Genomic DNA, 140189 nt, shown 5'->3' on the forward strand with positions numbered 1-140189 from the left:
GATCAAATAGATCAACAAGAAAAAAAAACCCTAAAACCAATCTACGAACTAAAGCGGCTGCGTTCGTTTTGAAGGAAAATAGTTCCCTCGAAAAAATCTAATCATGTTTCTTCGGTTGCTTGGAGGTGAAGAAAATCTCTTTTCACCTAGAACTCGGCTTTTCTCAGGGATAATTTTCAAGGGAAGTACTTTCTCGAAAAACAAACAGGAAACATGGGGAAAGAAAACAAAGCAAGACAAAAAGGCTTACATTTTCTAAGGGTTTCGATCTCGGCGCCGCTGCGACGAGCAGCGTTGACAGCTTTCTCGTCCTTCTTGGCGGCAGCGTTCAGAGGCTTCTTCCGGATCACCACCGGTTCCCAGTCCTGCGTCAACGGTCCGACTCCTGCCATAGATATCCCTTTGTTGTTCTTCCTTGAAACTGTTGCTCTTTAGGGTTAGGGTAAGAAAAGCTTTCTAGATTGACACAATGTATTTATACAAATATAAATATAAATATAAATATAAATATAAAATATAAAATATAAATTTGTGAATGGGATGGTGCCTTAAGAATATAGCATACTCAATAGGGTGTGTGATAACGACCTAGGGTCACTTCTCCCCCTATATTCCAATGATGGATCAAAATTATTATCACTTTTTTTCCTTTGAATGTCATCTTATACTACGACTTATTAAAAATAAGACTTATAAAGGGTCAAAATTATTATCGGTCTTATTTACCCTTTGAATCACATCTTATATAATGACTTGTTAAAAATAAGATTTATAAATAATTAAAATTATTATCGATCTTTTTTATCCTTTAAATGACATCTTATACAACGACTTGTAAAAAATAAAACTTATGAAGAATCAAAATTAGTATTGGTCTTTTTTACCCTTTGAATGACATTTTATACAACAATTTGTTGAAAATAAGACCTATGAAGAATCAAAATTATTATCGATCTTTTTTACACTTTGAATGATATCATATATCATTACTTGTTAAAAATAAGAAAAAAAATCTATTTACTTCGCTTCACATTTGATTGAAATTCAGAGGTTAACCATAATATGACTTGTTAATAAAAAAGAAGAAAATAGCAATAGAACTTTAAATTATCAACCCGTCTTTTTGTCATATCTCATTATCCTTCGCAATAAATGGCAACCTAAAAGAAATTTAAGAGAATTCTTTAGATGGTACTCTAATTTCTTTCTCTTTGTAGACATTTTCAGTTTTGTTTAAGAAATTCCTTTTACAATGATTTCAAATTCAAGGGTTTTATTCTAGGTGTTTGAAAATCTCCCTTGCCATTATTTCAATTTTTAGTGTTTTATTTTGGGTATATGAGAAATCATTTGCAATGATTTCAATTTCTACGGTTTTACCTTGGGTATATGAAAATCCCCTTTACAGTGATTCCAATTTCAAAGATTTCATTTTGGGGATATTAAAAATCATTTACAATGATTTGTATTTTTAAGGTTTCATTTTGAGTATTTAAGAAATTCCTTTTTCTTAAGATCTATTACAAAAACAAAGTAATGTAATTCAAAAAATTTGAACTTCAAATCTAATATTAATAGAACCAACAATTTTCCAATTTCAGGGTTGATTTTTAGTGGGTCTTCCAAATATTCATGTCTAGCCTTAATTTTCAATTTGTGGTTTTTGTATTTGATAATTGAGATATTTTTTACTTAAGTATATTGAACTCACAATTGGATAACAAAATTTTCCATAAACTAGGATTCTTTGTTAAGGTCCTCCGACCTCTTTTTGTTTCAATAAAAAAATAGTTTCATTTTCAAGTTTTTTTTTCTTTTAAGGCTCCATTTATGAAATATAGGAAAACAAATTTGTCATGCATTTTCAATGGCTTTAAAAATAAAATATGTGTTTAATCCCGAAATTTGTTTATACATTTATTTAAATATGTTTTTATCATTTTTTTGGAGAAAATAATAATAATAATAAAACCCCGCTTCAATAAATTATATTGATATATTAATATTGTATTACATTATGACAAGACCTAATTAGAAACTGTTGAACTTGTTTATAAAAGTAACATTTATGGATCATTATACTATACTTCTTAACATGCTTTATGCCATAAACAAACCTTAGAAGTTAAATATAGTATCAATTTGAATTCATAAGGGGTGTAGGTTTTTTTAAGGAAATAATTAAATAATTTGTCTGAAGGTATAAATTGATAATAATTTAGAAGTATTTTCTTGCAATTTTTACAAAAGAATGGCAAAATACAAGATAAACCTTCTAATACAACTTATAATATTTAATGATAATGAAGTTTGGGATACTATTTACGTGGAGAACACACGAAATTCTTGATGCTTTACTTTTGGTTCATTGAGATTATTTGAAAATGAGTAATGTTGGAATAATTATCATATTAATGAATTTGTTGTATTTCATCCGTGTATTGGTGAATTTTTTCCTTTTTCTTACGTCGGTTAGTGGGTAATTCATTGATATGTTGTATCTTCAAAGGAAAAAGTTAGTATAAAGTGATTATCACACTAGAAAGTCAAATACTAAGTAAAGAAGAATTCAGTTGTTTCAATATTTGTGATAAATATTTTTTTTCCTTTATGTGATATGATAATAAATACTAGTAATATTATTAAAAAATTTTGTACATGTATTGTTCAATGCTAGTAGAAATTCTTGTTAACTGTCTTGCTACAAATTAATGATATGTATCATAGCTTAATATGAATCAAGGTTACTTAGGTATACCTCACTACTTAAATATTGTTGAAAATTTCGATTACTTATGACGACTCCATATTAATGTCAATTCATTGACCATTATTTTTTGTATTGTTTGTTTAACAATTTGTTGTAAGGAAATTATTTAACCATCTATCATGACCTCTATTATTATATGAAATGCATAATAATTACAATAAATTGAAAATATCTAATGTCATAGAGATGTGTATTTATTATACATTAGACATGCTAGATTGTATAATATAATAATTCACAACTATTAGTTCATAAAAAAGTTTAATTTTTTTTCTAAAATCAAGTTATGTCATAATATATTGCAATATTAGTTTATTTATAAGTATAATACATTTATGTTATACTTATAGTTAATAACAAAAGTAGTAGTTTTTAAAAATGTTTATTGATATCCAACATATAATATTATTATATTAACATAGTTCATTTCATGTATTAATATTTGAAAATTAAATAATTTTCCTTATTCGATAATTTTCATATAATATTATTATATTAACATAGTTCATTTCATGTATTAATATTTGAAAAATAAATAATTTTCCTTATTTGATAATTTTCCTTAAAATCTGTATTTATATCTATACATGTTATCTCTAAACATATATTACACCCTATAAAATATTTTGTTCCCAAAATATCCATTCAAAACAATTTAGGGTGTTTGAAAAATGTCTCTAACAATAGACCAATAGTTTTTTGGTATTTTCAAAAACAAAATTGTATTTAAAAACTAAATTTTGGAAAATATTTTTTTATTCTTAAACACAAAAAATCACTTTTGGTTGAATTAATTAAAATAGTTTTACAAAAACAAAATGAAAAACTTGCATGTTTGGAATTTATTTTTTAAAATGAGTATTTTTCAATTAACTTGGTGTTCTAAATATAAATAATTTATAAATTACACTTCATTAAAAAAAAAAAATTGTATCAATTTTTTTTAAAAACATACATATTTTTATTTTTTAAAAATAATTCTTTACCTTGTAAATATGTTTACTTAAGCTCTTTGATTATTTTGAAAGTTTTTCTTATCATAAATAGTATTTTCATTTAGAAAAAATGTTATCTAAATTATAAAATTTTGCTAACACAATCAACACAAATCTACTAATTCACTAATCTCTATATATATACACTTCAAAAATACCATGTGATAAGATAAGAAATTGAATATTATATCTTATTTCATGTTTAACGGTGATGAGATATGACAAGTTATCCTATAAATATTATCCATCTTTTTTTTTTTAATCAATTTCAAATGAGATATGTTAATCTCATTATAATATATAAAATATAAATATCTCATATATTAAAAAATTATTTTTTATTAATTTTTTTTAATATACTTATTTTATAAAATAAATTATTTAATTATAAATTAAATTAATGATTAAAAAAGAAAAACTAAAAAAATATTTATAAAATAATATTAATATATATATATATATATATATATATATAGTGTGTGTGTGTATGTGTTAAATAATATAATATAAAAAAATTTATTTCTAAAGTTCAAATATTTTAATCATGAATATTATTAAACATAACAAAATTTTAATTTTTTTTAAATATAAAGTATTTGAATGTGATATAATTTTTATTTTAAACATTGAAAATAATATTTATTTCATATTATTTTTTATTTATTTTATAAATTAAATATAAATATAATATAATATAACATATTTCATTAAATATGTTATCTTAAAATATCATATCCATATGATATATATATTCAATAATATCATATCTCATTAAAAATCATATTCTAAATGTAGCCTAAGGGTTTTTTCTTTCTAAATGAAAAAATAAAAATAAAAAAATTAGTGAGAAAAAAATACTCAATTCCTAAAGATATGTCATTCTTCTCTTTCATTCAAAAATACAACTTTCTCTCACTAAAATTTTACTCGATTTTCATATCATTCTCTCACTAGTGTTTTTCACATAGCCACAAAGCTTCTTTCTACAAAAACATAACTTTCACTCTAAAATCATCATTGACCAACAAAATCTTTATAAAAACATCAAAAACAAAACTTTCTCCCACTAAAACTTCACAAGCCTAGAAAAATACACCCTCCAAAACCATAAAAAAAAAACCTTAGTTGCCTCCAACTAAACTTTGGAAACACTAAAATGATTACTGTATCTCTCTAAAATTTAAGGAAGCCATGAAAATTTAAAAAAAAAAATCTTTTTTCTCCTTTCCAAATTATCCATCTACACAAAGGGTAAAAAATTCCATAGGAAATATTGCTCTTTCTCTATACTTAGTTGCATGGAGCTCTCAAGAAGGGGAGGTGTGAAAACATGGAAAATACCTTTTTGAAAACACGGAGAAAAAGCCTTTTTTCATTTGAATAGTGCAACAAATGGGTGAAAACACCTTTAAGTTGTTTTAAAAAAATAGGGAATTTGGGAACAAGAAAACATGAAGAGTAGAAACAATATCCCTTGTCAAACATGTTTTTTGTGTTTTCTAGAGGATAAAAATAGTTCTCAGAAACACTTCCGAAATAAGTCCTTAGACTTTATGTAACGACTCGCACCCAACTATGTAGATATTGTCCGCTTTGAGCCTAAGGGGGTCCTCACGGGTTTAAAACGCGTCTACTTGGTTAAGAGAAGTCTCTACATATATAGCGCCAGAAACTTTCTCCCTTATCCGATGTGGGACATCACAAACAACCCCCCCCCCCCCCCCCCCCCCATGCAGACACAACGTCCTCGTTGTGTCCCATGGGATTACGGGGCTAAACAAGCAAACACCCCTTACGAGGCCAAACAAACCCCCACACCGGGGTCGGGGATCAGCTCTGATACCATTTGTAACGACCCGCACCCAACCATGTAGATATTGTCCGCTTTGAACCCAAGGGGGCCCTCACAGGTTTAAAATGCGTCTACTTAGTTAAGAGAAGTCTCTACATATATAGCGCTATAAACTTTCTCTCTTATCCGATGTGGGACATCACTCTTAAAGCGGACAATATTTACATGGTTGGGTGCGGGTCATTACAAATGGTATCAGAGCTGATCCCCGACCTCGGTGTGGGGGTTTGTTTGGCCCCGCAATCCCATGGGACACAACGAGGACGTTGTGTTTGCATGGAGGGGGGGTGTTTGTGATGTCCCACATCGGATAGGGGAGAAAGTTTTTAGCACTATATATGTAGAGACTATTCTTAACCAAGTAGACGCGTTTTAAACCCGTGAGGGTCCCCTTGGCCTCAAAGCGAACAATATCTACATGGTTGGGTGCGGGTCGTTACACTCTATTTGAAAATTGTTTTAAAAAAAAAGTCTCAAAAATAGATTTTTGAGGACAATTTTTGAAAAATATTTTTTGATGTCTTGTAGAATAAAAATTGTTTGAAAACCTATTTTTAATTGATTTTCTATCTTTTTAAATATGTTTTAAAATTAACTTTTATATTTAGTGCTATATTTTTAACCATTCTCCATATGTATATTAAAACATTGATTAGAAAACTAGTAAAATAATTGAAAACAAGTAAAATATGTTCTTTGAAAAAACTGTTTTCTATTTTTTGTTTTTTTTTTTTGAAAAATAAAAAATTTATTTTAAAAAACCGTTACCAAACAGAGGCAGTGATGTAATCTAAAAAGCTTTAACATTCTCCTTTATGATTCATTCTCCTATAGTCTTTGATTCATATTCATCATTTCTCATTTATAGTAACTTTTCGGTTCATACTCATCCATTCTCCTTTTTATGCTTGTTCAATCATAATTCCACAATTATCATTATTTTACATTTCATTTTCCAAACTCGACTATACTTTTGATTATCCTTTTATGTTTCTCCTTTCAAGAGAAACTTCAAAAAGTTCCAGCTATATCTTTGGCGTGTGAGTTTGATTCTTTCCTTTAAATTGCATGTTATTAGTATTTTTTTTCCTTTTTTAAAACCCAAAGTCAAATGAGAAGTATTTTTTTTCCTTTTTTATAAACCAAAGTCAAATCAGAAGTAACCCACAAAAGGTAAATGGGTGAAACTAAAAAATTTAAATAAATATTTATAATCAATTCTTTTCCACAAAAGGTAATACAAACAAAATAATAAAGATACGTAATGAGACACAAAGATCTTTACGTGGAAAACTTCATACTAATTGTTGAGATAAAAAAAATCACGAGATTTAAGACCGCTAATCTGAATCTGCCATATAAGATCAAGTTACACAAATTTACCTAGTCGCTTCACCCCAAAGACTTACTCTCCGACACTTACAACTTGATTCACGTCCACGATGTAGCAACCTCTAATTGCTGCAGTAGATATGCTTCAACCTTGCTGCTGAAGGTCTTCAACCCAAGATTCAATGTTTGAATCTTTTAAATAAGAAATAAGGAATGATGTTAGCTCGTTAGGCTTTTTTCTCAATGAAACCCTTTCAAAAATGTTAAAATCTCTTACCTTAAAAAGGTTATAATAAGGCATTTATAGGTAAATATGTTAAAGTGGTTTGGTATCATAAGGTTTCTAAATGAGATTTGCATGAAATTCTCAAAAATATCTTTCACGAGTGTACTTAACCACCACTCAAATGCCTTAGACGCTTTAACAACGTTAAGCACTTGAGCATTGCTACCTGCTCGAGCATCCCTATTTCTATAAAATATTAACAACCTTTGATCTTTGATAGAGAATATGTTATGCCCCAAAACCCACTCCAAGGGCATGACGATCATTTCACACCTCAAGCCAAAATGCTCAAAGTGGAAACGATACAAACCTTCAAATTGTAACTGAAAATTCACCAATTACCAAATTCTTGTTCAGAGTAGTAGGATAAAATTCTAAAATCTCCAAGTATCAACTTAAAAAAAAAAAAAACTAACACATCAACCAGAGTGTTATTGTCCAAAGAACTCCAAAATCAAATAATGTAAATGGGAAATTAAATTTTAACATTTAAATAATGTCCAAAATAATGTTTGAACCAAAATCCTAACAAAAAAAAATTCTCCAACCTAGCCATCACTCCTCGCTCAAATTGAGAGTACCCGAAAAAAATATCAACGAAGGGGGGTGAGCTCAAAGCCCAATAAGGAACATTAATACAATTTTATGGATCAAACATTTTTCAATAATGCTTGCAAATAGGAGATATAACATATACTTATTTTCATAAAAACTTTTGAGTTCAAAATACTAATATATTCAAACCTTTCAACAAACTTTCTCATATTCATTTCAAAACAATTCATTATTAAAACCAAATCAAATGCATTCAAAATATATTTACTATGGTTATCAAATAACAAATGGTGCCCAATTAGGTGGAACTTCACAAATGAGTGGCTAGTTTCAAATTTGTTATAGTTAAGGTGAACAAACCAAATGTCAACAATTATAATATGTTGACTAGGGCCATAAAGTCAACTATTATAACCCGTTGACTAGGGTCATATAATATCAACTATTATAACTCATTGATTAGGGTCATAGAAATGTCAACAATTATAACCCATTTACTATGACCATATAATCCATAATCAAACACTTTATTTCATTAATTCAAACTTGCAAAACAAAATATCATATCCCAAAATTTTTTCATTTTTAATAAATAAAGAAGATTCTCAAATATACTTTCCATATAAAACATATATTTGATTCATGCAAAAAGATAAAAATGATATTTTTACACATTTCAAAATAAAATATAAAAAGGAAATTATTTTCTTTTATAAAAATCGCATTAATTTCCCCTACCTTAAAGAAGTGCTCAAAAACTTGAAGTATTTAACTTGACGAATTTACTCATCACCTAACATAATATTATACACAATTATCTAAAGGTAAAAATTTGACAATCTTAAAAATATTTTATTTAGTATTAGGGATCTTAATTAATTTCTCATATTAATATTATTACCATCCAATAATATTTTTAACTTCCTAAACAATAATTTATTTCTTTTTTTATAACTTATCTAAATTAAATATTTTAAGAATATTTATTTGCCAAATCCTTCCTACGCATCTTTCATTTTTTTTTTCTCTCTCTAAAGTCAAAACTTTTAACCTCCATACTCACAAATTTTATGCAATTTTTACAATAGAAACTATATAATTTTTTATTTATTATTTATCTAGATCTATTCATTTGAGTAATCAAAATTTATCGATCTCCATTAATAAATCAAACTATGTTCATAAATTTTTAATCTTTTTGACCTAGATATTAATTAAACGAACTTTAATCAAAATTGAGATATTCCAAAGAATATCTTAAGTGTTCAAAACTAATTAATGAATATAAAATATTAATTAGGGTTAGAATCTTATTTGGAAAAATCTGAACTTCAAACTCTAAACCTTCAAACCTTTAGCCCTACTGTGGACCCCGCATTTCGTGCTCACCACGTGGCTGCGTTTCCCACTCGATGGTGAGCTCGATTTTACTTTGAAAAATGATTTTATTGTTTGAAAAATGACTTGGAGTCGCCACTTATTTTTATTTTGTTTTTAAAGGGTAAATAAAATAAGAAAGAAAACCCTAAGTGTGACTCCTTACTTTGGAAAATGTGGTCTATGAAAAACCGGAATGGGTTCGGGGGTCAGGTTACTTATCGGGAAGGTACGGTAAATACCATAGCACCCCTCTAAGCCCTTAAAATCGGGTCTCTACTAATACAATGAAATTGACGTGGCAATTGATGAGAAAAAACAATGAATACTCGAATCGATCATGCACGTATGAGAATTAAAACAAGCACAAGGAGTGACCATGATGCGAGAAAATACATACCTGGGTGGCGAACCAATATGCGCTATCAAGAGGGGGGTTAGTAAATCTATATAGGATGAATATATACGTATCACAAAGCAGAACAAATCAATCACGCATGACAATTAAATCAATCAATGAATCAATCGATCATAAAATCATATGTGTCGGGCCCCCACCAAAGCCCGATCTATCTTGCAAGAATTAGTCTTACAAATTCTATTCATGCTTATGTAGAACCAAGAAAAACAGAAGGTTTATTTGAGAGCCGAAGTAGAATTAAAACTGTTTGAGTGAAAATTGGATTCTTTGGAATTTATTTGAAAATTGGAGTTTTGGGAATTAGATTTAAGAATTGGAATTTTGGGAACTAAATTTGAAAGAAATTAGAATTTTGAAAATTGGAAACTAAGTTCAGAAGTCGGAAAATTGGGATTGTCTAATGATGGAATTTTAAAATAAATAGAATAATAATAATAACGAAAATAATGATTAAATAAATAAAACATGAATTTTGGGATTTTTGAAATTGGAAGTTTTAAAGAATTGATTAAAAATGGAGTTTTAAAATAAATGAATGAAATATTAGTGATTAAATAAATTGAAGTGAGTATGAGAATTTTCGGGATTTAATTCGGAAATCGGAAGTTTTAAAGAATTGATTAGAAATGGAGTTTTAAAATAAATGAATGAAGTATTAGTGATTAAATAAATTAAAGTGAATATGAGAATTTTCGGGATTTAATTTGGGAAATCGAAAATTTTATAGAATTGATTAAAAATGGAGTTTTAAAATAAATGAATGAAATATTAGTGATTAAATAAATGGAAGTGAGCATGGGAATTTTCGGAAATTGGAATTTTGATGAAATAAGTTGATATGAAAAACAAAATTTCAGAAATTGTAATTAAATTTAAACACTAGAATTTTGATGGCTTATTCAAAGATTGAATTTTAAAATAAATAAATAAAATAATGATCATTAAACCAATTGATGTGAGAATTAAAATTTCAGAAATTAGAATTTAAATTAAGAAATCGGAATGTTGAAGATTATTAAAAGGTTGAATTTTAAATAAATAAAAAAAATAATAATAATTAAATAAACTGATATGAGAATTAAAATTTTAGAAATTGGAATTTAAATTTAGGAATCGGAAATTTTGAGGATTCTTAAAAGGTTGAATTTTAAAGATGAATAAATAAATAAAATAATAATGGAGAATTAAATTTTGATATTGAGAATTAAAATTTCGGAAATTGGAGTTTAAATTTAGAAATCGGAATTTCGAGGAGTAGTTTAAAGATTGAATTTTAAAGATAAGCAAGTGAATAAATAATGATGATTAAATAAATGGATGTGAGAATTAAAATTTCGGAAGTGGGGATCGAATTCGGAAGTCAGAAAATTAAGATTGTTTAAAGAAGGAAAACTTGAAATAAATAAATACAATAATAATAACGAATATAATGATTAAATGAATGAACGAGAATTTTGGAATTTCTTCAAATCGGAAATTGAATTTAAAGGTTGGAAAATTGGAATTGTATAAGGAAGGATATTTTGAAATAACTAAATGGAATAATATTAATAATAATGATAGTTGAAGTTTTTGAAAACTAGGTTTTAAAGATTGGAGCTTTGGCAACTAGATTAAAATTTTGAATCTTGACAATTAACTTTGGAAATTAAAAAAAATATATTCTAAAATGGAAACTTCAAAAATTAGATTTAAGAAGAGAACTTTGGACAATTAAACTATGAGAATATGGATTTTGAAAGTTAAACTGGAAATTTGAAACCATGAGAATATGAATTTTGAAAGTTAAACACTGGAAAGTTGAAATAATAATAATAATAATAGTAATAATAACAACTTAATATTGAGAACTTGATATTGAGAATATGGAATTTGGATAAATGAATAAGCACATAAGTAAATAATATAGTGTACGTGTGCATGAAATAAAAAAGAATGAATAAAAGGAACTAAAGGGCTTTAGAGAGGGGTTTAGGATAAAGGATATGCAAATTTGGGCCTTTAGGAATGGGTCTCGGGAGGGAAGAAACCTCAAGGAGTACTCGTGGGCCTGGGACATCTTGGTGGAGCATGGTGAGAGGCCTAACTACCAATCCATTGGGCTGCATCTTTGGCCTTCTTTCCATTCTAGGCCTGGAAATACACTTTCCAGCATGCATCACTCCCGACCAGCCTTCATTACTCAACGGAGGATGGCGGTGGACGGACTAGCTGGAAGATCTGGAAGACGCCTCAAGGTAGCAGCGAAGGGGGGGGGGGGGGGGGGTGGCAGTAGATTTGATGGCATGGGCGGCGGTTTCATCAGGGTCGCGGTGGCGGAAGCGGCGACGGCAACGGTGCTGGGAAGGTGGCGACGCCCCGAAGTCGGTGGCTGACGGCTTGGAGAGAGCCAACCGAGGTCGCAGGCGGCAACCTCTGCCATGCAGTGGGCGGCGGAGGCGTCGATGATGATGGCGAAGGTGCAACGATGACGACGAAGGCATGGTGGGATAAAATGGGTTTGAAAATATCGGAGAAAAGAAATGGGGGTGCAGTTGGACAGGTACAGTGGAACGTGAAGGTTGGGAGAGAACATCATGGGGTCATGCTCGCCACTACATGCACGTGAGAAGGTATGGGAATGATGGTGCAGGCCATAATCCATTTGATCTTCAGGCAATGACCAAACCAATACCAAGTTTGAAAGGGACTAGCATACTGACTATCTATGGCCAAATCTGAAAATGAATCTGGCTACTTACAGGGGAAAACAACAAAAAAAACGAGAATGCCAAAGAGAACTAGAACAGAGCATTATGTGCAAAATGACCAGATTCGACCAAACAACCGAGTAACTTTTAATACACAAGCTGAACCACAAAACAAAGCTCACAGGTCGTTGGAAAAAAAAATGGAACCTCAAGAAAATAGAAACGTACCAAGCTCATAGTGGTCTTACCTGAAACTCGTGAAAAATTCCCCACCAACAAGCTTTTCTCCCCAGCTGCTCGTCCCCCCTTTGCCTGTCTCTGTGACCCTCCAAAAAAAGTCTCCCTCTTTTTTCTTTGTCTTCCTCGCCAAGCCACTACTTTCCCTTCCTTTCTCTGTCTTTTTTCCGTCTAATCTGGCCGCCTCATTCAGCTGAAATCCCGGGGTGGTCAGAAGAGCCATCATGATAGCAAAATAAAAAATGGCCCAAAAACTCCTCCTGCCCGGGAGGGGGTCTACAAATATGCCCCTCTTCGATAGAGTTCACGAGTGCAAGGAATGTGAATACTGGAATGAAAAGAAAGTGTGAATAGTGAGTGTAATGAAGTGAACTCTATCGAAGAACAAAGAAAGACCCCCGAACCCGAAAGGTACAAGTAGAACACAAAACTCACTCGAGGCTCTAAAATTCTAAGAGGCTCAAGGCGCCTCTAAAGCTGCGTCGAGGACCCAGGCTCCCTCTAAGACGTCTCTACAGGTGACTCGAAGAGCCAATGTCGAAGGTGGGCAATGATCGGACCACCCTAGAGCACAGGGGAGGATGTGACCAAAGGGAATAAACCATGCGTGTATCACAAGAGGACACAAGGCGTGGAGTATCTTACAATACAATCAAGGCACATGGCATGAGCTCATAGAACTATATCCTGCACAAAAGACAAGAGGAAACTCTAGAATATCACAGCGAAGTGAGAAGCACATATGCAACTCAGGGGAGCAAGATGAAACATGAAACTGTGAGAATGAAACATGTAACGCTAGTGATCATAAATGTCAGGAACTGTGGCTTTGAAAGACACTCTAAATGTTAACTTGAGAAAATAATGGCTCTGGAAGCCAAACCCAAAAAGCTAACTCTAAAATGCTAGACTAGAAATCTCATAAGTGAACTAACAATAGGGGGATGCCCTAAATAAACTAAAAGTAGGGGGATGCCCTAGGCATACTGAAAGTGGGGGATGCCTTAGACGAACTGAAGGTAAAGGGAGGGGAAAACTAGAAGAGCATAATGAATAAAGGTGACAAGGTGAGGAAAAACCAAGGACGAACACAAAGCCATGAAGGTAAGATGTGCAATGCCGGTTAACATGAATGTGGACTCTGAATGACAAGGCTGAGGAGAAATGACTCCAAATGTCAAAACACGAAAAGGTGATGACTCAATGTGCATGAAGGGATATGTATAATGGCTCTGGACGCCAAACTAAAGAAAGACGGTGGCATCGAATGCCTGAATGAGTATGAAACTCTGAACACCAAAACTAAGAGAGAAAGTGACTCTAAAACGCATGAATGGGCACGAAGAATGGCTTTAAACGCCAAATTACGAAAGATAGTGAATCAAAATGCATGAATGGGTACGAAAAGTGGTTCTAAATGCCAAAGCTAAAGAAAAAATGGTGATGACTGTGGATGTGGATATGAGAGTATGACTCCGAGCATCACACCGAGAATGACTAACGGCTCTAAATACCTAAATGCAAATGTGGCTCAAAACTCCGAAATTGAGAATGACGATGGATTTGACCGTTGAATTGGAAATGGTGATGGCTCTAAACGTCGAAACGGATGAGTGATGATGGCTCCGAACGCCAAGACTGGAAATGTCGATGGCTCTGAACGCTGACTGAGAATTGATGACGACTCTGAACGCCAAACTGAAAATAATGATGGCTATGAATGCCAAAACTGAGAGGCGATGATGGCTCTGAACGCCAAACATGAGAATGACGATGGATTTAACCGTCGAAACTGGGTGGCTCTAAACGTCGAAACGGATGAGTGATGATGGCTCCGAACGTCGAAACGGATGAGTGATGATGATGATGACTCTGAACGTTAAACTGAGGATAATGATGACTCTGAACGCCGGAACTGAGAAGTGATGACGGCTCTGAACGCCAGATTGAAAATAGTGATCTAAATGCCAAAACTGATAACGAAGATGGCTCTGACCGCCAAACTGAGAATAATGATGGCTCTGAATGCCAAAACTGAGAACGAAGATGGCTCTGAACGCCGAAACTGAGAATGTGAGTCTTGGCTCGGAATACCAAACTGGGATAGAGGCTCTGAACGCCAAATGAAAAATGTGATAGCACTGGATGTCGAAATGAAAACGCAGCTCTGAACGCCAAATGGAAAAAATGGCTCTGAACGCCAAATAGGTAAATGAACAATGGCTGAACGCCAAAACGAAGCAATGGCTTTGAACACCAAATGGAAAACAATGGCTCTGAACGCCAAATGGAAAGCAATGGCTCTGAACGCCAAACTAAACTGAATAACCATGAACGTCAAGCTGAGAAACGTCATAACAAGAAAGACACGAAAGCTCTGAACATCGAACTGAAAGGGAATGATGGAAGGAAATATGCCCTAGTGTAGCGTGTCACCACAACTCTCGATCCATCGGAAGGGTCTAGAAGAGACTCCATAAGTCTCGAAAAATGCTCGGCTAGTGAGTCGGGATGATCAAACCAAATGATCCAATAAGGAGCCCCCAGAGAAAACGATCTGATAGGGTAATCACTGTGATCTCAATACAACCCTCTACAGAAGAATCATGGATAGCGAGGCAGTCGCAACCCGAACATCACGCTACACTGAAAGCTCATCTCGATGAATATCGCTAAAATAGTGACCCATGAAGCAAATACGATATCTCTATCAAATGATGAAAACTGTAACAGATCCATGATAGAACGACCATCTCCATAACTAAAAGAAGGAAATATGCCCCAGTATGGCATCAGATGTACCCGATCTGTCCTGATGACTCATGAATAACTCGATGGGGATGCATAGAAGATCTAACATGTGATCCGATGAAATGATGATGTGAGAGTCCACGAGCCTGAGATGACTCCATCCAAAAATCGTAATGATATCATAAAGTGTGAGCCCGATGAAACGACTCAAGGAAAAGTCCATCTGAGAGTCATGACAGAATGAAACCGAATCATCAACCCGACACATCTCGTAACTGAGGGCGATCACGCAAAAGCGAGAATCTGCAAATCTCGATCGAGAGTGAAAATATGCCCTAGTATGGCATCAAATGTGTGACAAGTCAGGAAAGTCAAATGACGTCGAATCATGCATCAACAGATATGTAATCTCGATCATCCGAATCCATAACAGCATCACGCTCATCAAGCTAAAATGCATCTCTCAAATAGAGGGGCAAGATGGCATCTGAGTGCCGAGAAGTGCATGCCTAACTGGATAACTCCCGAGAGGCTCCACTGAGGAATCATCATAACAATAGTGAACAAGTCATCGTCTCGGCACGTACTCCATAAGTGGGAACGATCATGTAACTCTTTGGAGATCTCCAAACCTCATCCGAAATGGAAAGATGCCCCAGTGTGGCATCAAATATACGATAAGTCAGAAATCCGGTAATACAGAGTCATCTATCATCGGACATTGATCTATGTGATCCAAATCAAATCCAAACATCCAGGGAACGTCTCTCAAAATAGAAAGTATGAAAACAACCCGATGTCGAGAAACGTAGACCTGGATGAGTGGCTCCACCGGGGCTCCACTGAGGGATCATCATAAAATAATGAAAACGTCATCGTCTCAGCGCATACCCCGCAAGTGGGGATAGCAACTCCGTGAAGATCAGCAAATCTCATCCAAAACGAAAATATGCCCTAGCATGGCATCAGGTGTATAGTAGGTCTGGCTGAATGGCCCCAAAGCGGCTCCACTGAAGGATCGTCATAAAATAGCGAGCACGCCATCATCTCAACACCTATATCGTGAATGAGGATAAGCATGCAAACCCGTGAGGATCTGTAAAATCATATCTGAAACGAAAATATGCCCCAGTATGGGCTTTGAACGCCGATACTGAGAAGTGATGGCTCTGAACGCCAAAACTGAGAAGTGATGATGACTCTGAACGCCGAGACTAGGAGAATAATAGATCTGGAAGCCAAATCAAAAAGCTAACTCTAAACACTAAACTAGAAGAATAATGGCTCTGGAAGCCAAACCAAAAAAACTAACTCTAAATGCTAAACTGAGAAAATAATAGCTCTAAAAGCCAAACCAAAAAGCTAACTCTAAATGCTAAATTGAGAAAATAATAGCTCTGGAAGCCAAACCAAAAAGCTAACTCTAAACACTAAACTAGAAAATAATAGCTCTGGAAGCTAAACCAAAAAACTAACTCTAACTCTAAACACTAAACTAGAAAATAATAGCTCTAGAAGCCAAACCAAAAAGCTAACTCTAAATGCTAAACTGAGAAAAAGAATAGCTCTGAAAGCCAAACCAAAAGCTAACTCTAAACACTAAATTGAGAAAAATAATAGCTCTGAAATCCAAACCAAAAAGCTAACTCTAAACACTAAATTGAGAAAAATAATAGCTCTGAAATCCAAACCAAAAAGCTAACTCTAAACACTAAACTAGAAGGCTCATAGGTGAAGACCTATAGTGGTGATAAATCTGAAACAAAGGGGGATGCCCTAAGCAAACTGATGGTAGGGGAAAGCCCTAAACAAGATGAAAATAGGGGAATGTCCTAAACGAAATGACAGTGGGGGATGCCCTAAACGAAATGACAGTGGGGGGATGCCCCAAACGAAAATGACAGTGGGGAGATGCCCCAAACGAAAATGACAGTGGGGGGATGCCCCAAAACGAGAATGACAGTGGGAGGATGCCCTAAACAAAAATGACAGTGGGGGGATGCCCCAAAACGAGAATGACAGTGGGGGGATGCCCCAAACGAAATGACAATAGGAGGATGCCCTAAACAAGGTGACAATAGAGGGATGCCCTAAACAAACTGACGGTAGGGGGATGCCCTAGGTGATAACTCGCAAAGATCGACAAATGCGTCTGTCAATCATGAAATCAGCACGAGGCATGGCAAAGCCAAAGAAAGGGGTATATGACCCAGTAGGAAAAGCGCTAAAGGGGTATGCCTCGGTATGATGACTCACAAAGATCAAGAAATAGATCGAGTAGTGAGAAAGTACACAAAAGACCTGATAAACTCAAGGATGGGGGGTATGCCCCAGTGTGATGACCCACAAAGATCAAGAAATAGATCGAACAGTGAGAAAGTCCGCAAAAGATCTGGTAAACTCAAGGATGGGGGGTATGCCTCAGTGTGATGACCCACAAATATCAAGAAATAGATCGAACAGTGAGAAAGTTAGCAAAAGATCTGGTAAACTCAAGGATGGGGGGTATGCCCCAGTGTGATGACCCACAAAGATCAAGAAATAGATCGAACAGCGAGAAAGTCCGCAAAAGATCTGGTAAACTCAAGAATGGGGGGTATGCCCCAGTGTGATGACCCACAAAGATCAAGAAATAGATCGAACAGTGAGAAAGTCCGCAAAAGATCTGGTGGACTCAAGGATGGGGGTATGCCCTAGTGTAATGACCCACAAAGATCAAGAAATAGATCGAGTAGTGAAAAAGCACACAAAAAGCCTGATAAACCCAAGGATGGAGGTATGCCCCAATGTTAAGACCCACAAAGATCAAGAAATAGAATGAGCAGTGAGAAAAGTCCGCAAAACATCTGATGAACCTGAGAATGAGGTTATGCCCCAGTGTAAAATAGTTACCAAGATAAGGCACAGAATGTCATCAAGCAAGACACTCTGGGATATGCTCAATGATGATGCAATGAAAAAACACATACATAGCCTCAATGAACAAATGCTAAAACAAGTCCAAGCATCACTGAAATCATGCTGACAAAGCAAAACTAAAATAATGGATCAAACAAATGCTGACCAAGACTCTAAACCTGGAATATAAACAAATCAAGACACGATGTCAACTATCAACATGAGAATATCATCACAAATGCTTCAACAAATCTGATAGGTCCTACCATCATAAGAGATGTTGAACCTAATGTCCAAAGGCATGTGAAAACTCAACCAGAAAGCTCAAGACTAGTCTACATCTTCCTCTGATCAATAGAAAAGGATAAAGTCAGGTAAGATGATGAAATATGTAGGCTCAAAAGATGTAAGGCTTTGATAAGATGGGTGCAAGTATAACGGTGTTCAATGTAGGATGGATGGGTGTGTAACAAAGATAAGTGAATGTCCAAATCCAACTAGGTATGCTAAGAAGACTGAACCCAAGGTGCCAACAACTCTACAATCCATCGAGAGCAACGATCATAAACAAGAAGTGGAGTCTCAATGTCAAAATCAACAAGGTGGCTATGCCCCAGTATGAACGCATCATCTCAAAATGGGTAAGCTCTCAATGCAGAATGATCTCTGGAAAGTAAGTGTCTGGTATAAACTGTCATCTCACAAAATCATCACCAAGACGAGTGGGCTATGCCCCAGTGTAGGCAACTCCAAATCAAACATCCATGAGAAGAATACAACCAATCATACATCATCTGATCAAAATGAACATCCGCTCATCAAAGCCATTGTGGTAATGTGAAGAGAATATCTGACCTCCCCCAAAGAAAGAGCATGTCCCAATGTGAAGCTGATATCTCTAAGATCAATCGCCAATGAAAGGGTTATGCCCTAGTATAGGGCAAACCCTGAAATGACTAAGCTCCACTGCATGCTCTCATAAGTGTCCGTGTCTTGATCCAATCATCTCAAAAATATGTCAACAATGATGAGAAGGCTATGCTCTTGTGATCACATCAAATATATCACCCAATCATATCTCATACCCCAATGTGAAATGAATTTGAACACCTCCAAGGAACAGTCATACCTAAAACCATCATCAACCGAAAAGGGGTATGCCCCTGTGTAAAGCACACCAGATGAAATGCGTCAATCATGTCTCATGCTCCAATGTGAAAAAGGACATCTGATATCCTCTGAGGAATGGACGTGGCTCAAAAATCCGTCATCGACTGAGAAGAATATGCCTCGACATAATGGTGATCCGATAGAAAAAAACTCTCTAAGATGGCTATGCCCCAGTGTAGGGTCATACCATAACTCCTGGTCCATCACAAAAAAAATGCTCCCGAATCAATCCCAAGTATCGCTCACATAAGAGCTATCAAACACAATGCATGATGAGTCAGAAGAACCAGATGAGCTCAGAGCACCCGTCATCGAATGCGCGATCCAAGTCATCCATGTGTACAACTGAACCAGACCCATAGATCAAAGGGGCGTCTCTCGGAAAGAAAGCATGATGACATCGAAGCGTCGCGAGGTGCAGGCCTAACTGGGTAACTCTCGAGAGGCTCCACGGAGGAAACATCGTGTCAATGTGTATCTCGTAAGTGGGGATGAGCGTGCAACTCCATGAAGATCCGTAAATCTCAACCGAAAAGAAAATATGTCCCAGTATGACATCAAGTGCGCGACAGGTCCGAAAGACAAATGTCATGAAATCATCTATCGTCGCACATGTAACACTGGTCATCCGAATCCATAACTGAATCGTGCACATATAGAAGTGCGGAACTAGCTGGATGGATCTCGGGGGCTCCGTAAGGTAACGATCATGTTCACGTCTCAGTGAGCATCCAATAAGTGATAATGAACGTGCCAATCTGTGAAGACCCATAAACCTCGAAATGCCCTAGTGTGGCACCAGAGGTACGATAGGTCAAAAATCAGGTGACACCAAATCAATCATCGTCAAACTCGCGATCCCGGTAATCCGAACACAACTGAATCAGACCTACACATCAAAGAGGCGACTCCCAGAAGAAGAAGCATGACGATATCCAAACATCAACCTGATCTCAAACACCGGTCCAAGTAGAGGCTGTTGAAGACGACATCTGATCCCATGGCCTCAGGGTGGTCTTAAGACACGGGACGTAACGTAGGCTAAGGTGATAGGGTAATAGAAATGAAAGGAAACTAGGCCCAAATACCCGATGATCAGAAAACCATGCCCTCATATATGAAATGCAACATGTATAGTAAGTCTCGTGAGCCCTGTACCTGATGATGCCTAACGTGAATATGATGTTGATAAGACGACAAATGAAACAAGATGAGTTGATAGTGATATGTGGAATGATGGTGTGAAGTGAGTATCAAACCCGAGATGGGTTGCTGTAAGAAGAGAATAAGACGTGAAGTGAATGAGATGAATCACAAGCAACAGTAAGAATGATAGCGAAACAATGAATATGTGAAGAAAGGTGGTGATCGACTCAAACCAAACATGGAGTGAAGTCACATCAATAATGAATGTAAGGATGGAAAGGACAATGACTCGGAGTCCTTAGGAGAATGTCACTCATCTCTCTCATAAATAGATATGACAAAACAATACAAATAACATGGGATCTCAGAGAGCTCACATACGAACTCCCAATAACGAACATACTCGATAAAAATGACCCCCAAACATCAATATACATACTCAATGATCAAGAACACTATGCACATACACACATGCGCTTTTTATTATTCTTTTTTCTTTTTTTCTTTTCTTTTCTTTTTTTTTATCTTTTTTTCCTTTTTTTTTTATTCATTCATTTTTTTTATACATATATACAAATACACACACCCTGAACATGAACAAATGAACCCCAAGGATGATATCGATAACAGATGGACACCATCTCAAGTGCTAAGGCAACCAAAAACTCTCTCTAACGAGATTACCTTCTCAAACTAAGGATCTCTAATCCAATGTCCGCGAGATAGATGGTGGAAATGATGTGACTATCCTTCATGTGATGAACTGAGCAGGATCACCACTCAGGGTGGAGAGAATATGAAACAAACAAGTAGTAGATAGGATAAGGAAAAAGAGACAAGGAACACAACCAACGAGATGAGATGAAAATGCAGAAGTGCAGTGATAGGGAAAAGATAATGAGAAAAACGTGCCCCTAGATCCAAGGCTCATGAAACTCCCAAACAATGCATGCATGCATTAAAGGGCCCCTATCCCGGTGTGAAAATGTGAGTAAGACGATAAGAAAGAAAGGCTATAATGCACATGCGAGGCTCAATAGGCTAGCAACGGACTATGTATCACAAAGGAATAACAAGGTAACGGCTAACCGAACTAATGGCCACCCATCTTGCAACCATGGTCTCAAACATAGTACCTCTTTAGCTGATCCACATTGGTTGGCTCTGAGAATCAGTATCCATCTAAATCCATCAACCATGCAGCGCCCTCTGGGGTCAACGCCCTGATGAAATAAGGTCGGCTCCGATTGGGTCTGAACTTCCCTCTAGGATCATGTATCAACCGTACTCCGAATGCTCCATAATAATCTCAAAGATGATCTTCTCAAAGCAAAGTGAACGGTGATCTCATTAAGCAATCGACCAATCCCCATATCGTAAGCCGCCCAAAGATCATAAGCCAACTCTCGCCATACCAGATCAATCTCTATACTCACGGCAAAACAAGTGAGAGTCTTATTAAGCAATCGACCAATCCTCATATCGTAAACCAACCAAAGATCATAAGCTAACCCTCGTCATGTGAGATCAACCCTGGGCTCAAACTCCTAGCTCTCTACCCGGTTGGACCAGAGAGGGGATATGTAAAGCTAGAAAAACCGATGATGGAAAGGTCATATAATGGTCTCAAAGGTGATGATGTGCAACACTCACAACGGATGGATATAGGTCAAAACAGAGTCAAGGTGTGGGAAGTGAGCAAGGTACTGCTCTGATCATAAGAAGATGTGTCACAGTCTCAAACTCCCTAGGTCAAATCTCTGATCCTAGGCTAATAGGCTCAATATCTTCCATGACAAGGTCAGGCCGGAGTGATCGTGATGTGCAAATGAAAAAAAAAATGTTTTAAGTCAAAAGTACAACACATCATTTGATATATGGTCCTGTGATGGCAATCTATAACTGGAAATATGACAAAAACTCTAGGGTCATAAAGGTGTCCACTGTGAGATGGCTACAAATGTGACCAAAGAATCTCCATCAATGATCCAAGATAAAAGAGGAGCGAAAAACACACTATCACAAGATCGATACTCCATCTATAACAACAATATCCCTGATTCACTTTCAACACAAACTCAATAAAGAAAAATGATCAGGTGGTAAAGGCGAACATCTAAAAAAAAATGGTGTGAATGTGAAAATCTGCCTTTCACCTTTTTGTAATGAAAATCTGGTTGAAAATAGAATCAGGCGACTCAACCAAAGAATGAAGTATCAAGCCCATGATAGGTGAAGAATATAAAAAAAGTGAGTATAACCAATGAACATATCTCAAAACATCAAGTAGAAAGTGACAACAAACTGAAAGAATGTGTTGAGCCAAGAAAGGAAAACGAAAGCCCTAGTGAGAAAACATGCTAGACTCAACGAGTGAAAAACATAATCCAAGGTGACATGACAAAGGTGATCCAACCAATACTCAAACTCATAACGATTTCTGAGCACTCTCAACTGGAGACTAAAAAGAGGGAATACTGGATCCGAACTGTAACTAAAGAGGCTCTGAAGGCCCTCAGATGCACCCACGTGTAGGGAGGGAGTCCTAATAGAAGGATCTACGGCTCAACCTACAAGGTCAAGGTGGCTCTAAATGGGTATGGGTGGACTTTAAAGGATCCCTAGCAGAAGCGATCATACCCCCCGACGGTACGCAACCCTCTACATGCCTCCGAAGAGACGGGGCGCTTCCATGTAAGGTGGTCATCACCTCCACACATGCACTACCTCGACATCCCAAGGAGTTTCCTATGGTGAAACCTTTCAAACTCTTAACTCTGAATAGTCAACTAGAGTGCACAATGAATGGTGTGGGTGCATCCGAAAACCCTAAGAAGCTAAAGCAGGAAGGGAAACACACTGGCCGCACAAATATCCATGAAACCTAGCTCTGGGCTACACAAGTCTTCAATGATCGGACTCCAATCTGCATCAACGTGTCGCTCTCCTCCAGAATGCTCCCAAACATCGGTATAGCCCGTCGCCAGACCCTATTCCTAACCTCTATCTCGATCAGAGTACAAGCACACACAAGGCCTCACACTTGCAAAAGTGAGAACCAGAATGAAGGAAATGACCGAGACTAGAGGGTCGGAGATAAGGGGATAGATGTGCTACCCACATAGACAAGCAACATACAATCACGCAGAGAAAGGCAATCATGCAGCACACAATCAAGCAAAACTCAGATATATCAACATGTACACACAAGATAAGCGAGAATATGACAATTAAAACAAATAGTGATACAAACATCATGCTCAAAGACAATCAAAATAGTATACAAGTCAGAGAATCAACATGTCAAGCTGAGTGATGCATAGTGGTGAGTGTATGCATGTGAAGTAATCAGAACAATCATGGCAAAATCAGAGTCAATATGCTAAGCAAGGCAATAAGATCAATCAATATAATCAGCATGTCAATATCTCAAACGAATATATCAATGAAGCACAGGAGAAAACACGGCATCGGAATCCTCAATCAAGACAAATTAGTCAACATAATCAACATGTCAAAATCCCAAATGGATATAACATCTAAGCATGCATCAAAAGCTCTCACTGTGCAATCAAAAAATGAGCATCCACTGATCGTCCAATCGAATGCCACGTTTGCTTCACTCTAAGTTCAAGCTTGACCCTGTAAATGATCCCCAACGGAGTTGCCATTTTGTGGACCCCGTATTTCGTGCTCACCACGTGGCTGCGTTTCCCACTCGATGGTGAGCTCGATTTTACTTTGAAAAATGATTTTATTGTTTGAAAAATGACTTGGAGTCGCCACTTATTTTTATTTTATTTTTAAAGGGTAAATAAAATAAGAAAGAAAACCCTAAGTGTGACTCCTTACTTTGGAAAAGGTGGTCTGTGAAAAATCGGATCGGGTTCGGGGGTCAGGTTACTTATCGGGAAGGTACGGTAAAGACCATAGCACCCCTCTAAGCCCTTAAAATCGGGTCTATACTAATACAATGAAATTGACGTGGCAATTGATGAGAAAAAACAATGAATACTCGAATCGATCATGCACGTATGAGAATTAAAACAAGCACAAGGAGTGACCATGATGCGAGAAAATAGATACCTGGGTGGCGAACCAATATGCGCTATCAAGAGGGGGGTTAGTAAATCTATATAGGATGAATATATACGTATCACAAAGCATAACAAATCAATCACGCATGACAATTAAATCAATCAATGAATCAATCGATCATAAAATCATATGTGTCGAGCCCCCACCAAAGCCCGATCTATCTTGCAAGAATTAGTCTTACAAATTCTATTCATGCTTATGTAGAACCAAGAAAAACAGAAGGTTTATTTAAGAGCCGAAGTAGAATTAAAACTGTTTGAGTGAAAATTGGATTCTTTGGAATTTATTTGAAAATTGGAGTTTTGGGAATTAGATTTAAGAATTGGAATTTTGGGAACTAAATTTGAAAGAAATTAGAATTTTGAAAATTGGAAACTAAGTTCAGAAGTCGGAAAATTGGGATTGTCTAATGATGGAATTTTAAAATAAATAGAATAATAATAATAACGAAAATAATGATTAAATAAATAAAACATGAATTTTGGGATTTTTGAAATTGGAAGTTTTAAAGAATTGATTAAAAATGGAGTTTTAAAATAAATGAATGAAATATTAGTGATTAAATAAATTGAAGTGAGTATGAGAATTTTCGGGATTTAATTCGGAAATCGGAAGTTTTAAAGAATTGATTAGAAATGGAGTTTTAAAATAAATGAATGAAGTATTAGTGATTAAATAAATTAAAGTGAATATGAGAATTTTCGGGATTTAATTTGGGAAATCGAAAATTTTATAGAATTGATTAAAAATGGAGTTTTAAAATAAATGAATGAAATATTAGTGATTAAATAAATGGAAGTGAGCATGGGAATTTTCGGAAATTGGAATTTTGATGAAATAAGTTGATATGAAAAACAAAATTTCAGAAATTGTAATTAAATTTAAACACTAGAATTTTGATGGCTTATTCAAAGATTGAATTTTAAAATAAATAAATAAAATAATGATCATTAAACCAATTGATGTGAGAATTAAAATTTCAGAAATTAGAATTTAAATTAAGAAATCGGAATGTTGAAGATTATTAAAAGGTTGAATTTTAAATAAATAAAAAAAATAATGATAATTAAATAAACTGATATGAGAATTAAAATTTTAGAAATTGGAATTTAAATTTAGGAATCGGAAATTTTGAAGATTCTTAAAAGGTTGAATTTTAAAGATGAATAAATAAATAAAATAATAATGGAGAATTAAATTTTGATATTGAGAATTAAAATTTCGGAAATTGGAGTTTAAATTTAGAAATCGGAATTTCGAGGAGTAGTTTAAAGATTGAATTTTAAAGATAAGCAAGTGAATAAATAATGATGATTAAATAAATGGATGTGAGAATTAAAATTTCGGAAGTGGGGATCGAATTCGGAAGTCAGAAAATTAAGATTGTTTAAAGAAAGAAAACTTGAAATAAATAAATACAATAATAATAACGAATATAATGATTAAATGAATGAACGAGAATTTTGGAATTTCTTCAAATCGGAAATTGAATTTAAAGGTTGGAAAATTGGAATTGTATAAGGAAGGATATTTTGAAATAACTAAATGGAATAATATTAATAATAATGATAGTTGAAGTTTTTGAAAACTAGGTTTTAAAGATTGGAGCTTTGGCAACTAGATTAAAATTTTGAATCTTGACAATTAACTTTGGAAATTAAAAAAAATATATTCTAAAATGGAAACTTCAAAAATTAGATTTAAGAAGAGAACTTTGGACAATTAAACTATGAGAGTATGGATTTTGAAAGTTAAACTGGAAATTTGAAACCATGAGAATATGAATTTTGAAAGTTAAACACTGGAAAATTGAAATAATAATAATAATAATAGTAACAATAACAACTTAATATTGAGAACTTGATATTGAGAATATGGAATTTGGATAAATGAATAAGCACATAAGTAAATAATATAGTGTACGTGTGCATGAAATAAAAAAGAATGAATAAAAGGAACTAAAGGGCTTTAGAGAGGGGTTTAGGATAAAGGATATGCAAATTTGGGCCTTTAGGAATGGGTCTCGGGAGGGAAGAAACCTCAAGGAGTACTCGTGGGCCTGGGACATCTTGGTGGAGCATGGTGAGAGGCCTAACTACCAATCCATTGGGCTGCATCTTTGGCCTTCTTTCCATTCTAGGCCTGGAAATACACTTTCCAGCATGCATCACTCCCGACCAGCCTTCATTACTCAACGGAGGATGGCGGTGGACGGACTAGCTGGAAGATCTGGAAGACGCCTCAAGGTAGCAGCGAAGGGGGGGGGGGGGGGGTGGCAGTAGATTTGATGGCATGGGCGGCGGTTTCATCAGGGTCGCGGTGGCGGAAGCGGCGACGGCAACGGTGCTGGGAAGGTGGCGACGCCCCGAAGTCGGTGGCTGACGGCTTGGAGAGAGCCAACCGAGGTCGCAAGCGGCAACCTCTGCCATGCAGTGGGCGGCGGAGGCGTCGATGATGATGGCGAAGGTGCAACGACGACGACGAAGGCATGGTGGGATAAAATGGGTTTGAAAATATCGGAGAAAAGAAATGGGGGTGTAGTTGGACAGGTACAGTGGAACGTGAAGGTTGGGAGAGAACATCATGGGGTCATGCTCGCCACTACATGCACGTGAGAAGGTATGGGAATGATGGTGCAGGCCATAATCCATTTGATCTTCAGGCAATGACCAAACCAATACCAAGTTTGAAAGGGACTAGCATACTGACTATCTATGGCCAAATCTGAAAGTGAATCTGGCTACTTACAGGGGAAAACAACAAAAAAAACGAGAATGCCAAAGAGAACTAGAACAGAGCATTATGTGCAAAATGACCAGATTCGACCAAACAACCGAGTAACTTTTAATACACAAGCTGAACCACAAAACAAAGCTCACAGGTCGTTGGAAAAAAAAATGGAACCTCAAGAAAATAGAAACGTACTAAGCTCATAGTGGTCTTACCTGAAACTCGTGAAAAATTCCCCACCAACAAGCTTTTCTCCCCAGCTGCTCGTCCCCCCTTTGCCTGTCTCTGTGACCCTCCAAAAAAAGTCTCCCTCTTTTTTCTTTGTCTTCCTCGCCAAGCCACTACTTTCCCTTCCTTTCTCTGTCTTTTTTCCGTCTAATCTGGCCGCCTCATTCAGCTGAAATCCCGGGGTGGTCAGAAGAGCCATCATGATAGCAAAATAAAAAATGGCCCAAAAACTCCTCCTGCCCGGGATGGGGTCTACACCTATGTTCTCCAATTCTTTTATTTTTGGTTAATAGAGTTTTCTGAATAAGGAAGATAAAGGGAAAATCTAATTTATACATAGGATTTTTAATTATAAAATGACTCTTTTACCTTTAATGAGTTTAATTAATTTTTAATTTACTATTTTACCCCTAAAGTTTATTTTAGGGTGTTATAAGTAACTATTTAAAAATATTTCTATGATCCAACATTAATTGAAACAAAATTGCTAACTTACAAATAAGATTCAACGTCCTAACAAGATAGAATTGTTTTTGGTTTTGTTTTTCTTTCTTATTTCATTTAAAAATGTTTTTTTTTTTTTTATATATATTTTACCATCCATTACTTTTCCTTATGTTTTATTAGTATTTTTTTTCATTTTCCTTTTAATTAACAGTAGTAAAAAAGACTAGTTTAAAAAAAATAATCATTGAAAATATAAACAATGATATTGTTATAAGTAAATTATATTTAAAATATGCATTTTTCTCATTCAAAACATTATCAGAGAAAGAAATTGGTGGTTTTTTTTTATAAGTACATAAATTAAAAATTCAAAAGTTCCTTACTTCTAAGTCATAAGTTCAAGTTGCATATCTTTTTTATTAATCCCTTATTTCAATTATTTTCCAAGAAATGCCTTTAGAAAAATATGTTTAAATCTATGTTAATTTTTCTTCATACTTATTCATAATTTTTAATTGCTTTTATTTCATTTATTAAAAAAGTACTAAGAATTTATATTCATTGAGTAATATTTATAAAAAAACAAACAATTGATTTTTTTAATGAGTATTATGTTAAAAAATTATTGATATTGCAAATAAAATAAAAATAAAAAAGAAAGTGAGAAAAAGGAAAAAAGCTTTGATTATAGATAGAATTAATTAGTGGAAAAAAATTTCTATTAACATTTAATTTTCATTGATTTTTTTTCTATTTATAAGTAGTTTAATTTGAATAAAATTAATTTAGAGACAATTATGCTTTAGGATAGATAAAACTAATGATGGATTTAAAGTCTACAAAAAGTGTAAAATTCAGTTCAAAGGTTAACAAAAATATATAATTGAGTTAAAGGATATGGTTCTACAATGCACCTTACTTGTTTTTTTTTTTTTTTGGTACTCTTTTAATTAAAATATTTAATGATTAAAATGATTTAAATCTTGATTTGAAAAGTTTATTTCAATATATAACTTTGAATTATTCTTTAAAATAAAATTTTAAAAAAAATATTAAAATTACTTTTAAATGATTTTAATATGATTTTTTATTTCACATAATAACAATATATATCGTATGAAAATTCTAAAATATATGCAAAAAAATCTATAAAAAAACAATTATAGCTCTTGTTCAAATATATGAAAATTACATTTTAAAAATGCTATTATTAATATTGAATTTTAATAAAAATTTTATTAATTACTTTCAACAATATTACTAAAATGTTATATTGTTAATAATAAAATAAAATAGGAAAATAAAAATAAAAATAAAATAAAATTATAGAAAATATTTGTTTTTGCTTAACATTTAACTTATTCAATTATAAAATATAAAAATTAAATTAAATTATAAAAATTTAAAATTAAAATGATATAACAAAATTTTTATTAATGTGTCTATTATGCTTTCCTTTTTCAAAAATTTTTAACAAAAAAAGAAAAGAAAAAATGTAAAATTATTTTCAGAAAAGAAATTGAAAAGGTAAAATAAATGTAACACTTGGAGATCAAAAGAAAAGAGTAAAAGAGTAAGAATAAAGAAAAAAAAGGAAAAATATATATAAAAGCCAAAGGATAAGAATGGTGAGACGTAAAAACATATTTACTTTTCCTGATTTCCTTTAAAGATGTTTTCGTTTTTGATATTTCATGTCCTTAACATCAATTATACTAAATATATGAACCTTAAATCCATTATCACCTTTAACTAGCCCTAAATCATAATTGTCCGAAAAATTTATACCTCGATCACCTATTAGTAAATGCGCAATCATATTTTCCAAATAAATGAAGTAATATTTAGCCTTTATATTTAGGAAAAAATTTAAGGTGCTGAATTTTTAGTCTTGGTAATAAAAAGTTTATGGTAAAATTTAAGCTATGATATAAAAGGTATAAATAGTGAAATTAAAGTTTTAAAAAAATGAAATCAAGTATAAGTAAAAAAAGGAAAAATTACCAAACAATAACATAAAATTTAAAACAAAGCAATGAGATATGAATATATGTGTGGGTTTATTTTGGGTATGTACGGATTTCGGGAATTGTAGCTGGATGTTTAGATTTAACATAAAAATTTTGGAAAGTTTAATTATTTTTATTTCCAGAAAAAGGAAGGGTAGTTTGGTAAATAAATGAGATGAAGAGGGGGAAAGAAGTTGGGTGGTCAACACTCAAACAGAGAGGCAGAAGGCAAGAAGCTTTGTGAGAGGACCAAAGGCCAAATCTTGGCGCGATCCCAAATTGCCCTCTTTTCTTTTCTTATTATATACAACATCATCTTCCTGTATACCCATTCCCTGTGACTCTATCTCTGTTCCTCACTGTTATCATGCGCACCCTAGGTACGCTAGCCTTCTTCCCTTTTCTCTCTATAAACTTTCTGATCTGCCCTCAACATTTCCTCTCTTAATCCCCGCATATAAATTATTTGTTTGTTTATTTATTTGTTGTTGGGGTGTTGGTTTTCTCTCCCACTCACTTTGGTGGATCTCCAATGATAAGACCATGCTTCGATTCAATATGGGTTTTTTTCCAATGTATTCTATTTTTTTGAAAAATTGAGGTTTTCTGGTTGATTTAATTTTCTTAATTTCTTTTCTTTAATTTTTCTAATTTTCTTTGTTGGGAGTGGTTTTTTTGGGCTCTTTTTAGGTTTGTTTGGTTGGTGGGGAAATCGAGGAAAATGGAAGAAAATTAAAATTTGAGTGTTAAATTTGATTATGCAATATTTGTATTAGGTGCCATTTACTGGAGGGTTTGTTTTCTTTGGTTTCAAATAATGGAAAATTTGGAATCAAAATTTGATTTTCTCATCATCCAAACGAGCATTGTGGTTTTAGGTTAATCTTATTGCACATTGGTTATGGTTAAATGATTTACTATAGAAACATATGGTTAGTACTCTTTGTTAGTGAAAGTTGAAATGTAGCTTGATTTTCAGTCTCATGAGCTATTGAAAGCTGGATTCTAACAAAATTTATTTCTGTTTGGTTTCAATTTTGTTTGTTCAATAGGTGCTGTTGGATAAGCTCTGTGCAAAGGATCAAATAGCTGCCATGCAGTCTTATTATTGTCCATTCATCTCAGAGAATAAGATCCAGTTATTGCTCATCTGCATTTATAACTGTTTTCGCAGCCGTTAAGTTTGTTGCGAAGGCATTGTTGGCATTCTAATTTCTCGGTTTTAGTAGTTTGATTGGCGGTCCCTTCTTTACATGATGCCACCAATCCAGAGGCTTTATAATGCTTGCAAATCATCGTTTTCTCCCAATGGACCAGTGTCAGAAGAAGCTCTTGAAAAAGTCCGCACAATGTTAGGTAGCAAGAAAGGAATCCTTTCGTTGCCTCGAATTTTCTCTTAAGCTTAATCTAACTGTTTCGATAATTAAGTGTGAAGGTATTTGGTATCTTGTATTTGCTTATGCTTCAAAAGTTTTTAGTTTGCTAACTCTATCCTATAGTCTAGTTCATTAAATCTATAGCCTTTAATCTAATTGGTTGAGCATGAGCCATAAACATGGATGCAGTTTATCGAGAAATCCTACTCCAAAAGAAAAAGAAAAAGAAAAAGAAAAAGAAAAAGAAAAAGAAAAATTCCACAAGAATAATCTGCCATACTCTCCTCAACAAGGTTAAAGATCTTCTATAATTTTTTTAATAAATTTAGCTCTTGCTTAGGTAAAAAACTGACTTCCTTATCATCTAAAATAAACCTAGAGGCCGTTACCATTAGAGTTATCCAAAATTGTCCTTGTCCTTCTCTATGGACATTTAATAGAGAACAATCAAGGAATCATCATCCACTATAAGGTTCATAATGCTCATGGAACACTTATTTGGGACCTCGGGAGATTGGGCTTTACGTTGAAATGGCCAAGCTAATGCCAATTGTCTTAGAGTTGACATGAACCATGTTACTTATGTGATCTTTGGTTCTTTGGCCTTTTAACTGGTGGAACTTCTTTTATTGGATGAAGGATCTTCTTATGCCCATTGTGTATGAGCATATGCATTTTTGTAGCCATCATGTTGAACCTTTCTATAAAAAAGCCAAGTCTTCCAAGTTACATGACCATAGTTTTAAAAGGCTCATGGCGCACCAAGGTGCAAAGTAGTCCTGGAGCTTGAGGCGCAAGGTGCACTTAAGGCGCAGGCTTTAGTGAAGTGAGGTGCATCCTAATTTACATATATTTTTCCTCTATTTTTTTCCTATTTTTCCTCTTTTTCTTCATCTTCTTCACTTCTCCACTGCACGGTTGAGGCTAGGGCAAAATTTGGGAGAGTTGTCGGATTGAAAACAACCAGAAAAGGGGACTGGAAGGGAAAACAGGGCCAAAATGGCGTCGTTTTGGTCCTAAAAATAAAAAATAAAAAATTAGGGCTTCTCTCTGCCCTCTGCAACCTGACTCCGGAGAAGAAGAGAAAGAGAAGGAGGTAGGGGATCGAGGCGCACTTGTGGACCACGTCGCGCCTTGCGCACCTAAGCGTCGCCTTCGTGAAGGGGCGTCACGCCGCCCGGAGCCTAGGCGCACCTTTCACAACTATGCATATGACTCACTTTTATTGGTAAGACCTCACACCATATAGACTCTTTAAAGTCCTTACCAAAAAAGGAATGTGACCAAGCAACAAAAGCTTATTGGAATTGAGGTGTCGTTATCCTATGCTATTTGGAATGGATTTGAATGTTTCTCTATTTTAATGTTAGCTTCTCAACAAGCTCTTGCAAAGCTATGTTCCAATTGCTACCTCCATCAATGATCATGGTACATAACCACCGTTGGCAAGAGATATGTGTATGGAAAATGCTAGAATCGCCAATCTTCTTCTCTTTTCACCTTTGGGACAACTAACAAAGGTCACACTACAAGGCTATGACCTTACGTCATATCATCGTAATAATCACATTTGTCACTAAGTTCATCTTCATTGTTGGTCTTTTCTTTTTTTGGATGATTTTCCAATTTAGATTTTGGTTTTTCAAAACAAAAGTGTAAACCTTTGCTTAGGTACACATCATAATGATCGTACCCACCACACTTAAAGCAAAAAGGAGTCTCACCTACCTTTTTGTCTCCAATACTCGTGACGTTCTACCCTTATTAGAGTCTCTATTAGCCACATTTGAAGCTTGTTGATTATTTTCCTTACCATTCACATGGTTAGAAGTTTGGGAAATTGTTGTGCTAAGTGGTTTGCTTGTTGTTTGGTTGGAGAAAGTACTCCCAATTTGTGACTTGGATGTTTGGAAGCCTGAAACTTAAGCCCTTCTATTTTAAGCGCTAGTTGATAAACATCATCCATGGTATAAGTGTATGCAATTATCCACTCAAGTTGAATATCCATTTGTAGTCTAGCGTTATAAAGGGCTGTAAGTTGAGCCTCACTTTCTCGCACTTGATTCCAAATGCTCAATTCATGGAAGTTTTTTGTATGTTCTTCAACTCAATACCTTGTTTGAGAGAAAACAAATTTTGTGTTCGTAGTCAATTGGGAGAAAGTGCTCCTTCATCTTCAACTTCATCTCGTCCCATGTATCTATAGGTGGTTGTCTTGTTCTACAAAGTTGATTCTTAATATTATGCCACCATAGACATGTTGCTCCTTTCAACTTTGCCTTCACAATACGAATTTTTCTATTTTCGGGCATAGCATATCAACAAAGTATTCTTCCATTGACATAATCCAATCAAGAAAAGCTGTTGGATTTAACTTTCCATAAAATTTAGCAATTTCAAGGTGTACCTTTTTTTTTGTCAAATCTCATCTTGAATAAATAGTTTGCCCCTTCTTTGATTTCCCATCATCAAATTGCCTTCTTCATGTGGTCTACTAGGCGATTGTTTGAATTCATGACTTGCAATCTTATCTTCAATTGGTCGTTTTTCTTGGCTCTTTTGTAGTAACTTCATGATCTCATCAAGTTTGCTATTTAATTGTATTATAGCATTTTGATAGGATTGTTGTGTGGCAGAGATTTTCTCTAAGTGTGTTACTTACAAAAAAAAAAAAAAAAAAAAGAAGATGTCCTCTATGTGTGTTGTAGCAATATCTTGATTTCTAGAAGTATTTTTTGAACTCATGCTTGCATAAGTTACTTCACTCCTCAATTGCACAGACCTTCACACCAAGGACTTTTAATCTAATACCAAAAATGATGTAGGACAACCTTAGGATGATTGCCTACAATTAAATAGGTGGGCTAGGGTTTTTATTTTTTAGGTTTAAGGAAAGGAACAAGGGATAAAGTTTATGGTAGAGAAAAATAAAATAAAAAATATAGAGAAGGAAGATACAAAGAATAAGAGATAGAAACCTTAGAGTTTCACTAAGATCTTTTAGGCATCTCATTTAAAAAAAAATCAATAGTTTGACAATTGAGAATTGCAATACTTGCAAAAAAACTAATATTATATAATCACCAATTAATTCTTTGGTTTATATCACTTAACTTTATTTATAGGTTTCTCTAAGAAATTTATAGTTTATTAAGATTTTAATAACCTATTATGAATCTAATTCTAATTCTCCTATAACCTAATTAGTTACTCTTAATTTGACTCTAATGAATACTAATCTTAATTTAATTTCAATTAATACTAATCCTAATTTAATTCCAACCAATGCCCATCCTTATCAAGGGGTTAATTTGAAACCATTCATCTTCTTTAAAATGCTCCTTACAATGTTAAACCTTGAACTATTTCAGAAAGGTTAAACTAAAAAGATCCAATAACTCCACCTAGAATTCCTTTCTAAGTGTGACATTATTGGGACCATGCACTGAAGTAAGTTGAAAGACCATAAATTTCCAAACCTCTAAAAAGAGAGATGAGAGAGAGCGAGGACGATCATGTAAGCGAAGGCGGAGAAGGGGAAAGCCGGGCGGAGAATCGAGGGAAGAGGAAGGGAAGTAGATTCGTGGTGGAATCGAAGGTGTTCGAAGTAGAAGCTGAGGAGAGGAATGGCAAGAGCCATGCCATTATCTCGGAAAGCAAGGGAGGGTTAGTGTCTTGGGTCCGTCTGGGGCTGGCGAGTGTGGGACTGTTCATAGAAGGGCTGATCCAGTGCACGAAGGATGGGAAAGATGGAAGATGGGAGAAGGGCTGGAAAGAAAAAGGGAGGATCTATTCCCTGGTGAGAGAGGCTAATAGGGTCGGGAGCTTCATCCGCCTAGGGGTGACGGACCTGGAGAAAAGGAGATTTGGTATCTGTATACCAAAAGGGAAAGGGGAAAAAGGAGGATGGGTTTCTATGGTGGAGTCCTTACTGAGGGTAGGATTTCGGCGCGAGGAAAAGGAAGTTGATCGAGGAGTAAGGGTTTTTGGTAGGTCGTATGTGGAAGTGGCCAGGGGCTCAGAGCTCAGGGATACTTCAAGGGTCAGAGTAGAGACAAAGGAGGAGGAAATAAGGAACAATGTGAGCATATTGAAGCAATGCCTGATAGGTAATTGGAACCCTAAATCAGCACGAGAAGAGGACCTAGCGAGATTGGGGTGGTCAGTGGCAAGAGCGTGGGGATTGAAAGGTAAATTAGGCCTGGCTAGACTGGGAAAGGGCTATGCTCTGTTGGAATTTGAGACGGTGGAAGAAGCCAAGAGGGTTCTCGCCTCGGGGGTGAGATCAGTGGGAGGGACCCAACTGGGTTTGGAGATGTGGAGCCCGAGGTTTGGATGCTCTGCAGAGGATGAAGATAGGAAAGAAGCTTGGGTGAGGATCCTGGGTCTTCCAATCTCGCTGTGGGTGCCGTCGATCTTGAGGAGAGTGGTGGAAGAGTGCAGTGGGTTCCTAGGCATCGATCCTCTAACGGAAAGGAAAGAGGACTTGGAATGGGCAAGGATCCAGGTAAAGCTGAATGGAGGGGCCTTGCCGAGTTCGATGGAGATTGGGGTGGAGGGGGAGGTATACGTCGTATCTTTGTGGTGGGAGATTCCGCCGGCAATAAGGAAAAAACAGGGGGATGGCCGTGATGAATTTGGGCAGCAGAGAGGGGAGGTTAGGGGTGATGGTGATCCACGCGCGGGATGGCGTGTGGGAGAAAAGCCGGGCGTTGGACCCAAGGAACAACGTCGGTCAGAGGAAGTGACAGGAGAGCAGGTGGAAGGGGAGGGTGGGGTTGGGTTTGAAAACTGGACCCATCTCGGGCAGGTGACCCGACAGAGTTCTAGATCCGCGGGCGATGGGTCGAGTTCATCCGGATCAGGGCTTGGCCCCGTGGGCCTGAAGCGGGACTATGGGCCAACTACGCAAGGCCCGCTTCTTTCTAAAGGGGTTGAATTGGCTGCAGATGGGATAGAGCGTGGGCCGGCTGAGGGACGGGCCTCCGAAGGGCTGGAGCTCCTGTCCCATGGGCCTACTATTTCGGTTGGGGGCTATCTGGGCCAATTGCAGACTAAATACATGGGCATAGTGTCACAAGCTGATCCAAATGAGCCTCCCCATGACCTTATATAGAGCTAGGAAGCTTCTGGAGACTCCTAGAGTGGGAAGAGTGTGGAAGGTTCTAGAGAAGTCTGGAGGAATCCACACAATTCTACACCATGGTAGAAGGCACGAGAGGAGTCCGGGGCTTTCTAGAGAAATCTAGAAGACTCTTGTATATACTTGTATATAGGCTTGTACCTAGAATGATGTAGGACATTCTAGAATAGTCTTGAGTTGTAAGGAACCCTCCAAGGTTCTAGAGAGTTCCATTGGTGCCTATAAATAGGTGAGGGCCTCATTTGGCCAAGGCACCAAACAAGTGAGCATCCAAGCACTTGTAAATGCTTTCTTGAGTTAATAAGAGTTTCCATTCTTTAAGGAGTTGCCTACTAAGCTCTTAAGCTTTCGAGTCACGAGTGTCTTAGCTGAGCAAGCTAAGCGTTGGGGATCAAGGCTGACTTAGCAAGATCAAGCGTCTTGACTTGCCTAAGTGCCGCACGAGCTTAGTGAACGACTAAGTCCGTGACAAGTGGTATCAGAGCGTGGCTACGAAGCGGGCATAACGGAAGCATGTCGGGCTCTAACGTGGAGGAGACTAGCGAACAAACCCGTGGGAGGGAGGCCGAGCCTACTGCAAGGGGCAGGGGCAGAGGTAAGAAGGATACATCTCGTGATGTTGTTGCCAACATGGAGGCAAGGTTAGCCAAGGTGGAGCTAGCCATGGCAGACACCCGGGAAGGGGTGGACTTGATCGAGCAAGGCATGGAGAAGGGCTTAGAGGATCTAAGGGAGCAGATCCAAGACCTTCGCGAAGGGGTGCTGGTCTCGCAAGTTCAGTCGGTGTCACACGAGGAGTTCATGTCCTTCCAAGACAAGGTCATGAGCATGTTCGCTAGTGTGGAGTCAAGGATGGAGGCCTTGACTGCACGAGTGGAGGCCCGAGACCAAGAGATTCGACAAGAGTTGACCATCTATAAGATCGCTGTATCAGCACGAGTCATGGCCACTCATGAGGCACCAAGGGTGGAGGTGCCCAAGCCACACACGTTCAATGGCAAGAGGGATGCCAAGGAGCTAGATAACTTCTTGTGGCACATAGAGCATTACTTTGAGGCAATTGCATTGACGGATGAAGCCACTAAGGTACGCACCGCGACCCTTTACCTCACTGATAATGCTACTCTATGGTGGCGTCGACGATTTGCCGACATAGAGAGAGGGACGTGCACCATAGACACATGGGATGCCTTTAAGAAAGAAATCAAGAGGCAATTCTATCCCGAAGACGTGGCTTACCTAGCAAGGAAGAGTTTGAAGCGTCTCAAGCACACGGGCTCGATCCGTGAGTATGTCAAAGAATTCTCTACTCTTATGCTTGAGATACCTAACATGGCTGAGGAGGAGCTACTGTTCAACTTCATGGACAACTTGCAAAGCTGGGCCGAGCAAGAGTTGAGGAGACGTGGTGTCTAAGACTTAGCCACGGCCATGGCAGTAGCCGAGTCCTTAGTAGATTATAGAAGGGGAGACTCCTCCAAGCCCAAGTCACCATCCAAGGGTAACCAGGCCAAAGGTGGGGGAGACAAGAGGTCGCAGGGCCACACTCCTAAGGAAGGATCAAGCAAAGGCCCTAGTGGCAAGGATGACAAAGGCAAAGACAAGCGAAAGGAGTTCACGCCCAGGACCAATTGCTTCTTGTGTGATGGTCCGCACTGGGCACGAGACTGCCCTAAGAGGAAGGCTTTAAATGCTATGATCGAGGAAAATGAGCAGGAGGGCGATGCTAAAGTGGGATCGTTGCAGCTCCTAAATGCCCTTAAGGCCAAGCCGATGCCTAAAACGCCTCAAAGCAAAGGGCTGATGTATGTGGAGGCCCTTGTGAATGGAAGGCCACCAAGGCCCTGGTGGACACAGGTGCCACTCACAACTTTGTCTCGGAGGATGAGGCAAGAAGGTTGGAGCTCCAAGCATCCAAGGAAGGAGGATGACTCAAGGCAGTCAATTCAGCCGCTAAGCCATCACATGGAGTAGCTCGCGGGGTGACTATGCACATCGGCTCGTGGGAAGGAAGGGTCGACTTCACAGTGGCACCCATGGACGACTTCAAGATGGTGCTAGGAATGGACTTCCTACAGAAGGTCAAGGCCGTGCCACTACCTTTCCTACGCTCAATGGCTATCCTAGAGGAGGAGAAGCCGTGCATGGTCCCTACGGTCAATGAAGGTACGCTCAAGACCCCTATGCTATCCGCTATGCAAGTAAAGAAGGGGTTAAAGAAGGAAGAGGTGACCTACCTCGCCACCCTGAAGGAAGAGAAGGATGATGGGTCGGGAGAACCCATGCCTAAGGAAATTGAGGGGGTCCTTGATGAATTCAAGGACGTAATGTTGCCCGAGTTACCTAAGAGACTTCCTCCTAGGAGAGAGGAAGATCATAAGCTTGAGTTGGAGCCGGGAGCCAAGCCCCCTGCTATGGGGCCATATAGGATGGCACCACCCGAGTTGGAGGAGCTAAGGAGACAACTCAAGGAGTTGCTGGATGCGGGGTTCATCCAACCATCCAAGGCTCCCTATGGCGCGCCGGTTCTATTTCAGAAGAAGCATGATGGGTCCCTACGAATGTGCATAGATTACCGGGCACTCAACAAGGTGACGGTGAAGAACAAGTATCCCATCCCGCTCATTGCTGACTTGTTCGATCAACTTGGAAGGGCAAGGTACTTCACGAAGCTGGACTTAAGGTCAGGCTACTACCAAGTCAGGATTGCGGAGGGAGATGAGCCGAAGACTACATGTGTGACCAGGTATGGCTCATATGAGTTCTTAGTGATGCCTTTCGGACTCACCAATGCCCCAGCAACGTTTTGCACCCTCATGAACAAGATCTTCCACCCATACTTGGACAAGTTTGTGGTGGTGTACTTGGATGACATAGTCATCTATAGTAACACTCTAAAGGAGCATGAAGAGCACTTGAGGAAGGTCTTTAAGATCTTGAGGCATAACAAGCTATACGTGAAGAAGGAGAAGTGCTCGTTTGCTAAGGAAGAAGTGAGCTTCCTAGGGCATCGCATCAGAGATGGCAAACTAATGATGGATGATAGCAAGGTGAAAGCCATCCAGGAGTGGGATCCACCAACCAAGAAGAATAAGGCATCGGAATGGGATGAAAGGTGCCAACAAGCCTTTGAGGACCTGAAGAAGGCTGTGACTGAAGAGCCAGTGTTGGCACTACCCGACCACACCAAGGTCTTTGAGGTACACACAGATGCCTCAGACTTCGCTATTAGGGGAGTCCTTATGCAAGAAAGGCACCCAATCGCATTTGAGAGTCGCAAGCTAAACGACGCAGAGAGGCGTTACACGGTGCAAGAAAAGGAGATGACCGCTATCGTCCACTGCTTGCGCACTTGGAGGCATTATCTGCTAGGGTCTCACTTCATAGTGAAGACCGACAATGTGGCCACTAGCTACTTCCAGACGCAGAAGAAGCTGAGTCCTAAACAAGCTAGGTGGCAAGACTTCCTGGCCGAGTTCGACTATACGCTGGAGTATAAGCCGGGAAGTACTAATCATGTGGCCGACGCCCTAAGCCGCAAAGCCGAGCTAGCGTCTATGACGAGTCAACCCCAAGGAGACATAATAGATCTTCTAAGGGAAGGATTGCAACATGATCCAGTGGCTAAGAGCCTCATCGCCCTGGCTCATGAAGGGAAGACCAAGCGGTTTTGGGTGGAGGACGGCTCACTCTACACAAAAGGGAGACGACTCTACGTGCCTAAGTGGGGGAACATAAGGCGGAACCTGATTAAGGAGTGTCATGACACCAAGTGGGCAGGGCACCCTGGGCAACGACGCACTAGGGCACTACTCGAGTCGGCTTACTATTGGCCTCAGATACGGGACGAGGTTGAGGCCTATGTGAGGACTTGTCTTGTGTGCCAACAAGACAAGGTGGAATAGCGACAACCTAGAGGCCTGTTAGAGCCACTACCTGTAGTAGAACGTCCATGGGACAACATCACCATGGACTTCATCATCGGGCTACCTAAGTCGGAGGACAGCGGCTCTATCATAGTGGTGGTGGACAGGTTCTCTAAGTATGAAACTTTCATAGCAGCCCCGACCGACTGCACTGCGGAAGAGACGGCGAGGCTATTCCTAAAACACGTAGTCAAGTATTGGGGGTTGCCTAAGTTCATCATCAGTGATCGCGATCCGCGCTTCACTGGGAAGTTTTGGACGGAGCTCTTCAAGCTTATGGGTTCGGAGCTTCACTTCTCCACAAGCTTTCACCCATAGACGGATGGGCAGACTGAGAGGGTGAATGCCTTACTGGAGCTCTACCTAAGGCACTTCGTAAGTGCCAACCAGAAGGATTGGGCCAAGTTACTAGACATAGCCCAGTTCTCATACAACCTGCAAAGGAGTGAGGCGACCAATAAGAGCCCGTTCGAGCTAGCTACGGGACAACAACCGTTAACTCCTCACACCCTAACAATTGGCTACACGGGGAGAAGTCTAGCGGCTTTCAAGTTCGCGAAAGGGTGGCATGAGCAAGCTGACATAGCCCGTTCATACTTGGACAAGGCCGCTAAGAAAATGAAGAAGTGGGCTGACAAGAAGCGACGACACACGGAGTACAAGGTCGGAGACATGGTACTTGTCAAGCTCCTTCCTCAACAATTCAAGTCCCTAAGGCCGATGCATAAGGGCCTTGTAAGGAGGTATGAAGGACCCTTCCCCATACTTGGGAAGGTCGGCAAGGTGTCCTATAGAGTCGAGCTGCCCCCGAGGTTGAAGATTCATCCTGTCTTCCACGCAAGCTACTTGAAGCCCTATCACGAAGACAAGGATGATCCAAGTCGAGGGTTGTCTAAAAGGGCACCTACAGCGGTCGTGACCTCCTATGACAAGGAGGTAGAACACGTCCTCGCAGACCGGGTCATCAGGAGACGAGGGGTACCTCCTGCTACGGAATACTTAGTGAAATGGAAGGGACTACCAGAAAGTGAGGCTAGCTGGGAGCCAGTAGAGGCACTATGGCAGTTCCAAGAACAGATCGAGCAGTTCCGAGCAGAAGGCGTGACGAGGACGTCTGCGGCATAGGTGGGGGAGAGTGTCACAAGCTGATCCAAATGAGCCTTCCCATGGCCTTATATAGAGCCAGGAAGCTTCTGGAGACTCCTAGAGTGGGAAGAGTGTGGAAGGTTTTAGAGAAGTCTGGAGGAATCCACACAATTCTACACCATGGTAGAAGGCACGAGAGGAGTCCGGGGCTTTCTAGAGAAATCTAGAAGACTCTTGTATATACTTGTATATAGGCTTGTACCTAGAATGATGTAGGACATTCTAGAATAGTCTTGAGTTGTAAGGAACCCTCCAAGGTTCTAGAGAGTTCCATTGGTGCCTATAAATAGGTGAGGGCCTCATTTGGCCAAGACACCAAACAAGTGAGCATCCAAGCACTTGTAAAGGCTTTCTTGAGTTAATAAGAGCTTCCATTCTTTAAGGAGTTGCCTACTAAGCTCTTAAGCTTTCGAGTCGCGAGTGTTTTAGCTGAGCAAGCTAAGCGTTGGGGATCAAGGCTGACTTAGCAAGATCAAGCGTCTTGACTTGCCTAAGTGCCGCACGAGCTTAGTGAACGACTAAGTCCGTGACAATAGGCTCTGAAGAGGATCTGGGCCTAAAGATGGAAATGGAATTCATCAAGTGTCGTGAGAAGGAGATTAGTGGGAAGTAGATGCCGGCTCTCTAGTGCTCCATGGCAGAGAGAGAGATCGTGGATGAAGCCTTCAGGTATGGGTCCTCTTCAAATCTAAGGGTTGGGGAATCCTCTCTCTTTTCTTCTTCTCTTTTTGGTCGGACTCCGGAGAGGGAGTTTTGCGACCACTCTGGGGATTTAAGGGAGAGCCGCCAGAAAGAAAATAAGATGGAGCTTGCAGCTACAGGGGGGGATACAACGAGTAGAGAGGGCTGTTGGGACCTGATTGAAATCAATTGTGACGCTTTAGAGGTTCAAAACCCGGAATGGTCTCCAATTCTGTCTGGGCCCCAGGTTCTAAGGAGCGAGAAGGAGACTAATTGGGAGGAAAGTAGCTTGGCTAAGTTTAGCAAGCTGTTGGGATTTTCAATAGAAGTCCTGGAGAGGGAAATTTTGGATTTTTTGTCCAAAATTAGGAAAAGACGGGAAATGATACATAGCAAAGGGTTACTGGAGAAATCAAAATTTGAGAGGGAGCTCAAAAGGCTGGAATGTTCAGTCAAATATAAGGGGAAGGACAAGAAGAACAATCATTTAAAAAGTAGAGGGGGCCAATTATTGTTGGGTTAATGAATCTCAAACTGATGAGTTGGAATGTGAGGGGTGCAAATGACGTTAATAAAAGAAGGATTATTAAGTCTGTGGTTAGAAAACAGAAGGTGGACTTGGTTTGTATCCAGGAGACAAAAATTCAGTTAATGATTGATGGGGTGGTGAAAAGTTTAGGGGTGGGGAGATTCTTTAGATTGGAGAACTCTTGAAGCTGCTGGAGCAGCTGGAGGTGTGTTGATTTGTTGGGACAAAAGGTCCTTGGAAATGGTGGATTGAGAGGAGGGCCAATTCTCAATCTCTTGTAAATTCAGAATTGTGGACAATGGGGCAGTCTGGGTGTTCACAGGTGTTTATGGCCCTTTCACCAAAGAGGATAGGGAGTGTCTTTGTGATGAACTTGGAGCAGTCAGAGGTCTTTGGGGTGATCCATGGTGTGTAGGGGGAGATTTTAATGTTATTCTCGCTCAAGAGGACAGAAGCAGGTAAGGGAGGGTGACTCCAGCTATGAGGAGGTTTGCTCAGGTTATGGATGACCTTGAGCTAATCGACCTTCCCCTTCAAGGAGGCTTTTTCACGTGGAGTGGGGGGCTTCATAATCAAGCCTGGGCCAGGCTAGATTGATTTTTGGTTTCTCCCAGATGGCTTGAACAGTTCAGCAATGTGACTTAGAAGAGATTATCTCGGCCTATATCAGATCATTTTCCAATCATAATCGAGGGGGGTGGCAAAAGAAGAGGCCCTTCACCTTTCAGGTTCGAGAACATGTGGCTGAAAGTGGAAGGGTTTAAGGACCTCTTGAGGAGTTGGTGGCAGGGGATGTCGGTCAGTGGTAGGGCTAGCTATAAGTTGGCAACAAAACTGAAGGGGATTAAACAAAACTTAAAAGTTTGGAACAGGGAGGTGTTTGGGCACTTGGAGAGTAATAAATTGGCTGCCTTACAGCATGTGGACTATTGGGACCAAGTGGAAAGTGAGAGGAGTCTGTCAGAGGAGGAATTTTCCAGAAAGAAAGAAGCGAAAGAAGGCTATGCTAAGTGGGTTAAGTTGGAAGAGATTCACTGGCGACAACTCTCAAGGGAGCTGTGGCTAAGAGAAGGGGATAAAAATATGGGGTATTTTCATCGAATGGCAAACGCGCACTGAAGATGGCATACCATGGAAAGAATAAAAATCAATGGGGCCTGGCTGTCAGAGGAGCATGCAGTTAGGACCGGAATAGTAGACGCCTTTTGTCGGTTAATAATCGGAAGACTCGGAGTGAAAGGCAGATATAGGGGGGTTAAATCTGAATCAGATTAGCCAACAAGAGGCGGACATCTTGGAGCTGCCATTCATGGAAGAGGAGGTCCATTCGGCCCTAATGGACATGAATGGGGACAAGGCTCCAGGTCCGGATGGCTTTACAGGAGCCTTTTGGCAATTCTGCTGGGAGTTCGTGAAGGAGAAGGTTTTGGAGATGTTCAAGGAATTCCATGAGCATAATGCTTTTCTCAAGAGTCTTAATACCACGTTTTTGGTTCTGATCCCCAAAAAAGGAGGAGCGGAGGAGCTGGGGGACTTTAGGCCGATCAGTCTCTTGGGCGGGTTATACAAACTCTTGGCTAAGGTGCTGGCCAATAGGATTAAAAACGTGATTGGTAGAGTGGTCTCTTCAGACCAGAACGCTTTTGTCATGGGTAGGCAGATTTTGGATGCGTCCCTAATCGCAAATGAGGTGATTGACTCGTGGAAAAAAGAAGGAAAGAAGGGCCTGATCTGCAAACTAGATATTGAAAAGGCGTACGACAGCGTCAATTGGGGTTTCCTGATGAGGGTTATGGAAAAAATGGGTTTTGGGACTAAGTGGAGGGAGTGGATATGGAGCTGTATATCGACTGCTAAGTTCTCTGTGTTAGTAAATGGGGAGCCAGCTGGGTTCTTCTCTAGCTCTAAGGGGCTTCGGCAAGGCGACCCTCTATCCCCATATTTGTTTATCATGGGAATGGAGGTGCTGAGTGCCCTTATTCGGAGGGCTGTGGAAGGGGGCTGCATCACTGGATGTAGAATCCAGAGGGGTAGGGGGCAGGCTGTTAGCATCTCTCACCTTCTCTTTGCGGACGATGCCATAGTTTTCTGTGAGGCTAAGAAAGATAATATGACTTTTTTGAGCTGGACCTTATGTTGGTTTGAAGCCGCTTCAGGGCTGAGGATTAATTTGGCTAAAAGCGAAATTATTCCAGTGGGGGAGGTGGATGAGATCCTTGAGATGGCTGTGGAGCTGGGTTGCAAGGTAGGTCAGCTGCCATCAACCTACCTGGGGCTGCCTCTGGGTGCGCCTAATAAAACTGGTTACGTGTGGGATGGGGTGGAAGAACGGATGAGGTGGAAATTAGCCCTTTGGAAGCGGCAATACCTCTCTAAGGGTGGTAGAATCACCCTCATAAAGAGTACACTGGCTAGCATGCCATTATATCAATTGTCCCTCTTCCGTATGCCTAAGGTAGTGGCAAGAAGACTAGAAAAATTGCAAAGAGATTTCTTGTGGGGAGGGGGAAGTACGGAAAGAAAAGCACACCTAGTCAGTTGGGAGAGGGTGTGTGTGAGTAAGGAGAAAAGGGGGGGGGGGGGGGGGGTTGGTTTGAGGAAACTAGTCCAATTGAACAAAGCCCTTCTTGGAAAATGGGTGTGGAGATTTGCTCGTGCCAAGGAGGAGATGTGGAAATGTGTTCTTATGGCAAAATATGGGCAAGACGAATTTGGGTGGAGAACTAAAAAAGCAAATGGGGCGTTTGGTGTTGGGCTATGGAAGGAGATTTTGAAAGAAGCTGATTGGTGTTGGGACAATATGACTTTTAAGGTAGGAAAAGGCACCAGAATCAGGTTTTGGAAGGACCCTTGGTGTGGGGATGTGGAGCTGGCCCGGAGGTTCCCTCAACTCTTCAATGTGGCTGCCCAAAAGAGTGCCACTGTGGGGGATTTATGGGACCAGAATTCTGGCCAAGGAGGCTGGAACCTAAGGTTTATTAGAGGCCTCAATGATTGGGAGCTGACCTTGGTTGACGAATTGCTTCAAATTCTAAGGAGCCAAAGAATTACCTTGGAGGAGGACTTTGGCCTTATGGAAGGGGGGAAAAAATGGGAAGTTTGACGTCAAGGATGCGTATGGGCTGTTGACCAGTCATAGTATCCCTTTGTTTCCCAAAAAGGGCATTTAGGTGGAGAACGTTCCTTCCAAGCTAGCGTTTTTTGCGTGGGAAGCTACTTGGGGGAGGGTTCTTACTATTGATAGGCTTCAAAATAGAGGATGGCAAATTCCTAACCGGTGTTATTTATGTGTTAGTGATGAGGAAAATTTTAATCATCTCCTTATTCATTGTACAGTGGCTAGCGTGTTGTGGGGGATGGTTCTTAGTCTGTTTGGAGCCCAATGGGTCTCTCTAGAAACTGTAAAGGAGGCGGTTATCAGCTGGAAGGGTTCTTTTGTGGGTAAAAAGAGGAAGAAAATTTGGAGATCCATACCGTTATTTATTTTTTGGACGGTGTGGAAGGAAAGGAATAGATTAGCATTCGGGGGGGGGAGTTAGCTATGTAGAAAGTTAAGTATTCTTTTGTTTGTAATATGTGGGGGTGGGCAAAATTGTATAATGGTGCGGAGTCTCGCTCCCTTATAGGTTTCCTGGAGTGGATAGCCTCCAGTTAAGGGCTGGTGGGTTTTTGTTGTTTTTTGGTCCTTTGTTGTGAGGCCTTCGTCGCCTCGTATACTCCCTGTATGCTATGCGGCACTTTGCCTTTTGCTAATATATGTGTGTTTACTTATCGAAAAAAAAAGTAAGTTGAAAGACCATTTGTCCATTTGAATCTAGCTTGATTGATATTGAGAAAGAATCTAATATCATCTCTATGCAACTAAATTTACTAGATTTCCATATTATGAATACCCCTCCTCTTGCCACACAAGCCGAAAGATTAGCCTAGTCCTTATTCTTAATGGTTTACACATTTCTCACTAATCTTTTATCGCACTTTGCTTTCCTTGTTTCCTTAAGCATCTCTATATAAAGATATAAATTCCTTAATTACCCTTCTTTTCTTTCTTTACTCCAAACCACAAATGTTCTAGCTTATGATCCTTGTGCCAAATCTTAGAAGCCCAACTACTAACTCCCTCTAAACATCATTCCCCTTGATAATAGATTTGTAAATCCTCCTAATGTTCTCCTTATCCTTAGACCTAACACTATTATTGTTGAGGGAAAGAAAATTCTCATTATGTTTGATAAGTTTGACATTCATAGAGGTTAGAATAGATTTAACACTTTCCATTTAGCTAAGAGTGAGCCCTTTAATGTGAAAACCTTCTAATGCTGAAGGGTTTGGGTTTATATTTGTTCTTCAATAGGCAAAAGAACCTTCGTGGATGCACTAGGCAAGGACCTAGGGAAAGTATCTCTTGTAAACATAGGGCAAGAGGGAGCTATGGAACAGTCCAATTCAACAAATTTGGGACAACCAACACTAGAGTCAAGTACTGCACCATTTTTTATTTATTTATAAAAAAGGTTAATTAAGGATAATGGATTTGATGGGGTTAGAGATGGCTATGTAGAATTGAGGACTAAAGGGCCAAAGGTGATTGAATGAAGAACTTTTAGGGTCACGGGGGATAGGTAAGAGGGAGTTTAGGATGGAAATGCATGAGCCATGGGTACCTCTCTTAACCTATTAAAAGACAGATCACACCACCCATCTAAGTTCATGTCCTTAGTAATGACTACTAGACTTGAACTAATGAACCATAGTGAGAACTCCCTCCAATTCTTACATCCTCTAGGTCATAGTCTGTTTTCTTTTCTAGTGTGGTTTTGAGTGCCATAGGATTTAGGACCACCATTGCGTTATCTATCATAGACTACATTGCTTTTGAGGGAAATGTGCTCCTACCCTCCTACCAATAAAATCTTTTGATCTTCTCAATGATAATTTTGCTAAGATTAAGGCTACCTCTTAGCTCAACTGATCCACAGTCCAATAGATGTTTTTTACATTGTAAATCCCTTAGGATCCTATAGTAGGAGGTAGCAATTGGTAATAGTCCATTGATGGAGGGAGGGAAACACCAATTTTGTAACCCTTGATGACTAAGAGATCTAGAAGAATTGGAGAGCAATTGTAGAGAGAAAGACTTTTGCGTCATTGTTTTAGGTTGGGTTCCTTGCCTTGTGATTGTTGTTTGTTTAGGCTTTTGAAATTTTATGATTATATAATGGGCATCCCTTTACTATCATCTACTATTAGCCCACGCAATGTCTTGGGCTCCCTTCAAAATAAAAAGTGCACTTCCTTTCCTTTAAAACCACCCTTTTCAGACTAGACCAATAACTATGTTTGGCCTACACTACACCTTAGTGTCACAAGTTGATCCAAATGAGCCTCCCCATGGCCTTATATAGAGCTAGGAAGCTTCTGGAGACTCCCAGAGTGGGAAGAGTGTGGAAGGTTCTAGAGAAGTCTGGAGGAATCCACACAATTCTACACCATGGTAGAAGGCACGAGAGGAGTCCGGGGCTTTCTAGAGAAATCTAGAAGACTCTTGTATATACTTGTATATAGGCTTGTACCTAGAATGATGTAGGACATTCTAGAATAGTCTTGAGTTGTAAGGAACCCTCCAAGGTTCTAGAGAGTTCCATTGGTGCCTATAAATAGGTGAGGGTCTCATTTGGTCAAGGCACCAAGCAAGTGAGCTTCCAAGCACTTGTAAAAGCTTCTTTGAGTAATAAAGAGCTTCCATTCTTTAAGGAGTTGCCCACTAAGCCTCTTAAGCTTTCGAGTCACGAGTGTCTTAGCCGAGCAAGCTAAGCATTGGGGATCAAGGCTGACTTAGCAAGATCAAGTGTCTTGACTTGCCTAAGTGCCGCACGAGCTTAGTGAACGACTAAGTCCGTGACATTAGGCTCCTATTAGTGAAAAAGGCCTCCTTCCTTACCCTTAACTTCTCTTTTTCTACTCGCCTAAACTTGAGAAATTAGCCAACTTAGAGTTTGGATAGGAATTGGTCTGATTTGATCTTTGATGGATTGAAAAATATAAATTTTGAATTTGAAATAATGTGGTATGAAGTATAACTGTCCACCACTAGCTCCTTTCTATTACTACGTGACCTATAAGGCTATAATGTTGAGTCATCTCAACCCTTCTACTCCAATCCTATCCTTAATTTTTTTTTTTTTTTTTTGATAAGCAAACAGAGAATCTATTAAAGAGTGCCGGTGAAAGGGAGTGCGCAACCTATGCGTACAAGATCTACTCCTATCCTTAATGATTCCCACACCTTACTAAGTCACATTGGCTTCTACCCAGAGTTAACCTAAGGATAACTCATTGACCATTTTCATCTTCTTCAACTAATGATACTGTTGTTGTGAAAACCCAAGCCCAATTTGAGATTTTTAGTGTCGTCAAAATCATTGTGTGCTCCTTTACCTTAATTTTTAGATGAATCTTGGAAAGATCGTGTTGAAATTCGGCATTCAAAGTTAGAGTTTTAATTTAGGAAAGTATTTTAGGAATAAAAAAAGGGAGAGATCATTTAGGATATTTCCTTAGGATTCAGTTTCCTATTTTTTAGGAGAGAATCAAGCTAGATAGATATTTTCTTATTCAGTCATTTGTATATATATATATGTGTATGGTGTGTACCGAAATAATAATAATAAAGGAGTTCAGAAATTCTTCATGGTATCAGAGCCAGTTTTTCTGAAACTCTAATCTCTTCTAGCCATCTCTTATTCAGGCCATCATTCATTCCAGCCACACCTCTTTGGCCATTTCTCAATCCGGCTATCTCTCTCTCTGGCCATCACTCATTCCGGCCAAGTCTCTCTGGCCATCTCTCAATCCTACCATCTCTCTCTCTGGCCATCTCTCATTCCGGCCATCAGTCCCTGTTTTCAGGCCGATATCTCTGGTTTTCTCCTCTTCCCTATTTCCAACAACCATATTCGGCTGTCTTCTTCATCTCCATGACAAAATACGGAATGACATCATCACAAATATCCAGCGTCACGACACCAGAATTAGGGGGCAGTTATGAAATTCCAAACCTTGGTGGCAGTGATTCCTCTCCTATTCTCATCACAGGACACAAATTAAATGGCCATAACTATTTACAGTGGTCACAATCTGTGTTGCTGTTCATTTGCGGTAAAGGACAGGATGAGTACCTCACTGGAGAAGCAGCCATGCCAGAAACTATAGAACTTGGTTTCAGGAAGTGGAAGATTGAAAACAACATGATCATGTCATGGCTTATCAATTCCATGAACAATGACATAGGTGAAAATTTCTTGCCGTTTAGGACTGCAAAGGACATATGGGATGCAGCCAAAGAAACTTACTCAAGTTCTGAAAATACTTCAGAACTTTTTCAGATTGAATCAACCCTACATGACTTCCGCCAAGGAGAGCAGTCAGTTACTCAGTATTACAACACACTCACAAGGTATTGGCAGCAACTTAACTTATTCGAGACTCAGTCATGGAAATGTTCAGATGATGCAGCAACATACAGGCAGATTGTGGAACAAAAGAGATTGTTCAAGTTTTTTCTAGGACTAAACAGGGAATTGGATGATGTTAGAGGCCGAATCATGGGCATTAAACCCCTGCCAAGTCTCAGGGAGGCTTTTTCAGAGGTTAGGCGTGAAGAAAGTAAAAAGAAAGTGATGATGGGATCCAAAGAGCAACCTACCCCAACATTGGATGTCTTTGCCCTTGCTGCTTAGTCATTTAATAGTAGTGGTGGAGATCGTCAGAAATGTGATAGGCCTTGGTGTGATTATTGTAAGAAAATAGGCCATTATAAGGAGGCTTGTTGGAAGCTTCATGGCAAACCGGCTGATTGGAAACCAAAGCCACGGTTTGACAGAGATAGCAGAACACACGTGGCTGCCAACTCTGAGAGCACATCTGTTCCCGAGCCGAGTCCATTCAACAAAGAGTAGATGGAGATGCTACAGAAACTATTAAGCCAAGTTGGCAGTGGCAGTACTACCGAGACAACCTTCACTGCTAATCGAGGAGGAATGAAGCCGTGGATAGTGGACACAAGTGCTTCTGATCACATGACAGGAGATGTTGCCATTCTTCAAAATTACAAGCCAAGTAATGGTCATTCATTCGTCCATATTGCTGATGGTTCAAAGTCAAAAATTGCCGGGACAGGTTCCATAAAACTTACTAAAGAATTGTATCTTGACTCTGTCCTCCATGTTCCAAACTTGGATTGTAATCTTTTGTCCATTAGCAAATTGGCCCGTGATCTCCAATGTGTTACTAAATTTTATCCAAACTCGTGTGTTTTTCAGGACTTGAAATCGGGGAAGATGATTGGCAGTGCTGAACTGTGTTCCGGGCTCTACCTCCTCCCATGTGGCCGATTCTCAAACCAAGTCTCTCAAGCAAGTTGCGTACAGTCTCAGAGTCTGTTAGAGTCTTTCAATTCTATGTCAAATTCTAAGGTCAATAAAGATAGTGAGATTATAATGTTACACTATCGCCTTGGTCATCCTAGCTTTGTTTACCTTACAAAATTGTTTCCCAAATTATTTATCAATAAAAATCCAGCATCTTATCACTGAGAAATTTGTCAGCTTGCAAAGCATACTCGAACAGTATATCCTCAAATCCCATACAAACCTTCGACTGTTTTCTCTTTAGTACATAGTGATGTATGGGGTCCCTCACGGTTAAAAAATATTTTTGGCACTTGATGGTTTGTGACATTCGTTGATGATCATACATGGGTAGCATGGGTTTTCCTTATGAAAGAAAAGTCAGAAGTCAGACACATTTTTCAAACCTTCAATCTTATGGTTCAAAATCAATTCAATTCCAAAATTCAGGTCCTCAAGTCAGATAATGCAAAGGAATACTTTACTAGTAGTTTCAGTACCTATCTTCAAAATCACGGCATCATCCACATAAGTTCTTGCGTTGACACCTCACAACAAAATGGGGTGGCTGAACGCAAGAATAAACATCTCTTGGAGGTTGCCCGGTGCCTTATGTTTTCCTCTAATGTTCCAAACTATTTCTAGGAGGAAGCCATTCTCACAACTACCTATTTGATTAACCGTATGCCATCCAGAGTGCTTACCTTTCAATCCCCACATCAACTTCTCTTAAAAAAATTCCCTCACACCCGTGTAGCCTCTTCTGATTTACCACTCAAAGTATTTGGTTGCACGACATTCGTTCATGTGTATTCTCAAAATCGTAGCAAATTTGCTCATCGAGCCAATAAGTGCATTTTCCTAGGGTATTCTCCAACCCAAAAAGGGTACAAATGCTATTATCCAACCAACAAAAGATTTTACACCACTATGGACGTCTCTTTCTTTGAACATGTCTTCTTCTATCCCAAATCTCATGTTTAGGGGGAGAGCATGAATGAACATCAAGTTTGGGAGTCTCTTCTTGAGGCTGTACCTTTTTCTCACTCAGAGTCACCAAATCCTTCCCAATCCGCGCCCACTGAGTTGTCCACACCCATGCTGTCATCAGTCCAGCCAGCCCAACCCACAAATGTTTTTTCTCTCGTGACCATCCAGTCTCCTACGCCTATTCAACCTATAGCCCCACAACTTGCTAATGAGAACTTACAAGTATACATCAAGAGGAGGAAAAGACAAGAGTTAGAGCACAGATCACAGCCAACATGTGGCCAATATATTGACTCCATTTCAAGTCTACCTGAAGAGAACATAGGTGAGGATAGGGCTGGAGAGGTGTCAATTCCCAGCATTGATGATTCTACTCTGCCGATTGCATTGAGGAAGGGTGTTAGGAGATGTACAGATCATCCAATTGGGAATTATGTTACGTATGAAGGGCTATCACCATCTTACAGAGCATTTGCTACTTCTCTTGATGATACTCAGGTTCCCAACACAATACAAGAGGCATTCAAAATTTCAGAATGGAAGAAGGCAGTACAAGATGAGATTGATGCACTTGAGAAGAATGGGACATGGACTATCACAGATTTGCCGATTGGGAAGAGGCCCGTGGGGTGCAAGTGGATTTTCACCATAAAATACAAACCAGATGGATCAGTCGAGAGATTCAAGGCTCGTTTGGTAGCTAGAGGGTTTACACAATCCTATGGGATAGACTATCAGGAGACTTTTGCTCTTGTTGCAAAACTGAACACTATCAGGATTCTTCTCTCATTGGCTGTCAATCAAGATTGGTGCTTGCAACAACTGGACATAAAAAATGCGTATCTAAATGGTGACCTAGAAGAGGAAGTCTACATGGAAATACCACCTGGTTTCGAAGGAAGTATGGCAAAGAATCAGGTTTGCAAACTCCAAAAATCCTTGTACGGCCTTAAACAATCTCCCCGAGCCTGGTTTGATAGATTCACAAAGGCAGTCTTGAAGCTGGGCTACAAACAAGATCAGGCTGATCATACTCTATTTGTCAAGAAGTCTCATGCTGGGAAAATGGCCATATTGATAGTCTATGTCGATGATATTATTCTATCTGGGAATGATATGGAGGAATTACAGAAGTTGAAGAAGTATTTGTCAGAAGAGTTTGAAGTTAAAGACCTTGGAAATTTGAAATATTTCCTTGGTATGGAAGTGGCTAGATCAAGGAAGGGAATTGTAGTCTCTCAAAGAAAATACATACTCGACCTTCTTAAGGAGACCGGTATGCTTGGATGCAAACCAATTGATACTCCTATGGATAGTCAGAAGAAACTTGGTATCGAGAAAGAAAGTACACCGGTAGACAGGGGGAGATATCAGCGACTCGTTAGGCGCTTGATTTATCTCTCACACACTCGACCAGATATTGGCTTTGCAGTGAGTGCTGTAAGTCAATTCATGCACAACCCCACTGAGGAACACATGAAAGCAGTTTACAGGATTCTTAGATATTTAAAAATGACACCAGGGAAAGGTCTATTCTTCAGAAAGATAGAGAATCGTGACACTAAAGTATACTCAGATGCGGATTGGGCAGGAAACATCATTGACAGGCGGTCCACTTCTGGATACTGTTCTTTTGTCTGGGGAAATCTTGTTACCTTGAGGAGTAAGAAGCAATTAGTTGTAGCCAGAAGTAGTGCAGAAGCTGAGTACAAAGCTCTAGCACAGGGAATCTGTGAAGGGATTTGGATAAAAAGGGTTCTTAGTGAACTGGGACAAACGAGTTCATCTCTGATTCTGATGATGTGTGATAATCAAGCAGCTATAAGCATAGCAAAGAATCCCGTGCATCATGACAAGACCAAGCACGTTGAGATTGACAGACACTTCATCATAGAGAAGGTGACTAGTGAGACAATTAAATTGAACTACGTTCCTACCAAGCACCAAACCGCAGACATCCTCACCAAAGCTTTACCTAGGCCTAACTTCGAAGACTTAACTTTCAAGCTGGGATTATATGATATATATTCTCCAGCTTGAGGGGGAGTGTTGAAATTTGGCATTCAAAGTTAGGATTTTAATTTAGGAAAGTATTTTAGGAATAAAAAAAGGGAGAGATCATTTAGGATATTTCCTTAGGATTCAGTTTCCTATTTTTTAGGAGAGAATCAAGCTAAATAGATATTTTCTTATTCAGTCATTTGTGTATATATATGTGTATGGTGTGTACTGAAATAATAATAATAAAGGAGTTCAGAAATTCTTCAGATCGATTAACTTTGATGTGTGCCTATCGATTTCAAAGACCCTTTCAACACTCATTTGTCGGTTGCAATAGGTGCTTCTTAATCCACATGTCAAAAGACACTCTTTTTCAACTCAATGCACCCCTTTTAGAATGTACCTAGAATCTTTGTATTTACCCTTGGTGACTTCTTGTACACTTGAACCATTACCGCTTCGTATGCATAGATGAACCTCTTTTGATGGAGATATTTTGCTTTATCTATGGAATCAACAAAGAAAACCTCTTTACCACCAGATTGCGCATTTTCATGTTTAAAAAAAAGAGAGGGGTTGTAAAAAATGCAAGAGAGAGAGAGAGAGCGAGAGAGGGCGAGAGAGAGTGCGATGGTGAGGAGGGGGAGGAGAGCTCGGCGTCGCGGAGCAGAAGGAAGGAGTGCAGTTTCACAGTGGAATCCAAGGCGTTCGAGATTGTTGTGGAGGATAGAAGAGGAAAAATCCAAGGCCTCATTGTGGAGAAGAAGGGAGGGGTCTCGTCATGGGTCCGATTGGGATCGGATAGCCTAGGGTTTTTCTTGGAAGGGTTGAATCTCTGTATCAAGGATGAGAAAGAAGACAGATGGGAAGGGAATGGAAGGAGCAGGGGAGACTGTATTCTATGACTCGAGGGACAAACAGAGCGGGGGGGTTTATACGGCTAGGGGTCTCCGATATAGAGGGGAAGAGGTACCACATCTTCATCCTGAGAGGCAGTAGGGATAAGAGGGGGTGGATGACCATGGCGGAGAAGCTTAACCAGATGGTAGGGTTTCTTGGCAAAAACCCAGAAAACCAGAAAGGAAAGGCTGTGGAGAAGGCTGTTGTGGGAAGATCGTATGCAGCAATGGTGACAAGAACACTGTCGGGTAACCCAAATGTCATTGCAGTGAAGGTGAAAAAGGAGGAATCAATAGGATTATTACAGAAATTAAATCATTGTGTTGTGGCGAGTTGGAGAGATAAGTCAAGGGAAGAAGATGATCTTGAGAAGTTGGGGCAATTCTGGGCAAAGTCTTGGGACCTTAAGGGTAGCTTAGGGCTGGCTAAACTGGACAAGGGAAGAGCGCTGCTGAAAGTTGAAAATTTGGAGGAGGCTAGACGAGTCATTTCCTCTGGGAGTCGCGCGATGGAAGGAACCCAGGTAAGGCTGGAGCACTGGAGCCCTAGGAGTGGATGTTGGGCAGAGGAGGAAGAGAGAAAGGAAGTTTGGGTAAGGATAGTTGGGCTCCCAATCTCGTTATGGAGTCCAGAGATATTGAAGAGAGTGGGGGATGAATGTGGCGGTTTTATCACAGTCGATGAACAGACGAAATCGATGGGTGAACTCCAATGGGCCAGAATCTTGGTGAGATTGAGAGGAGAATTTAGACCGAGCATGCTGGAAATCGAAGTGGAGGAGGAGATTTGCGCAGTGTCCTTATGGTGGGAATGCTGGCCGGTGTTGAGGAGGAAGCGCAGAAACGAAGCCGGTCATCGTAGCAGTGAGGTTAGGGGTGAGGAGGTCTCACGCGCGGGGCAGCAAGTGATGAAGGAATGGGTGAGCGTGAGGCTCGAGACGTTGAACCCGTTAGACGAAGGGACGGACGTGCAGGGGGTTGGGTCGGGTCGGGTTGAGGTTAGTACAGACCTAAGCTCGACAACCCGGACTTGGGCTTTAACTGGCGAACTAAATCCTTTAAGTCCAATCGCGGGCCCAAAGGAGACAAGGAGGGTTGGTGGGCTTGGCCTGATGAGCGGGTCCATGGACTTGAAGAAGAAAGGAGTGGCTACAAGTGATTTTGAACCAAACGTAGGCCCATCGTATAGAATGGAAGATGTGGGCTGCTATACTAAAGGCCCAGCTCCGCCTATAGCCTGATCATCAATCGAAGACCCAAGTTGCTCAAAGGCCTGCACCCAACAGCCCGATCCAAGTGGAAAACTAAGGGAGGGCCCAAAATCATCAGTAGCCCAAGAGGAGACGGGCTTTCTGTTGAAGTGTCTCGCCTCCAGTTATCCTCCAGAATCAGAGACTTTTGTTGCGAGGGAGTCTGAGGACACAAGGAAGCTACAAGGAGTGGTTAGGCTGACAGAGACAGATAGGGCGCTTGAAGAGGAATCAATGAGGTATGGAATGGGGTCTGGTTCTTGGGGGAAAAGGGCATTGGGGGATTCTCATCTCAATTCTTTTCTTTTTGATCGGACTCTGGGGGGGGGGGGGGGGGGGGGGAGTTTTACGATCATTCTGGGGATTTGGATGAGGAAGTTCGGGCTGATAACTCAATGTGGTTAACAGTGTATGAGGCTTGTAATGAAAGGATTACTGAACGTAAGGAACTGGGAGTAATCAAAAGTAGTAGTGACAAAGGCAGGGGGAAGGAAGGGGTTGGTGACATATATGATGCTCAAGTTGAGAGAAGTGAGCCGGAGGGTAAATGGGAAGAGAGTGGCTTGGTGAGGTTCAACCAGTTCCTGGGCTTCCCTACGGAGGGGCTGGAGAAGGAAATATTGAATTTTTTGACCAAGATTAGAAAAAGACGGGAGAAAATTCATAGCAAAGAGCTACTGGAAAAGTCTAAGTTTGAAAGGGAGCTAAAAAGACTGGAATGTTCCATAAACTATGAGGGGGGGATGAAACAGAAAGGCTCGATATAGGGCAAAGGGCGCCAAATTGTGATTGTCCAATGAAGGTGAAAATTTTGAGTTGGAACGTGAAGGGAGCAAATGATAGCTCCAAAAGAAAAGTGAGTAAGACGTTCATAAGAAATCAGAGGGTGGACTTAATTTGTATTCAGGAGACAAAAATGCAGTTTATGACGGATAGCATTGCGAGAAGTATAGGCTTCGGAAGATTCCTAGGTTGGAAAGCTGTGAATGTGGAGGGAGCTTCGGGAGGAATTTTTATATGCTGGGATAGAAGGTCTTTGGAAATCCTAGATTGGGAGGAGGGACTGTTTACTCTATCTTGCAGATTCCGGAATGTAGAAAATGGGGTTGTCTGGGTTTTTACGGGAGTGTATGACCCTTTCTCTAAAGTAGAAAGGGATGCATTATGGGAAGAGTTTGGGGCGATTAGAGGGCTGTGGGAAGACCCTTGGTGCATAGGGGGGATTTTAATATCACTTTGTTTTCGAGGGAAAGGAGTAGCCAGAGGAGAATTAACTCAGCAATGAGAAAATTTGCTGAAACTGTGAATGATCTTGGGCTGGTGGATCTTCCTCTTCAGGGGGGAGATTTTACTTGGAATGGGGACCAAAATAATCAGACTTGGGCATGTCTGGACAAGTTCCTTGTGTCTCTTAGTTGGATAGACCAATTCAGTGGGATTAATCAGTGCAAGCTGCCCCGTCCGGTATTCGATCATTTCCCAATTATGTTAGCGGGGGATGGGATAAGACGAGGCCCGACTCCATTCAGATTTGAAAACATGTGGCTTAAGGCTGAGGGCTTCATAGAGCTTGTATGCAGCTGGTGGCAAGGAATTAATGTTAGGGGCAGTGCTAGTTACAAGTTGGCTACTAAGATGAAGGAAATCAAACAGAAGCTGAAAGTTTGGAATAGAGAAGTCTTTGGTAAGCTAGAGTGCAACAAATCTACAGCCTTGCAACAGGTGGAATTCTGGGATAGGGAGGAAAATGAAAGAATTTTGACTGTGGAGGAATCAGAGCTTAAGAAAGAGGCAAAAGAAAATTACAGAAAATGGGTGATTATGGAGGAAACTCATTGGAGACAGCTCTCAAGGGAAATATGGCTGAAGGAGGGGGATAGAAACACGGGTTTCTTTCATCGCATGGCAAGTGCTCACCGTAGAAATAATTTTTTGGAGAGAATTAAGATCAATGGGGAATGGTTTCTAGAGGAGCAGGAAATTAGGGAAGGAATTGCTAATGCGTTTAAAAATTTACTCTCAGAAGATACGGGGTGGAAGGTGGATATTGGGAGTCTTTAGCTTGATCAGATCAGCCAACAAGAGGCTGTGATTTTGGAGAGGCCCTTTACAGAGGATGAAATCCATGTGACTTTGATGGAGATGAATGGGTATAAAGCCCTTGGCCCGGATGGCTTTACTCTGGCTTTTTGGCAAAGTTGTTGGGTGTTTATTAAAGAGAAGATTCTAGAAATGTTCAAGGAATTCTACGAACATAGCTCTTTCCTCAAGAGCCTTAACAATACTTTCTTGGTATTGATCCCCAAGAAAAGTGGGGCTGAGGACCTTGGAGAATTTAGACCTATTAGTCTCCTAGGGGGGCTTTACAAGTTATTGGCTAAAGTGCTGGCTAACAGATTGAAGATAGTGGTTGGAAAGGTGGTCTCTACTTCTCAGAATGCCTTTGTGAGGGGAAGACAAATTCTTGACGCTTCCTTAATTGCAAATGAAGTGATAGACTCGTGGCAGAAACGAAAAGAAAAGGGCCTTATATGCAAACTGGATATAGAAAAAGCTTATGACAGTATCAATTGGAAGTTTTTGTTGAAGGTGTTGCAGAAAATGGGTTTTGGGCCTAAGTGGGTGGGGTGGATGTCGAGCTGCCTATCTTCAGCTAAATTTTCAGTGTTGGTTAATGGAGTGCCTGCAGGCTTCTTTCCTAGCTCTAAAGTTCTTAGACAAGGAGATCCCCTGTCTCCTTATCTCTTTGTTATGGGAATGGAAGTGCTAGATGTTCTTATTAGGAGAGCTATGGAGGGGGGTTTCTTATCAAGGTGTAACATAAGGGGTGGTAGTGAACCTCCTTTGAACATCTCTCACTTGTTTTTTGCTAACGACACCATTATTTTCTGTGAGGCTAGAAAGGATCATCTAACTCATTTAAGTTGGATTTTATTCTGGTTTAAAGCGGCGTCAGGCCTAAGGATTAATTTAGCCAAGAGTGTAATCATTCCAGTTGGAGAGGTGGTGGAGATGGAGGAGTTGGCTGTTGAGCTAGGTTGCAAGGTGGGGTCCTTACCTTCTCAGTACTTGGGTCTTCCTTTAGGGGCTCTCAATAGAGCGCCTTATATGTGGGATGGGGTGAAAGAGAGAGTCAGGAGGAGACTAGCCCTTTGGAAATGACAATATATTTCTAAAGGGGGAAGAGTCACTTTAATAAAAAGTACTTTGTCTAGCATGCCAATCTACCAAATGTCTATCTTCAGAATGCCCAAGATTGTTGCTAGAAGACTTGAGAAAGTGCAAAGGGACTTTTTGTGGGGAGGGGGAAATATGGAGGGGAAAACTCACTTGGTAAATTGGGAGGTGGTATGTACAGACAAGGATAAAGGTGGGCTAGGCCTTAGGAAGCTAGCTATGTTGAACAAAGCTTTACTTGGAAAGTGGATATGGAGGTTTGCTTGTGACAAAGATAATCTTTGGAAACAAGTGATCAAGGTGAAGTATGGGCAGGAGGACTTTGGTTGGAGGCCAAAGAAGGCTACCGGGGCGGTGGGAGTAGGGGTTTGGAAGGAGATTTGGAAAAAATCAGAATGGTGTTGGGATAACATGACTTTCGGAGTAGGGAAGGGCAACACGATCAGACTTTGGACAGATGTGTGGTGTTCAGAGTCAACGCTGTCCCATTGTTTTCCTCATCTCTTTGGTATGGCGGTTCAAAGGAACTCAACGGTTGAGGAAATGTGGGATCAAAATTCGGGTCAAGGAAATTGGAATCTAAATTTTTTGAGGGATTTCAATGATTGGGAGTTGGAGTTGGTTGGGGATTTTCTACACATATTGAGGGGTCTCAAACCCTCTTGGGAGGAAGATTCAGTCCTGTGGAGGAAAGGAAGAAGTGGTCAATTCAGGGTCAAGGAAGCTTATAATTTGTTGGTGAGGTCTAATGATACAAACTTTCCATCAAGAAGCATTTGGGTGGCAAGGGTGCCAACTAAAGTTGCTTTTTTCGCGTGGGAGGCGACGTGGGGGAGGGTGCTTACCTTGGATAGACTTCAAAGAAGAGGACTACAACTTCCAAATCGCTGCTTCCTGTGTGGTTGTGAGGAAGAAAGTGTAAATCATATCCTTATACATTGTACAGTGGTTAGAGCTCTATGGGATATAGTGTTTGGTTTAGTTGATGTGAAATGGGTTTTTCCAGAAACTGTAAAGGAGGTTTTAGTTAGCTGGAGGGGTCCGTTTGTGGGAAAGAAAAGGAAAAAGATTTGGGACGCCATTCCGTTGTGTATTTTTTGGACGGTGTGGAAGGAGGGGAATAGATTAGCTTTTAGGGGGGGAGGGGTGTGTTGAACGTTCAGAAGCTAAAGAATTTTTTTGTTTGTAATCTGTGGAGTTGGGCCAAATTGTATGTAGGTGAGGAGGCGTTCTCCCTTATAGGCTTCCTAGAGTGGATAACTTCCACTTAAAGGGAGGTGATTTTTTTGTTGTTGATTTTTGAGGCCTTAGTTGCCTTGTATACCTTGTGGCGTTGTGCCTTTTGAATGCATATCCTTTACTTATCAAAAAAAAAAAAAAAACCTCTTTACCACCAGGGAAAGAGGGAGATAAAGACTACTCCTTTCATCCCCAAATGCTTGGCCAAAGCTCTGCCTATTTTAATCTTGCTCATGTCTACTTCTGGGTTTTAGTAGACCATTGCCCTAACCCATCTCCCCACTAGCATAGAACCTTCTCTTCTTAGCACTTTCTTAGCCATGGCATTCGCATAATAGAGCTTCACCAAATGAAAGTCTATTCTCTCCTTGACAATTTTTGCTTACTAGTTTTTGCTACTTGTGTTCCCTTGAAGACCATTGGTTGAGATGGAAACAAATTCAAAGACGATATGGATTCTCTTAGTATTTCTCACTCGTTGCTATTTAAACCTTTTTATAGAATCACCTGAAAGGTTGTTTTTCGGTTTGTCACAAACTTTAAGCTTTTCAAGAATTTGTCATTAATGTTCATCTTTACCTCCAAAAGGTGCACTCTAGTGTTAACCTTAAAATTTGTGACTAAATCCTAGGAACCTGTCCATCTCTATAGCCTTCTTCAAATAGTCCAAAATCCAATCAATCTCTTCTTTCTCAAATCCTAGGGTAAAGGAAGCTCCTTGAGTTTGCTTTGTGATAGAAATCCATGGCCCTCCATTCTTTCCTTCAAACCTTAACTCAAACGTCTCTATCTCCATTGAGTAAATTCTTCTCTAGCTGTTGTCTTGCTTCATTTTCTTTCTTTGTTTGTATCTTACACTTTAGTTAATTAATCTCTCTCAATTGTGACTATCAAAAATTGGTTTCTTGATATCACCTTGAGGATAAGGTTGGAATTTAAGAGAGAAGGAGTTGATACACATCTTTAAATATTCTTTACTGATGTGTTCATAGTTGTGAAAGGTGCGCCTAGGCTCCATGTGGTGCGACACCATGCTGCGGTGCCTCACCCGACTCCAAGCGTCGCCCCTTCACGAAGGCATTGATTAGGCGCACAAGGCGCTCGCTTCCGGCTAGCTATGATGTCCCAAACAAGTCTGCCTTCTTCCTCATTCTTTTTTTTTTCCTTCTTTTGGTCTTCTTCTTCTTCTCTAGCGACTGAGTTGCAAAGGAGAACACGACATTGCTAAGGGTTTTTTTTTTTTTTTTTAATTTGCTAAGACCAAAATGACTCGTTTTGGTCTTTTTCTTTTTAAAGAATAGGGTTCAAAACAATGTTGTTTTGGACCTGTTCTTGACTTCCAACCCCAAATTTGCTTGTTTTGAAGCTGACAAAACCTAAAAAAAACCCCTAGCTTAGCCTCTGCCTCGTGTGCCTGTGAAGAAGAGAAGAAGACGAAGAAGAAAAGGAAAAATAGATGTACCTTGAAATTTTGGATAATGTTTGATGATATATGTGTTTATGACAAATAAATGATTATTAAATTTGATTATATTATATAAAATTATGTATGTAAAATAGGGCGTGCCTCACTTCACTAAAGCCCATACCTTAGGTGCGCCTTGCGCCTTAGGCTCTAGGAGGACTTTGTGCCTTGGTGCATTTTAAGCCTTTTAAAACCATGGATGTGTAATTTTGAATGGGTAAAATTAGTTGTTGTTAGCGGGTTTTGTTGGGTTGTTTAGATTCTATAGGTAATTTATTTGGCGTTTGCCTACTTTTTAGGAATAAGTTGTAGTTGCTAATTTTATTTAAAGCTGATGAATAAGAGGAGGGGGACACTCTAATTTCCAACTTTTATTTTTATTTGGATGTATAAGGTTCCTTCAAATGAAGTTGCTATCTTAATTATATTTTAGTTATCTTCCCAAGATAGGCAGATGCAAGTAGACTATATTTCAATTGGCTATACTAAATTCATTCTTAGAATTTTAAAATAAATAAATAAAGGTTTTGAATATAGCAACAAGAAAAGAAAGAAAGAAAAAAAGAACGAAGAAAAAATCAATTAAAGTTTATTTATTTCTAAGGTTTCTCCGCAACCTACTCTTTCCTAAACATATGGTCAACCATCTACATACTTGCATGGAAATAACCTTAATTAGTTGGTCATGCTAGTGATCAACATTTATTCTACTAATTAGTGCAAATTCTAACACTCATTCTCAAGCTAGTTTGAAGATATTATGCATTCCTAGTTTGGTTGCAATGAAGTTGAATGTGACACTTGGAACTCTTGGTGAAAATATTGTTAGTTGTTGTTTGGCTGTCATGAAAGGGGTACAAATCTAACTGTTGTTGATTTATCCATCTCAACATGCTTTGTTCTATCATGTTGCTCTATATTGTGTGCATTACTTATTACAACTTTCTTGTTAAAGTAAATCTTCATAATTTCTTTAGAATCCATTCTTTGTTCCTTAAGCAAGATCCTAATCTACAATAATTCACAAATTCCTTAAGCTATTGCTCAAAACTCAGCTTTTGCACTTGATTTAACCATAACAAGTTGCCTTTTACTTTTCCAGTGACTAGGTTTTCTCTCGGAAATGTATAGTAGCGCGATGTTGATTTTCTATCTGTAATGGACCTTTTCTTTACCAAGAGTTGACTTTAGGTATCTCAAGATTCTTTGAATTGCATCCATGTAACATTCTAAAGGTGAGTGCATGAGTTTGGCTAACCATGCTGATAGCATAGGCTATATCATGCCTTATTTGAAATTGGTAGATCAATTTTCCAACAAGTCTTTGATGTCTTCCTTTAACACTAAAATTCCTTTTGTGATTAATGTATTAGTAGGTTTAATAATCGTCTCATTGAGTAGATCTAGGATATACTTCTTTTGTGAGACGAAGATTTCTTTACTTGATCTGGTCGCTTAGATCCTAAAAAAATGTCTCAAGCTTGCTTTTTTTTTTTTTTTGTTTTAGATTTTCCATCTTCTCCTTATCATCGCTTGTGACAATTATATTATCTACATGAATAATTTGTATTGTGATATTCATGTGTGTGGTATGTTTAATGAGCAAGGTATGACTCCATTGACTTTGACAAACCAACATTTAAGTAAGGACTTGGTGAACTTCTCGAACCATGTTCTAGGAGATTGCTTCAACCTATATTGATTTTTCCAATCTACACACTTTCCTTTGATTAAAATGGTTCTCAAATCCAGGTGGTAGGTTTATGCAAACCTCTTCATCCAATTTTCCATGTAGAAAAACATTTTTTACATCAAATTATTGTAAGGGCTAAACTAGATTAGCTATCTCGGTTAATAGGACTCTAATGGAGTTCATCATAGTGATAAGGACAAAGATTTCTTGATAAATAATCCCATAGGTCTTTGTGTGCCCCTTAGTCAGTAATCTAGCCTTGCACCTCTCATTTAACTCATCCACCTTATTTTTGATGGTGAAAACCCACTTGCCCCCATACTAGTCTTTTTCCTTGGGGTAATTCAACCACTTCCTAAGTTTTATTCTTATGGAATGTTCTCATTTAATGGCTTCCCTCCACTTTGGATTGTTTAAAGCCTCTTTTACATTTTTAGGAACAAATTTTATGGAGAATTTAGTGGTGAATGTCTTGTTGTTGGGGCTAGTTGATGTAAAGATAAAAAATTTGAAAGGGGATGTTTTTGTACAAGCTCTAACACATTTCTAATGATAATTGGAATATTCAAATTTGTGTAAAATAGAGGTGCATAAAGAAGAATGTTAGGAATATCTATGTTTAGAGTTCAAGATTGACTGCACGAGAGAGAAATGGGATATTTGATGTTGTCCTGCTTCCTCGAATAGATTAAAGATCAAGTCCATTTTCTGCTCTTTTTGCATTATTCCTGTCCACTGCATTACACCGTCTGGTTTACCCTTTTTTTCCCTCATTCTCCCTTGTGCATCATTAACTCTCTCTTTCACTGCATCACTGATCTGGTTGTTAGACAGAAAATGAGGTGATAAGATCATGTAAGGGAAGATTAGGTGATGGATGGATAGAAGAAGAAGGAATAGGCATGTAGAAATGTAGGCATTAAGGAAAATAAATTTTTATTAACCTTCTTTTCTGAATAATACATGAAGGATACAATACAAGTTTATATAGAGACCCCTCTAGCTAGAAAATAGGAACTTCCCTAAAAAATAGAGACTCCTCTAGCTAGAAATAGGAACTTCCCTAAAAAATGGTCTATGAAGTCCCTTGGTTAGGATGTCAGCCAGTTGCTGTGTAGTTAGAACAAATGGCGTGCATATAAGACTGGGTTGAAGTTTTTCCTTTATGAAATGTCTATCAATCTCCACATGTTTAGTCCTATTATGCTGAACTGGATTATGTGTAATACTGCTTGCAACTTTATTATTGCAATAAAGCTTCAAAGGGTAGATTGTTGGTTGTCTTAACTCTTTTAGGACATGCTTAAGCCACATCACAAACCCCATATGCCATCGCTCTAAATTTTGCCTCCACATTACTCTTAGCTACTAAACTTTGTTTTTTACTCCTCCAAGTAACCAAATTTATCCAAATAAATGTGCAATGCCCTGAGGTCGATCTCTTATCAGCTACTGAACCAGCTTAGTCTGCATCCATGTGTACTTCAACTCTCCACTGCTTATTCTTCTTAAAAAATAGCCCTTTTTGTGGTGTATTCTTCAAGTACCTTAAAATTCTATAAACTGCTTCGAGATGCACTTCAAAAGGTGAATGCATATATTGACTTACCATACTAACTACAAAGGCAATATCCAGTCAAGTGTGAGATAAGTAATATTGGAAGATTATTAAGATCATTAAGAGACTCTACATGTTTAATATTGGAAGAAGAATATGGTTTAGATGGAGGCTTACCTTTCTCAAGGGGTGTGATTATATCTGTTCTTGGGACAGATTCATGGCCTTACTATAAAGTAGGTTCCTCCATCCTTTTTGAATATGGTCTTGAGTAGACATGACGCTCTTGATTGTTTTTACTTGTATTTTCAATGAATTCAGTATTTTTATGATCCTGATCATGTGCTGACATTAAGGTAGACTGTCCAAATTTTCAATAGCTAAATCATTTGTTCCCAAAGTTTGTCTACTACCTACAGACTCATCAAACATCGGTGGCTGTTTTTTTTGTTTTTTCTAGACATTTTTCTTGGAATTTTCATGGAGTTTCTGATTGCTGTTGAACTAACGGTGGCTGTAACAGTGGCTGGTCTAACTCAAACAACACAATAGGAATGAAATCTACTCTTTTATTCTCCCCTTGAGGATGATCATGACTAAAGTAGGATTTAGTTTCAAAAAAGGTGACATCCATTGTTACAAACATTCTTTTAGTACAGGGATCAAAGTATTTATACCCTTTTAGTGTTGAAGAATATCCAACAAATATGTATTTGAATGCTTTAGGATCAAATTTTCCACAGTTATGATTATGGACATGAATGAATGTAATGCAATAAAAAATTTTCAAAGGTAAATTCATTGAAATCTGTGAAGTAGGAAAACACATGTTGAAAAAATCAATAGCAGTTTGATATTTTAAAACCTTGTTGGGCATCCTATTAAAATAGCTTTGCCTTAAAGATATTTAGGAACTTTTGTTGAAAAGGTGAATGATCTAGCAACTTCTAAAAGATGTCTATTCTTTCTTTCTACCACTTCATTTTGTTGAGGTGTATCAACACAAGAACTTTCATGTATTATGCCATTTTCTGGAAAGTAGTTTTCTAACAATTGATTGGAGTATTCCGTTCCATTATTAGTTTTAAAATTTTGAATATTTGTTTAAAATTGTGTTTTGACTGTTTTGTGAAAAGTTTTAAACAATTATGCTACTTTTGATTTTTCTTTTAGCAAATACGCCTAAGAAGGTCCCTAAACACCACTATGTATTACAAAAAAAGGTTTAGAGGCTTTATAGGGTTGTGAAGGAAAAAATGCATGATGATGCTTTGCAAGTTCACAAATTTCACAATGGAATGAAGATGAATCTTTATTAATAAACAACTTTGAAAATAGATGTTTCAAATATTGAAAATTGGGATGTCCTAACCTAAAATGCCTTAACACTATTTCATTCTCACTAGATATTAAAACAAGTTCAAAACAAGTACTTTGGGCTTGTCTACCTAGTTTGATTCCATCTTCAAAGAAATAAAGTCCTTCATAGCATTGCCAATCATCTTCCCTGAGTTCAAATCCTAGACTTCACATTGAGATGAGAAAAAATTAGCTTGATAGTTTAAATCAAAGGTTAATTTACTAATAAACAATAAATTTCAAGACAAATTAGGAACATGAAGGACATTATGGAGTGTAGGAAGTGAGGGAATTTTGATAGATCATTTTCCAACAATAGTTGAAAGTGATCCATCTGCTATTTTTATTTGTTTGTTTCCTGCACAGGGACTATAAGAAGAAAACAGATTTGAAGAACTGGTCCTATGATCGGTTGCACTAGAATCTATGATCCATGGGCAATTTGAATCAAGGCTAATAAGGGGTGTGGCAAGATGATTACCTTTTTGGGCTAAGGAACAAGAAAAGGATCGACTTAAAGAGACCCGAGATTGAAGAAGTTTGTACAAATGCTCTATTTGATCCTTCGTAAAAGGAGATGTTTCTAAGGACGGTTGTAGCCCTTGTTCATCGCTTTCAACTTGGTAGGCACGACTCTCCCTGCCATGTTTCTTCCTTTAGTTTGATGGTTTTCTGTGAATCTTCTAGAAGGTGTCACGAGTATGCTAGGGTTTGTTACAGTGGTCATACCATGGTTTATCATCCTTTTTAGAATTCCTTTTTTCTCCTTGATCAAATCCCTTTGTAACAAAGGCAAAACTATCAAATTTTGTTTTAGTCCTTGGTGACTCAAGGTTCATCGTAACAAATCTTCTAGCCTTCTCTCTTCTAACTTTAGAAAAACTTCTTGAAGAGATGGAAATCGTTTTCTCCCCAAGATTTGACCTCTCACTTCATCAAGGGATTTTTTTGATAAAGATCCTATGCTCTAATACCATGTAGGCTTTGAGGAAAATAAATTTTTATTAATCCTATTTTCTGTATAATTCACGAAGGATACAATACAAGTTTATATAGAGACTCCTCGAGCTAGAAAATAGGAACTTACCTAAAAAATAGAGACTCCTCTGGCCATAAAATAGGAACTTACCTAAAAAATAGAACAAGAAACTAACTAAAAAAAATCCTAACTAAATTTGAATTTAAAAATAAATATCACAACTCATCCTTTTTCCTAAAAATAACAACAATATTCCTAGATTCTCGACAAGAAATATTCTTATATACTAAATTTCTTCTCCTAAAGATTAGTCTTAGAATAGTATGGTTGTTCTTGAAAAAAGCACACATCCATGGTGAGAAATCTTTGTTTTGTAGGAGTATAAAAGCATTTGTATTCCTTTTGAGTGGGAGAGTATCATAGGAATATACATCTAATAACACTTGCATCAAGTTTTGTTCTTTCCCTATAAGAATTGCATCTCCTTAATATACTTTAGGAACATTATGAGAGAACATTAAAGCCTTGGCCACTTCCAAAAAAAGTCTATTTTTCTCTTAGCCGCCCATTTGTTAGGGTATACCAACACATATAATTAGGTGTGTGATCCCATTTTAAGAAAAGATGAACTTAGGGTACCATTTAGATATTCTCTCCATTATTAGACTTTAAAACTTGTAGTTTAGCATAGTTTGGATCATTCTATGGAAATTTAGGGAGGTAGGGACAATCTCAAATTTATCTTTGAGGAGATAAATTCAAGTATCACAAGCACAATCATCGATAAAACTAATAAAACCATTTGAAGTTACCTAAAATTTAGGGTGGTAGGGACAATCTCAAATTTTGGATGAGCAAGATAGTTATAAGGAGTACGATGTCCAAATCAGTGGGTTGTAGGAATTGTATTGTATGCTGATATGGTACGTAAGCTGAGTAAGGAGTTCATATACAAGTTACCTAAAACAAAAGGTTCACCCACTTTTGATGTTGACGTCGGTGTTGGTGTGGTTGGTTGCTTTCACTTGGTCAAAGAAGGCCATGAAGATGATTGGAGAACAACTTTAAAGACAAAGAAAGGTCTCTTTAAGTGTACAAGATTGACAGAGTTGAAATTTTTGCAAGTCACATGATGGACAACTCACAATTCTACATTTTACATGTAAAATTTATATCAAGCAGAGTACTTTATTGTTTGTAATCAATCCATTCACATGGGAAGAAAAAGAACAAAATGGTGGAAGAGTTTGCTTTGGATTTCTATACATCGAGGAAGTCAATGAAACTCGATGTTGAGTTTCTTCCTAGTTAGAGGGAATGGTGAAGAATTAACCCCCAGGGTTTATTCACAACAAAAGAAAGACATTGGTAGTTTGGTTTCATTGTTTTATTTAGTCTTTTTGTTATAGTAGGATTGATATTTAATAGTTTACTTTTGTTAAGCTTTTTATTTTATTTTAGGTAGTGGCTGACTTTTTTGTTAAGTTTCTATTCCTTTTATTCTTCTTATTAGCATTAGGAATGTTTCTATTTCTTTTAATTAGTGAATAATATTCCTTTCCTATTTTTGCAAGAAATATAAGAAATTAGGAAAGTTATCCTATCAAGGAAGAGAGTCATAAGAGTCTATATATACCTTTGTAGTCTTTCGAAGTAAAGAGGAGAATTTTAATAAAATTTCAGCATCTATTATGCTTTCCTTTGAAGGTGTGACTACCTTCTTCCTAAGTGTGATTTGCCTTGGAACCTTTTTGTGATTGTCAAAGACTATATATGTATGTATTCCTTTTTGTTGATTGGTTGGGTTCTTGTTGAGGTTGTATTAGCCCCTTCTGTTGGGTTGTTCTTTTTCCCCTTTATGCCATTTTGGCGGTGGTTGTATATGTATTGTATACCTTGAGTCAATCTTTTGGTGCCTCTTCTTATATCTTCCTTTTTATCTAAAAAAAAAAAATTCCTTTTTATATTTTTCTGTCATCTTTTATTCTTTTCACCTCATTCTATAACTTAAGAAATCGTATATTGCTTGAAATTTTAAGATTGTGCAATATGTTTGCTTGAAATTATAGGATCTCATTATATCATCTCAGCCCCTTTTTAACTGCAACTTTGCACTTTTTGACATTAGATATGATTTTATTTCAGACAAAATCAGGCCTTCTGATGTAGGTCTTGAACAGGAGGCACAATGTGCACGGGTATGGTCAGGTCCCATGCATCAGTGTAATGGCAGCCATCCATCACTACCACCAATCAAATACCTGCATTTACATGAGTGTGACAGCTTTTCTGTAAGTATTTGACTCTAGGTTTTCCATTGTTAATAGAATTCAATATTTTACACCTGGTTTTCTGAACTTAGGTTATGTTTGGTTCTAAAAACTATGAGGTAAAGGAAAAGGAAGGGAAGAAAAAGGAAAGAAAGTGCAAGTTTAAGTCCGATACATTTTCCTGCATCTTTCCCCTGCTCTATTGACCTTTCCCTTGCTGTTTCCTCGTCCAGACAGGCCCTTAATGTTCTGAAACTTGAAAGCTAGATAACAGAGACTCACTGGTTTTTGAATTTTCTTGCAGATAGGAGTCTTTTGCATGCCACCTTCCTCTATTATACCCCTTCATAATCATCCTGGAATGACTGTGTTGAGCAAGCTTCTATATGGTTCATTATATGTAAAATCATATGATTGGCTTGATTTTCCTGCAGCTGCTGATCCATCACAAGGTGTGCTTTTTTTAGCATATCATATCTCCCACTTTGATTATGACAAATGGTGCTTTGATGCTTTGAAATGACACTCAGAACTATGCTCTTGTTCCTTCAAAATCAAGTAATGCCCTGATTCTGGAATTTTTATTTTTCAAGTAGGATGTTTATTGTTGTTGCGAAGTGAAATTGTTTACATGATTGTAGGGACCTTCCTTCCTATGTAGTGTTTGTAGGGTGTTTTAGGCTTTTGGATTTTCTTTGTTCTTTGTTTTGTTCTTTTCTTCCTACTTAGCTTGGAATATGGCCTATTCTTCATCATACCCTCTCTTTATGTTAATAAAACATTTGTTTCCTATCAAAGAAAAAGATGCCAAACCACTGTAGCAGGGATGTTCATTCCACTGCAGTGAGTTGCTGTTAATGCTACCATAGCAGTGTACTGAATGAGGATTTTGCATCCTTTTGTGAGTCCTTATTATGAACTCAAAACTAGAGGTTATGATTTTTTAATTCAAGGGATCTGATAGATTATTTTGTGTTTAGTGTTCAGTGGTTTATAAAAGCTTTGTACTCGAGTTATTAGTTATTTATTTATCTCTTTAGGTCCCAGAGGAATTCCACTAATTTAATGAATGATCAAGGAGTATTTTTATCTTCAAACTGTGAATGGATTTGTTGAATTTTGTTGGAAAATTTGATAGAAGCCTTTTAAGATTGGGCAGCTACTCTGGTGAGGTTTATTGATAGGCATGACATGATGAATGAAACGAGTTTGATTTGCTATTATGAACCTTACTCATCTTGCTTAGATTTCATGGACGGTTGTATGGAATGTATTTGAGATGCAGGATAAACTCTTATTATTAGTTTTAAAGCAATGAAATTATGGATAAAACAGATGTATTACAGTGACTCAGGATGAGCTTTTTGGTTAGCAAACAACTCTTAGATAAGGAAGCACTACAGTTGTTGCGTACATGAACAAGGTTTAAGGATGTATGAATTCTAGGTAGGGGTGTTGATGATCCAAGCCAAACTCTCCTCCAACCTAAGTCAGGATTGCAAGTGTCGCTAAATGGTAACACATGTCTTCAATTTTGACGAGTTGTTTCAATTGGCTTTTGTGATTGAGAAGAATATGAAGTAGAATCTTACTAGACTGTTCTCAAGTCTGCTAGATAAACCCGAAAAATTTCAATAAGGTTTGTAGAGGCTTTTATCCTCCTCAGTGCATGGTAACCTCCATGCAGGCTTTAAACCTCATTCAATGGATGACATCAACACCTAATGGATTTTTGAAGGGAAAAGAGGGATGGCCTTTGCAAGTGTTGAGAGGACCATATGCATGTTAGTACTAAACCACTGGGGGTACCTGATTTAGACAATGATAATTTGTAGTGAATATCTAAGTGTGTGCTCTTTGATGTTGATGTTGTCTAAAATTGGGAGGTAGATGCCACTCTTCTCTCTGTTTTAAGTTCTAATACATGACAGGTGAAAAAAATAAAAATAAATATGTTTGTATTGAGATGATGATTTTTGATGTTATGTCCTAGCCTTACTGATATCTTTTGGGAGATCTTTTAAATGGTAACTTGTCCTTTTTTGACAATGTGCCAGTCCAACAAAAAGCATGTCACCAATTCCAGGCTAAAATTTATCTTTGACATAATTTTTTCTTTGTTATAGGCTAATTTTTCTTTGGTTAGTTTCTTATGCATATTTTTTTAGATTAAGCTTGATTTTTAATATTAAGATTGAGATAATTAAGCTTGATCATGCTTGATTTTTCTAAAGCTTGTAGGTTCCCAAAGTTTGTCTATTTTGTTGTCTTGGATAGATCACCTATGAGGGGGGCAATGTGATAGGCATTGCTTAGAATTTGAACATAATGGATAGGTAGAGATGTATTTCTAAGCTTCTAGGTGAGTTTTTAGCACCTTGACATGGTTGCACAACACCAAGGCTTCATGTGGTGGCACCTTGCACCCATTAAGTGCCTATGACATGTGGGGAGACATGTCATGCACGAGGCAAGGTGATGAATGAGGCTAAGGATCATGTCAAGGCTTGGTAGTGGCAGCACACAGGTGTGCACAAGCAAGGCACCATGTGGGTGGCTTGACCTAACAAAAATTCAAGTGCGGGATTTTTTATGATGGAAAATTTTCCTTTAAAGAGGATGCCTTGAGTTAGGGTTTCCAAGTGACAAAATGATTTTTCAGATTTTCTATTTTTTTAGAAAATTCATTATGCTTGGTCAAACAGCTATGATATCTCCTCCTAACACTCTGGGAATGACTTAAAACGTTCAAGGAGGGGGGTGGCCCACTAAAGGGTGGTGATGGTGACAAATTATGCCACATCAAGAGCATGACATGAGGGCAAACATGAGCAAGGATTGATGGTGAGCCTTGCTAGCTTGCATGCATGAGCGCAATGCCATGTGTGGTGCAACCCTTGGGCCTTAATAGGGGGTTGCGGTTATGGTGCATGGCATGAGGATGCGTGCTTCGGTTGGAAGGATCTATGTGGTTAGCAGACACATGGACGATGAGCTAAGAAGAGGACTTAGCACCAAGGCAAGGTTGCATAAGCATGTGGGCCAAGAGAGGGCTCAATACACATGGACTGCCTAGAAACACAAGTAACAGGTTGGGTGGCACATAAGGCCACCTAGACACATAAATGGCATAAATGGGCTTGATGTTCGTGGGCTCAACAAGACGCATGGGTTGGCACTAAGCATGACACCTGTAGCGCACCTTGGCATTGAGGCAAGCCCAAGTAAGACGAGGAATGGGAGATTGACAACTGATAGGCTGAGATGTGCTAGACACTTGACATGAGCCAAACAAATCTTTGCAACACAAGAGGCATGTGGCAAGCAAAGGTGCAAGCAAGCAACTAAGTCCGTATGATAGAGGCATGACAAGAGTGGGTTGTTGAGTTTGGGAACAGGTGGCAAAGTTAGAGGCAAGCAACACATGCAACTAGACATGTGGCAAATGACTGAAGCCTTAGGATAGGCTGAAGCATTTGAATTCAAAAGAGTCAATCTCCTAGATGAGGGGGAGTTGGTTGGCTGATGGATGCCTCTATAAATCGTGTGCCTACTAGTCATTCTCTGCATCAACTCACCAAAGAGATTGTGGGAATCTTGTTAAAAGAACCAGGGTTGTTCCTTGTAAATTCTGTGGAGTAATATACAAGTTAGAGTGTTACTCTGTAATCTTGTGTGGGCTGTGTGATTTTCCTTGTTGCATCTCGTGCAGGTCTGGTTAGAGAAGGTTGGCTTAAAGGGTTTTTAAGATCCACACAACGTGAAAAAGTAGTGGGGAAATTTTGTAGTTGTGACATTAACCAAGTAATTTAAATGAAAGATTCAAAGCTTATGAAAAGGTCTAGACCAGCCATGATTGATGATACACGGTTGGATGGTGAAAAAGCATATATGAAAATGAGTGGAACTGAAATAAGTTGTTGAGCTGGATGAGTAACAAGTTCAAAGTTCATAGAATGGGAAATTAATGCAATTGTTTGAACCTGAAACACCACTTTTCAGTGACAGATGAAGAAAAGTTGATGAGATGGACGGTTATTTAAAATGGACACGTTCCATTAAGTACTAAGGTGCAAGTTGAAAGCTCGGAATGGATACTGTGTTGAGGAGATATTTGTTATCTATTATTTTCTTGGTACTTTGTGAATTTCACTTAACAATAGTCATGACCTTCAATAGGTAGAAATGGGAGATTGGACTGATCTTAGAGGGTTGGAACATGACTTACTCTGGACCATGTTGTATCATAGTTTAATGTTGATTATATTTAGTTGGTTTTCACTTGTGGGATTGACAGCAAATATTACAATTGAAACTGCATTTTGGTTTTCGTTTTTATGGCTTAATTGGCTGTTAATTTTTTTACTGAAATGTCTGTATTTTGCTCTGTTACTTGTTTTATCTTCTTTTTACTAAGGTTTGATTGTTATATGTGCAGCAAGACCGGCAGAGCTTGTTAGGGATACTGAGATGACAGCGCCTTGTGGGACAACAATCCTTTATCCATCGTCTGGGGGCAACATCCACACTTTTGAAGCTGTAACTCCCTGTGCTATCTTAGACATCCTGTCTCCACCTTACTCTTCAGAGAATGGGCGTCATTGCACTTATTTCCGGAATTCTCCAAGAAAGGATCTACCCGGTAAAAGAATTTATTTTCTATTAACCTGGTTCATTAGCATTTATTTTTTACATTTCCTCTCTGAAACAAAAGGATTTGCCTTTTGATTGTTCCTCTCAACTACTAACTCTTTTTTATTTGTGTTTAAATGAAGGCGAACTTCAGTTGAATGGAATGACCGTTTCTGACGTGACTTGGTTAGAAGAGTTTCAACCCCCTGACAACTTTGTGATTAGGAGGGGGCAGTACAGGGGACCCGTCATCAGACGTTGAGAATTCTTGTTTTGGGTGTGCCGTACATTTGAATGAATTAGGATTTTCCATATTAGGAAACATTGGGGGGAAGCTCTGGTATATGGGTTGTCAATAGCCTTGGCAATAATTAATCTTATTGGCTATATAAGTTTAGGTATTTGGAATGTACATATTTATATACCATTATAGTACTTCCATTCACTGACCTCACCTTTAACTAGTGGAACAGTCACCGGAATTTGTGAGAACTTGTGTCTGATAAAGTTCTTATGGGGAATTTTTCTCCCATTGCAATAGGCAGATGCAATCTTTTTGTCGCCCTAGTTAAGCAGCTGGGTGTAGAACTACTTTCTAGTCCTTAAATCATCTTGCGTTGCTCAAGCTCAGCTTTGTTTAACAGGTGAAAACCAAAGCTCAATTTGTCACCTTCAGTTTTTTCTGTCTCTTATGTTTTGGAGAAGTCAGACCGATGATTGGCCTGACTAAATAACTAATATGTTAAAGATCTGCGCTGTGATCTATATCAATGCCAATTAGTAATTGATATATCTTCACAGAGCTCGGGTTTTGACACTTTCGAGGCCATGGCTAAGGAGCTAACTGATGTGTTTGAGCTCCAAGTATCTATGCACAGAAAGCTACCTTGGTTATCAGCAAGAATTAATTGCCCTGTAATTTAATCTGATGCTGAAGTAAAAATTTGGGATTGTTACATAAATGTCCTGGACCAATTGCTAGTGGGAAAGATTGCAAACTCCCCAATCTTTAGAATAAAAAGAATGGATTTAAGTTGTTTCTTAATACAGGTTGAGGTTTTATATGGTATGTTGTTAATGATTGTTGTCATGACATCATGTGAATCCATTAACCTCAATGCCAAATAGAGGTTTAGAGATTTAGGATTGTGTGTGCTTATTTCTTGGCAAGGGTTTAGGGTTGATATGGGATGTATCATTCTTCCAAATAGGATCACTAAATTAGGCATTTGCCTCATATTTACATGAGTATTTCAAAGATTAAGAATGAATTCATATAGATCAGAACGTTCCAATAGCAATTCTAAAATAAATGATAAAATCAATATAAATGGACTAAAAGAAATTGATCAAAACCAGTAATGGTAAAAAGAAGAATCATACTCAAATTAGCTGAAAATGAAGGAAAACAACAAACAAGAAGCAGCAACAGATGAGTAAAACCATACCAAGTTGGTTGAAGGCAAAGATTGATGAAGAGCATTTGAATGCATCACCCTACCAAGTGAACCAGAAAGAGCCAAACTTTGATCCAAATAATGATGTGGGACTTTGGGTTTTAATAGAAGGGCAATGGGTTTAAGTTGCAGACCAGAAACAGTGGTAGCCCATGACCTAAAATTACAGTGGGCTGTGTTACAGGAGGTTCATGGCACTCACACGTTCACATCATTCTTTTTTCTCTTCTTGTTTTTGTTGTTAGTGCAAAAAGTAATAGCTGAGTTGACCAAATTTGAGATGTGATTGGTGGGATTCTCAGCTAAAGACACTTGAAACCTACCATTGGAGCAATGAGCATTAGTGAATTACTTCCCAGATAATTATGAGAAGCAGTGGATTATAAATACTGTCAAGTTGAACGTGGAGTGCTGAGCCATACCGCGGCTCACCTGGTTTTCATGCTGCAACTTGGAATTATCAAAATGGAAAATACAAAGTGGTAGTTATCTTGATGGGAGGGTGTAGTTGAATGAAGTTTGGTGTGACCCAGCATCTAAGCTTACCCTAGGCCACCACTGGCCAATCATGGGTTTCAGTGGCTAGCTAGCCATGTGGTTGAATTCTCACCCGTGAGTCTGATTGGTTGATGGCATTGTCCACAGAATATCCAGGCTCAATGAACCAGCATCTTGTTGTGGGAACCTAACACAAGAATGTGCTTGTGTCACTGCTCATGAGAATTTCTTTAGTCTCATCCACCACTTCAAACTCAAATTTTTTAGAACGTTCTAAAAACTGTTTTGTTAGTTACAAAACCCGTTTTCTAAGTTAGAAAACTGGTTTAATAAATTACTTATAAAAGCAGTTGTTTTAGCATTTGTATTTTGAAATATTTTTAGTTATTTTTTATAGAGTTTTTTAAAAAAAAATTTTAATAATAATTTAAAAAATAGATAATATTTTGAAAGCTTTTGTATTGGACATCAGTGTACAATACTCTATGGAGAATAAGCTGAGAAATTCCTTTTTATATGTATATTAGAGTTTTCAAACATAATTTTATTCATTAAAAATAGTAGATAAATATTTTCCAAAACGGTTCTAAAAAAATATTTTGAAAATGTTTTCAAACAAATTCTTAATTTCTAACTGTCTTTTCTTTTGCTATTTGGAAGTAGGTTTTTATTCATGAAATATGAAAATTAAGAAATGTTAAACAAAACTATATATATTAGGGAGTTTGTTCAAGAAAAATTTGTTTGATTGAGCATTTCAATGTTTGAAGACATAATTAACTTACACTAGAACAAAATTATAGATAGTGGTCTTCTACACCACTTTTTGGGCTTCAAAGTTCACCATGTTCTACAGCACAAGAAACTACACCCATGGTATGGTGGGCTGCTGCGTACATCCTCTTGACTGGTATTTAGTTTATAACTTTCCACGTGATGATTTCAGCCCATTGTGCATGACCAGCCCAGAGGCAGATGGACAGTCAAGAGTCAAGAGTACTCCAAGAGAGAGAGGCAGTGGGCAGTGGCCACAAGGAAAAGAGAATTTTTTGAGAACGTAAATTTGATTATAAAAGGGTTTAAAGTTTAAGCTAAAACCCAGAAGAGGATAAACATTAATGAGCACACTTCTCAGTTGAAACAAGCCAATTCACTTCTTTTGGTGCTAGTTTCCATGCTACTTCTTGACTGATTCTTACCCTAAGATTCATCTCCCTCCTTCCGCAAAACATGGGCATGTGATCTACAACACATACATACAAACACACACACAGATCGGATACATTGCCTATGTTCGCGGCGACACTTTAGCCAACACCAAGCCATTCACACCTAGATTCTTTGCATTATAGCCTTTTTATATGGAGTTTATGAAGAAAGAGATCAGTATGATTATTCTCCAAGTCCAAAACCAGATGGGTGTGTAAGCTTCCCTCATTCTATTTTACTTGCTTTTGAGATCTCTCTCATCTTAATTTTTATGCTTTGGGAATATTTGGCCATTTATTGCATGTGTTAGCATTTTGGTTTTTTAAATATTGTAGCTAGGAGTTAGGTTTGGAGGTGTTTATATTAATAAAACACCTAGAATAATGCTAGGTTTTCAATTAGAGTCTGCCACATTGTACAAATAACTTTAATTTTTACAAAAATAAAAAATAAAAAATTATGATTCTTTTAATGAAGACTTTATAAACTTAATTGTTTTAATTTCCAAGTGCCTGATAACCCTAAGGCTATATGGCATTGATGTGATTAAAGGGTGGGTAGGAGTTGATCATCCTTTCATGAATTCAAACTTGGATAGTAATTGGGTTGGGTATATTATGTCAATGGAAGTCTGCTTCATCTCTGCAGGTTTGGCTAGCAAAGACTTGCAAGCTCAAAAAAGGAGTTGGCACTGATCAAAGACTAGTACTCTTATAGACTAATTGGTTTATCAGCATCGATTGATTGGTTCATTAGAAGGTCAAGTACATTCTATGATGATAACATCTATATGAACAACATACTGTATGTGCACAAAAATCAGATTAGATTAAACAAGTTCTAAGATCTGATTTATCTACCATTTTCAATTTGGACCTCCAAGGCCTCGTTATCGGTATCGCAGAACCCAAGTGGCTAAAAACAAATGTGTATAATAAACTATCCATGGTTTTTGGTAGAACGACATAGCCTCGGTCTCCATCCTGCTTCTGTAATTGAGAAAGTATGATGGATGAAGAACGTCATCATTTCTTGCAACTTTCATGGGCCCTCTATGTATGAATTATATTATTCTTTCATTGTTTTATCTTTTTAGTTTATTAATCTTGGTGACAAGGGATCATAACTTGCTAGAAATGGCTACTGATCTTGTTCTTGAAGCTTCACTATGACACGTATATATACCTAGTTTTACATTATAGAACCCTATGATAGATACAAGCTGAATCGACAATGCATGACACTGAAGCATGGTGATTATGAGAAATAATATTAATGCTTGTATGTACAGACCTAGTTATTGAGTTTTAATTTCTATCTCTTTATTTTTCTTCACATATAATTTAGATTCATTATAGATTGTCACCGAAATGAAAATATATAGATGAAATTTGCAACTTAGTGGTGGTTTGATAAACTAATTTAATAACTTAAAATGATTTAATAATTTAATTCAAGTCATTAAATAAATTAAGGTAGTATTTGTTTTTTTGCTTTTTTGTTTAAAGTAGTTTGTTTTCAAAATTTAGGTAGTTTGTTTTTCTATTTTTTTATGACTTATTATAAACTTTTTAATAAATAGAAAAAACTAAAATATGTAGTTTTTTTTAATTAAATAGAAAAAATAACATATTGGATTTTTTTACTTTTTAATACTTAATAGAAATAAAATACTACAAAAATAAACAATCTAATATTTAACCACTATTAAGGATTAAAGTTCTATTTAGAATTAAGTAAAAAAACAAGCACCATCTAAGTATGTTTAGTAAAATGATAACTTAAAGTTAAAAATAATTTTAAGTTATAAGTAAAAACGATTAATCCATTTTTAAGTCTACATATTTATTTTACCTTCATTTATCTTAATTATTTTCATGATCTCCTTTGTTTTTTCATAACCTTCACTGTTACTCAATCTTTTATACCCTAATTATAATTTATGAGGATAAATATGTTAATTTAAAATTTTAAAATATGTTTTAAGTTAATTTGATCAAACAAACTTAATACTTAAAGTAAAATTAAATAATAAATTTTAAGTTAACAACTTAAATTATTAAGTAATAAATGTTAAGTTTTATCATACATCCCTTACTATATCTCTAAATTTTTGGGTTGAGTGAAGTGAAAATAGGACAAATTTCATGTAACTCAAAAAATTAGAAGTGGTTTATGAAATTCTTCTTGGCGTAGGTTTTGGTCATAGATTATTGGAATTGGAAACCTTTTGCAAGTGGGTTCGGGGGAGTTTCTATACAGATTTACAGAGAAAGTAGTGGATGGAAAATGAGGCAAATTCATCCATGAAATTTAGGGCTTGATGCAGTAGCTAAGACATACAACTTTGCTAATGAAACTTCCTCATCTGGCGTATTAGAGCGCATTGGTGTATATTCCACCAAAGATTCTCCGTTTGGTTTGCCGATGCAATAGAATAATGAAAATGTCAACTCCCCATGCAGGAGAAGACAAAACATAAATGGGTTAATCGGTGATTAGGGAAAGATGAACAATTCCTTAATTATTTTCTTAACTACACAAAACCCGATTAACCCGATTGATTAATTTCCTCACCTCTCCTGCATAGCCTTTACCATTCAAACTCTTACTTTAATCCTTCGAATATTTGTCTTCATTGCCTTATTGGAATCCATGAATCTTTCTCTGTCTCTCTCTCACACACACACATCTTCACACATAAAAATGTATTCACACATACCTATAGTCATATTAATAAATGTCACACATATCTAGTCAGGTTTCGAGTGTCTTTTAGCTAAACCTAATCCCTTCAATGATTCCAATAGTGACCTCTTCTCTTTCCAAAGACTAAATAAACAATCTCTGTCGTGTGAGGACAAAATTTTCAAATTCTACCTAAAATGCCTTGGAAAGTAAATCCTTGGACAGTAGGTAGGAAAATAGAGAAAAAAGACAACATAAGGGTATAACTAATTAATGCTTTATGGGAGACAACAGTTCTCTCTTACCTATCATCTATCATTCTTTCACTTTTTCCCCTTCTATAACTTGTACTGTCTCCTTCAATTTCTAGACCAAGTGTTGGGTGCCTCAACATTACCAGCTGCTAGCATTTTTTATTTTGCAAATTAGATCTTTGGAATAGGGTGATTCCATACTAATTTTTGGTTTATTAATGAATATATTTTCATTAATTTACAAAAAAGAGCAAGATTGTTTGTATTCCCTTTTATGAACTTTCTGAATGTCTTAATTCAAAAACTCTATTTTATTACTTGGCATGTACTTTAAGCAGTGTAAAGGACTGGAAGCTCATGAGTGGAGTGCAAACATTTAGGAATACCCTTTTCTTTGATCATTCAAGTAATCAGGAGAAACACACATAAAAAGGTAGAAAATGTTTGTTGATTCTCTTTCCAAGGAGCTCCATCTATTACCAAGAAGTATGACTAGCTAAGTATGAGCTTGCATACCACAAAACATATACCTATTTTTAAATATTGGAGTATGATCACAATGACTGTGATGTGGGTCTCACTCAATAATTTATCTAGTGAGGAAAAGGTTTATATACATATACTAAAATCATTATCATTTGCTGGGAGAAAGTTCACCGTCTTGTATTTATTTATTTATTTTCTGTAAATGAGCTTAATTAGTTAAAAAATAATATCATGAAGGGTTGTATTATGATCTTCTAATAATTCACTATTTCTTTTTGTAATTACGTATAAACTGGTTCTTGAATTCATCAACACTTCTCTTATAAGAATCCCAATAGAAAAAATGCCAACAGATATTTTTCTAAAGGTTGATTGATGTTGACACGTGAACTAAGATTCTAGGTAGCAGAAGGCTAGTTTCTTGGCTAATATGGGGTTTCATATATATACCAGTTCTCATTAATTTTCAGCTACTCAGAATCCATTCTCTAAACATCTTAGCTTCCAGTTATTTTGTGCTCAACAAAGGAAACTTTACATATATGTATGTTAGTTTATATATCCATATAGAAGGATGACATGGTTCTAAAAACTTAATAACTAGGCAATAAATCTTGGGTGGATGATCAACAATCTGAGGTTTCAAAAACATATAGTTTTTATTCAACCTTTGTTATTTGCCAATTTATCCCTAAATAAGTTTTAGGTAGGTATTGTGCTCCGTGTGACAAGGAATCTTTCATATTAATTATATGACTAGATAGATAATATATATGCATATATAATCCCCTAGTAGAATTGCCCAGCTAGCTGTGACGTAGCAATGCTTATAGGGAAACCTAAGACATAAATTTAATCACATCACTTAAAAAAATCACAGTAATTTATTTAGTCCCTAAATCAATACTTAGTTTTCAAAGAGGTCTTGAGAACTGGTTGTCTTTGGCACCTTTTATATTGAATTGTGCTTTGCTAGATTAGAAAATTAATCAGGCTAGCTATAAGTAGCCTTTACCATCCAGATATCATTTCCACATCCAGAGATTCGGAATACAGTTCTTTGTGAGCTGTGCTGGCGAACACTTGGTCTGAAGCCAAAGCATGATTTCTGGTTATATATGGATTATTAATTAGAACCACTAGCAACAGTTAATTTCAATCATTGATCAACTAAAAAATTCTACACTAAGCTGAATCTTTAAATTAGAAACCATACACTTCTTTTTTCCTTTTAACTTGGAAAAGATAGGTAGGTAATACATGATCAGCTATTGTTTTTAATGTACTTTAGCTCTACATACTTAACTGATAAAACTCATAAAAGAATATGTGATAGTTCCTTGGGGAGACGTGGTTGAGTCTTAGCTTGCCTAAGACCTTAACTTGTGTCATCACATTTGGTCTCATCAGACATGACTCGAGGTGAGAAACCATGAATGAAATTCTTTCTTCTCATCTGCAGATGTATGCTACTGAGTCATGTTAACTCTTACTGCATCCATGATTGATTTGTTATTTGTTTTATATGTTTGTAATCAGATTTAGGGTTATTGCCCTAAAACCTCACAATTTTTTTTTTTTAATAAAGCTGGAAGCATTGTGTGCATGTTTTTACCCACCAAATTCAGACTATTTTACAGTTAACATAGGCTAATTTGGCTGGCCCAGCACCATGGATAATAATAAGATCTATTCAAAGGGTTTCAAATTTCCAGATCAGAACAATGAATCAAAGTGGTGGGAATATAAACAACATAAACTAAAGCCATAGGGAACAACAATAAGAACAAAGGGACAGAGAAATAGTGTTAAAATATAGGAAGAAAGTCATCTCTTGAAATGGTTGAGCAATACAACAAAGAGAGCAGTCCCTAGCAGAGGTCAACCATGAAGATTATCACGGATGAGAGAGAGAGAGAGAGAGGGATGGACAAGCTGTCAAAGAAGACCAAAACGAGAAAGGCTCGAGAAGTCACATGATTTTCAACAGTTCAAGAGAGTGGTGGTGGCATCTTAACTCGTAGTATTAGTATTGTTATCCTAGTGTAAAAAGGACAAAGTGGAATTGTCCGACCAATGTCTTCCCTTTCTAATATAGTAATTGAAGTCTTTAAGAAATCTGAAGTATGACTAATGGCATGAAGCTTAATTTCAACAGATTCCTAGCCAGAAAATAAAATAACTCCCCAGAGTTCAATGCAGCCAAATCATCTCAATGCATAACACAAGAGTACCATGCAGTAGATCTCTCCCTCTCTCCTCTCTCTCTCTCTCTCTCTCTGTCTTAAGATTTGATCTATTCTTCGTTTACTGAGTTGTTTTTGGTCAATCAACATATCCATCAATTGATACACCAGCGTGTCTCATGTTGGTAAGTTCATATGAATCATCCTTTGATCTACTTTTCAGATGCATGCTTTGGATTTATTTATCAAAAAACTTCTTTTCTGTTGGTAGGGAAGCTGGTTACTTCATGATCCATCGATCTTATTTGAATCCAATACAAAGTGTTCTCAAAATATAGGAAATTTGATACACTTACTGATTCTGCCGCTACTTTTCATCTGAGCAGTCCAAATCGTGGAAGAAAGAAAGAATGAAGCTCCATCATCAATGGTTTGTACTCAAGAGAAAAGATTAAATCCTCTGTGCATCCAAGTCATTAATTTCTTCAGGAAGCTTAGACCCTAAGGTTTTATGTTGTATCAAATTTCAGGATTTTAGAAGTTCCATAAATCATTCCCTTTTCAATCTTTGGCCACTTTTTCTTTTTCTTCCTCCCCACCTAATTTTAAACAGTTTCTTATCATTTCCAGAAAAGATGTATCATTTTCCTTTTGCATTCAACAAGAAGTTGATCATCCAAAATTTTCTATTGCCAATTCATATAACCAAGCTTACTAATAGTAAGTGCTATTTTGTAGCTAAATATTGCTATTCAATTGCTATAAAAGCTCAAACCTGAATTTCAGTTGATGATTCAATATATTCCTCTTTATATCTGTTGATTTTTTTTTTTTCTGGAATTTTCCAGGTCATCTGCATTTCGCATCATTCATTGTGTTGTTTTTAACATTTCTGAAGTATTACCACCTATCTCTTAGTTTTGCAAAGCATGAACTACCATGAAATGAATTAAGAAGGCAAACAAAAATAGAGTTCTTGACACCTTCTAAGGCCATCATCATGCTGGAAAATTTCTTCCCCACCTGGGCACAAAAATAAAATTGTGATTCTGTGCAAATTGATGAAGATGTTTAAAGGGTTTCTAGTGACACATGTACATACTGCTGCCGTAAATTTTTTTCTCTTTAGAAGAACACACATACTTATGAAGGCATTTTCATGAAATAAATGCATGGTGAATTTGTTAGAGTTAGCAGTTGATCATTTGATATTACATATATATGCACATTAGTTAAGCATACATTACTTCAGGGATAATATCTTGGAGGTTTGTACTTGGGAAAAATCATTTTGATAACATGATATTCATGTGTCAAAAGAGGCTTCAACATGAAATAGGAAGGAGTTTCCATTGTTTTTTAATTTTTTTTTTCCTTTGTCTTTGAAGTACAATATAATGCCATTGAAGGGAGCCTAGTAGGCTAGTACTATGGAAAATACATGAACCAATACTGTTCTAGCCTTCTAGGAAACTTAGAATGCCATTTTGTTCACTCCACATTTTTTTTCTTGCTTTCATTTTTATTACTAATATTTGGAGGAAAATTCTTAGATTAATTACTGCTCTTAATTTTTCCCTTCACCACATTAATATTTCTATAGACATTCATAAAATCGAGAAATTAAAATTTACATTCATTTAATTACCATTATTCACTTATTTATAAGTAATGCAAGAATAATTAGGTAACTAGAAATTCAGGCATATTAGTTGAGTTTGATCTCAAAACTCTCCTTTTTACATTGATGGGTTGCATGATGTATTCCTTCTAATGCATCCTATACATTCAGTTTGTTTGCATTTTTTTTAATACATTCATTTATAACAATGAATAAGAACATTCATATTTGGAGTCAAGAACACATCATTTTGATCAATTAATTCATTTGGAATGCAACCGAAGATCTCTTTGGAAATTTTACATATGCATGATCATTTAAGTAAAATTTGTCAGAAATTATTAATTCCTCCTATCCTCATCATTCTAATGCATTTGTTTTCTTCTTGCCTCAAAATGTTATCTATCTTAATTATGCTATACTTCTCATCTGCCTAGCTAATGCAAATCAATGATTCAAAATCTAACAGCACACAAGACTGTCCTCAACAGCCAAGTAGCTACCAGGAAGTCTAGAAGTTCAAGGCTGCGGGGAACTGCTAAAGAGATAGAATACTATTAGCCATGGCTGAGAGAATAGAGATTTCTGATGATAATAGGAGTGATGGAAGTGAAATTCAAACCAAAACCTCATCTCTATTATGTTTTCCAGGGCATTTGTCCTTTGACTTGAATCAAAAGGCCATGGATGAAGAGGATAGTAGCACCACTGGTGTTCCTGAAAATGAAGTTAAAGAGGACGAGACATCAACAGATGCTAATTACAGTAACAGTAGTAACAACACAACTGTAGAAGGGAAAGAACGAACAACAGTTAGGCAATATATTCGATCAAAAATGCCTAGGCTCCGTTGGACTCCTGATCTCCATCTTGCTTTTGTGAATGCTGTTGAAAGGCTTGGTGGGCAAGAAAGTAAGTTTTCTTTGGGTGCAGACTTCTGAGTGTATTTCCATTTCATCGTTCAGAAATATCAATTGGAATAGGGAAGAGAAGAAAGTTATTGCTCTATCATCTTTGTGGAATTGTTTTCCCAAAGATTTTTCCATCCCACACAAATAACTGAAAGAAAACTATTTTCTTAATGTATCATCCCTTTTTTTACTTTGATTTTGTTTGAATAAATGCAGGAGCAACTCCCAAATTAGTTCTTCAGTTGATGAATGTGAGAGGACTTAGCATAGCTCATGTAAAGAGTCACTTGCAGGTAATGAAAATGACCCAAGTTGGTTAGGTTAACTCTGTCAACATTTATATCAGAGCGACTAGTCCCATTATTTTTAACCATTAATATTTTTGCCTTTGTCCATTTTCCTGAATTTATGCATGGTGATCTTCAAATTCAGATGTATCGAAGCAAGAAGCTTGATGATTCTGGACAAGGTAAAATTTCAGTGCCCTTTTAGCAGTTCAACACTATATCTTCGGTTTATAAGGTCTGTTAGTATACAATTTAAAGACAGGTTGACAAGTTGATGAAACAAACTAGCCAAAACCACTGATCAACAAAGTATGACATCTAAACTACAGGGCTTTGATCACATGAATAGCTTTCACGCTATTCAGCTGTATCTAGCGTCTGGATTGCATCTTCAGCTTGAATTGGCCTATTTATGGATATAATAGGTCATTATTTGAACATGACTTTCAAAACAAGAGTAAAGAGAAAATGCTAAAATTAACCAAAAGACAGTTTTCATGTTAGATTAGAGTTCGCTCATTATTTGAAGAAAGTAATAGTATCAGATTCATGAGCTCTTGCTGGTTTATGAGCTGATCACTATTTTTCTGTTTTCCCTTATTTATTTGTTTATTTATTATTATTTTTAATTTGTGCATCTTTTGTACAGTTCTATCTCACACGAGTAGACCGATGTATGTAAGAGATCACATTCTGGAGATGTACCAAAGAGCCAGTCCTTACGGACACTTTAGAATGGAGAACAGGAGCCACTTCTTTTCTCCTGTATTGAGACAGAAGTTTGACCCCAAAGCTAGCTCTTCAAGGTCACTAAATTACAACTCCAGTGATGAGAAACCCAAAAGAACTTGTTTGGCAAATGTTTTAGACATATTCCTAACTGATGATCTCTGTCCTTTTTCTCTCATATTATAGAAACCAACAGTGGGCTTTCGATCATGATGTGAGGCAAACAAGTTCGCTATGGAGGAAGGATTCTGAACTTGATCTGATGAGTACGGATTGGAACAAGGACCGGTCAACAAACTCACACCTGTTTGATGTAAGGGATGGGGGAACAGGAATTGTGCCGATTCATACTAGCCGATTTCTTGAAGAGAAGAAGTGGCCTCCACGGGAGTTGATCGAAAATCAAGGGAAGGGTAGAAATAATTCTCAAAATATATGTTGGGATGGTTCCTATTCTGAACTTCTATTAAACCAAATGCATCCGAAGCCAATTTCATTTGGTGGCAATAACTATGCCATGCAGCCTTCTATTTGGAGTACCAATCCCAGCATCATCAACAAACAACTTCAATCCAACAGATGTAATCCCTTGTTCTTATCAAATAGCTTTGAACCTGAGTTTGAATCCCCATTTCGAGTCGAGGTATTTAACATAGATCACTCTTTTCCATATGCTTATATCTGAAATTGGTTAATTGAACTGACTTGATCTAACCCTTTTAAAATGCAGCTCCACAGGTTACAAGAAAAACAACCCCAGAGCATAAATGAAATGGTATTGCAAGCAGAAGAAAGTGCCTTTGTAGACAGGTTTAAAGAGAAGAAACAGCTACCTGATTTACAGTTAAGTTTGAGCCACAACTTTGAAATTGGTAATGAAGTGAATATTAATCCTCGGGAAAGCACCAAAGAGATCAGCACAATGCTTTCTCTTTCTATGGCCAACTCTTCGTCGAGAAAACAAGCACAATCTAGTGAAAACAGAAGAGATTTGGAAGTTAAAATTTGGGATAGTTACAAACAAGTGGTACCAAGGCCACAGGGCTGAGTACTTATTAGGATCTGACCATGTAAAATTGAGCATAGAAGTGAGATCTTTTAAGTACTTGTCTTAAAGGCCAAACTGGACAATTAGTTTTGCTGCTCACAATAAGGTATCCCCAGTTGTTTCTCTCAGGTTAAAACTGGATGATAGTTGCAAGCTAGCATTTTTTTTCTTTTTTTTTCAATCTTAAATATTTAGTTCCTCAATTTCATCATATGGTTTTGCTGAAATTAATTAACATAAAAGTTCAAAATAATATATACTGAATGAATTAACTGCAATGCGGAGTATTTGCCTACATGTACTAAAGCTGTAAATCAAGCTTGTCACTACAAAAATGCAGCCTTTTGAGATCTTTGCAAATGGTTCATTGCTTAGATGGTGAGTCAGTTAATAAGGATGCTTTCTCAGGCAAAATGAATTTGTTGTCTTTCATGGGTGCCAAGATATATGACAAGAAACAAGCTCTCTTGCACTTTCACTTTCCAACTACTGATTGCTAGTATGGAAATCTCACTTTGAATATATACAGTCGTGTGGGTGTATGTTTATTATGTGAAATCCTTCAATCAGTAAGATTAGCAACTATACACATTCCTCCAATTTTCCCTGCAATGTCCATTGTCCAGTCTGTGGGATCAGTGTGAGCTAGCTAGCCCATGCATTAAAAGGCAATTCCTTTACTGTGGATAATAAGTTGAAGAACAGAGCTAGGTTTCCCAACAGGTTAAATACTGAAACGCATATTGGAATATTTAGAATAGATAGGTGTACAAATGTCCTCAACTTTGTAAGTTTACATCCCATGCATGTCACCATGTATATCAGAAAATAAACAACTTTTCCAAGTTAACAAAATAGTACTTAACTTTGATTACTGGAAAAAATTAAGGTTTGGATCCTTTCAAATAACATGTCTAAGGATCATGTGGACTAGCTATTAGGATTGCCAGAAAAAGAAATGGTACTGAATACTAATATTAGCTCATATAAATCAGAACTCAGTTTCTTCAAAAAAAAAATTTATGAACAAGACCAGTTTCTTAGTTGGGGGATCCTGATAATGTAAGGCTGGCTAGCTAGCTCTGCTGGGGCATAATGCTGCATCAGCCTCACATTGAATCCGGATAATTTGGGTTGTGTCTTGACTGAGGCTCTTAATTTATATGAATTGTCTAAGGTGCTCTTTAGCACCTGAAGAAGTATGAGTAGCAGTTCCTATAACATAGATATATTAATCTTAATTCCATGGTGTTTTAACTTTTTGTTAAACAAACTTAGTAGTCAAAACTCCATAGGGAAGTACCTTGTAGAGAAAGGCTCAGAATCAAACCAAGTTTGTTCTCTCTGCCCAGGAATATATACATGCTATCCCCACCAACTGATTGTGATATACATTGAGTGGTATGTCATATAATTTATGTTAAACATCTGAGACATCTACACTTTTCCCATTTGAAAAAAGCAATGAGCAACTATATATTGAAAAATGTCACATAGTTATAGAGAAAGACATCGAGTTCATAGCAGAAGCATTTGAAAACACAAATACATTTCTTCTGTCTAACAAAATCTGGGATATGCTATGCTGAGCATCTGGAAAGAGTTTCACAATTTGAGAAATTCTTTTATATACCAATTAGAAACCTATGCGCATGAGTATGAGAAAGGGGAAAAAGACAGTACTTCATTATAACTTATATTTTGTCCTCAACGAGTCCCTTTAATTACTTCATTATAGCTTATAGTTGTGCTCAACGAGCCCAGCCCCAAGAGGAGTTAAGTAGAAGGCAAAGCGATTCATTTATTAACTTCCGATAGTGTTTGTTAAAAGGCAGTCCATAAGAACGAAGGGCTCACAATCGTGGCCAGTTCCCTCTTTGTGATGCAGAACGGGTGCATGTTCTTAAAGGCAGAAAACACTGAGGCCAAGTATACAATATGTGGAAAAACAGATACGGTGTGATGAGTTTAATATTAAATTAATTGGATACCTTCTTTTGCTCGAACTATGCTTGTGCTGTCCAGTAAAATACCATTTTCTTCAACAGAATCCACCACCTCCACCTCCACCTCCACCTCCACCTCCACAGCCACCGCCGCCGCCACCACCACCACCACCACCACAGCCACCGCCACCGCCACCACAACCACCTCCACCTCCACCGCCACCACAACCACAACCACCCCCACCACCTCCCCCATGCCCATGCCCACCATCCCCACCTCCACATCCACCACCACCACCACCACCCATGTTCCCCCCATAATTACTGCTAAAGATTATGCCTCCATGGCTGCCGCCTCCATGAAGGTGAGCAGCACTACGACGAAAATCACCCTTTTTCTTGCGAGGTGAGCCAGAGTTGTGATCACCACAAGCAAATATGACCATGGATATAATTGAGAGGGACATAACGATCATGCAAAGCAAGAATAAACCTCCGGAGCTCACAAGCACCAAACTCGCTTGGCCTGCATTGCCATCTCCTATCACAAACTGTCTTGCCATTTGCTTTTGTTTGGACCAGAGTTGATAGCTTAGCAATATATACAAAACCGGACACGTTTATAAGCTAATGGAATTGTCTTTATTTTGGTGCACTTAAACCGATATATTAATGCTGAGTGCTCCACTATGTGGCTGAGATTAAACTCTTTGTTATCCCAAAATGAAAATTCACAAGCCGTCTCACCAAACTAAGCCCAACATGAAGCTTCAAAGAACCTTCTCCAAGAGGAAGAAAGGAAAGGGGAGGGATCTTAATTCTTTAAAAGGCATTTTAACAACCCTGGTAGAAATAAGATGAAGTTGAAAACGACCCCCAACTTTGACATTTTGTTTCAAGTTTAGTCATAAAGATTTAAATTGAAGACATGAGGATCGTTTGTGACAGAACCTCATGATATTTCCATGATCAAACATACATCAAGGGCATGGAAATTACCTATGGTTCTCTTTGCATTAAACATCCCAATAGGTAAGATTCTGTTTTGATTTCACATGTGAGGCCATTAAATGGCCATGGCTTCATCTGCAATGTCTTGCTGATTTTCAGTTTTGGTGAATTCCATATCATGCTTAAAAAGGTTAATTAGCTTTGAATTTTGAAGGCACCAGGAACCTTCATGACACAGTCCTACATTATAGCATTGCCATTTCCAGGCACAAAATTGAAAGGCCTTGTGAACCGCTGAACTATATATATACATGCTAATCTCGAATATGATTCTGCTTTGACCTCAAGAATGTGAACTATTTTCACTTTGTTTTTTCCTTTCATATTTTAACAATATTTTCAAGAACATTTGTCAAGTTAATATGGCTTTCATTTCTTCTTGTGATTTTGTTCATATGTTCCTATGATAATCAAATTGTAGACATCTTTATTAAGAGGTTATTTGTTTTTTCTCTTTCCCACTTAAGTCTTTTAAGTAGTTTCGAATTTAGCTTATCACTTTTCTTTTTAAGACAATCTTGTCTTAAGAGACAAAAACAAATATTTTAACACTTATCTTAGTGCATGGAAAAGGGGTTTTTTTTTTTTTTTTTCCTTCTCATTTCTCTTTTCAATTTTTAATGCAAATATAATTCCTCACACAAAATTTTGAAGATTGTAGCAATTTAAATAAGAAATAATTTTACTATAAATTGAATTTCATAATTCTATAAATTCCTCCAATTTAAATGTAACCACTATTTTTGCCTCATAATTCATCCAATGCTAAACAAAATTAAATTTGATACATTTTTTTTAGATTTTCTCATTGAATATTAAAAAAAAAAAACTATAGATTAAAAAATAATTTACTACAAATTTTCAAAATTAGACCTTTTATTATACAAAAAAACTAAAATATGATAACAATTATTAATTTTAATGAATTTTTTAATTAGAACTTTAAAACATAATTCATATTTTTTTTCAATTAAACTTTAAAACATAATTAATACTCATCTTATTATCCACTAGAATACAAAATTAGGATTTGGTACTTCTTTCCAAATTTAGAATAAAAAAATTTAATGCATTAATCTCATCGGAATCCATATTTCCATTACAAATAAGTCTTGTTGAATTCTACAAGAAGATGCTTCACAGTAACAGTAGTTAACAAGTGAACAACCCAAATGTCATTCTTTACATATATATATATGTCTAGGCCAAAAACATCATCTTGAGTTTGCTGCAGCCTCTCAAGTTATTTGCTATTGGCAGCTAATGAAGGATGCTTGGATGCTTCTCAGGCAAAAACAAAGTTGTTGCCTAGTTGGAATATAACATGCTTTTTTTCTCTTCCTGCTTCCAACTAGTGATTGCTAGCTAGCATTGAAATCTCATTTCAAAAATCTGTTTCTTTCTTCTTCTTCTTCTTCTTCTTCTTTTCCTTTGAGCCATAAAGAGAGGTTAGCAACTAAAAACATTCCCATTGTTCTTTCTTCTTCTCCTATCATGCCATGCAGCTAGCTAGTTATTATGATTGCTGGGCGAAAAATTGTCATGTGGTCTTCCATTTTTACCTTCTATTTCATCACATAGTCTTCTCGAACTTTTTAAGATCTAAACAAAACCTAAAAATTGGTTTGAACAAGATCTGGAACACGCAATACTGAGCATCTGGGAAAGGTTTCTCGGTTTGAAGAATTCTTTTATATACTAATTAAAAACCTATTCACATAAATATTTGAGAGGGGGAGGGGGGAAGCAATACTTCATTTTAACTTATAGTTGTTCTCAATGAACCCCAAGAGGAGTTAAATAGAAAGTAAAGCAATTCATTCATTAACTTAGGATGGAGTAAAAAGGCAGCTCAGAAGAACTAAAGCCTCACAACCATGCCCAGTGTGACGGAGAACAGATGCATGTTCTTAACAGCAATTATACAGATTATATGCTATTAAGCTTCAATATATGGAAAAATAGATTAATATGGATTCAGGGTACTAATATTAAATTAATTGGATACCTTCTTGTTCGAACTATTCTTGAGTAGTCCAGTAAATTTCGGTACCATTTTCTTCAACGTATTCCTCCACATCCGCCACCGCCACCACAACCACAACCACCCCCACCTCCACATCCACCACCACCACAGCCACAACCACCCCCACCTCCACATCCACCACATACTAAATCACCTTTTTTCTTGCGACGGGAGCCAGAGTTGTGATCAGCACAAGCAAATATGACCATGGATATAATTGAGAGGGTCATAAAGATCATGCAAAGCAAGAACAGACCCCCGGAGCTCACAAGCTCCATAAGCCCTTGGTGATCTGCATTGCCATCTCTTAGAACAAACCGTCTTGCCATTTCCTTTTGTTTGGACTAGAGTTGGTAGCTTATGGAATTGTCTTTATTTAATTTGGTGCATACTTAAACTGATATATATAAAGGCTGAGTGCTCCGTGTGTGGTTGAGATTAAACATTTGGATATCCATAAAAGAAAATTCACCAAAACTGAATTCCAGATCATGCTTAAAAGGGTTAAGCTTTAAATTTTGAAGGCACCAGGAACCTTCATAGGGCACAGACCTGCACTATAGCATTGCCATTTCCGGGCACAAATTGAAAGGCCATGTGAACCACTGAACTATATGTATACATGCTAATCTTGAATACGGTTCTGTTTCGACCTGGCGAATGTGAGCTCATTGATGGGGTTTTGGTTTACTATTGATCATGGTAATATTGGAGGTCTGACGATGGACTAAAAGGATGATCAATCCATGCAAGAAAAACAAAATTGGTTGTTAGTCTGCAACAATCTGATAAAGATATTGAGCCAATGGATCAAAAAAAATATCCTGGAGACTTCGTAAAGTGGAAACAAAGCAAAGAGAAAAAAAATCTCAAGCCAATTTCATTTACGAAATGAGAGAGCTCATGTATTTTCAGTGCAAGGAATGTTCACATATGGAATATTGTAACAAATACAATTATATATGTAATATGTATATAATTTATTATAACACTTACAATCCACATTGAGATTAAGAAACTAGGCCATTTTGGCCATGTTTTCTATGCTTGTTTTTAAAAACAATTAAAAAAAAAAACAAACAGGATTACATATAAACATATGATTATTTATTATTAAGTTTTCTAAAATGAGTTAACTAATTGAGTGGAGTCTACTAGGGCTATTAATCAATTAGGACCCTATGGGCTAGATTAAGTTTAAACTCATGATGGGCTTAAATAACTTAAGCTTATACAAGAGCCTATATAAAGCCACTTAGAGTTGAAGGTTAGACATTCTATACTCTTCCATCGGTATAGAAGAAAATCCTAGCCTCCTCTCTCTCACTCCCTCCCAGCCACTCTACACTTGTGTAAGGAAGCAAGGATAGAGCAATTGTGTGGAAAACACACCTGGTTTTTGAGATTGGTATCAACAGATATATTTTTTAGCACTTAAATCTAAGTTTTATTAAAAAATTATATACACTTTTGCTATGCTTAGATCTAGTAGCCCTATGATCTTAGAAAACATGAACTCATGATCTCATCCTAGAAATAACAAGCTGCTTGGTAGGTTTCAAACTCATTGAATAGATTGTTAAGTGAATCCAATTCCCTTAGCTAGCAATATTCCTAAAGTTAAGAAGGTCATGTGGGTTAGGAGAGTGAACTCATTCAATAAAGTAGTTTTCACTGCACTTAAAGCTAAAGGCCCTAGTGACTGCGGGTATTTAATTATAGATATTTAAGGTACATAATAGGAGATACGTCATTCTTCACCACCTTTGAGAATTTAAATGGTGGTAATATAATCTTTGGTTATGAGATTGTAGCATGTGTACAAGGTATGTAAGAGATCTATTACCCTACCTAATTGTCCTTAGTGATGCCCTTTATATTGAAGGCATGGCAACAAATTTGTTTATCATTAATCAAATTTATAACAACCATTTGGGTCTTAGATCTTCCCAAGGTAGATGTGAGGTTTTCAATAGGATAGGAAAGTGTATCCTTACAATTTTTAGAGCTACAGATAATTACTATGCAATAAATCTAGCCCTAATTAGTCCCTAGTGTGTAGTAACACAAAAATTGGATAATGTAAAGTTGTGGTATAGGAGATTGAGATTAGGACACTTTAACTATAGGGATATAATCAAGGTTGTTAGCAAGAAATTAATTTAAGGAGACCCTAAGCTTAGTTTGCCCAATATTTCATTTGTGGTGAGTGCCTTAATGGAAAAGAAGTTTAAAGGACACATAAAAAGCTAGATTTTTTGTACATTGACTTTATGGGTCTAACGAGGACAAAAAGCATTGAAAGTAAAAAGTATGTCCTAGCTAGTCATGGCAGATGACTTCTCTATGTACACATTTATCCATTTGCAAGAGAGAAGTCCAAAGCATGTGACCACTTTAAAGTTTACTATCTCTTAGAACTAAGAATCCTAGTATAAAGGTTTAAGGATTGGTTGAAGCCTTGAAATCTAATGAACCCTCAACTTAGTTAGAGTCTCAAAAGAGTGGATGTTGGTCAGCATTAGGTTGAACCATTATAAACCTTGTTTTTGTATCTCTTTTCCCTTCTCTCTAGTTAATTTATTGTTTGTTTATGTTTTCATTATAGCTAGTTATAGTTACTTGCATTCATTAATCTAAAATTTTGTAAAATTTACCATTACCCAATTCACTTCCTCTCTTAGATGATTAACCTAACTTCAAATTTAGTATAAGAGCAAGGCCTCTTACAAATTCATTCCACATGGAAGGGTTCTCAATTAATAGGCTCTCATTCTTTTTGGAATTGATTATCCTTTTTAGAAAATAAGGATGACCTACTTTTCGAAATCCATTATTAATTATGATTAATGGGAAGTCATCCAAAATTGTCCTCGTATTCTAACTAAAATTGAAAATGGGGTGGCTATTCCAAAATCTAGCCAATAATGGGATGAGCTTGTCAAGAGAAAAGTTTAATTGAAATGTTAGAGTTTGATATTATTTACATTGCACAATAGATGAGAATGAATATAATAGTATATGTCAATGCGAATCCGCTAAGAATATTTCAAGGCTCTCAGATATTACCCATGAAGGAACTAACCAAGTTAAGGTATCAAAAATTAATATTCTTGTGTATATTTATGAACTCTGCTTTATGAAAGATAATGATACAATTATTGACATATGCAGTAGGTTTACAAACATCATCAATGGACTTCAATCCTTGGGGAAAGTGTACAAGGAATAGGATAAGGTCATGAAGATTCAAAAATCTCTTCTAAAGAAATAAAAGGCAAAGGTGATGACAATTTAAGAAGCTAACGGTCTTACCAAGCTTTCGTTTGAAGATTTGATTGGGTCTCTAATGAGAAATTGAATCACAATGATGAGCCATCAAGAAGTTAAAAGACCAAAAGAAGAAAAGTATGTCTTTAAAGCATTAACTCATGATGATGTTGAAAAGCAGAAAAGTGAAAAGGAGAACCTTAAACTCATAGCAAGGAAGTTAAAGAAGTTTATAAAGTTTGAGAGAAAACAAAGGAAGGAGGCAACATCCCAAGAAAGAATCATCCAATAATGATAAAAAAAAAAATGAAAAAAAAAAAGGAACTAATTTTCTATGAATGCAAGAAGTCAAGACACATCAAGTATGAATGTCATCTCTAAAAAATAAGACAAAGAAGGAAAAGAAGAAAGCTATGCTACCAATATGAAGTGATAGTGATGAATTCTTCATGGAAGAAGAGTGTGAGAATGAAGTTGCCAACATGTGCTTGATAACCTTAGAAAACCATGGAGATGAGGTAAACTATAACTCAAGTTATGATGAATTGCATGAAACTTTTGAAGAACTTTACCTTGACCTGGAGAAACTTGGTACAAAAAATGTTTTGCCTAAAAGGAAAATTGTTTCTCTTGAAAGTGAATTACTTGAATTAAAAGAAAATTTTGATTTGTGTGAAAAAGCTAAAGTTTTGCTTGAAAGGAAAATGATGTGTTTGAGAAGAAAAATGAATGGTTGACATCCTCCCGGGCTTTTGATTTCATTTTAGCTATCCAAAAGTGTATCTTTGATAAAAATGAGTTAGGCTATAAGCCTTCAAATTTTATTTGGTGAAAAGCTTCTATCGAGAGCTCGTCCACTATTTACAACTTTTGTGGAAAAGGAGATTACATAAGTAGTACATGTCCTTTACAATTAAAATACTCTCATGTTGTGAAGGCTATTTGGTTTCAAAAGAGAGAAAAGACTAATCCCCAAGATCTCAAGAACGTATAGGTACCTAAAGCAACCTAATTTGTTTTGTAGGAATTAAAAAATAATAAATGGGTCTTGGATAGTAAGTGCTCAACGCATATGATGGAAGATGAACCAAATTTTGTCACCCTAACAAAAAGAGAGGTAGTTTTGTGATTTAGAAACAATGTGAAAGGGAAGATCATTGACCAAGACATTGTTGATAATGGTAACATCTTTAACTAAAAATGTTCTCCTTGTAGATGGTTTAAAGCATAATTTATTGAGTATTAGTCAATTATATGATAAAGGTCTTAAAGTGTTTTTTGAACCATCATATTGTATCATTAAAGATATTCAAAGTAATCTAACCATTTTCATGGGTCATATGAGCGAAAGTGTTCATACAATTGATATTGAAAAAATAATGGTCAATGAATGGTTTTGCTCATGCATGATGATAGTCGTTGTAGCATAGCGGGTTAGATTAAATATAAAGTTTATTTTATAATAAATATGAACTTGTTAAAGGTCACATTAACATGAAGGGTGATTATGACATTCCACATGGGTTAGGAGAAGAAATTTCAGACATTATGCATGTAAATCAATTTAAAAACCTTGAGAATTTATTAATCTTAGAATGGATAATATCCACATGAAAGGAACCGGTTGTCACAAGTGGTCTCTCTCTTTGCATGATGCTAATGTGAGCCAATGTAAATTGTCTTACTTTTGTTGTGTACAACTTAATTGAGTCATTTGGAAAAGAACCACCACTACCCCGATTTGTTGTCATATGTATGACCTTGTCCGTTTTAACTCTATTGAATATCACCATATTAGAATGTATATACACATTTTAGGATCACTTAATTTAACTAGTAAACCATATGAAATCTCAAATCGCCTTAGAGAAGAAGTTCCAAAATATATAAACAAGTTTCAAATTTATGAGTGTCAATTGGTCCAAAACAAATAATATCTATACATGACAATCTTGACAGACAGTTTCAGAGTCAGTCTCAATCTTATTGATAGTATAGACCATGATAGATGTTGTTTAAATCAATCTTCCAAGCAATAAAATGCGACAAATACCATTAGAGCATTATAATGGTTAGAGCCAATTTGAATTCTTGACAGTGTATCAAGACAATATTATCAAAGGCAACTTTTCCTAAAGGTAACAAAGCCAATATGCATTCCTAACAAGAAATATATCATGACAACCCATTATTAAAAAGATAATAGATTATAACAAAGATTATCAAAGTCGATCTTGGTCCGTAGTTCCCATAAAGTGTGATGTGGTGACTTTAGGTTTTTGATTAAGGATCTTAACAGATAGTATCAAAGACAATATATCTGAGTTCAAAAGAAGAAATTGATAGATGATGAGATCAAGGTTACTCAAAAGCTAATTTGAGTTCCTACCACTAATAAGGAGTGACTCTGAGCTCCGAGTTCATGATTGCAAATCATTACAAATGACATAGAAGCCAATTCGAATGATGTATAGTAACAAATGGTATGCGAGCCAATTTGGATTCATGGCATTAATAAGGACAACTCCTCTAGAATATATTATGTAATTTAGGTTGTTATTACTTAATAAGGAGTGAGTTCTCTAGACTCCTCTAAAATATTTAAATCCTTTTTAAAGGGATATTAACTTCTTAAAGCGAATACAAGTTCTTGACACTCATAAAGAGTTACTCCTTTTAAATGTGTAGTACTAGCTGATAGGATGAAAACCCCACCTTTTACTTGCCCTAATGTGATCTATTATGTATATGGAAAATAATTTTAATAATATTTTCTCCCTTGTTTCTAGCCATATATAGTTTCTCCTTGATACTAGAAGTAATTAATTTCGGGGTCCTACCCAAAATATATGTTCTATAGTCTACAGATATATAACAGGTTGTAAAATAAGAAGAAAAATACATGTGATTCCTACATTTCAATCTTTTGCTGATTTCCTAACTCTTTGATTCTAGCAATATGATTTGGGGTTTCTACCCAAAATATACCATGGCCTGCTGATATATTTACACTCTTGTTTATTGCAAAATAAGAAGATAAACATATAGAACATCTCTCCTTTGGCTTGTTTCATAAGCGATCCACTTAATGAACAATAATAAACCTTGACGACCTGAAGACACAAATTGGATGAAATTGAAAACTGATTCCCAGTTTCCAACTTTGGTGAGTTTCACCTTCATCCAAAGTTCTATTCAAGGTTGATCTCATAGTTAAAATGTATAATTTTTACATTTAAAGACATGAGGATCTTTTGACACAACCTCGTATATATTACAACATGGTTTCGCCATTTCCATGCTCAAACTGCAAGGGCATGGAAGCTGCCGAATGTGAGAATCAACTTACCTTTTAGACGATCTAATTGTTATGGTCACCCACTAAAATTTCTTATTGGTTTACAAACAATGGCACAAGTAATTTGTCCTCAGGATGCTATATATACCTCAATTCTAATGTGCAGATTACAATTCTAATGACACAGCCTGAATTATTTCCATGTCCCTACTTCAATTCCGTGGAACACACCATTTTCTTCATGGCCACCTCCACCTGCAGAACCATTATCACAGCCACTACAACAATCTTTTTTCTTGCAAGGTGAACAGAGTTTGGTGTGGTCCAAAATTGAAAGGTTTTTCAGGAGCCACAATAACATTGATCACTGCTTCTATTATTGGGTTGTATTAATATTCTGCAGGAAACCTAACAATGTCCTAATTTTTACTTCACTTCTGTATTTCTTGCAAAAACTACCCTATTTTGCTGGAAAACTCTCAGTTTGGAAATTGACAAACCAATAAAAAATCCTAGTGTTATTTTGAATGTCATATTCATGAATGGATAACCCAAGAAACTGTGGAAAATGTATTCTGAATAATATTGTAGGGAATATGTAGTTCATATATATTTCAAAGTTAACACAAGTTAAAATTCTTTCTTTTTCAATCTCATGTGTTGAATCAGCTTTCTGCATTCCCATCCAGATCCAGTGTGAATTTGCCCCACAAACGACAACTTTTCTCAGTCATTTTATAAATGATTAATATTTTGAAGTGGCATTGCAGGTAGGTCAGACATTGATGATGATTTCATACACCACAAGAGGGGCCATTCTTCTGACACAACCAATATCACGTTACAGCCATTGTATTAACCATTCCCATTTATATGTTAATTGAAGAACATGGACTCCATTGCCTCTGAATTAATATTTAATGCCTACATGTTTTCTAAACTTTTGTCAGCTTATCAAGAATATGTAGAACAAAAATACCCCTTCAAGGTGCATGATCCCGCGAATTACTTCTGAATAAATTAAGAAATCATATGTAAGAACTATAGCATTTCGTGATTCATTGGTAAATATATTTTGATTCTCTATCAACCAATGATGCGGTACCATTAACATGGTTAAAGCTAAACCGAACCTATTTTCCCTTCAAACCAGCTCTTACTTTGCATGTTATTCCTTACCCTTCAACTTCATTTGTTACCCCTCACGATAGAAAATGTAGAGCATGTTTTCATTTATTCCAAGAGAACAAAAAGAAAACATAAGAGAAAACGCACAGTAAGTTTCATTCTATCCTTCTTCCATTGTAGTTCCTCAACTTTGAAAATGAACTTTCATGCCGTTCAACATATTGGAGTGAAAAGAAACCTTAAATGCCTTGTTTCAGTTCCCTTTAGTTTTTTTAAATCAAACCCTATTTTTCATCATATTGATATTGTGAGTTGACTTAATTTATGAAAATATAGGAAGAAAAAGATTCATTGATGAAGAATACCAAACCGAAGAGGTATAAAAGTGATAGAAAACGATGCTCTAAAAACCCTTCATCATCAACAAAAAATGAGAATGAATCAACTAAATTGGTAGGCATTAATTTTCTACTTGAAAATTTTGATTTTTAATTATTTTTAAATGAATCTGTTTGCTAAGAATTGATAATGTATTTGAATAGAATTTTTATAGAATTGAAATTCCAATTTTTCTCTATAAGGTTATAATCCAAGGTCCAAAGCAATATCCCAATAATAAATAAAAAAAAACCCAACTTAACTACTATCAAGTCCACTATTATCAGGTTTTAAGTTGTTTTGGTTTTGTTTGAATTTTTTTTTAATGACTTTATTTATTATGAATTGGTAATGCAATTGAATAGAATTTTCATGGAATTATTTGATCTAAATATTTTGAATTTTGATTTAAATATGTTAAATATTTGATGTTTAATTGATATCACTATTTTCTGTTATGTTTATTTTCTCAATCTTTTAGATATTCTAGTCAATGTGCAGCAAATAATCTAAAAACATTTTATTCAAGTAAAAAGGTACTCTGGATAAGACTGTGCAGCCAAAAAGGTTTCAGCAGCATGAAACAGTACAAGAAGGATGAAAATGGGGAGGAAAATAAAAGGGCCCTGAATAAGGAGGAAAAAGATCATCTAAGAAATATACCTAAAAAGAACCGGTTTGTAGAAGGTTGGAAATTCCTAGGTTTTTACTCCCCAGGGTCTCTGGGTTTGTTTTCTATCCTGGAAATGCACTACTTTCGCACCAAGTTCCCCATTTCCATCTTTCCCCTTTACCCATTTTAAGGGGGAAAAATATGTCATTCAAGGGAAAAGAATGTGTAACAAAATTTTCATTTTCCTCATCATCTGAACCCTCTGAAATCCAAGACAAAATATCTGCCTCAAGATTATCACAGCAAGTACTTCTCCACAACCGTCCGACCAAACTTCTCTTGAACATCTTTGGGAGTTTCAATCTGGAAAAATGCAAAGATAACAGTGGTTTGCAAAAAATTCTGGGCAACAAAAAGGAATCAGAAAAATTCAATCATACTAGTATATATGGGTTACTTACAGCATTGAGAGCCTTGAACAGAGCCTTAACTGTGTTATGGGGATTCCTTGAACCAATTACCTACAAGAGAGTTGAGATTAGAAACAAACTAGATATTAGCAACTACCCTTATAAGAAAGCTTCGACTGGCTGTCATAATACCTTGGATTTGACATTTTTGAAACCAGCTAAATTCAAAATGGTTTGGACAGTTCTGCCTGCTTTCATGCCTGTGGTAGTTTGTGCAGGCCAGAGATACACCTAAGATGATATAAAGGTTCAAGGTTATATTGAAACATTTGCAGGATAAAACATTTTTGCACATGAAGGAACGGAAAATTAGAAGAAAACAGTGAGATGATCCAAAACCTTGGTTTTCTTATATGTTGTCTGTACTGCATGAGCAATCGTATGCTCCTCATATCGTTCAACATAATGGAGATTTTGAAAGCATTTCTCATATGCCTGTTTGTTGTACAGCATTCAGTAAACAACAGAAAAAACATTATGCGAGTAAAATTACAAGTATTGAGTATCATGGAAGTGTATCCTTGTAAGAGAAGGAAAATTTAACAGCAATGAGAACCTGATTATTTGAGGGTTTGACATAATCAAATAATCAACCTTTCCATTACAGCAGCACATCAGAATTTCACGAGTGAAGACCAGAACTAAAATTTGAAAAGGGCACTAGAATGAGGAAGTATAAATATATTGATATGGAAACTTACAGAAATCTAAAAAGTGTGAGGCCTAAGGCCAATAAAACTATAAAAATAAAATAAAAAATGTAAAACAAGCGACCTTGCAAGGGCTAGATTTGAGAAGAAATACACGAAGATAATCCAGAGAGTTGAGAACCAGATACTTTTCATTGCCTCAGAAGCGATACAGCATTCAGACTATCAAAGAACTGGGGTAGGAAATAAGGAAGAATTAATAAAGAGGAGATGCAAGCCCTTGGAAACAGATAGTACCCCCATATTAATTTGAAAATATTGGAGAGAATTAAGACATGTTCATCTGAATTTATATTTTCTGTAAAACAAAGGAAGAAAAGAAAAGCAAATAACTGGAGAAACATACGAAAAATACAATTTCCAAGGAAAAAGAAAGATAGATACTTATCAAAAAAAAAAAGAAAAGGAAAGATAGATGTTTCAAAAATTTTAGAGGGATCAAAATTATAAGTAGCAGGGGACCCAAAGAGAGCGATTGAGAGAACACTGAGACACGTGTCCCATGTGACATGGAATGAACAGGAGCGGGTTGCCTATCCTGCTGTTAAAGTTTTCAGGCTTTGTAGAAAAGACGTAGGATTGAACCCACTTTTGTCAACATCACTAGGTGGGAGAAGAGTGGTCAGGAGAGGGATAACCCCATCGTATAGCTTACATATGAATCCTTGCCTTTGGATCAAAAGAGAAAACAAACAAAGAAAAAAAAAGCATGTGACTTGATCATAAAATCAGAAAATAGTCCCATGGGTCTTTTAAAAATGGGAAGAAAGGCGCCATATGAGAGTGTGTGTGTAAGGAAGATATGATTATATTTAGTCTCAGGATCAGGAAAACAGACTCACAGGTTTTAAAAAAGCAGAAGAAAGGAGCTATAAATGGGTATAAAGTTCCACCTATAATATGCAAACAATTAAGAAATGCTTTCCGGACAACCACATTTCTTCTTTCACTGAAGTGTACATAGTCCAAAACAGAAAATGGTTGAATCAGTTTGGGTACACAAATCCATCCAGAAAAGTCATGATATGTGGAATGTGATTTCACAACAAGAGTTGCCTAAAAATGACATTGGACTGATCTGTCCTGTTCCAGGAGTCCAGGGTGATTCTGCAGGAGATATTTTAAAACATTAAGAAAGGCACATCGCCCTCTGTTTCTACAGGCCACCAGATTGTGAAGGCGCAAAAAATTAAGGCGCTCTATTTATAAATTTACTAGGGCCTAGATGGACATTACCTATGGGCCTATTCAGATTATTAGTAATGAAGATCCTCCAATGCCACAGGTTTGGCCAGATCTCAAGATTCAGGCCATGATGATATGGAATTTCACATAATATATCATACATCATCATAAATATTACATACCATATATAAAATATTATGAACTATAAGTCATTATTTGGATCAAACTTTTAATAGGTTGAATTGACAAATAACTGACTCTGATACCATAGTTACTATCAAAGAAACCTGAATTTTCCACAGATTATACATTGAGATCACATGCTAAATCCACCTAAGGAGATAGTCTTGTATCATGATCTAACTGATTGATAGATATAGCAGAATGCATGAATGGTATGGCAAACAACAATACTAAAAGCTTATAAAATATACCTTCTGGAGGGCAATTGGAATTGCTGGGCCTTTTGCTTTTGCATAACCAACAACACCATGATAGTTCCCACAAGCTAATATAGCGGTGTACTTGACCACTTGCCCCCCCTGGAGCCAATAAAATACAAATAAAAGCTGTAAAACTTCAGTCTATGACAAAAGAGAAACTAAAGAAAAGCAGTAATACCTTTGTAACTTTACATGTTCGATTTACATCAATCAGCTTCACATCAAAGCCCTGCCATTATTAATAACAACGTGAGTTAATAATAATAATAATAAATAAATTTAAAACACAGAGACTGTCGCGTGCCATGTTGGTAAAGAAGTCGACTGGGGTGAAAACTACAGGCAAAATGTGAAGTAATAAAAACATGAATTCATCCAAGAAAATTGGAAAAAAAAAATCTTTTGGGATTATCCAACCACTTTGCATAATGTGCCTGCATAAGATACTAAAATTAGAGGAAAGGGAGTTCCAAAATAATATTTGTTCTTCCAGGAAGCAGAACATTCGCTTTCCCCATTAACTAAGAAAATTCATGGAACAGGGGCAGGCAGAATAAGGTGATTCTAGGGGTTTTTTTGGAGGTTCTTGACATTTTCTCCCAAGATAACACCGGGATACATACCTCCCTCTTTCTAAGAATAGCAATTTCTGAACCCAGTGCTCCTTCAAGATGTCAATGGTCTTAAGTCTTATAACAATAAGTCATGCAAATTCCAAGTCCTCCATATAACATCTGCATCCCAAAAAAGGGAAAAATACCGGTACAAAGTCTAAACTGTTGTACCAAATGAGAATAATAAGCCTGAACTCCCAAGCTATTTGAAGAGCCAAATCAATTTGTTTAGATAATCTAAAACTTTCAAGTCTGAATATACCATCACCCAATATATAAGGATTCACCCAAGTTTAATCTTGAACAAGAGAAAAGTCATTCTATGATTGAACAACTCCATGGCTGACAGTGATGTTTTTTTTTTTTTTGATAAGCAAGCACAATTCATTAAAGAGGCTAAAAAAACCCCAACGTATACAGGACGTATACCAGGCAACAAAGGCCAAAAACAAACAAAAAACCAAAAAACAAACCACCCCTCAACTGGAGGCAATCCACTCCAGGAAATCTAAAAGGGAATGCGGCTCCTCTTCCATATACAATTTAGCCCAACCCCAAATATTACAAACAAAAGAATATTTAAACCTCTGAATTGCTAAGAACCCCCCCCCCCCCCTAAAGGCTAATCTATTCCTTTCCTTCCAAACCATCCAAAAAATGAATAACGGAATGGAATTCCAGAATTTTTTCTTTTTTTTCCCCACAAAAGAACCCCCCCAACTATATAAAACCTCCTTTACAGTATTAGGGAACACCCACTTGACCCCAACTAAGCCCAACACTAAATCCCAAAGCTCTCTAGCCACTGTACAATGAATCCAGTGATGTTGTGACAGTGATGTTGTTCTAAAATGAATCCAGACTAAGTTCATAGAGTTCTCCAGCAACCATCAACCAGAATAGAAGCTTCATTATAAATCAAACCATGCAGTTTTACAGAAACAAACTGTAAATGACAATTGTTCTCCACACCTACAACAGAATGAAGTTTCTAACCCGTCAGATCAACTCTCTCCTGGCTATGAATCCGGTAATAAATTCCATCGCTACAACAAGCCTCAAGATCAACTATAGCCATATAGCCTTTAACTTTTGCCCCAGTATGCAATAACACATAATGATACCATATGCAAAAATGTCAGGAGGAGGAAGAAGCTCTCCTACAATGTAACCACTCCAAGTATAGCTAATAAGCTAATATTTGGATGAATATACTTTTAGCTTGCTCATCTTGTGGATTCTATTTAAGGATGTCATATATATATGCTGCATGTTATTCACTGGTCATGGTTTTCCATATCATCCCTCGTCTTTTTTCAATATCCATCAGTCAACAAAATCATGGAATTATATGAATCAGACCACAGGCAAAAATACAGGAAAAAGAACAACTATTTTTATAGACAAGTAAAATAAAATATTATAAACAAAGTGCTGAAAAAAAGGGGGCTCAACCCAGTACATGGGGAGTATCCAAAGCATGCCAAAGCCCGCAAAAAGGACAAAAAAGGAACCTGGATTGAGCCAGGCTCAACTATCAACAAAATCTAGTTTAGAAGTACAAGTTTCTCTAGAACCATTAGTCCATGCATGCAACTTCTAATAAAGAAGTTTTTCATGGCTAGTTCTAATTGCTCCACTTCCCCAAACATCTTTGTAGTTCTCTCTTTCCGAATTGTCCAATATAAACAAAGGAGAGCCATTTTCCAAATGCCTCTTACCCACAAAGCTATCATGAAATCCAAGCATTAAATCCTAGATTGTGTGGAGAAGAACCCAGGAAACTCCAAATAAAACAAAAATGAGGCTTCACAAGCTAAAAGCCTGCTCACAACGCAACCAAATGATCTTAGGAAATTCTTTACACTTGCAAAGGCAGCACTGATTGACCATCGTCCCAAATATGTTTCACCAACTGATCCATCATTATGACTTTTCCAATGTTACTTCCACAGAGACAGAACCACCTTAGAATTAACTAGAGTCCCAAATCTTTTTGGCAGGAAAGTTGTACTCCCAACCCATCAAAATCTTATAGTAGGATTTCACATTAAAAAGAAAGAAGGGAAGGGAAGAAGACAGACAAAAAAAAAAGAAAAAAAAAAGAGCTCTTTCTTTGAAGCATGCCAAATTAGTTTGTACCCTAGCAACCTCTCTTATTCACAATAAATGAACTCCTAAAACCACGCATCCAACTCCCTCCAGGATCATTCCTTGCCTTCCAACCCAAAAATTCTCAAGGTAGCTAGATCAAAGGGAGTCTCTCACCTTTGTATAAAGTGAGAGACTCTCATCGGGTCAGTTTATGGAAAACTACAAGAAAGGAGTGGGATCTCTTTAACAAAAGAGTGCCCTTTGCAATGGGTAATGGGAGCAAAGAGAAGTTCTGGAAAGATAGATGGTGTAGTGAGGAGCCTTTAAGTGAGATTTTCTCATCCTTGTTTGTGTTAACTGAATTGAAAAAGGCGTAGTAAGCATATTAATGGGAGCAAAAGGAGGAAGGCAGAGACTAAAACTTCTGTTTTGCAAGGAATATGAATGATTGGGAGTTGGATATCGTAGAGCGTTTCCTATTTAAATTCTAAGGACAATCAATGAACAATCAATGAATAGGGAGGAGGACGATAAAGTAGTTTGGAAGGGCAATAACTGACGAAGGTTCTTTGTATAAGCCCTTTATTGGAGTTAGATTGTACCCTTCTCATTAGGGATAATTTGGAACTCCTAGATTCCTTCTAAGGTGAGCTTTTTCACTTAGGAGGCTTGTTAGGGTAAGGTATTGACTTTGGACAAGTTCCAAGGAAGAGGTTGCTCATCAGTCAACAAGTGTGCTTGATGCAAAAAGGAGGAAATCCATTGATCATGTTCTTCTTCATTGTGATAAGGCTAGGATTTAATGGCAGTTGGCTTTTTCTTTATTCAGTATTCCTTGGGTTATTTCTGGTTAGGTTAGAGAGACTCTTCTAGGGTGGGATGACTCTTTTGTAGGTAGAAGGCAAAAGAAAGATTGGAGAGCCGCTCCCTTTTATATTTTTGAACTATTTGGAAGGAAAGAAACCGAAGATCGTTTGAAAATGAGAAGATGTCAAATCAATGAGTCAAAAGCATTTTCCTTAACAATCTATCTTTGGGGATTAAGGTGCACATAGATGGAGGCACTATGCCTCTAATTGATTTTATAGATTGGCTAGATTCTTATTGAGGGAGGGAGTAGTTTTTTGTTTCCTTTTTTCTTTTTTTTCTTTTTTTCTTTTTTTTTTTTGCCTCTTGGCACTCATTGTATACGTCTTGTGTACTCTTGTGTGTCAGTTGCACTTTTAAGTACATTCTTTTATTTATCAGAAAATAAAAATAAAAATAATTGGAGTTTCTCCACTCCAAACATCCAACCAGAAGAAAAATCAACTGGATGAACTTATTTAGCTATCATATTTAATGCTACAACCAACTGAAACTGGATTATTCTTATAGAAAGGGGAAAGCACAAGAATCAAATAACATCGAAAGTTCGAAATTACAAAAAGGCCATCAGAGATTAATCAATGCTTACATAACTAACACAGCAAAAGAAAGAAAGAAGCAATAGATTAGAATATCATATGGCCTCAATGGTTAAATACTGATTTTCTTTTATAAGTGACACTTAACTACAGCTATTTTTCTCAAATAGATATTTATCCCTATTTGGTAAGAACCACACAAAAGAAAGGACAAGATATAGCAGAATGATATGTAATTTTTTTTTTTTTTGATATCTAAGCAGAATGATATGTATACTTACTTTTCTATAAAGAGGTCTTCTTTTCTTCTCTGTCAAAGAGTTCCTCTCCTCTGCCAGATCTCGGATCTCCTCCTCTAGAAGTTTCCCCTTTTTACCAAATGTATGATCCAACTCCGCCAATTTCTCTTCAAGTTTCTTGTCAATGGCATTAAGCTTCTCTAACAATATATCATCTCTCTCTTTCATGTCATCAAACTCACCATCATCATCTTCATCCATCTCAGCCCCTTGAATCATTTGCTTCTCCTTCTCAAACCCAGCATGTTCCAGAAGATCAACATTGGGTCCCACTTGTTGATGCTGTATGTATCCGTAATTGGCAGGATTGTTAGGATCATAAGCTTCCTTCCACTCAATTAACCTTACTGCCCTATTAAGCTTCTGTTGAAGAATGAACTTATCCTTGCCTTCTGCTTCTTTAAGACGGTTCATCAATTCACCAATAACCCTGTATTCTGGGCGGAGCTGGAGATGTTTTTGCTCAAACTTGTCGATTCTAGTCATCCACTTGAAAGCATCATCAAGTGTCTCTGTCAGGAAATGAGGGGTAAAAGTATACATATTTCATCAATGGAATGTTGATAACAAAAAAATGCACTCATCTCAACTGCAATACAACTCATAAGACAAATTAAAAAAAAAATAATAATAAGGCAAGAAACTTATTTTTTCTTCCTTTTTTTGTGTTTTCACTATAAAATGGGAATATAACATTTCCAAGAAAATGGTATACCACCACATATAATACTTACAGATACAAATAAACACAGCCTGAAATTGTGAGATGTTACCCTCATAAATCCTTATTATGAAAATTCCTTTGCTATAACATCAGTCAATGCATTAGCCTTTTGAAAACATAGTACCGACTAAAGTCATCAAGATACATACAATGAAGACCAACTTAAGAAAACACAAAAACACTAGCCTGAACATTGTTAAAAACATCAATGACTATCTATAAATCACCCTCAACTTCAACATTTCTAATGCCAATTTATTTGAATAAAAAACCATTATGAAAAGTCATGCATTGCACCACTAAATCAGAAGCATTGCCAAGAAAAGGTGGTTCCCATGAATCCACATCCATTGTTCATTTATTGATAAATTTGTCATCAGGTATCTTCCCGCTTTAGTTTCTGTGCATTTTGATTCAGTTATTTGACAACATATGAACAAAGCATTTTTCCCAGGTTTCAGGTTACATATGTTAATAGGTTCTGACCATCATGAAGGATGTATGCAGTTATTGAATCAAAACTAGAGAGTTTCTACATTTCCTTCAAACTGAAGTCCTTCTGCCTTTGTTAGTTACCTCTGAACTTTGTCATAATCAAGCTGAGGAGACTAATTGTGAAATGCTATTCTTTCCTGGATTTGAGTTAGTAAAGACACAACCTAGTTCACTTGTTTCTAATGATCACAAAAACATGTAATAGATGAGTCTCTGAACTGGAATCTTCGTTTCTCTATGTCAGAAATTCTGCTGCATCTTACCATTTCCGTTACCATAGCTATCAGCAAACTGCTCAGCGGGAAATTATTGCTCTTCAAGGTTTTACACTGGTATCAACATACTGCATATACTTCATAGTTTTTAAAGTTTTGAAACAAAAGTCAAACGATTTAGTCGTATTAAATCATTAGCTATTTGATAAAGAGATAAGATTTTGAGCATCTGAATAAAGAAAAAACTCTTTAACAACTCTTTGTATGGTTGCAGAGAAAAAGACGGAAAACAGAAAGACACAAACTTCACAAAATATTTCAAAAATTAGAAGATTACCGGCCTCAGCGAAGTTATTGAGTAGCTCCCCATGCCTCTTGAACTTCTTCTCAAACACCTCCGCGCGCTTCTTGACGGCCTCGGTGGTGAACCTCTCGTCATCCTCGTCGCTGTCGGAATCGGTACGCTCTTCGTACATGTTGAGATCGCCGCTACTCTTCAGCTTCTCCTTCTCAAGCTTCTCGATCAATGGGCCAACGCCCATGTAGTCCTCTTCGTCTTCATCCTCAATCTCCTTCACATCGAGGCCCGCTCTTTTCCTCTGCTCTTTCTCCCTCTGCTTTTCGCGCTCTACTTCAGCGAGAAGCTCTTGCACTGTTCGAGCCGATGAGAAGAATCGACTGGTTCCAGGAAACGGAAAATGGGGTGTTTGGGCGGTAGGAAAGTGAGGGAAAGTGGAGAGTGGTTTGATAGGGGGTTTCTTGAAGATGATTTTACTAAAAATGAGACGAGAGATTGAAGATGCTGCGGCTTGTGATTTGATCGCCATTGTTACGGAATCATTGAAGAAAAGCCAGCACGCAGTGAGGATCGTAGAGATGAAAGAGTAGGGTTGATTCACTGAGGAAATGGGCGACAGAAGTAATGGGCCGATCTCCGGCCGAGAACTGGCGGCCCAAGGTAGCCCAAAAAGTCTTGGGTCTATCGCCCAAATGGGCTTCAGCGGATTGACTTTTGCTGGGCCTCTGTTTCTTCTTATAAAAAGAAAGAGAGAATTCTCTCTAGTAGGGTGTATATTACGATTTTGTAAAACTATTTCATTTATAAAAAATTAATTATTAGTTCAGGGTCACATTGTAAAACTATTTATTTTAATGACAATTAATTTTAATTAATTTTCATATATTTATGGTATGGGCTAGATCATATTAATTTGACTTGTCTCCCCTGGCGTTTCTATGATATTTTGTCTTGCACTTTTAATAGGGGAAAAATAAAATTTTTTAGCATTACATATGTTGCAAACTTCTTTTAACCATATAGTCGTGTTTTAAGTCGTAAAAACTTATTAGTCTCTAAACAGACAATATCTATATGGAAGGAAATGAGTTTATGAATGACATCAAAACCGTGATAGACACGGTTTAATCATGTCATGGTTTCTAACATTATATAAGTAACAAGTTTCTTATAATTATATAGAGACGCATTTTAAAACCGCGGTGGGATTCTTTTAATCATATTGAAGACTTTTAAAGTCACAAAGGCCTAGTTTCACAACTTCTTTTATAAGGCTGCAATGAGCCATTGGACCAAGAATGACTAATATTAAATCTTGGTATCAAGTATGATATGAAGTTATCATGTCATGATATTGGCCTGATAGCAGTGGCTCCATCATTTGAAAACAAAACAAAAACAAAATGAGTTGGAATCTGTCCGCCAATAAATTTTTTGTCCAATTGGTTGTGTTTTTGCGAGGCCAGCTAGAGAGAGTACAAAGGCAAGATGCAACATGTCAGTTGGGATTCCCTTTCAAGGACAAAGCTGGGTCCATCCGCTAACATTTTTCAGTATGAATATATGGAGTTGTGCTTCCACTATTGCAGATGAGGATGGAAATAACCCAAGTAGGAGATAATGGAAACACAAGCTAAATCATGGGGCCATGAGATAGGGCTGAAATGTGACCCCCCAAGCAAAACAAGACGTTAATTGAAACAAGCTGAATCTCATGAAATCCTTCTCCAATCTTCTTCTCTCACAAATACACTGACATTCTTATCAAATAAAGGGCATGAAACAGAGTATCTTATTTATGTACTACTTCATAAGTCTCAGACAAATTCTCATGATTGAAGGATGCAATGCACAACATGTACATGGAGGAAGCAGCATCCCTCCCTCTCCTCTTTTATTACAAAGTATAGCTGTTGACTCCCTTTACATAAAAACCAGCATGTACGAAGGATCAAGCTTGAAGTTCAACAAATGTGATGGCATTTACAGTAAAACTTTTTCGACTCATGGTTGCATGATATGGAATGGGCTTGTATACAATTACAGCTTACCCGTTATATAACTTATAACCCAAATAAAGCAAAAGACAAAAGAGCAATGAACGAGGCAGCCAAAGCAATTGTGCAAATGGGCTTCAGAATTAGCGCTTGCGTTTCTAACTTTCTGGTACTGGAGCCAACAGTTTCTGAAACAAGAGAAGGAAATGGATGTGAATCTCAGTTTCCTCATTGATATAAACAATTTGGGGAAAGGGTATATAGAATTACCTCAGAAAACCGCAAATGCCCTTTATGCGCATTAGAAGTTTTGACAATTGTTTCCCACTTGGGATCAGGGGATGATGTCTTGGAAGCTTGGTTTCTGGGGCTAGTCCAAGTGGCAAAATGTGATTGGGAGTTCCTTGATGATGCAGAAGGCAATGTACGCGAGAGCCAAGACTCGGAGGGAGATTTTGGTAAAGGTGGAGGAAGAGGAAGTTCTGAGTGGCTATCATGAAATTTTTCTAGACTATCTGCTTCTGAAGGCCGATGGTTTTCATCATCCAGATTCCTATTGTCAAGCACTTCTGGGCTATCCAAGGTCATGGAATCCAGAATAGGATCTGAGCTACTGAATCCTTTCCTCTGGTCCATCTGGACTTCCTGATCTGATTTGACACAGGAAAACAGTAGATTAGAACCCATAGAGTCCAAAATTTTTGGCTGTGACTTGCCTTCTTCATCTGCAATGCTTAAGTGCTTGATATCTTGAAGAGAAGACTCCATTGAAGGGGTACTAGATTTTCCAAGAATCTCAAAATCACTCCTGGTGTCACTCAGCCCCTTCATATCTGAACGGCTGGAATTAGAATTCCGAGGTTCTACAATATGTACAGAATCTATGTACAGAGTTTTCTCAACTGTAGGGCTTTCCAAACCTGATTCCCGTTGAGGGCTACTAGCCAATAATTCCCGGAAGATTTTTTGGCCCTGTTGATGTGAACCAAAGCCATCAACCCCCAAGCTCATAGGTGCTTCATGAATGCCATGAAATCCTTTTTCTTCATTAAAGTGGGATAGCAGTGAGTCACTCCGGTAGGGCAACATGCCACCTCCCTGCAAACGCATGTACAGGGATGACCCATCTGGTTTCTGAGAATCACTCTTGTAATTAGTTTTACTGCTTTCATTTTCTTCCTTTCTCTTAAGTTCCTGCAGCTTACTTCTTTGGAGTCCACCTGATTTTTTCTCATTAACGACATTTCTAGAGTGCTGTAGAGATTTAGGTTGTTTTTCAGAAAAAGAATTATTAAAAAAACACTAATCATCAGTAAAGAACTTCAGTAGATGACAACTATGCTATTGACAGAAAGGAAAAGATAGTGTACCTTATTTTCAGTTAGAGTACTAGCATCACTATATGAGAATCTAGCTCTTGTAGCACGGAGAGAGGAGGCAGGTACCCGGGCCTGAACTCCCATTCTTAGTACTGGATTCATAAGGCAGAAGGAATTCTTCAAGCCAAACCGAGGAAATAACCCACAAACTTTGGCAGACAAAAGTTCAGTTTCAACATAGTTATCTTCATCTTCACTCTCTTCTCTACCTTTATCTTGAGCATAATGTGATGAAACATTTAGCCTATATTGATAAAGTGGAGGCCGCCTATCCCCGCTTACTACATTTTTTACCTGTCTTGGTTGTGCCTGTGCCACAGGTTGCCTCTGTGCCACAGGTTGCCTCCTAGAGGCATATGGAGGGGTTTCTGAAGCCATTGCCTTGGCCGCTGGCAAGAATCGACCCATCATGAAATCCCGGGTCTGTGGATCTGTTGAAAATGTTCCAGAGGGCTTGACATCTGGACCATCCAATCCACTCAAACCACTTACACTACAGTTCAAGAAGAAAGATTCAGACCGGGAAAGTGTATCCAGTGCATCTAAATAGGCTACATCACCATCCTCTGAACCAGAACTCCCTTTATCCTCAACTCCCTCTTTAAAGTTCTCAAGTTTAGTAACATTTTCATCCAAAGAAGAAACATTTCGAGAGTTAGAAAGGATATTTGCTGTTTGGGTCCCAGCAACAATTGGATCCTTAGAAACTTTATCAGGAGGTCGCTGTTTAGTATTCAAAATCCTACCAGGTGGAAGCTTTGGGGTGGTGGGAGGGATCTGTGGTTTGCTTTCATCCTTGGGTCTTCCTGGAGTCTGCTCCCATATAAAAGGAACAGCTCCAGGATTCCTCACTGGACCTGATTTCAACTCTGATTTGTAGGTAGGAAGAGGAAGTATATTGGAAAGGGAACTATCATTCTTCCTTTTGCTCTCAACTTCTGTGGAAGCCACTGTTGATGAGAATCTCCGAACAGATAAAAGTGGTTGATTAAAATTCAATTGCTTGTCTTCCATCGGATTATTCAACAGCATTAACTAACTTGTTCCTGCAAAACATCAATTCAAACTGAAACCAACTGGGCATATCGAGAAAAGACAAAGTGATACCCAAAGCCATAATCTACAGAATGTTACAAATTACAGTTCTATGCTATTGCCGACACCCAGAAAATGTAGAATCTGAAAAAATTGAATCATGTTTAAAAAAAATTCCCAAGGCACTCTAAAAACCCAACTTTTCAACTAAAATTAGGATTAATATGAAAGATATAACCAAAAAATGCTGCCCATTTATTCAAGACCACAATAAATTGATCTAAACATGGCATGAATGAGAAAATCCTGAGTCTGATTCACATATGGAATGAGGTGAAGAAAACATCACAAGGTTTATAGTCTAAGATTACTTTGAATTTCTTTTCAATCTCGTATTGGAAAACCAAGTTTTTATTGAGCAAAGAAGTGTTATGATGTCCTACAAAAATTGAATAAATACCTTGAGATATACAGAAGATTCTAAAAGAATCAATTGAGGTTCCAACGATTTTTCCTGGTACTCATTTCACATGGGTGGCACCGTTTTAATTTCATACTTTCATGGTGATTTGGATGCTGAACAGAATTTGACTGGCTCTATCCTTACTTTGCATAACTAGTGAAGGTAAAACCACTCCGGATGGGAACATTAAAGAAAATCGGAGAGATTACCACAAAAGGAGTTCAAGAAACAATTTTAAATCTCCTTGAAGTGATACATTCACCACTTCATCATCACAATTTTAAATTTCATTGTGGTGAATTTCTCCTTTCAAATGCCATCCAAAAGTAGAATGGAACCATTCAATTTCCATGGAAGATCCAAATTCCAAACAAAACCCGCAATAAACTACCTTACCCATTTCACTTTAGTAGTCCCGTTCCATCTTAATCTACCAATCAGTATCCAAATCCAATCAATCCCCCCTTCATTCAGTTCCAGTCTTGATTCCAAATTTTCTCTACCGTATAAATAATTTGGAATTATGAAATGGAATGTGCTAAGAATGCATCCTATTTCAAAAAATGTCACTGCAATCATGCGATTGAACCCAAAAAAATGATCAAATGGGCAACAATACAGAATAAAAAGGAAGTAACAATGTCTCCGGAAAATGTCTGAATTGTGGGATTTAAGACTGAATTTATTTCGGGGTAATTTCTTTCCCCGACAACAAAATCAATTCAAATCTGACTGAAGAGACATCATAAACTTCCCCCAGTCTTCCTGAACCAACTTAGAAACTTAAATTGAAAAAGAAAGAAGAAAAGAAAAACCACTCCAGCCACAAGGTGGAAATCTTAAATTGTTCACTGAATTGAAAAATAAAAATAAAATAAACAAAATAAAATCCTCTGCTCAACCAGACCCTTTCTCTGACTACAATCTCATCAATCCAAGTAGGAAAAAAAATTATCAGTGACAGCTTAAAACCCAGATTGGGCATGGAAGCTAGAATTTAACTTTAAAAAACCCCAAGAACACTCCAACCGAACTCCATTTTCCCCAATTTCTACCAGAAATGGACAGACAAGAAGACCAGATTGACCCAAAAAGAAAACAAAAAAGAAAAAGAAAAAGAAAAAGAAAAATCACCCAAATCTTCATCGAAACGCGGCCTAGATACCCAGATGGCAATCTTCATCCACATTTTCTCCACCAAATCAACAGTTCAATAGATCAAACAGTAAGCTTGAAAATACGAAACAACACCCCAGCAAACACATCCAATCAAATTCCCAAAAAAAAAACCCAGAAAAAGCAAAAAAAGAAATAGAGAGAGTAAGACACAGTACCTCAGCAAACCGATCTGTTGCTTCAGAGAGAGATGAAATAACAGCGGCAAAAGCATACAAAGGGAGATAGAATAAAGGACAGATAGAGCGAAGTAAGAATAAACCACTTTGTACGCTTGTGCTATTGTGCTTACTTGAGAGCCGAGTTCACCTCAGCCGTCGTTAATGAAAAAAAAAATGATTTTGATTTTCAAAACCATATTTTAACGTTTGGGATTCGTTTCCTCATCACTGGTTTTGGAGGAAAGAAAAGAGTGGAAAGTGGATTTTTCAAGTCTAAAAAGCACTGTTCTTTTACGTTTGTTTGTTTGTGCTAATTTTGAAATCATATGAGTTGGGTGATAAGTATTGAGTAGTGATGACTTTGTTTTGGATCATGTGAAAACATTTATAAACTAAAGGGAGGAGCCAATATATTATAATGGATTAATAATTGAAGTAAGAAGCTTGTGAAAAGTAGGAAGTCAGAGCAATCAACCAGGCAATTCAATTATTGGGACTTGGGTCATGTAGCCTTTACACTTCCCATTAAGTCTAATCACTTCATTTACTTCCTTGCCCTTCTTTTATATCTTCTATAAAAGAATCAATAAGTATCGATCAATTTGGAAGATCAGTCATAATCATAAATCATAAATATATGTACAAAAGTTTCCTTATTTAAGGAGAAAATGAGTTTCCACCCACTTCATCCAAAAATAACTTAAGTTTCGTAGTCACCTATCCATCAAAATGTTGTTAGGGTAAATTCACGATATTCCAACAAACATCATAATTTTTCTATATTTCATTTGTGTAAAACTAAATAGACAATATCAACTAGCATCAATAAATAAATAAACTCATACAGCAGGAAAATAAATCAGATATCAAAATTTTAACACGGGAAACCCTCAATGTGAAAGGAAAAACCATAAGATCTAGTCCAATTCAAACTTTCACTATCAACAATATAATGGGTTACACATGTTTTTTCTATAATAATCTATAAGGGTTATAAAATACATCAATAGCACATATAACATTGGATTATACAATATCTTTTGGCAAAAACAAAGAAAATTGGAGAAAATATGTAAAAAAAACGTCGTTTTTGTTCATGGACAGTAACATCGGTTTCTGAGCTCAAAATATGATTTCCACCATTTAGATTGTAACTACTTGAATTTCAAACATCTCCTCCAAATTTCAACTCGATCGAACCACAAATGAAACGAGATTGGGCTTTTGATGAAATATGGGCAGATGCATTTTTCCTTTGTGTTTTTTTTTTTTTTTCCTTTATTTTTCCAGATCTCTCTTTGTTTTATAATACTTTGATAAAAAAAATATATAAAATTCTAATTATGTTTAGATGGGTACTTGAAATTTGTATTTTATAAACTTGAGTTTATATTTTATAATTTTTTTATATAAATTTATGAAAACACATTTTTCATTTTTTTCATATTCAATTTGCCCTTTTATTATTTTGTGTTTTACCTTTTTATTTTTTATTTTTTTATACATGATATTGGTTGCGATTTCATCCAATGCTTTTAATACTTTGGTCGAGATATAAAATGAATTAGAAATATGATATTTAAAAGCTTAACACATGGTTTGATAATTATTTTTAAAAATAGTTATACAAAATTGTTCTTAACAACTATTTTTTATAACTGTTTTTTTTATAAAATAAAAGTTTGTTTAGAATTTGAAATGTTAAATTTATTTTTAAAATGATTTTTATATCTAATTATTTATTTTTAATTATTCTATATATTTGTATAACTATTTTTTAAAATAACACCAAGATAACAAGTGAAAACAATTGAGAACAACTCAAAAATATTCTCTAAAAATACCTTGTTTTTCATTCTTAAAAAAATAAAACAAAAAAATAATTTTTAATTATCAAACATATTTCTTTGTTTTTTTTAAATAACACTAGAATAACAAGAGAAAACAATTAAAAAAATGTTATTTAAAAACATATTATTTTTTTATTAAAAATAAAAAACATAAAACAGTTTTATAGTTGTTAAATATATTTTATTTGTTCTAAATAACATAAATCTATTATTGAAAACTGTTGTCCAATAAATCTTAAATTTTTTTTATCTAAAAATATAATAAATATATTATATTTTTTAATTGATTAAGTAAATCCATCATTGATTTTTTTTTTCTCTAACCATTGGTGGATATTATGAGTTTTATGGAATTTGAAATCATATTAAAATATTAATATATCATCATCTTCTTCCACGCAGATAATAGATATTCTCTGCCCTCAAACCAAAGACACCTTCACTGTTTTAAAATTTATATATATATAAATATATATGTGAGGTGAGATGTCACATATGTCTTATATTAAAGTAGAATAATTTTCAAATAAAATCAATATATTAGAATTTTCCAATTCTATAAAATTGTGTATTATAATATTATGTGTCTTTTCCATCCAAAAACCTTAAAAGTACACTTTTTTAGACAAGTGCTTCTTGGAGAAGATAAACCAGCTGGAGCTTGGTGGCATTAGCTCCAATATTTGTCCATGATAGTTAGTCACGGAGTCACAAATCACTAGGAATTTAGATTCTAGATAAAAGTTAAATTAATTTTTTAAAAATTTTATTTCCTTGTGTCAATATAAAACACTTTAAAAAATTAATTTAAAACAAACAATGGCAAGACAAAATAAATAAATAAATAGAAAAAAAAAGAGAAAAAAATAAAAATAATATAGACACAACAAAAACAAAGTGAAAAAGATTCTCAATGTGACATTTTAATTTAATACTTGTGTAAATATATTGATATCCGACCTTTAATGTAAATATACTCAATTAGAGATGATAATGAGATGAGTTTGAAATTAGTCGTCTTTATCCTAACTTCATCATAGTTATTCAAAATAATTTCTCATACCCACTCTGTCCATCTCTTTTTATTTTTTAAAATTATTTTTAATTTTTTAAATTATATTAAAATAAACATATTTTGTAAATAATTAGAATATTGTGATCTTTTATAACTTATTTTATTCAAAAGTATTATTATTATTATTATCATATTAAAATAAAAAAAATAAAACTTAAATTTTATATATAATGAAATTTAATCTTAACCCATTTATTTAATTTTAAACTTATCTCATTAGAAGGTGAGAAAGGATGAATATCCAAAAAAAACCCATCTTATTGTCATCCTTATATTTAACTATTATTGGTTTTAAATTTTATCAATTAACATTATTATAAATTTATTTTTTAAAACTATTTAAGTGAAAATATTTTAAATACGATTATTTAACGATTCAATTTAATGGGACATTTATGTAATTCAACAAACTAAAAATTGAATAAATAATAAATTAATGAAGGTCAAATCGGAATGCGTTGGAAAGGGGAAGTAATTATTAAGGAGGAGGATGTCAGAATCAGGACTTTGATGGGATGATGGGAAAGAACAAATACCATTTTTAAGAGGCCAGTTAAGAATCATTTAATAATTAATCTTAAAGTAGTTTCAGAGAAGGTACACTGCAGGAATTTTATGAGGTGGAGGGCCCTTTTCATTTATTTTAATTAATAAAATCCTAATTCCTTCCAATTGCATCCGAGCTTTTTGACACCTGGGATCCACGTGGGAGCCAGCCTTGTACACCGGTTGTGGGCCTTGTGGCAGGTCTTGTGCTGGACCGTGCATGTATGCCTGCACAAACGCGGTTTTCCTTTCACGTGCTCAATAGTGTCCAATACTTTTGGCTCAACAAATTCGAAAAAGAAATAAAGATTTTATTGCTTTTTATTCATGAAAAATATTAAGAAAATCTAATATACTTAATATTAATTAAACTTTATATATTTTAAACTATGTAATTTTTATATTAAAAAATTAATTTAAATGAGTTTGAATTAGTAAATCAAAATATTTTATGAATTTTAAATTTATTTTATTTCTTGTTTCGGCTTTTTTTATCATATCCCAACTTAGGTCTTTCTTAAGAGATTCTTCTTCATTAATCTATAAGAAAAAAAGGTTAGGGAAGGAAATGACTACTTAGACCAACCCTTCTCCAACAATCAAATCAACCATATTTTTGAGAGAGAGGATTTCCTCTCTCCCAAATAGAGAGTGATTGTTTTCTTGACTTGTTTTAGGTACTAGTTTCCCTTTATATATATATATATAGTTTTTTGAGGTGGAGTTCTTACATTTTTAAGAGAGTCAATTACAAGTATACTAATAGGAGGTCACCAATTATTGGTCGTTTTATTATTGATATAAGGTTGTTTGATATGGGGGTCAAGTTTCATTCCAATAGGGACGAACCATTGTTACCATAGTGAGAAACTTCTCATCAAGGTAATTATGATGGTGGCTAATTCATATGTATTATGTTGTGATATGACGAGGCCTATGGTAATGATGTGGTAGGCATCGACATATCTAGATTGTGCATCATCATATACATTTTTCTAGATGTTTCATGTGTTAGTGGGTCATTTTGCCTTTATATTTTCTCTCATTTTTTAAGGCATTTTTTAAAAATAACTATGTAGGAAAATGCAAGTCGTAACGACATGTTTTTTTTAGGCAAATGACATTTCGTCTTCCAAAAGCATCATTAATAAGTCAATAGTCATAAGTACTTTATAAAAGTCCTTCTCATTTTTCTACGATTTTACTTTTTGAAATAATTTTTTTTATATATATATATTCTTCTCCTTTCTAGTCTTTTTGCTTAAGGTAAATGGAAAATCTAAAGGCTATCAAGGAGCACTATAGTATCTTATTCTCTATGAAAATTCATTCTTTCCTCTAGAACAATGAGGCTCAACCTCTCAAGCTAGGAAATGGTATGTTCCTATTAAGCATTTGAAGATTAGTTTTTATCTTCCTTTATAGTCACTTCTACAACATTTCTTTTCTTTTATAAGGTATCTTTACATCATTTCAATCCTAATACTATGAGTATTTTGATAGTGATAGTTGCCATGAACCACACCCTGACTATAATATTATTTGTGCTCCTTATATTAGGTGAAGCATCATGGTATTGATACATGGTATGAGTTCTCCAAACAATAAGTCAATGATTATGGTTTTTATAATTTAAGACTCTAGGAAAAAGTGAGAAGACCAAGGCTTCATTCTAGTTGGTAAAGAATAGGTAGGTTAAATGTGTCAAACAACATTCCTCTAATGCTCTTTACAAAGAGTGGAGTAGGTATATTGGCCCTTCATTTTATTATAGATTGTTTATGTTTTCCATTTAAGGTTTCAATAGTAATTTATGCTTTGTGCATAATCTAGTGGATACTAGGTGACCTATTTGGCATGGGAGTGATATCGTAGAGTGGTTAGTGTGATGAACATTGGGGCTTCTTATTACACAACTATTTTTAGAGTTGTTTGGTTTGACTAAGTTAACTTGTTGCCATATTCTTAGGATCATGTGGCAACAAGCTGACTTAGTTAAACCAAGTGTGGTGCACTGTTATGAGATATTAATACCCCTATTCCAAATCTATAGGAAGTGTTAAACATTCCTGTGTTTGCTTCAAGGAAGAGGTTGTTTGCAAGCGAGAGCAAATCACAACCTAAAATGAAATCTAAGGAAGGGCTTGTTAGGATAGAACCCTTGAAAATACGACATGATATAACAGAATATAGTCTTATTGATAAATTTATTTATTATGATTTTGGTTCATTTTTTCTATCCTTATTTGCACTAATTATTAACCAAAAATTTACACTTATATCACTTGCATTGTGCATGATTTGGGTGCATTAAGAATTGTACAGAAGATCTAAGTTGTATGTTCTTTGTAAGATCATAAGTAGTTCACCTTGCTTTTAAGGGTTTTATCCCAACAATTTCATTTGATCATTTTCATATAAAATGCTATTATGGAATTATTTACATCAAGTTGTCTTATTCCCCAAATTTGAGAAAATGAAATTGTTAAACCACTCTTATGGCACTAGTTTGACTATTGGACTAAATGTGTTAGAAAAATCAAACTCAAATGCCTCATAGTAGCTTTTTGCTACTAATCTGGCTTTATAACCAAATTTTAGGTTTTCTTCTTCTATAAAGCATCAAATTCTTTATAGCAACTTTCCAATTTGTATTATGTAATGCTTCACTCCTTGTAGTTGGTTTCGTAAGACTAAGATTAGTTGTAGATTTTAGGCTTGAAGGGTTCAACTTTAGATCAAATGATCATGGGATGAGAGTTCAAAAGAGCGACATACTACTTCCACACACCACCTATGATGACACTGCTATGGAACCGCCACATTGAAACACAATACATGTGATTAAACTATAGTCATCATTAGATCACAACAAGAATTATTCCTACATAAGGGACAATTTTTGCTCAAAAAATACAACCACTTTGGCAATATGCAACCCAACATAGAGGACAACCCTCGCATTAACCACATAATGGCCATTACCCTCACATTAATCACATAACAATCAAAATCTTAAAAATCATTTCATAATCATTGCATAACAATCAGTGCCTAAAAAATGGATATAACATAAATCATTTAAGGCAATGCATACTTGATGTTTTCCTTATTTGTCTTCTCATAATTGATAAGAAAAAACCAAATTTAAAAATAAGTCTAAGTTTCAAAACAAGATATACACAAACAATTTTGTCTTATATGTGTTGTCCTTTATTTTACTTTACAACTAATTTAATTGTGACTTTGTGAGAAAAGAGTCCGCATATATCGACTTATCCCTTTTTGACTTTTCAACCTCTTTGATCCATAGAAGGAAAGTAAAGCCTAGTTCGATTTGCCCAAAGTAAAACAAAACTTATGGATTAACTTAAAAATAAAAAATAAAAAATAAATCAATTTTTTTTATTTAAAATATTTACAACCCATAAACTAAATTGAATTTAGTTTTTTCTTAAAACAACCCAAGAAAATTTAAAATTTTGATGGACCAACTTTATTCAGTTTGGTTCCATTTGATTTTTTTATTTTTTTTTATTTTGATGGATAGACATACAGGTATTTTTTTTCCCACCGATAATTATAAGCTCCTTTTGAGAAAACATTCTCTAGACTATCATCATTTTCCCCTGGGAAATTTCTAAATAAAGAAATGGAGAACTCTTTCTCTTTGCATAATAACCTAGGATATGGTTACTAACCAAAATATGCTAAATTAATCAATCATCTAAGTGTGATTATTAAATTGAACTTATTTAATTGAATTACACAAGTTAGTCTTTCAAGAATGATTATTAAATTAAACTTATTGAAATTAATTATTGAAATCAACTCCACAATAAGTCACATCCCAAGTAATTAAATCAAGTAAAAATTTAAAGTAAATAGGAAATTAATTATGGACCGAAGATAAGTAACTTAGAAAAGAATTCCATACAAGTCCTTTTCTTTTTATATTATTAATCTCAATTGTCAACCTAAATAATAAAAAAAAGTGTAATAAAAGAGATTAGCGTCTTAAGTCATTTTTAAAATTTCAATTATTTGTATTCAATATTAAATTTCAAGAGTGTTTCTACTATATATATATATATCATTGAATTAATTGTAATAAAATTTGAAGCCTAAATTATTATTATTATTATCTATAAATAATTGAATTATAATTAATAAAATTGGTATTTGATAGGTTGAAATGGTTTTTGGTAAATTTTAGAATGGTAATTCTTATTGTTCAACATTTTCTTTTCTTTTCTTTTTCATTTTTTTTTATAAATAAAGGTAAAAATATGCAACATAGTTGAAAATTTTACTAGTATGACATAGAGGAAAATTGATAGAAGGCGGCAAAGTAATTTATAGAGATTTTAGGATAATTATTCTTTTCTTATTTTGTGAGTTTAACTTTTAAACTTTCAAGTGTAATTTTATTTTTTTTACTTGTACCATTAAGAAAAATTTTATGTTTGAAAGAGATAGTTATAATTTCTCACTAAAATATGAAAATAATCCACTGTTCAACTTAATAATGGAGGTCTATGATTGTGTTTAGAATCTAAAAATATGATTCTCCATATTATTATTATTACATAGGTCACTTGCATGATAAACTTTACAAAAAGAGAAGGCAAAGCTCAAAAATTGTGGGGTAGCTAGGTCCATAACTTTATGAATTATTTCTTGGTTCATGGCTTTTGGATTAATTTTAGAAATGTGTACTTTAATTTTTTTTTGATTGAGAAAGATACCCCAATCTTCATGTGGTATGTCACTACTCAATAAAGTAAGGTATTGTCAAGTGCTTAGACTAATTAACATATCTCTAGTTGGTAGTAAGTAGCATGCATCTAATTTTATTCAAACTTTTGTTTTCTTCTATCAAAAAGGGCTAGGTTGAGTTTTGCACTGTATTTTGATGGTTTAGTTTAACCATGTTGATATTTTAACTTTGTAAAATTCACATTGACTAATCATGATGTTTCATATGTTTCGTATATGTTAAGAGAACTCCATTAGGACATGCTCAATCATAAAATGCCACATGTCTTGATACATAGTGGTACATGCTCAAGATCACTCTTCACTAACATTATATGTAATGCATCTCACCATTGACCTCTAATACGTGGATGAACTAATGTTTCTTCCTATATGACTCCTATATCATAGTGTTTCAATTATTTTGTAAAATTCACAAAGACTAATCATGATGTGTCATGTGTCTAATATATGTTAAGTGAGCTCCATTAGGAAATGTCAATCATAAAATCCCACATTCCTAATACATAGTGCATGGTACATGCTCAAGATCACTCTTCACTGACACTATATATAACGTATCTCACCATTAACCTCCAATACATGGATAGATTAATGTCTTTTTCCTATATAACTGCTATGTCATAGTGTTGCATCATATAAACATGATGCCTAACTCCAAACATATTCTTGGGTTACCTAGATACCCATAGCACATTTATGCTTGCCTATGATGGATGTCGTCAGGGTGTCTCTTACCATACCTAGTGGTAAAGGTGCTACTATATGCACCTAAGAGAATTGATTGTTTCATTTTTTTTATTATAAGAAAATGCATCATTTAGAATCCTTATGGCCATATGATCTCCTACAATCACCTCAAAGATGTTCCATTTGACATAACACCTTGATGCTAATATGCCTGCTGGAGTTAGGAGCAAGGTTTAAAGGGGGTCCAAAATGGACTTAGAATATCTCAATGATGGAATTTACCTTCCCACCATCAGGTGCTCTAGGATTGGTTTAAAGGTCTTGGTTTGGTAGCTAGAGTTAAAGAATCCATAAGGTAAGATTTGTTAGAATAAAGCTCCTAAAAGGATGACATGATGTAGCAATTTTGAAATTCATTATTCATTTAATGATATTCAAGGTTCACTTTTATCTATCCTTATTCCATGTATTATACTCTATGAACATTTTGGTTTAACATTTATTGCATAGTACATGACTTGGGTGCATTAGGAGTTGAACAAAAGATCTAAGTTATAGGTTTCTTACAAGTAATGATATGGTCATAATTGGTTCATAAACTTAGGCAATCCATTTGAGATTGTAGTGCACTACCTCTTAATTAGAAGGATAATTAGTCTTAACTATCAGGATAGGGTTCCTACGGTGAGTACATTAGTGTGTATGGTTACATATTTGATAATATAATGAGTCATGACATAAAATTATTAAGTAGTCATAACTTCACAAGTTGAGATACTATATTGTCTTTTATCTTTGAGAGAAAATTAAGCTTGTGAAGAACTTAGTAGTGGCTTTGACCTACAGATGAGATCATAAGATGAACACATATTCTTTATAGATTGGGTCATTATTAATGGAAAATGATAATAATAGATATTCTCAATAGATGTACCATGATATCTCATAGACTTTGAGACAATGTGTCCCTTCAAGTGACCATAATGACATGTGATCATGAAATTTGTGGACTCGTAGTAATTCCTTTAGTGGAATTTGACTTATGCTCTTAATGAGTTAGAGTATGTCATTTGATCACATAATATGAGAATTTGTAACTTAAGAATAGTAAAGATAGTCTTGAAAGACTAATAGTTTTTACCTTGTTTGCCTATGGATGACAAATTCGTGGGAAAATTGTATACAATGAATAGTAGGTCACAAACTTGAGCATACAGTGTCTCATTGTAATATACATAGAGTATTAGAGTGTAGTTAATTCTCTATAGTGAGATGTTGAGTCAACTTCAGAATTAGATTTCAAAGGAGCTAGTATTGTCCTATGGATCCTAGTGATCCCCGCTCAAATTCATATTCTTTGATGATATGGTTTATGAAGGTTGGATAGGTCTTTAGTTCACTTATGCGCATAAAGGTGTTTTGGTAATTACATAAGATTACACAGGGTAAGTGAACAATATCTCTAGACAGAGCTAATTGATTAATTAGAACCCTATTGGATTAATTAATAAATTAGCAACCTTTTTAGGATAGATTGAGTGACCTAAATTAATGGTAGGCTCAACTCACTTAAGCCAATAAGAAGCCTATAAATACCCCTTTAGTTATGGTTTCTAAGTCTTGTCATTCTCTCTCTACAGTTTATAAAGAGAACTCTAGCCTCAAACCCTAAGATTTGTATTATCTTAGTGTCTATACTTAAGAAGGAGACATCTAGTGAAAGATCCTTATGTTTATGAGATCTGTCACAACTTTGGAGTATTCTACACCGACAGGATGCGATTCAAGAATACCCAAATCGAAGATATGATACTAATATTTAATTCTATGATATGATTCGAGAATATCCAGATCGAATATATGATACTAATCTCTAATTCTATGATATGAGTTTGGTTTTGAAAGCATTTTTTTTTTTTTTTTTTTTGCGATGGTCCTAGAGAAGCCTAGATCATGATTTCATGCACCGTACCTTAACAATCCAGGGCTAAGGAATGGAGTAATCCAGGATTTTTCTGCAAAATTAACATACATCAAACTTGTCTTAGCTAGAATGAGAAGTAAAGAGATCTTTATTTGTTTATAAGACATGTCATTTCTAAAAACTTCTACATAATCACTGATCGATTAACATGAGTTACTATTTTAGAGTACTAGTAAAGCCTTCATTTCCTATCAAACAAAATAAGAAAGATTTTTCATCTTTTCTTAGGTTCTTTCATTGATTTCACTTCTAGTATTTTCTTTAACCATGTTCACCTTTCACTATGCTCCATTCTCCCTTCACACTATTAACACGTCGTCCCATGCGGCTAGCCTACTACAAATAAGAACCTTATAAAACATTTTGGAAACTTCACTATGGAAGTAGGACATTGTGATGGTGATGCAAAGAAGGTAGTGTTAAGGTTGATGACAAGGCTTTTTTTGAATCTCATGCACCACTCCACTTTACCAAATTGAGAATCTTATAAAAATAAGAACCTACTTTGAGCATTTAATCAATATGAGATGCTTATAACTTTGGTTTAAATTTTCACTTCTCTAACACAAACTAGAAGTAGATTCTTGTTCACATTAAATATCATCCACCATATCCTATAAAGGTGGACTTTTTACCATATTAGCCTTTACATATTTTTTTTAAGCAACATAAAGCTTATGGATGTCTAAGGCAACATTATAAAATGCAATCATTTTTTAAGTTGAGATAATCCAACAAATGTCTAAGGCAACTTTGTATAATGAAATTGTCTTTGAAGTTAAAATAGTCTCATCTTGAAACATTGTTATCCTCTTAAAAATAAAAGTAAAGAAGAATGAAAAAGACTACAAGGAGTGTGATCTCCCTTTAAAATTAGCAAAAGAAATAGCATTTCTTAATGAACTAAGCTTAACACCACAAGTAACATTACTTTTCTCATTGTGTGAAGGTTTGTATCCTTAATAGAAAAGTGGTATATTGTTTTTTATGGTTCAAGGGGTCAACTTTCCTTCTCTTTTAGGATGTTGAGCAGTTCCAACAAGATGTAAAGGAGCAATAAGGATGATGTCTCTATTTAACACAAACACCGATGAGATAAAACTTGGGAAAGTATGACATGATGTAACAAATGGTTGATTCATTAATAAAACTTTTTATTTATGTTTTTAGTTCCTTTTATTATCTCATATGCATCAATTAGTTATTTGAGCATACACGCTCATATCAATTACATTGTATATGACTTAGGTGCATTAGGACTTGCATAAATGATACAAGTCATGGGTTCCTTGCAAGATGATTAGTAGTTCACAATCGATTCATGAATTTAGGTAATCTAGTAGAGATTATAGTGCACCACCTTTTAATTTGAGGGACGACTTATTTTTTCCTTCGAGATGGGTTTCTCATCATGAGTGCATTAATGTGTATAATTACACATTGGATAAGACATATAGTGAACCATGACATAAGACAATCGATTGTCATGATTCACTTTGCTACTTTACTGTATGGACTCTCAACCTTAAAAGAATATCGAGTCTGTGCCAAAATCAACATGAGGTTTTGACTTGTGAGTGGGACTTTAATATGGTCATATATCCTTACGAATTTGGTTAGTATTAATGAAGGATAGTGAAAACAAATATTCTTAATTCAAGCATCATCATATCTCATGGGATTAAGATAATGTGTTCTCTTAGGTGATTTAAATGACATATGATCAAGAAGACTATAACCATAGCAATTCCTTTAGTGGGATTTTAACATATGCTCTTTGGGGCCAGAGTATGTTAATTGATCACATAATAGGTGGATGTATAACTCAAGGATTGGAGATATAACATTTAAAATTTGATATCACTACCTTGTTAGATTACGGACTATAGTTCTTAGGGAGTTTGCATGCAATAGATAGTAGGACACAAACCCAAGCTTCACCTAGTTATAGTTTCATAGGATACTAGATTTTAGTTTATTACCTTTAGTGGAATGGTGAATCAACTTTAGAATTGAATTTTAAGGGAGCCAATATTTTTCAATTGGTCCTAATAGTCCCTACTCGAACTCATAGTTTATGGTGGTACGTTTGTTTTAAGGAAGGTGCATAAGTGTGCATAAGGTCATTTTGGTAAAAGTGTAAGGTTGCACTAGATCTTATGGATTGTATTTATGGATCAAATTAATTAATTAATTGGAGCCTACTAAGGTTAATTAGTTATTTGGTACCTAGGTAGGTTAGATTAGGTTACCTAAGCCCAATTTGGGATTAAGTCACTTAAGCTTATAAAGAACCCTATAAATATCACCTTAAGGGCTAAGGTTTCAAACTTTTATCTACCTTCTTCAAGACGGCCTCCAAAAAAAAAAAAAAAAACCCTAGCCACCCTTTAGAAAGAAAAATCGATACTTTTCTCCTACTAGATTTGTGTGAGGGATGATTAAGTGAGAGAACATCGAGTAGACGATCTTCGCTGTGTTTTCTATTGTTTCAGAATCTTCCTCATCGACTTCATTTGCCCATAATCAATATGGGAACATATAGACTGATATTATGTTCTTTATATATCTAGACTTAGGTTATTCTATGGTTTTTCATACCATATATTCCGCTATGCTAGATCTAAAAAGTCCTTGAGATAATAACATCCATCCTATATGATCTAAGACCAGGAAATAGAGTAATCTAGAGTTCCCAACAAAAACATGCAATGTTCTCTTCAAAAACCTTTATTTCTAATTTTGTTCATTCTTTTACGTTGATTTAATTATGTTGGTCTAGTTTATCTTGAGACCAAAAGGTGGATCGGTTTTACCTTTTTTAGTGAAATTAGAATTTTTTTTATTTCTTTTTATTTTTTAATAATATTTAAATTATGATAGAACCCTTAAAAACATGACATGATGTAACAGATTTGAAATTCATTATTTATTAATGATATTCCAATTTCATTTTTGCCTATCTTTATTTCATGCATTACACTTTATGAGCATTCTTGTTTGCATTTTTTCAATTGTATGTGATTTAGGTACATTAGAAGTTGCATGAAAGATCTAAGTCATGAGTTCCTTGCAAATAGATGACTTGTTGATAACCGGTTAACGAGTATAAGTAACCTATTAAAGGCTATAGTGCATGATCGCTCGGATTTTTGTCGTTTATTGGATCAAAACAAAATTTTTAACCTAATTCCCTATTCTATAACAATTTGTACCCAATAAAAAAGTGGTTTTAGTATAAACTACTGTAGTATAGTGGTTTTTAGGTATCGTTCACAAGGATGAATTATTCTTGGTGATCAAGGCTTGAATGAAAGGAAAAGAAATGATTGAGATCAAGTGAAAATGATTTGACAATTCATGATAAAAATTCGAAATGATAATGATTCCAAATTGAGATAAAAATGAAATGTAAAATAGAAGAAAATTAATAGAAAATGAAATTCTCGAAGTTAGGATTTTCTAGAAAACAATTTCCATGATAAATAGATGTTAAGATCTAATTTTCATCAAGTTAGATTGAAAACCTAAATTTCCATTTAAACCGATTTTTTATTTAGCTTTAGGTCTAGATCTAATTTCTCTTCCAATTAGGTCATATAATCCAAGAGATTAATTCAAATCATATATTCAATTCATCTTAAATTATCTTTCAATGATTCACACAATGCAACTATTCAATCTCATCAAATCTAGCATTAAGAATTTGATGAATCTACCTAACTTGAATTGTAGTGATCATCCAAGACAAGTTGAAGAGAAAAATCCTCAAATTTCAATTAATCAATCAATTGGATCAAATTACCTTTGCAATTCAAGCTAATTTCTCTAATTCACCATAGATCTTGCCTCTAGATCCTCCTTCCTCCGAGAAAAATGAGATTTAACCACACATGCTTGGAGATTTGATCTCACGAGGCATGTTTGGCTAGTGAGAAAATGAGAGAAAATGAAGGAAAGTAGAATATTTTATAGAGAGAGGAAATCTGGAAAATTCACACAATTAGAAAATGTCTCAAAAGTCCTTAAATGAGTAAATCAAGTTTTTATTTATAGGCCAAGGTCAAGTGGACACTTGGCATTATTTACGAGGTCTTCCAGAGGCTTCTTCATCAAGAAATCTGGAAAAAATACAATTTCGCACGATTGTGCGAAGTGGAAAGTTCATCAGCACCATTTTCATCTTCTTTAAGCATTTCGTATGATTGTGCGAATTTTTCGCGTGGTCATGCGAAATCAGTTTTCACTTCTCCCATTTGAGCTACAACCAAAATCCTCCCCTAGTTCATTTCGCACGTTCATGCGAAATTGAAAAACATGGTTTTTCAACTTCTTTTTGCCATTTCTCCCATTTCTTTCTCTTGATTCCACTTCAACTACCTCCAAATCAACTCCAAATCCCGGTCCAAACCAATTACATTACTTCTTTCATTGTGCATTTGGATCATCATCAATTTTATTTGTTCTCTTCAATTTGATTCATCTCTTTTGTCACTAATCTATCAAAATCATACCTTGAAATGACTCCAAAACTTCATAAAAAATGTTAGTAACTCTTGCAAGGGCAAAAACATGTTAATTAAGTGTTTTAGACATAATTGCTACTCAAAAGATGTGAAACTCATAAGAATTATTATATAAAATATGCTCTTTTTGAGTAGTAATCAGTGCACAACCTCCTAATTAGAGCGATGACTTGTCTTGGCCATTGGGATAAGTTTCTCATGGTGAGTGAACTAATGTGTATGGTTACACATTGTACATGATTTACGATAAATCATGACTCAAGGCTATCAAGTAGTCATAACCTTACCAAGTTGCTTCATCGTGTTATTTCTTAACCTTGAGAAAATATTGAACTTATGTTAAAGTTAGTAGTGGCTTTGACCTATAGGTGATAGCGTAAGCTGATCATATATTCCTTATGGATTAGGTTATTATTGATAGAAATGGGTAGCAATAAGTATTTTTAATAGTTTGACTGTTTTGGGAAGATGTTGGTTTTCTTGGTGGCATGTTGTCGTATAATGCATTAGGTATGGCTAAATTAGTCACTAAGAAACTAATTAGACAATTTATAAGGAAGAATATGAATTTATACAAAATGAAGTTGAAACTTAAACTAATGTGTTACTCATCTATCCCCATAGTAAACTAAAACAAATTCCCAACAAGATCATAACCTAATACTCTGATACCACTCTATCACACCTCAAAACTCATCTTAAGGGTATGACGGTTATTTCACACCTCAACCCTGAAGGCTTAAAGTGTAAATTGACATAAACATTCATTTTGTAATTAAATGGTTTCCAATTACTAAATTCATATTTAGAGTAGAAAAATAAATTAATTTTATAATCCTCAATTCTCAACTTTAAAACTAACACATCAACCAAAACGTTATTATCCAAATAACCCCAAACTCAAATAATTTAAATGAGAATTAAATTTTAACATCTAAACAATGTCCAAAATAAAGTTTGAACTAAAATCCTAATAAAGACAATTTCCCAGTCTAGCCATCACTTTTTGTCTAAACTGAGAGTACTTGAAAACTTGTCAACAAAAGGGAATGAACTCAAAGTCCAATAAGGAATATTAATATAGTTTCATGGATCAACATTTTCAATTATGATTGCAAATAGGATATATAAAGTAAAATCACTTTTGTAAAAACTTTTAAGTTCAAACATGCTAATACACTTAGAACTTTTCAACCAAACATTTTCCTATTTGTGTCAAAATAATTTTATATCAAATTCAGTTCAATACCTTCAAAATATTTTTATTCTGGTTATTGAATAACAAATGGTGTCCAATTAGATAAGATCAATGTTTTCATAACTGGACCAGTCATGGAACCAAAAAAGTTACTAGTTCACGGTTCACAAGTCATACTAGTAGTCATTATAGTTGAACCAATAATATTATAAATATATAATTTATATATTATTAAAATTAAAAATATTTATAGAAAAATATAAATATATATAAATGAATAAAAAATCACTAATATTTATTTTTTCATCTTTAATTTTATTAAATTAAATATGTAGATGTATTAATATTTTAACATTTTATTAAATAAAACATATATGATATTTAAATATGAAGATTTTTATTGAAAGTTATTTAATTTTACCTATATATATATATTAAAAGTTATATATCATTATATCTTATTATTTTATAGTTTAAAAAAATATTATATTATTTTACTTATACTAATTACATTTTATTATTATAAAAATTTTGAAAGGAATCTTGTTATTTCATTTAATGGTTTGTATGTAAAACATGAAGTCCAAATGGGGTGTAGTGGTATTACCCTTGTACTATAACCTTTTGGTCATTGGATCAGTTCTCCATGCTGCATCATATTTTTTGAATTTTTAAGTCGCTCTCCATTAGGCCCACATTGGCTGGGCTCTAATCTCGAATTGGCAAACTAGGTTAGAGGTTTGACCATTGGTCTATTGGTTCAATGGTGGCTTGGTTGCATATCCAATTCAAATATCGACCAAGACCGAAGTAGGCTTCGGTCAACCATTAAATGGTTTGGTAGCATATCCAATTCAAATAACGACCGAAACTTCTACCCAATTCAAATAACGACCGAGACAGTAACACTTGATTTTATTAATTCAAACTTATAAAACAAAACATCATATTTTTATAATTTTTTTTATAAACAAAAGGAATGTTTAAACATATTTTTCATGTAAAATTTATATTTGATCCATGCATAAAAATAAAAATAAAAATATTCATAATTCAAAATAACATATAAAAATAAATAATTTCTTCTATAAAATATCTCTTACCTCAAAAACACATTCAAAAACCTTGGAGAATTAACCTTGAAGAATCTACTTCCCACTTAATATAACCAAAAAAAAAAAAAACTATTACCATTAACTATTTATCTAAAATTATAAATTAGGCAATTCTAATAATTTCCTATATTAATAATATTATCACCTATATTATATTCAATTTCCTAAACATTAATAATCTAAAATATTAAATTTCCAAATTTTTATAAATTCATATTCTTTCCAAATCTTATTCTAACAATTTATTTCTTTTATATACTTAAATTAAATTAAAACTTTTACTAAAAACAATTATTATTATTATTATTATTACTTAACAAAAATACTCCATACACTTTTAACAACTCTACCAACTCGATTTGTTATTATTATTATTTTACTTTCAATATCCCGGAACACTATTACTTCATTCCTTCTTTTCTTCTTTCCCTACACAACACCCATGTTATCTTATTCTTTTTTTTTTTTTTTTTTCCTTTTCCAATGCATGTTATACCATAGGGTTTTTTTTCCCTGCAAGCCTACAATTTCTCTCTCTCTCTCTCTCTCTCTTCAATTATAGGCATGCACAACCACAAAACCATTTTTTTTTTCACATCTAAGATCTAAGATTTATTTTTCTTCTATTTATTTTTAATTTCATTATTTAGAAAACTACTCATTTGAATATTCAGAATTTCCCTATCCATCAATAAATCAATTTATGATAATAAATTTCCAATCTTTTTAATCTAAAATAAATAAATAAATAACCTTAATCTAGATTGAAATATTCTAAAGAATTTTTAAAACCTTCAAAACTAATTAACGAATCTAAAATACTAATCTAAGGATTAGAATCTTATTTAGAAATATGATCTTTAATCCTAAAATCTTCATTCATACATTGCCCTAAGTTCTCTAATCTCTTTAACATAGAGAAGACAAAAAAAATCTAGGGCTTTTAAAAGCAAAAAGACCTTTGTACCCTTAATAAATTTATTCAATTTTTTTTAATTTACTATTTTACCCCACAAAATTAATTTTAGGTGTTACAGTTGAGCTTTTATAGGAAGCAAGAACCTTTTGGAACCCCTAAAGACATTTACACATCTCTATTAGAGGAAATAAACAAGGACCGATTATTAAATCAGAAAAGTTACCGATTCACGGTTCACTAGTCCGACTAGTGGTCGAATCGATGATATCATAAATATATAATTTATATTTTATTAAAATTTAAAAATAATTTTAAGAAATTAATATAATATTAAAATGATAGCATTTAAGTTTTTTGTATTTGACATGCCTATTAAATGATAAATATAAATATAAATGTATTAATATATCAAATTTTATTAAATAAAATATGTATAATATTTACATGTGAGAAGAAAATTATAACATTTAATTTTATCTACATATCTATGCATTTTATTATTTTTAATTTTTAAAAATATTATATTAATTAATTTATATTATTTTGATATTTATTGTTAATAATTATTATAAAAATAAACATGAATATAAATATTTATATTTGTTTAAATGTTTTATATTATAAAATTTGCAAAGAGCATTAATATAAAATATTGTTACCTATATCTATCAAAGGAATTATGCAATATAATGGTTGGCTCTTTCTTTTCTAAACTTTAGATCCGATATTCAAATCCCACATCCCACATAAAAAACTCACAAATTTAATGAGTTCTATAAATAACCTGCACCTAAAGGAATGGGGTAAGCTGCTCAATGGGTTGTCAGTGGGTGGGAAGATTGTAGGCCCAATGCGAGAACGATTCAATCATTGGTCCATCCAGTTCAATGTCGGTCCAAAGCCCCTCGGATCATGGTCCAGTTGATGGTTCAATCGGTTGAATTGGCTGATCCAGTCTAGTTTTTAAATCATTGGAAATAAACTTTTATAAAGAGCAAAAGCTTATAGAATGCTTGAACACATCTACACATCTACACATATCTATTAGTGGAGAAGTGTAGAAGATTCAAGAAAAACTTGGAGACATCTGCAAATGAAAGATGGTGGAGAAGTATGAAACATTATGGACCGTAATTTTACAGAAGTTTCGAGATATCCACACATCTCCACACATGATTAATTTAAAAAGGGATTGTTTGTTATAGCTCATAATTATAGGTGTTTACAAATATCTAAATAACACACTTTTTTCTTATTCTATAAATCCTATATAAATTAAAGTTCTAAATGATTTTAAATTATTAGATTAATAAATATAATTACTCTCGTGTACTTCCATTTTTCATTTCTTATTTTTTTTAGGAAAGATGTGTTAACCTTCTTGCTTACCATACAACAAAAATAAATCACAAAAAATTAAATTTAAATACAAGCAAAGTATATATTTTTGCAAAAAAATAAAAAATAAAAAATAATTTAATAAGAAAACTAATAGCTCTAATCCAATGCTACCTCTTATTCTTGAGAAAAAAAGTATAGGAAAGAAGGAAAAACTTTGAATCTAAGGTCAAGTTTAATTGAATCAATAAAGATTATAATTTTTCCATTTTTTTAATTACAATTTCCCCATAATCAGACAAGATCCAAATGAATGAACCTAAAAAATATCAGATCTAGAATAATCATGAAGAATCGACGTCAAACATGAAGAATCAACATTAAAAATTAATTCTCTAAAACAAAGAATCTATGCAATGATAAAATAAAAATTTTAAAACTAAAAAAGAACAAAAAAAAAAAAAAAAAGAAATGTCCACTCAACCTATTCATTATCAAACAATTATAATAAGAAAATCTACATACCTTTGAGGGCATAAAATATTTATGCCACCTTCAACGAGAATTTTTCATCATTTTTCATTGACCACATGTCCTCCATTTTACAAATATTATAAAAAAATAAGAATGATAAATAATAGGAAAAGTAGAAGCATATTAGAATTTAATGGAATGAACGTATTTAAGAGATGGTATAATGAAATGAAAAGATTGACTTTACAATTTCATTTGCTAATCTTTGTTGTTTTTTTATAATTAAAATAGAAGTTAATGGTTCGTAATAGTTTCTATACTTATAAAATGGTGACAATACTCGAGTATAATTTTAACGTAAAATAATTAAGTAAATAATAACATTAGAATCCAACACCAATTTAAAAGCAATTTTTATTGATATAATTTATTTTTAAGAAGCTTTTTATTGAGTAAATTAATGAGAACATAAATTATTATCAAATTTTTTTAGAGAAAAACTAAATAAAAGGAGAAAAATTATACAAATCTTTATTGAATATATGAAAAGTATTATTATTATAGAATAGAATAAACATTAAAGCAAAGTATTATTATTATAGAATAGACTAAACATTAAAGAGGGTTTTTTGCTTAAAATTTGGATTCTAGAACATAAATTGTGTTTTAAATTTACATTAAAAAATCAAATTAAACAATGGATATTTGTATCTTTTTTTGCTTTTAAGAAGTAAAAGAAAATAATTTTTTACAGAGTAAATTAATTAATTAATTAAAATGAAACAAAAAATATTATCATTTTTTTAGAGAAGAGAAATATTATTATCCCGAAACATTATTTTTTTAAAACTAAATTATGATAATTTTTTAAAAGAGAAATATTATCTAAATTAGTTTTTAGTTTGTTTTTTTTTTTTTATGTTTACATATAAAATAAAATTATCTATTTTTTTCATACAAAAATTTTGAAAATAATATATAAATTTTCATGTTAAAATTATTTTAATTAAATTATGATAATTTTTAAAGACAAACATCATCTAAACCAATTTTTAGGTTGTCTTGAAAAAAGATAAATGAATTAGTTAAATAAAATATGATAGAATACAAACGCATATAAGTGAGTTGATAATTGCTCTCGCTCTTTTATATTGATAATAATATATACTTTTTCATGTTAAAATTATTTTAATTAAATTATGATAATTTTTAAAGATAAACATTAACTAAACCAATTTTTAAGTTGTTTTTAAAAAAGAGAAATAAATAAATTATATAAAATAATGATAGGATACAAGTGCATATAAGTGAGTTGATATGGTCATTTTAGGAAAAAAAAGGTTGACATTTGACAAACACTTCACTCTTTTATATATAATATAAATTTAGATTACTTTTTAACTCATTTTAGTTATTTTTTTTATATTAAGCTTAAATAATTTTAAAATATATAAATTTTTAATAATATTAATTATACTTTATTGTCTATTGTATTTTATAAAATAAAATCAAATATATAAAAAAAAATTTGAACATTTCTTTTCTTACTTCTTAGAATGTGACATAACCTCATGCTTTGGGCATTGAGCATCACCCTCTAAAATAATCTAATGGGAGAGAAGAAGGGCTTTAGGCATGGATGATAAAAAATGGGCTGAGTGCTAGAAAAAAAAATATATACTAAAGATTAGATAGAGAAGAATTGGGATAGGCTGACCTTCTAGATGTGTACAACAACCACTGGGCTAAGGTTTGGTGAGGGGTGGGTGGGGGTCAGGGTTAAGTAACCCAACATGAAATTGCTTTAACCTGCTTAAACTTTGTGGTGATAAGATAGGGTAAGATCAGATGATGAGGTTAGTACAATTTCCAATCGTCACTCTCTAATAATGATGTTGCTTATACAAACAAACACAATTCATGGTGGGTTTCACTTTCACCCTCTCAAACACATCACTTGCTTCACCCCCTCCATGTCTTGCAACTTCAATCATTTAAGGCATGCAAGTCCCAACACTAATCCCACTGCTTTTCTTTTCTTGTCTACCCTCCTCTTACTCTCTGGCCCAAAGTGTTCTGAGCCACATTTGGGTTTGAAAAAGAATAATTAAAAAAAAAAAACAAAAGGAAAAAAAAAAAAAAAACAAGGGACTTACCGGTAGAAAGAGTCACATTTGTGGTAACAGTAGCTATTTTCAAAAAATATTTTTTTGTTTTTTGAAATATTTCTAAATTAAAAAAAGCAAAAAAGAAAAGAAAAATCCCCCTCACTTTTTATTTCTCAAAGTTCATGTGGTAAAGATTTGAGTGGGACACCTGCCTCATCGCTTGCTTTGTTTTTTGGCGCCTCAAAGGAAAGGTGGGGAGTGGGGTTGAGTAATGTAACTGTGGAACATGTCTTTTCACCAGAGAGGACCAAATTTGTCGCTTCTACTGGCATTGTGAAATCAAACTCTATTTTAATCTGATTCCCAAATAGAAAAAAATAATGTTCCTTTCCTCTGCTTTGCATGCTTCTCACTTCTCGCTCTAAAGAATAGCCAGACAAAATAATAAATTACCCTTACCCTCCTCCACGCAACATGACAGTACGGTAATTTGGTAATGGTAAATTTTGATTTTCAACCATATTATATAATTTTATATCAAAGTTTAAATATTGCACATGTGTAACGTGGAGAAAAATCAACCCATTTATTTCAAAGAATGAAACTATTTCTACGTAACGAAATTCAATAATTTAAGATTTTTTTGTAAAAAGAACAAAACTTCGG

The 140189-nt window shown here is 35.7% G+C and overlaps 5 protein-coding genes across 11 annotated transcripts in view; 2 read left to right on the top strand and 3 right to left on the bottom strand.

The window, feature by feature from the left end:
- The window catches only part of LOC100245498 (multiprotein-bridging factor 1a), a 14019-nt gene extending 13371 nt beyond the window's left edge, over positions 1 to 648 (bottom strand). The window contains exon 1 of the mRNA XM_002280956.5: positions 251 to 648. Within this exon, the coding sequence (XP_002280992.1) occupies positions 251 to 392 (142 nt within the window). The 5' untranslated portion in view covers positions 393 to 648. The remainder of the gene's footprint in view (positions 1 to 250) is intronic.
- A 29540-nt stretch (positions 649 to 30188) lies between these two features.
- On the top strand, positions 30189 to 75338 carry LOC100250622 (plant cysteine oxidase 4). Of its 6 annotated transcripts, XM_019223670.1 has the most exons (7): positions 31250 to 31348; positions 63325 to 63457; positions 67199 to 67455; positions 69957 to 70102; positions 70386 to 70533; positions 74520 to 74723; positions 74857 to 75338. In XM_019223670.1, exons 3-7 carry the CDS (start codon positions 67410 to 67412, stop codon positions 74973 to 74975), a joined length of 663 nt encoding a protein of 220 aa, XP_019079215.1. In that variant the 5' UTR covers positions 31250 to 31348; positions 63325 to 63457; positions 67199 to 67409; the 3' UTR covers positions 74976 to 75338. The 6 variants fall into 6 exon arrangements, with proteins under 6 accessions (XP_010657047.1, XP_059596989.1, XP_059596990.1 ...); XM_010658745.3 differs by lacking the exons at positions 63325 to 63457; positions 67199 to 67455 and adding an exon at positions 30189 to 30372 and having other exon boundaries at positions 31045 to 31348; XM_019223669.2 differs by lacking the exons at positions 63325 to 63457; positions 67199 to 67455 and adding an exon at positions 30485 to 30567 and having other exon boundaries at positions 31045 to 31348.
- A 10248-nt stretch (positions 75339 to 85586) lies between these two features.
- Positions 85587 to 88120, top strand: LOC104880828 (uncharacterized). Its single transcript, XM_010658744.3, has 6 exons — positions 85587 to 86024; positions 86240 to 86316; positions 86456 to 86492; positions 86960 to 87116; positions 87226 to 87682; positions 87770 to 88120. The coding sequence occupies exons 1-6, from the start codon at positions 85676 to 85678 to the stop codon at positions 88085 to 88087; spliced, it is 1395 nt and encodes a 464-aa protein (XP_010657046.1). The 5' UTR covers positions 85587 to 85675; the 3' UTR covers positions 88088 to 88120.
- A 13520-nt stretch (positions 88121 to 101640) lies between these two features.
- On the bottom strand, positions 101641 to 111440 carry LOC100267778 (uncharacterized). Its single transcript, XM_002276733.5, has 8 exons — positions 110750 to 111440; positions 108961 to 109490; positions 104744 to 104794; positions 104557 to 104664; positions 102567 to 102662; positions 102360 to 102458; positions 102219 to 102278; positions 101641 to 102120 (listed from the first exon to the last, which is right to left on the bottom strand). The coding sequence occupies exons 1-8, from the start codon at positions 111237 to 111239 to the stop codon at positions 102055 to 102057; spliced, it is 1500 nt and encodes a 499-aa protein (XP_002276769.1). The 5' UTR covers positions 111240 to 111440; the 3' UTR covers positions 101641 to 102054.
- A 1039-nt stretch (positions 111441 to 112479) lies between these two features.
- On the bottom strand, positions 112480 to 117388 carry LOC100245463 (uncharacterized). Of its 2 annotated transcripts, none has more exons than XM_002276714.5 (4): positions 116919 to 117388; positions 114078 to 115132; positions 112978 to 113961; positions 112480 to 112895 (listed from the first exon to the last, which is right to left on the bottom strand). In XM_002276714.5, the coding sequence occupies exons 2-4, from the start codon at positions 115116 to 115118 to the stop codon at positions 112866 to 112868; spliced, it is 2055 nt and encodes a 684-aa protein (XP_002276750.3). In that variant the 5' UTR covers positions 115119 to 115132; positions 116919 to 117388; the 3' UTR covers positions 112480 to 112865. The 2 variants fall into 2 exon arrangements, with proteins under 2 accessions (XP_002276750.3, XP_010657045.1); XM_010658743.3 differs by lacking the exon at positions 116919 to 117388 and adding an exon at positions 116719 to 116909.
- Between the last annotated feature and the right edge of the window lie 22801 nt (positions 117389 to 140189).

Source organism: Vitis vinifera, chromosome 12 (assembly GCF_030704535.1).
Source record: "Vitis vinifera cultivar Pinot Noir 40024 chromosome 12, ASM3070453v1".
Taxonomy (NCBI): Eukaryota; Viridiplantae; Streptophyta; class Magnoliopsida; order Vitales; family Vitaceae; genus Vitis; species Vitis vinifera.

Coding starts and splice junctions, on each gene's coding strand:
- LOC100250622 (XM_059741006.1), top strand. CDS start 34,862: ATGAGAGAGAGCGAGGACGATCATGTAAGCGAAGGCGGAGAAGGGGAA.
- LOC104880828 (XM_010658744.3), top strand. CDS start 85,676: ATGGCTGAGAGAATAGAGATTTCTGATGATAATAGGAGTGATGGAAGT. Junction 86,493..86,959: donor GCTTGATGATTCTGGACAAG/GTAAAATTTCAG, acceptor TCTTTTGTACAG/TTCTATCTCACACGAGTAGA. Junction 87,683..87,769: donor AATCCCCATTTCGAGTCGAG/GTATTTAACATA, acceptor TTTAAAATGCAG/CTCCACAGGTTACAAGAAAA.
- LOC100267778 (XM_002276733.5), bottom strand. CDS start 111,239: ATGGCGATCAAATCACAAGCCGCAGCATCTTCAATCTCTCGTCTCATT. Junction 104,795..108,960: donor GAAGACCTCTTTATAGAAAA/GTAAGTATACAT, acceptor TAATAATGGCAG/GGCTTTGATGTGAAGCTGAT. Junction 102,459..102,566: donor CAACATATAAGAAAACCAAG/GTTTTGGATCAT, acceptor ATATCATCTTAG/GTGTATCTCTGGCCTGCACA.
- LOC100245463 (XM_002276714.5), bottom strand. CDS start 115,118: ATGCTGTTGAATAATCCGATGGAAGACAAGCAATTGAATTTTAATCAA. Junction 113,962..114,077: donor GTACTCTAACTGAAAATAAG/GTACACTATCTT, acceptor AAATCTCTACAG/CACTCTAGAAATGTCGTTAA. Junction 112,896..112,977: donor GGCATTTGCGGTTTTCTGAG/GTAATTCTATAT, acceptor CTCTTGTTTCAG/AAACTGTTGGCTCCAGTACC.